General features: G+C 53.1%; 1 protein-coding gene and 1 pseudogene across 1 annotated transcript; both read left to right on the forward strand.

Annotated features, from left to right (window-relative positions):
- Positions 1–20,334: 20,334 nt before the first annotated feature.
- Positions 20,335–66,725, forward strand: LOC143173321 (ubiquitin carboxyl-terminal hydrolase 36-like). Its single transcript, XM_076363537.1, is given in 13 exon segments — positions 20,335–20,949; positions 39,042–39,190; positions 62,550–62,634; positions 62,945–63,048; positions 63,355–63,492; positions 63,770–64,466; positions 65,118–65,245; positions 65,692–65,837; positions 65,840–66,037; positions 66,069–66,239; positions 66,388–66,425; positions 66,427–66,504; positions 66,594–66,725. Coding segments are annotated over 13 exon segments (2,679 nt in total).
- Positions 66,726–104,831: 38,106 nt separating this feature from the next.
- Positions 104,832–105,789, forward strand: LOC143173328 (olfactory receptor 14A16-like; annotated as a pseudogene).
- Positions 105,790–142,108: the final 36,319 nt, after the last annotated feature.

Genomic DNA, 142,108 nt, shown 5'->3' on the forward strand with positions numbered 1-142,108 from the left:
GAAATAAAGATAGCGGTGAGAGACGGGCAGAGCCTGCGGGGCTCCTGCTTCCCACTGGCAGCTCAGGGCAAGGGCACTGGGGCCAGGCAGCCCATCCTGGGGGCAGCCCTGACCATGGAGGACGGCACAGTGTCTTTGCCGGCTCCTCCTGTCCTCTGACCATTGGCAGCCTCTTGCTCTCACGCCTCCGAGGAGTGACTGGAGAGCAAGAGCTGGCACAAAGGAGGCAGGACACATGGGTGGTGATGAGTGTCTCCTGTCCCCGGCCATGCACATCCCCGAGGGTGAGCAAGCCCAGGTCTGGTCACTTACCGCCTCCTGTATGTTGCAGGCATGCAACACGGCAGCGCTTATCAGCTTGCAGTGCCGCCGTTTCCGCGACTTAACAATCTTCATCAGCTCAGTCGAGAACTCAGTCGGTATCTTGTTCTGGAAAAACATCAGCTCCCACATGGCCAGGGCGGTGCTGCCAAGCACAGAGCATTTCGTCAGCGCGGCTGCCTCGGCCACGGCACTGTGCCCAGGCTAGCCTGACCACTCCCGGGCTGTCTCGCAGCCCAGGCCCTGCCCACCCCGCTCGTGTGGGGGCAAGCAGGAGAGAGCTGAGGTGGTGTTCCCTGTGAGGCAGGGAAGAGCATGGTGGCTCTGGGCTCTGGCTTGGCCGGCTTTGGCTGCTGCAGGCCTGGATGACCCACCAGGGCTGGAAAGTGTGGTGGGATGGAGGGCCCTGCTCCTCAGGGACGTCCTGCAGTTTTCCGTGGGTCTGGCAGCCAGAGAGTCTCTGAGCCCCTCTCCCCACAGGGAACAAGCCCTTGGGGCTGTCGGGGCTGATACCTGTCACACAGTGGAACGCGGATCAACATGCTGAAGACCAGTTCCCTGGGGTACTCGCAGGCCAGCAGGATAAGTAGGGCATCCAGGCTCGCCCGGGCTGACACCGTGCTGGTGTACTCCAGGCTTTCATGGATGCACCCCACGATGCTTGGCACCTGGAGGGGACACAGGTGAGGATGGTGCTGCCACTGGAGTGCAGCCATTTCCTCAGCTGCCACCACTGAAACTTCCCATCCCTCTCTGGTGGCTTAAAATGGCTTTAGGTGCCTGATGCAAGGCAAGGCAGGGCAAAGGCAGGGACAGGCAGGGCAAAGGCAGGGCAAGGCCCAAGGCTTGAAAGGGCTCAAGGGCCAGGCAATCCAGCCAGAGCCTGCTTACATCTGTCAGCCAGAAGGCAGGTTCTCCCATGGTCATGTTCAGCACGCTGCTGGCCACCTGCTTGTCGTAGATGCTGGAGTCTCTCAGGGCTTCAATGGCTGTGAGGACGATGTCTGTCTTCTCAGAAGGCCAGAGGTAATTTTTGCATGCCTATGGGAGGAAGGAAGGGAGGGAGGGAAGACACGTCACATGACTGCCCTCATGGTGCTGCTTGGCCCTATAGAGAACCAGAGCTTGCTGGTGGCCAGGAGGGCTGGAGCTGCTGCTGGGACACTGGAGTGCGGCCCTCGGATAGTCCCTGCTCGGGGACAGCAGGAACCCTCTCACCAGGGACAGTGAGGCCATGCCAGCCCCGCTGATTCTGGGTCCCTTTGCTCAGACAAGTCTCCTGCTGAATGTGTCTCAGCAAGGGAGGAACTCATTACCATGGTCAGGGTGCTCGCTTTGTAGAGCAAAGAACACGAGGAGGTGCTCTCAGCTTCCCATTCCCTGTGGTCCTGTTGATGCTCTGGATTGTCCTCTGACAGCGTCCTACCTAAAAGGGGAGGGAGAAACACAGAGCAGTTGGTAGGACGTAGCATCTTTGCCAACAAGCTTACCAAACGCTGAAAAGAGCTTTAGGTTATGAATGGCTGAGGAGGGGGGTTACAACCCACAGGCAGGGGAGGAGGTGGTGGGCAGGAGTGTAAAGCAAAGGGAACAAGAGGGACCTCAGGAATGATGGAGACGGATGAGAGGCACCTGCCTCAAGTGTATGTATGCAAATGCTCAGGGCCTGGGAAAGTGGAAGGAGAGCATGGGGGACAATCAACAGTCTGGGAGAGAGCATGTGGGTCAGGAGCAGCAGAGAGGCGGTGCTGGTGGCATGGCGGTGGCAGCGTGTTACAGCCTCCCGTGTGGGGGAGAGGAAGTGGATGAAGTTTTCCTGAAAGCACTCGGGGAGGTCTCTCTGTCACGTGCCCTGATTGCAAGATGGCAGGATGCAAGTGGTCAAGGAGATTTCTGGAGGGCATCAGGGACAGCTTCCTGCTACAGGCATTGGAGGGACTAGCCGGGGTGATGCCCAGCCTGATCTGTTGTTCAAGGAGAGGGAAGAATTGGTTTCAGGATGTGGTAATCAATGGTATCTGTGGCTGTGGGGACCACGAAACAGTGGGGCTCAAGATCCTGAAAGGAACGAGGAAGGAGAGCAGCAGAGAGTGGATCCTGAACTTCAGGTAAGCACTCCGCCTCTGCAGGAAAATGATAGCTGGGATCCTATAGGAAGCAGCTGCGAAGGGCCAGGGAGGTCAGGGAAGCTGGCAGACTTTCACAGAGAGCCTCCAGCAAGCACAAGAATGGTCCATCACAATGCTCAGGAAAATGAGCGGACATATGAGCAGATGTCTGTGTGTGGAGGGACGCAGCCCACGACACAGCTCCTCTTACTTTCTCGCTGACAGATGAATCTGTAGATGGAATAAAGAGCATCCGAAGCCACGTGGCTGCTCTCTTCTTCCTTGCAAGAGCTGAGAAGGATGAGACATCCCAGCAGCTGTCCCAGGATGGGGATCTGGATCTCTCTGTAGCAGCCACAGCTGAACTCATCTTGCCAGGCCTGGGGGAGGGAAGCAGAACAGCAGAAGGGCTGAGGCAAGGCAGGTGGGGCTGAAGCCCTGAACCCAAGTGGGCCCAGGGCTGGATCTCAGGTGGGTCAGAGCTTTGCAGGGCCCTGCTGGGTGCAGCTCTGGCTCCTGGCAGAGAGGGGACTGGGGAGAGGAGCCCATACGACCAAGACCCTCGCTTCAGGGCAGAGCCTTGCTGAGTGCCCCAGTGCCTGGCAGGAACCCTGAGCTGCAGGCTGTTCCGGTGCACAGGAAAGGGGACATGTCCTGGCTGGAGGCTGCCTGGCTCCTTACCTCCAGTGAGGAACATCTGGCCAAGAAATGGCTCAGCTTCTGAATCCTCCTCAAGGCCCTTGCGTGCACAGCTGCACTTTTGGAGTTGGTGAAAGTCAGCAGCATCTGGGAGGAGAGGAGAGGAGAGAAGCTGCCGATCTGCCCTGTGAGCTGACACCCACTCCAGCAGAAGCAGCACTGCTGAACTCCCGGCTAGACTCACACAGTCCAGGCTCAGGAGTATGGCCCCCTGGGAAGCCAGGAGAAGAGAGCTTCAGAGCTGGGCTCCCCGTGCGGGACGGGCAGGTCCCAGTGGGTCTCTGCCCCTTTTGGGTCTGGGGAGGAAAGCAGGGGAGACTGGGAAGTGGGGGGACAGCAGCACCAGCTGCCACCGCTGTGGTACCAAAGGAGAGGGGCCAAATTCCTCCTATTACTTGGGAAAGTCTGCGGAGGGGAAAGGGACTTTGACTGCAGCCAGGGGACACCGGGCTCCAGAAGAGCACAGTGGGCAGCCCCCAGCTCCCCCAAGGGAGGTGGGCACCCTGCGTGGCACTGCAGGTGTGATGGACACCCGCATCACCTCCAGGGTGATGAACAGCCCCTGCCAACCCTGCTCTTTGCAAATGCCAGACCTTCAAGATAGTCTGCAGCTCCTCGCTGAGGCCAGAGGCAGGAGAGCTGAACACCAACACGCGTAGCATGCTGTCCATGGCATCCAGGGTCTGCAAGGAGGACGAAGGGTGGTGGCATCTTTCGGCAGGCCCTCTCATCCCCAGGAGATGGATCTGGACTCCCAGCACCAAGGAGGACACCTGTGCTGCCTCGCGGTGCCTGGGGAAGGCCTCGGGGCAGACAAGCCTGGACGTGGCCAGGCCCATGGGAAGGGGAACGAAGGGATGAAGGTGGGAAAGCAAAACCAAGACCCTGACCTGCCTTGGATCTCCAGTCATCTCCTGGCACGGGGCAGCCAGGGAGCAGCCCAGAGGGACTGGGGGCTCACCCAGCACTTACCTGGAAGTAGAGAGAAGCATCCAGGCCCTGCATGTCCTCTTCTGGAGGAAGCAAGAAGACACTGGTGAAGCAGGCATGTATGAGGCTTTTCTTTTGGCCCTCCAGCACTGTCTCCACTGAGCTGCAAAAAGAGAGAGAGGGGTCTGTCGGACACTGGTGCTGGCAGCGTGCCTCGAGGCCTCGGACAGGTGGACATGGACCTCTGGGGCAGGGGTGCCCAGGAGGGATGGGCAGGTACCTCAAGGCAGCGATGGCATCCATGGCAAGCTGCCGCACTGCCGTGTGCAGGTGGTCCCTGGGCTCCTCTTCCAGCAGTGCCTGCAGAGCACAATCGGGATAAAGGACCTGGCAGCCACCAGCACCCAGTGCCAGCAGACCCCAATGTGGTCCCTGCCGCCCTGGGTGCTGGGGTCTTTGCTGGCAGGCCTTCTCAGCAGCACTTGAGTCCCCTTGGGGTGTCCACGTATGTTTGCTCCTGTCCAAATGCTGTCCTTGCCATGTGCCAGTGACCGGGGACCCTGCCCCCTTCCCCAGACCCTCCGGGTGTCCCCTCACCTTGATGCTCTCGGCCAGCTCAAATCTGTGGCAGAAGACATCCAGGCCCTGCAACAAGCCCTTGTGCCTGGCAGCTCTGCAGAGGGTGCAGATGCACTCGAGGAACCGCATCTTCTCGGTCTCTTCCTGGCAGCCAGGGGACAGAGAGACAAAGGGGGAGTGTGAGAGGGCGAGACATGGCCAGCGGGACCAGAGTACTGGGGGTGCAAAGCCATGCGGGAGAGCAGCTCTGCCCAGCCAGCAGCGCCCCTAGCAGCAGGCAGCATAGCCAGTGGGTCCCATCAGGAGACACTGGCACAGCAGCAATAGAAATAGCCACGGTTACCTTTTCTGAGCTCTCGAAAAAAGCCTGGATGAAGTCCACTGTTTCCTGTTCCTCTTCATACACAGCTAGCCAGCTGGCATCTAGCAATGGAGGAGAGCAGGGAGGGCTGTAGAGCGGAGCTGCAGGCAGGAGCGGGCAGAGGAAGGAGCTCTGCCCTTCGTCCCCATGCCCACTCCCCAGGCGCAGTCTCCCTGGGGGGGTCTCAGGGCTGGAGGATGCGATGCTGGAGCCCCTCGCTCACCTGCCTGCACCGGCTGGACCACACACACCTCATTGGGCTCTGGTGGAGACCTGCTCTCCTGGGGAGCCCCCACCTCCTCCCAGGTCACCCTGGGGTGGCTAAGGGGTCTCCTCTCTGCCATCCTGAGGGATGTAAGGGGGCGGTAGGGATGGGGAAGGGGGAAGCCTTGGGGAAACGCCTTGGGTCTGCCGGGAAAAGATGCAGGGTGTGCTTGGGGGGTCTCCTCGCCAGCTCCGCGCTCCTGCCCTGTCCTGTCACTGTCCTGCTGGACACTGCAGGGTGGGGCCGCGCTGGCTATATGCAGTGCTGGGGGGTCAAATAGCAGGGGGTCACAAAGGGACCCACTGTGACCCGCCGCCCAGGCGGGGAGGGGCAGGATGGCCCCTGGGGAGCTGGGCCCTCTCGGGGCACCCCAAGGCAACCATTCACCCTCACGTCCCCTCGGGATCTCCCTGTTGCTCTGCAGTGTATCCCGGAGCCCCGACGTTAAAAGTCTGGGATTTACTCAAGCTTCACAGAAACCATGATTTTATCACTTCATCTCTTCTTCTCATCTTCTCACCAGGAAGAGCTCGTGCAGGAAAGAGGAAAAATAAAATGAAACAACTTCCCCTGAGTTTACCCTTTTTAGGATTTGGGAACCTCCCAGAAACGGAGATTCCCCTCTTATGGTTTTGTTTTCTCGGTCTGGTTTGTGGCCATGATGGAGAACTCCCTCATTGTTGCGCTGGTGGTGGCTGACCACCATCTCCAGCCCTCCGTGGACACCTTCTGGGCCGCCTTTCCTGCCTGACCGCCTGCTCCCCTTGTCAGCTTCCGTGAACAGGGAGAAGCCCATTTCTGCAGGAGTTTTATAATTTGAGGGTTTTGGCCAGTTGGCAATGTTGTCTCCAGGCAGGGGTTGGAGATGTGGTTGGTGTTTAGCAATATGGAAACTTCTCTGCTGCAGCACAGTAGGAAATATCACTTTTAGCTTTAAGCTCAGAGCTGGGCATGAAAAAAATGTGAAGCCAGTGTCCTGAGTGTTTCTATCTCACCTCAGTTCTTGTGGCGCTAATGAAATTTCCCAAGTGTTTCATCATCTCATGCCAATCATTAATGATAACTGCGATGACAGTATGCCGGCCAGGCGGACAAGTTCTCCACAGATGCTCTCTTCACATTTCTACAGTTTTCAGCAGTTTACAGTTACATCCTTTCCTCAATCTCTCTCAGCACCAGGAAGCAAAAAGGTGTCGACACCGGCTCCTCTCATCGGATCGCTGCCAGTATTCCCTGGTTTTACATCAAGCTGGCTGTTCAGCTCACAGGTCACACTCTGTTTGTTCTCTGGTTCTTGTTCTGTTTCTTTTTCTTCTGAACATCCTTGCCAAGATCTACAGAGAAACCTGAGCATGACATCAGTTGGCTGCAGTCATGCAGAAGGACGCCTGTGGTTGCAAACACGTTCCTCTCTCTCCCTGGCTTTCAGGATGCCAGGTCTGCTCCGGATCCATCTTGTTCTTTACTCTTGAAACTTGATTTTTATTATTATTTTTTTAATATTACTTAAGGAGACCTATTTCTATCTATCTATCCTAGCAGAGATAATGAGAGGGATGACTCATGGGCATGACTCATTGGACAAGCATTGCCTTATATGGTATGTCCTGGCCCCCATTCACACCACCGAGGGTGTGTTAACAGCACAGGGGGTGACGCTGTTTGTCCTCCCCAACCTCTGGGATGGTTGGGCCCCTTCTGAAATCTGATTTGCTTGACGTCAGTTATCTCTCTCTCTCTCTCCATGTAAGTAATCTCTTTTCTCTGCTGCTAAATTGTTGCTAAATGGCTTCACTAATGATCAGTTTATAGTAACCTGCAGTGGTACAGACCTACAAGGTTGTTGCTGTTATCCACTGTTTCTGTATGATTGATGACTGTTGTTATTGATTGCTGCCACTGCCTTTGATTGACACTGTATTATTGATTGCTGTTAGTAATTTGTATTGCGTTGCTAGGGGTGATTTTGTAGTATCCTGGCTAGTGGTTACAGACAGTGCTGCACTGGTCGGATGCTCCTGTGGGCGTAGCAGCGACAGGAAGGTGCCCTTGTTGATGGCACAGCCATGCAACTCACAATTTGACATCGTGGTGTATCTGTCAGACGTATGTTTGTTCCCCTGGGAATTGGGGTTTCCTGGAAAAAAGGGGTGGCGGAGCTGTAGGAGAGCGGGCGCTCGGAGCTTCAAACTTTGGAGATGAAGCTCAAACTCGTCGAGTGGCCGAGCGGGACCGTAGCGCTCGTCCTGCCTCTGGTCACACCCAGGTGCTCCGGTTGTTTTGCCTGGGAATTCAAATTCCTGGGTTTCTGTTATTTTAATTTTTACTGCCTATTATTTACCTGAAACTATTTAGAATAAAAACTTGAAAAACAGCTACTGGCATAGTCTTTGGGAGTAAATAATGTGTCTCATCTACTCTAGCTACTATTAAAACTTTACAGATGGTAATTACTCCCAATTTGTACTATAAAATTACAAATAGCAGAATATAGAGTACTAATCGGGAGAAATATCTGTAGGGAAACAACTCTAGTTAATATTAACAAATAAAAAAGTAAAAAACTAATTAAAAATTTAAAATAAAACATCATGGGCACTAGTTAATGCCACTTAGTAAAGTAATGATTAAAATGTTAGAGTGTAAATAACTAAAAGAAATATTATTTATGAGGAACGACAAAATTTAATTGGAGCGATTACTTAACGAACCAGGCAGTAATTATTCCCAATTTGTATTGTAATATCAAAGAAAAATAAATTCAGAAACCCACTTTAAGTGACAAAGATAGAAAATGAATTGGGAGTCATTAATAGCTAAATTTGAACATAGACATTATTAAATAAATTGCTGGCATTAGTGACTCCCAATTGGAAACAAAATAATGGACTTCTAGCATATAAAACAGAAGTAGAATTGGAAAAGGAATCGGGAGTCTTTAATGCTTAAATTATAACATACCTTTGAGTAGGTTCAGAGGCAATGATGACTCCGGCTTCGAAATAGTAATTAAAAAAATTACTAAATAGTAATTGAAAAATAGAAATTGAAGCTTTAGATTTTTACGTAAAGAGAAATAAAAATGAGTCACTCTATAATGGCTACATTTAAAGGCAGAGATTAAAAACAATTCACTGGCGGTCATGGAAGACTATATATTTACTACTATGAATATAATTAATTATTATTAAGTACCAATGAGAGCTATAATAAAAGTAAAAATAGTGCAAATTAGATTTGATTAATAAAAAGTTAAGTTAAATCTTAAAACCATATTTTAGATCACTAATTGGTCATCATTAGTGCCTGTTATTTATTTAATAACAGCAATGCTTCATTTATGCATTAACGATGCCCCAAACAGTATTATCACAATAAAAACTTCAAATTATGTAGTGGAAATAGAATACAAATTGGGAGCAGTTTATTATAATTACATCTTATCGTAATTACCGTAATTAAAGTGCTCCTAACGAGGCTTCAAATTGATAACCTGAGATGTAATTAAACCTTCCTCTTCTGTCAGTCGCTTTGCTTTTTGCCCTTTGTCTCCTTTTCATTTTTCCTGAGGCAGTATTAAATGAAATTCTCCTTGGGTGCAATTAATGCATTTGTTGTATTTTATATGATTACTTAAATAGGTAATATTATATTATTCGCACGGCCTAATTAAATAATTCAGTCAGGCCTCTGACAGTCGTGCTCTATGAGCCAGCAATCCTCCCAGAAGTGCTTCTCAGTCCTCCAGATTCAAAGAATCAAAGAATATCTCGAGTTGGAAGGGACCCGTAAGGATCATCAAGTCCAACTCCCTGCTCCTCACAAGACTACCTAACACTAAACCAGCTGACTAAGAGCGTCCTCCAGACACTCCTTGAACTCTGACAGGCTTGGTGCTGTGACCACTTCCCTGGGGAGCCTGTTCCAGCGGCCGACCAGCCTCTCAGTGAGGCACCTTTTCCTAACGTCCATTCTGAACTTCCCCTGATGCAGCTTCATTCCATTTCCTCGTGTCCTATCGCTGGTCACCAGAGAGAGGAGATCAGCACCTCCCCCTCCGCTGCCCCCCTTGAGGAAGTTGTAGACTGTGATGAGGTCACCCTCAGCCTTCTCTTCTCCAAGCTGAACAAACCAAGTGACCTCAGCCGCTCCTTGTAAGTCTTGCCCTCGGGACTCTTCACCATCTTGGTCGCCCTCCTCTGGACACACTCTAATAGTCTGGTGTCCTTATTCTATTGAGGCATCCAAAACTGCACACAGTACTCGAGGTGGGGCCGCACCAGTGCAGTGTAGAGCGGAACAATCACCTCCCTCGACCAGCTCGCTATGCTGTGCTTGATGCACCCCAGGACACAGTTGGCCCTCTGGGCTGCCAGGGCACACTGTTGACTCATGTTCAACTGGCCATCAACCCAAACCCCCAGAACTCTTTCCGCGGGGCTGCTCCCCAGCCTCTCCTCCCGCAGTTTGTACGTATAACCAGGATTACCCCATCCCAGGTGCAGACATGTGTACTCGTGTACTCATGTACATGTGACGTCAGAAACACCTGCACAGGCCACCTGCATGCTTGTGCCCTAACAGCTACAGAGCCACCAGTGACATCACAAGCACCAGGACAAGCCAGGGGCCAGTTCCTAACCTATCACCTACTCAGGCACATGTGACATCACAAGCACCTACGCAAGCCAGGTGCATGTTCCTGCTCAATCCTGCCTGCTCATCCACCTATGACATCACTAGCAGCTGCACAAGCAAAGGGCCTGCTCCTCTGCTAAAACCTTCTCAGGCACTTGTGACCTCAAAAGCACCTTTACAAGCCAGCTGCATGCTCCTGCCCTAATAGCTGCAGAGCCACCATTGACTTCACAAGCACCTGCACAAGCCAGGTGTTCATTCATACCCAAAAAGCTACTTAGATACCAGTGACATCAGAAGCAGCTGTACAAGCAGGGGCCTGCTCCTGCCCTACCACCTACTCAGCCACCGATGACATCAGATGCACCTGCACAAGCCAGGAGCTTTCTCCTGCCATATCAACTACTCAGGCACTTGCAACGCAATAGGCAGCTGAACATAGATGGTTCCTACTCCAGCCCTATAACCTACTCAGGCACATGTGACATCACAAACACCTGCACAGGCCAGCTGCATGCTCCTGCCCTAACAGCTACTCAGCTGCAGGTGACATCACAAGCAGCTGAACAAGCCAGGGGCCTCCTCCTGCCCTATCTCCTACTTGGGATCATGTGAGATCACAAGCACCTGCACAAGCCAGGTTCCTGTTCTTGGCCTAACACCTACTCAGCCACCAGTGACCTCACAAGCACCTGCACAGCAGAAGCATCCTCACTTCCAACACCCCGGCTTTGTCCCCTCCATCTCCATCTCTGTCTCCCATCTCCCCGTGCTCTCCTCTCTCCCAGGCACCTTTCTCACCCTCTCCACGACCTCCCAATGCCTCTGCCTGCCTCTGTGTTTGTGTGGCAGATGTTACCTGGGAAGCATTGTCTCAGCTATACCACCTGCATCTCCTTCTCCCTCTGTTGTCATCGTTACTGCACCAGCTATCTGATGCACTTTTCAACCTCATGGGCCCTCTCGTCCTGCCTCCCTTCTGCTGGTAAATCCTGTTCCTGCAAGAGAAGTGTCAATCAGTCGGTGCCGCCTCTGTGGCATCTTACCTGCATCTGCCTGAGCTGGACAGCTGGTGGGAACTGTCACCATCAGCCCCGGATGTGCTTGAAGTCTTCTCCTTGCACAGGTGTGGCTCTGGGTGTGCTTGGCCTCCTGTGAGTAATGGCTTCACCGGTAGGCTTGGATTTAGTGAATCCCCATGGACAAATGGATGTAGCAGGTGCTCCATCCAAGAATTTTGATGTGCTGACACTCTGGAGTGAATTGGGAGGTGTTTCCTCCTCCTGCTTCTCCTCCTTCTCCTCCTCCTCCTCTTCCCTCTTCTTCCTCCTCCTTTTCCTCCTCCTCCTGCTCTTCTTACTCCTCCTTTTCCCCCTAATCCTCCTTCTCTTCCTTCTTCTCCTCCTCCTCTGCTCTTCTTCCTCTGCCTCCTGTTCTTCTGCCTCCTTTTCTTCCTCCTCCTCTTCTTCCTTTCCCTCCTTCTGTTCTCGTTTCTCCTCCTCCTTTCTTTCGCCTCCTTTTTTTCTTCCTCCTCACGCTTTTTTTTAATTCTCCTCCTCCTCCTTATCCTGTTCTTCCTCCTCTTCTTCCACTTCATCTTTTTCTCTCTTCCTCATGTTCTTCCTCCCTCTATTCCTCCACCGTTCCTCCTGTTCTTCCTCCTTTTCCTTCTCTTCCTGTTCTTCCTCCTCTTCCCCATCTTCTCCTGTTTCTCTTCCCTTTGCTCCTCCTCCTGCTCTTCTTCCTCCTCCTGTTTCTCCTCCTGTTCATTCTCTTCCTCCATTTCTTCCTCCTCTAACTCCTGTTCTTCCTCCTCCTCCTCCTCTTGTCCTTCCTTCTTTTCCTTTTTATGTTCCTCCTCGTACTCCTCCTCTTCCTGCTCTTCTTGTTCTTTCTCATGTTCTTCATCCTGTTCTTCCTACAGTTCTTCCTCCTCCTCCTGTTCTTTTTCTTTCTCCGTTTTGTCTTCATCCAGTTCTTCCTCCACCTCTTCCTCCTTCTCCTTCTCCTCCTCCTCCTCATACGCCTCTGCAGGTTTATCCTCTGCATGTTCATCCTCCTCCTGTTCTTCTTGTTCTTCACAGTCCTTCTCCTTCTACCCCTCCTCCTCCAACTCATAGAATCATAGAATAGTTTGGGTTGGAAGGGACCTCTAAAGGTCATCTAGTCCAACCCCGCTGCCATGGGCAGGGACATCTTCAACATGATCAGGTTGCTCAGAGCCCCGTCCAACCTGACCTGGAATGTTTCCAGGGATGGGGCATCCACCACCTCTCTGGGCAGCCTCTTCCAGTGTTTCACCACCTTCAGCGTAAAAAAGTTCTTCCTTCTATCTAGCCTAAATCTACCCCCCTTTAGTTTAAAGCCATTCTCCCTTGTCCTGTCGCAGCAGGCCCTGCTAAAAAGTTTGCCGCCATCTTTTTTATAAGCCCCCTTCAAGTACTGATAGGCTGCAAGAAGGTCTCCCCAAAGCCTTCTCTTCTCTAGGCTGAACAACCCCAACTCTCTCAGCCTTTCTTCACAGGAGAGGTGTTCCATCCCCCTGATGATTTTCGTGGCCCTCTTCTGGACCCGTTCCAACAGGTCCGTGTCTTTCTTATGCTGAGGGCCCCAGAGGTGGATGCAGTACTCCAGGTGGGGTCTCACCAGAGCAGAGTAGAGGGGCAGAATCTCGCCCCTTGACCTGCTGGCCACGCTTCTTTTGATGCAGCCCAGGATACGGTTGGCCTTCTGGGCTGCGAGCGCACATTGCTGGCTCATGTCCAGCTTTTCATCCACCAGTACCCCCAAGTCCTTCTCGGCAGGGCTGCTCTCAATCCCTTCATCCCCCAGCCTGGATTGATACTGGGGGTTGCCCTGACCCAGGTGCAGGACCTTACACTTGGCCTTGTTATACCTCATGAGGTTCACATGGGCACACTATCCTCCTCATATTTCCTTCTGTTTTTCTTCCTCCTATTCCTATTATTCTGTTTATCCTCCTGTTCTTTATCCTCACCCTCTTGTTCCTTCTGTTCCTTTTTCCACCTTCTTCTCTTCTACTTCCTCCTCTTCCTTTTCCTTCCTTCCTTCTCCTTCTCCTCCTCCTCCTCCTCCTCCTCCTCCTCTTCATCTTCTCCTACCTCATATTCCTCATTTTCTTTCTCCTCATCATCCTGTTTTTTTCTCCTTGCCAATTGCATGAGATTCATGGGGGTCACCCCATGTAGCTGGCACATAGTCCTTTCAGTTCACATACACACAGGATAGAGAGTGAGATGACACAGAGAGGTAGTTAAGAAAATATTTAATAAGAAGATAGCAGAAGACAGGACAGACATCATCTGTGTCCCGCTACCAATCACTTGTCTCTGGAGACTCTGGTGTCATCAGGTCGTCACCTGAAACTTCTTCAACAAGATTAGAGGGGACGAATCCTCTTGTGCCGTCGGTCAGCTCTCCCACATACCAACCGTCTTCATCCACGTCTCCAAAGATGTAAACGTATTGCCCAGCAATGAGAGGAAGCTCTAGTTCAGGCTGCTCATTGGGACCGTCGAAAGGATCATAGCTGTATCGAGCTATGAATGCTCGAAGCTCTGCCGGTTGCTGTCTCATAGCCTCCAGGAGGATGGGCTCCTTGTCTGCTCCCAGCATAGCCTGGTGCGGCCTGGAAATGATACGGTTGGATCTTTCTCTTTCCAGCCGTTCAAGTTCCTGAAAGAGCTGCTGGCGTCGTTCAGTTAGCTTCCGAAACCCATCATTCAGTTCAGTCACCTGGGCTCGAAACAGTTGCAGGGTTTCTTCGTGTTCCCTGCGTACTTCTGTCCGAGCCCCCTGCAAACACTCAACTCCCTCATCTTTCCTCTGGAGCGCTAACTTTGTCTCCTCATGTTCCTTCTCCGGCTGTTGACTCGTGCCATTTCTCTCATGGCTTTCGTTTTGCGCTCTGCCTCTTCCAGCTGGGTTTGAAGACAGGCGTTTGTTCGGATGGCAGAATCTTGCTCCTCTGCCACATGCCTTAGTCGCCCTTTCTGTCAAACCCATCTGTCCACGGAGGCGAGCGTTTTCCTCAGCCAGTCGGGTGTTTTCGTTTGTCATCTCCGTAAGCTGCGCCTGTAACTCCTCACAAGTTCGGCAGTGGGCGCTCACACAATAGGAGCCCTCTTCATGTGCAGCCACTTGGGCCTGAAGCTCCTCAGCTGCCCTCTGTGAGAAGTCATCCTGCTCGTCCTGTGCCAGCAAAGCTCCGGCAGGCTCTCCCATTTCTCCAGCCTTCTGCTGAGGAAGCGATGTCATACGCAGTTCCTCAGTGGAGCTTTGGGTGGGCAGTGGCACTCGAGTGTTGCTCAGGCAATCGACGGTCTGCAGTTGCCTGGCTCTTTCTTGCAGCTGCTTGCTAATGAGACCCAGCTTAGCAGTCTTCTGCTTGAGCCTCTCCCACACTTCAGGAGAGCTTGCCTTCCTCAGAAGACAGTTCTCCTCTTGAAGGACACTGCATTGCCTCTCGAGGTCCTTCAGGGCACTCTGGAGGTGGGCGTTCTGCTCCAGCAGCCTGCTGTGACTGCTACCAGGCAGCCAGTCCTCCTGCTGCCCTAGAGTCTGAACACCCACCTCTGCCACAGACCGCCTGCTGCTGGTCCTTTCCTGCGGCAGGGAGTCCAAGCAGTGCGGCGCCAAGGCTTGCCCCACAGCCTCGAGCAAAACCTCCACGCTGTTCCCTTCCTCCTGGAGATGAGCTTCTAAGCTCTCGCAGGTTTTTGGCTGCCCTTCTCCATTGTGGGAGGAAGATGCCATGAGGCTCTCTGAAGAGCAGGGCCCGATGGTCCCGGTGCCCTGGAGGGTCTGCAGGCGGTGCCAGGCCGTAGCCTTGGCCCTGGCTTCCTTGCAGGAAGCAGGCTGCTCACCCTCCAACTGCTCCAAGATGTACTTTAGGAAGAGTCTCCTCTGCAGCAGCAGTTTGTCTTGGAGGACAAGGATGCGAGCAGCCTGCTCGCCACTGGTCTCCCAGCGCAGCTTGCTGAGGACGTCCTGGAGCTTACCGCGGGCCTTGCTGCTGCTCCAGGCTCCTCTCACCAGCTCCTTGGCCAGCTGCTGCTGCAGGTCCCGTGCCTGACGGACGGTGTCGTCGCGCTGCCGCTGCAGCACCCCCTGCACCTCGCACAGCTCAGCCTCCTTTGAGCGCAGCAGCTGGCGGATCTCCACTGCCCGCTGCTGCTGGTTCAGCTCCCGCAGCCGCTGGAGCTCCCGTGCCTGCTGCTGCTCCCATTTGGAGTGTAGCCGTTCAGCCAGGAGCCGCCGCTCCCGCTCTGCTGCCTCCTTCAACTCCCGAGTTTCAGCAGCGAAGCGGCGGCACAGCTCTTGGGAGCGGAGTCGCTCAGCCTCCAGCTCAGCCCGCAGCCTCTCCAGCTGCCGCTTGTGCTCGTTCTTCTGTGCCAGGCCCCGGCAGGGCGAGGGGCGGCTGCACGCCACGGGCACCCGTCCCACACCGTCCTGGCTCATGGCTGCAAGGATGGCAACCAAACGCCGCCACCAACAGCCACCGACGTTGCGCGTCACTCCCTCTCAGCAGCTGCTGCCTCCCTTGACCATGCAGAGGCGGAGACAGCATCTGCAATCAGCCGGGGTGAGCGAGTATGGCCTTATACACGTGTCCTGGCCCTGGCCACACAAAGGAGGGGTGGGGCCTCATGGCCTTAGAAGGTATGTCCTGGCCTGGGGGGCCCCACGACCACAGCTGCAGGAGGTGCCGGGCGGTGCCAGCCCCGTCGCCGCATGGCCCCGCATGGCCCTGTGTCACAAAGGGTGTCCCAGGGCCGTGCGGTCATAAGGGGCATCCCTGGGCAGCTCCTGCCCTGCTCTCTCCCGGAGCTGGCGGCTGTGCTGGCAAGAGCGAGCGTGGGCTGAGCTCGACGGTGGGGTCACTGCTAAAGATGCTAACCTGGAGGATGTGGGCACCCTAGATTCTCAGAGTTGCTTCGCAGCTCGTTTCCATAGTGCCCTACTGCTGTGGTAAATCATATGGTCGCTGGTGAAGCATGAGGAGGGAGAAAAACCCCCAAACAACCCCTTGCAAGCCGAATGAGGTGGCCTCATATGAACACGATCCGAAACTTGTGTGGGATTGTATTAAAAGCTGGAATTTTATGGAGGAGAAAATCATCCCCCAGCACGGCCCAGCCCCAAGGCCCTCCTGGGCACCAGGGCCATCAGGAGACGCAGAGCTCCTGCTCCTCTGGCAGAAACGGCCCCAGGCCCTGGCGGCACGACAGGAAAGACCGCCTGAAAGCCCCAGGGCTGGGCAGCAAACAACACGCAAGGCTGTGGCAGATGCTCAGCTCCAGGTGCCAGAGGGGGAAGACTTGGTGCTGCTCGGCAGCAAACGCAGCCGGCTCCTGCAGCAGAACACCCGCCTGCAGCGTGTTCTACAAGACCTGGAGAGGCAACAGAGCGCCCCTGGGAGGGAGAGCTGCCTCCTGACAAAGGCAGGCTCTCCAGAAGCGTGCAAGGAGGCAGAGAGGCTGCAGCAGAAAAATGCTGAACTAGCTGCCCTCGCCTCGCGGCTGGACGAAACATCCAGGCAACGGCAGGAGACCCATCGATCGCCCGATCAATACTCATCTTGATTAAATCTTTTCTTAACGATCTCTCTGCGTAATCTCACTCTCTATCCCGCGTGTATGTGAACTGAAACGACTATGTGCCAGCTACTGGGGACACATCTCCTGCTCCGTGTGGTGCTTTCGGCTGTAAAGAAAATCAAAACAACGCTGGGGGGACACTGGGGACGGGGACGAGGGGGGACAGGGGTGGGGACAGGGCCCCACTGGGGACAAGGCAACTGTGGGGACAACAGCGGGGACAGGATAGGGACAGGACACCAGCAGGGACAGGGATGGGGACAGGGATGGCCACAGGGCACCTGCCTGGGTGACACTGGGGACAGGGACGGGGACAGGGCACCTGTGGGGACAGTCACAGGGACAGGGATGGGGACAAGGCACCTGCGGGGACAGTGGTGGGGACAGGACACCTGCGGGATGGTACCTACAGGGATGATGCTGGGGTCAGGGATAGGGTCAGGGACGGGGACAGGACACCTGTGGGGACAGTGACAGGACAGTGACGGGGACAGGGACAGGCAGGGCGTGGCCTGTCACCTGTGGGACCTCCACACGGTCCAGCCGGTCCCCAGTCCCCCGCTGCCCGTAGCGGTTCCTCCCTTGCGTGGAGACTCGCCCCTGGTCATCCGCTGTCCCCAGGTGGTTGTACCCCACGGAGCAGGCCACCAGCTTGAGGACAGGGTGACAGTGAGGTGACATCGCTGGGGACACCTCCCCCGGGGTGGTGGGGCCCCGCCTAAGGCCCCCCCCTTACCTTGATGGGCAGCAGCAGGGGGATGGGCACAGGGTGTGTGGAGGAATGGCTGATTCAGCAAGGCCACGATCTGGTATCGCTGAGCAACCCATGTATCAAAAAGTCACTAAGACATGCTGACACAGCAGGATGACCACCGGGACTTCCCCGGACAGAACAAAGAACAATGGGGCCGGGTAAACAACTGTAACAAAACTGTACCTAGAAGGAGGTGAAGTCAGCGGCTAACATGTCCTGCTGCCAACCGCCAATCGAGTAGAAGCAATAAGCGCGTGGACAGTAACTTTAACCCAATCATAGCTTATAATTGAGCGCGTGTACAGCTGTAATTAACCAACCATAGGTTGTTACGAAGCGCGTGCCTATAGTAGATAACTATATGTCCTGGTTTCGGCAGGGATAGAGTTAATTTCCTTTCTAGTAGCTGGTACAGTGTTTTGGATTTAGGATGAGAACAAAGTTGATAACGCACCAATGTTTTAGTTGTTGCTAGGTAATGCTTACACTAGCCAAGGACTTTTCAGCTTCCCATGCTCTACTGACTGAGAAGGCTGGAGGTGCACAAGAAGCTGGGAGGGGGCACAGCCAAACTGGCCAAAGGGACATTCCATACCATGTGACGTCATGCTCAGTACATAAACTGGGGAAAGCTGGCCGGGGGGGCCGCTGCTCGGGGACTGGCTGGGCATCGGTCAGCGGGTGGTGAGCAATTGTACTGTGCATCACTTGTTTTGTGTATTATTATTATTATTATTATCATATTATTATTATCATTTTATTTCAATTATTAAACTGTTTTTATCTCAACCCACGAGTCTTTCTAACTTGTGCTCTTCCAATTCTCTCCCCCATCCCACCGGGTGGGGGGGAGTGAGCGAGCGGCTGCGTGGTGCTTAATTGCTGACTGAGATTAAACCACGACACTATATAAACCCTGTTATATGCATGGATAAAGGAGGATGACCATACTCATATTGGGATCCGTCATTACTCCGGAATCGCAACTCCCGCTCCGTCGTCGACACTGAACAAGGGGAAACTCCGACATCTGGTAGCAGAGGATGGTTCGGCGCGCCTCTTCGAGACTGCGGAAAGAGCAAGAAGGGGAGCGGGAGAATAGTGGCTGGGAGTTGTACTATCCCGATGATCGGAGGGGGATAAGATAACGGAGTAGTCTGGCCAACTGCCTCCCAGTGAGCGACCGCTATCATGGAAATAGAGGCGGCAGCGGCGTTGCTCGCAAGCATCCTCTCAAAGAGAGGGATTGAGACAACGGTAAAGCAACTATATACGTTGATTAAATTAGGACAACGTTGGGGACATTTTAAAGACAATCAAACTATTTTTTCCGACCTTGAGTGGCGAGAGCTTGGCGACACTATGGGGGAGCAGACTATCACGGGGGACGAAAAGTCAAAGAAGGAGATTAAAGCAGTACAGGAACTGTGGAGATCTGTGTTAGAGACTTTAAAAGCCATGAAAGCTGAAAGAGAGGCGGCTTGTGCAGCCGCTCAAATGCTAGCCCCAGAACCCTTGCCTGATAAGCCAAAGAATACAGCATCTGGACTGTCTCGGTTCTTTGGGCTGTCTGCGGTCCGAGGTATGTCGGGCACCCCCAAAAAAACTGCCTTGGAAGTCAAGTATAGCGTTCTAGGGCGCGATGGCGCTTCTGAACCGCATGAGACCTACCCTCCGCTTACGGACTGCAAAGATGCAGAAACTAGCGGTAACGGGGCCCCTCTTTCACCTGAGACGGTCGCGGAAAAACAACGACCCGGGGAGGAGAAGCGGCTAGTTCCGTTAACCCCTCCCTGGCCAACAGCCCCGCCTCTAGAAGTCTCTTCAGGTGCGTCTACTCCGCCACAGGGTGACAGCAAAGCACAGAGTATGGCTGAGACTAATGAGCTCCTGAAGAAGGTGGTGTAACAGTTACAGGACTTAGCAATTACAGCCCAGAGGGGAGGAATAGAACACCTGTCCGGGGCGTCAGGGGGATCCCTACCCCCTTGCCTCCCTGGGCCACCAGCGACGGTTCAGCCCAGGCGCTGGAGCGAAGTGGCTAGAGACGCTATGCTGGACGGGCAGTGGCAAGCGGCATCCAGCTTGGGGGCGAGTGCTTTTCCTGTGTTGCAAGAGAATAACGGCAATAAGTGGGCGCCTCACGATTGGAAAATCCTACAGCAAGCAAAAGACACTGTGTCCCAGTATGGGATAAAATCAGAAGCTACGCGTCAGATTGTAATTTGGATTTTTTCGGCGGATTTCATGTGCCCTGCTGACTGCCAAAACCTTATGCGGCTTTTATTGTCACCTACGCAGTATTTGTTGTGGGGGTCGGAGTGGTCACGGCGGGCGGCGGGCGCTGCGGCACAACATCAAACGCAGGGGGATCCTCTTTATGGGATTACCGCGGAAATGATAACGGGGACGGGAAGGTTTAATGATATTAATGCTCAGTTAACTTTTCCTCCTGTTTTGTTGCAGTTGTCTGCCAAACTGGCACTAGACGCCTTTTCAGCCTTGCCCGGTTCGTCCGCTCCATCCTTTAGTTCTGTACAGCAAGGTGCCACTGAAACGTATAGTCATTTTATCGATCGCTTGTGGGGGGCGATACGTGATCATCCAGATTTGGGGGAGGATAACAAACAGCAAATGTTTCGAATTTTAGCTTCCGATAACGCTAACAATGCCACAAAAAATATATTAGCCACCCTGCCAAAAAGCGCAGGAATAGAAGAGATGCTCCTGCGAATGGAGCGTGCTCAAATTCGAAAACGGAATGAAGTAATGGCTGCTACATTGCAGACTACCATTAGGGAAGTGGTGCAACCGTTGGCGGCCGCTGTGCAGCGATCGTCTGAGACCTCACAGGTTTTTAAAGGAAACTGTTATCGTTGTGGAGAGAGGGGGCATAGCCGCCGGAACTTTAGAGCGATAGTTTGGTGTGACAGGTTTCAAAAAGGTACTCATGCTCCAAAGGCCTGTTCGGGAAACCTGAAGGGGAGCGCGAAGAGAGGGCGCGTGCAGAAACAAATGCACTCTCCAAGCGTGAACCAGAGAGGTTTCTCGACAACCACATGCCAGCAACCGCAGGGAGCCTGGGGGTTGACCTGGAAACAGCAGTAGAGGTCATGCTAACTAATTCTGAAGTTTGCAAAATCCCCAGCAACGCTAATGGGCCACTGATATCTGAGGACCAAAAGATAGGGGGGCTCTTATTAGGACGCTCCTCTGCTGGAGTAAAAGGACTAATTATTATTCCAGGAGTTATTGATGCTGACTATGAAGGGACAATCTATATAATGGCTTACACGTTGAACCCACCGCTTTTTGTGCCCAAGGGAAGTCGGATTGCTCAAATTCTTGCTTTTAAGAGCCCAGTGACCTATTCCCTGCCAAGTGAGAAGAAGCGGGGCAGTGGAAGCTTTGGCTCCACTGGAACAGCAGTGTGTTTTTCGGCCAAATTAAACCACAGACCAATGATAAAAGGCAGCCTCCAGCAACAGGGCCTCACTGTATGGTTGAACGCAATGATGGATACGGGGGCAGATATCACCATCATAAGCTATTCACTTTGGCCCCCGCAGTGGAGACTAGAACCAGCAGGAACTGCTGTTGCTGGAGTAGGGGGTCAATCAGCTACCTACGGTAGCCGTGAGCCGATACAAATAACCTTCCCAGAGGGACAGCAGGTAAATAATCGGGTACACGTTTTGTCCCTTCCCAACGGTCTTGAAGCCTTAATTGGGCGAGACGTACTAAGCCAGACAGGGGCCATCCTGACAACTAAGCCTTTTTAGTTATGGGCACTGGGGAGCAATCGCGCAACCCCCCACTGACATGGATCTCTCATGATCCTACCTGGGTTGACCAGTGGCCCATGACCGAAGAGCGATTGCAAATCACAAAACAATTAGTTGCTGAACAATTGGCCCAAGGACATATTAAGCCTTCTGTTAGCCCGTGGAATACCCCTATTTTTGTAATTCCCCAAAAATCAGGCAAATGGAGGTTATTACATGACCTCAGGAAAATTAATGCTCAAATGTTACCTATGGGAACATTACAACCTGGAATGCCATCGCCAACCATGTTACCAGCTGGGAGGCACATATTGATAACTGATCTTAAAGACTGTTTTTTTACTATCCCTTTACACTCTCAAGATACTCAGCGCTTTGCCTTTTCAGTTCCGTCCATAAACAAGGCAAACCCTGCTGATCGATATGAATGGATAGTTTTGCCGCAGGGAATGAAAAATTCGCCTACATTATGCCAACTTTATGTAGCCAAAGCGCTACAGCCAGTGAGACAGGAGTGGGCTAATACCATTATTTATCATTATATGGATGATATTTTGTGTTGTCAACAACAGCCTTTTACAGCGAAAAATATCCAATGGCTGACTATACTGTTGGCAGAAAAAGGGCTCGTAGTGGCACCAGAAAAAATTCAACAGTCTGCACCGTGGAAATATTTAGGCTGGACCATAGAAACATCAAAAATCCGGCCTCAAAAACTTACATTAAAAACCCCGTTAAAAACATTAACAAATATACAAACCCTTTTGGGAGATATTCAATGGGTCCGTAACTGTGCTGGAATTACTAGTGAAGCTATCAAACCACTAACTGAACTGCTCCGAGGGTCGCACCCTGCAGAAAAGATTTTGCTAACACCTAAACATTATGCTGTGTTGCAAAACATAGTGGACAAACTTTCTGTAGCTTGGACGACCCGACGGATCCTCAACCTTCCAATTTCACTTTTGGTTTGCAATCTGACCGAGTCACCGTTTGCGGTCGTTTGTCAATGGCACAACAAAGACAGGGCAGCAAGGGAGTCGTTCACAGATACGGATGCCATTGACACGACCACAATAGATACGACTACAAGTGACCAGATTAGCAAACGAAGTAAACAGAAACAACAATTGGCAAATCAACAAAATTTTTATATTCTGGAGTGGATATTTTTACGAGTGCAACCCCCTACTAGCATACAAACGAGACCAGAAGCAGTGGGCGAATTAATTCGCAAAGGGCGGTCACGGATTCTAGAACTAACAGGAGAAGAGCCTGCCGCTATCAGCATTCCCGTTAACGCAGCAGACTTGGAATGGTGGATGCGTAATTCCTTAGCCATCCAAGAGGCGTTACTAGGGTATGCGGGAATCGTGCATTCTCGACAACCTCAGGGGAAATTATGGCAGTTAATAAAACAAAATCAGTGGCTGGAGAAACCTAAGGTCACAGAAGGGCCAATTCCGGGAGGTATTACAGCATACACCGATGCCGGAAAGAGGTCCAAGAGAGCTGTCTGTGTATGGTATGAGGCTGATAAATGGCACCGTCAGTCTCTCATGGGACAGGAGGGAGACACCTTGCAGACGCTAGAACTGACCGCAGTAATATGGGCGTTGGAGCATTGGTTAAATTTCCCACTAAACGTGGTATCTGATTCTTTATATGTTGTGGGGATGGGAATCTCACTAACGGACATTCCTGAGTTTGATTTTAATGAGCAAACACTGTACCACCTGGCATGACAAGGCACTTAAGCAGAAAACAACGGAGAAAGGAATGTGCAGCTGGAAGGAGAAAAACAAGATAAAGACCATGAAGGCATTTCGCATGATCAGGAAGAACGGGCCAATCTGCTAGAGCATAGATGCGCGTGAACACAAGGCTGTAACCTATCTGCAAGCTGCAGGTAGCGCGTGTACACTTCTGCTTGCTATAAAAGATGCTAACAAAGAGCAATAAAGGTCTTTGGTTGCCGTGTCTGCCGGAGTCCGTGCCGCTTTTCACCCCCACAAATGGCGCCCAACGTGGGGCGAAAATGCTGGAACAGAGCACCGGTGGGGAGCCAGCTGAACGAGTCATAGCCAGCGGGAGACAGAGCAGTCTCAGGAAAGAGCTGGAGCCGGAACTTTGAATCATCGCCTCGTTGGAGCAGAGGTGAGCAGCTGGGAAACTTAAAATGGGATCACAACTAACTAAGGAGGAGGAATCTATACTATGTACTATTAAGAAGCTGTTAGAAAAGTGTGGAATTAAGTATGATGATTATACCCTCCGCCTATTGCTTTCATGGCTAAAACGAAAGGGAATTCCCCTTGATTCGGCTACTGCTTTTAACGGCGAGCGGGAGACCCGCTACGGGGCGCGGGACTCGCTCAGTTAATGGGGGAGGACCCTATCAATACGCCGCAACTGCAGGCACGGCTGGCGCCTGAAATTTTAAGACAATCAGCAGACCTTGCGTTTCAAGCAATGATAAAGGTCCCTGATACAGGACGACCGGTAAAATCCTTTACTAGCATTAAGCAAGGGACCAACGAACCTTATATGGATTTTATCGACAAGCTCCAAGAAGCTATTCAAAAACAAATACAAAATCCTGAAGCCAAAGAGGCATTGCTTATGAAATTGGCTATAGAAAATGCCAATGAGGACTGTAAAAGAGTCTTACAGACATTGCGAAATCCGACCATAATAGACATGCTTGACGCGTGCAACCGTGTGGGTTCAATTACACATAAGAATGAGGTTTTTGCAGCCTGTTTAGCCGCTGCCTTGCGTCCCGGTAACAAAGCGTGTTTCCGCTGTGGAAACTCGGGGCATTTTAAACGGCAATGTCCTGAGAATCCTGTACAGAAGGGAGGATCAGAAGGAATTCAGCAGCCCCCTGGTATTTGCCCACGCTACCGCAAGGGGAGGCACTATGTTAATCAATGCCGGTCGAAATACGATCTCCGCAGTCGACCCTTGTCGGGAAACGGGAAGTCGAGCGCGAGGTGGGGGCGCGCACCGACATAAATGCCACCCCAAAATCCCCAACCCCAAAACCCCATGAGACCACTGTCTCAGCAGGCCTGGATCACCTCAAGGCCAGAACCATCGGCAGTGCCGGAGTGGATGTCTCCACAGCCACCAATCTCTCTATAAACGATCAGACTCTCAATGTGAGAGGCCCCCTTGGCCAGGGGCTGAGTGCCCTATTGGTGGGGAGGTCCAGTGCTACTATGCAGGGTTTGTTTGTGTTACCTGGGGTTATCGACTCTGATTATACGGGACAGCTGCAAGCGTCGCTATGGACCCCCTCTCCTCCAGTATTTATTCCAGCTGGAAGTAGGATTGCACAGCTAGTTCCTTTTAAGAGTATGGTTCGTAATCGGGATCCTATTTCCCGGGGAGCTGGTGGATTTGGGTCCACAGGTGAACCAAATATTTTTTGGACTCAGCTTGTCCAAAGAACTCAGCCCACTTTGACCTGCACTCTAAAGAATAAAGGCAGCAAACCGGAACAACTGGTAGTGAAGGGAATGATAGATACAGGGGCAGACGTTACTATCATCAGTACTGCAAAGTGGCCTGGATCATGGGAAACCATCCCGGTCAACACAGGGCTAGTGGGAATCGGAGGCCTGTCGACGTCCAGGCAGAGTGCCAACTTAAATACAGATTGTAAGCCCAGAAGGACAGGTTGCAACTATTCGACCTTTTGTGGTTCCTGTGCCGTTAAACCTGTGGGGACGAGATGTCTTGAGCACTTGGGGACTAGTGATTGGCACTGCTGATCCGCATCAACATTTTTAGCGGGGGTCACTGGCGCTCGGCCCACCGTTCGACTCACATGGCTCACCGATCAGCCAGTGTGGGTGGATCAGTGGCCCCTATCACAGGAAAAGGCCGACGCGTTGCAAACGTTAGTGGACGAGCAAGTGAGTCAAGGACATCTGGTTCCCACCACCAGCGCCTGGAACACCCCAGTGTTTGTTATAAAAAAGAAAAGTGGCAAATGGAGACTTCTACATGATTTACGGCAAGTAAATGCCGTGATTCAAGATATGGGGACATTGCAACCAGGTATGCCTTCACCAACATTGATACCTCGTCAATGGGACATTGTGATTATCGATTTGAAAGACTGCTTTTTCACGATTCCCTTAGTGCCGGAAGATGCTCCCAGATTTGCCTTCTCTCTCCCAGTTGTAAACCATCAAGGGCCTAGGCTGCGATATCATTGGACGGTGTTGCCCCAGGGCATGAAAAACAGTCCCACAATATGTCAAATGTATGTTGCGCGTGCGTTGTCGCCCATAAGAAACAAATATCCTGACTTAATTTGTTATCACTACATGGACGATATTTTAATCGCCGGACGAGACCCAAAGGAACTCGTCACAGTTATGAAAGGTATGTTGCAGGGGTTAAAGACATACGGCTTGCAAATAGCTCCTGAAAAGGTGCAAGTGCAAGCCCCGTGGAAGTACTTGGGGTGGAAGATTTTAGAACATACGATACAGCCCCAACCCATAACCTTGCAATCTAACATTAAAACACTGAATGACTTGCAGAAACTAGTAGGGACTATCAATTGGGTACGCCCATTGCTGGGAATAGATAATGACATGTTAAACCCACTGTTCAAGTTGTTAAAGGGTAATCCTGAGTTGACATCTCCACGAGAATTAACGAGAGGCCAAACAAGCGCTACAAAAAATATCACAGGCGCTTACCAAAAGGCAAGCACAACGCGTAATTGAAGGATTGGGAGTTAACTTGTATGTCCTAAATCAGTCCCGACAAGCAGTGGGCCTCTTAGGCCAATGGGACACCAAGGGTACCCAGGATCCCTTAGCCATCATTGAATGGGTATTCCTGCCGCATCAAGCACCAAAAACAATAGTGACAAGGGTGGAAATGTTTTCGATGCTTGTGCGAAAGGGACGCGCGCGATGTTTGGAATTAACGGGCACAGATCTTAAAACAATTTATCTCCCACTGACTAAAGACCACCTTAATTGGTGTGAGGCTAATAGCCTAGAACTACAGATAGCGCTGGAAAATTTTAAGGGACATATTCTAATTCACTATCCATCTCACAAATTATTCTCCCTTAATGAGGAAATTAGTATAATTCCTGAATTGTTGAGTAAGGAGGTACCTGTCGAAGGACCCACCTTATTCACCGATGGATCAGGACGAACAGGTAAGGCAGTTATAGTGTGGTGTGAAAAAGGGGAATGGAAACATCAAGTTCACCATGTTGTAGGAAGTCCTCAGCTGGTGGAAATATACGCAGTAATTCAGGTCTTTTGCCAATGGGAGATGCCATTAAATTTGGTTACTGATTCTCAGTACGTCGCCAACGTTGTCAGGCGCTTGGAAAAGGCTTGGCTCAAAGAAGTTGATAACGAACCAGTGTTTTTAATGTTCAAACAGGTATGGGACTTGTTGAATCGCCGCGTAAACCCGTATTACGTGCTCCACGTGAGGAGCCATACCTCTCTCCCAGGGTTTATATCAGAAGGGAATGCGCGAGCTGATCGTCTCGCTGCCCCCGTATGGACAGTCCCTGTACCAGACGTTTCTACACAAGCCCGATTGTCGCACGAGTTTTTCCATCAATCTGCCCGAATGCTGCGTCGACAATTTGGGTTGACTTGGGACACGGCACGAAGTATTGTACAAATGTGTCCTGACTGTCAGCAATTAGTTCCCATACCCCAAACAGGGGTAAATCCCCGAGGAGAAAAGGCCCTACAGATTTGGCAATCCGATGTTACTCATATCGGAGAATTTGGCAAACAAAAATATGTGCATGTTTCCATCGATACATTCTCCGGAGCTCTATGGGCGACCGCAGAGACCGGAGAAAAAAGCAAAGATATTTTACGGCACTGGAAAGGGGCCTTTGCTGCTCTAGGGGTTCCACACCAGATCAAAACGGACAATGGGCCCGGGTACATAAGCGCAAAAACGCAGGCCTTTTTGGCACAATGGGGCATTCGACATATCACTGGTATCCCTTATTCCCCTCAGAGCCAGGGTATCGTTGAGCGGGCTCATCTCACTCTCAAGCAGCTACTACAAAAACAAAAAGGGGGAATGCTAGGGGAATCACCGCAAGCCCGCCTCCATAAGGCAATATATGTGTTAAATCATCTTACAATAAGGGAAGACAGGACAGCCGTTGGCAGCCCTAACGCAGTAATAGCGAGACACTTTACATCTTGTAACTCGGCTTCTCCAGTAGGAGAAAAGGCTCGGGTGTGGGTCAAGTCATTGGAAAATAGCCAATGGGAAGGCCCTTATGATCTTATAACATGGGGGAGAGGATATGCTTGTGTTTCCACAGATCGTGGACCCCGGTGGATACCTGCCCGCTGCGTTCGACCGTATCTGGACAAGGAGCCCAAGGAGCCCACAGATGCATCAACGGTTTGAAGTAGATTACTGGGACTTACACAAAGTATCTCATTCGATATTTGGGGAACTACCTAGTGGGCCAGGCCGTGCCGGGGTATATAGGGGACCAAGTGGGTTGCCATTAGCCGTGGACTGGGAACACCAGGCAGCAGAGAACAGTCAACTGGATAATCGAGAGGTGACAGGAATTCCCTGCCTCCAGTGTCCCGGATCAACACATCACGCATGGACTTTGTGCAAATGTGATAATTGCAAAAAAAAAAAAAACCTGGTATTGTCACTCTCAGTTCCGGGCGGGAAGGTGCACAAGGTGTAAAGGGAATACCACCGGGAACGCCGAACCACAGAATCTACAGCTAGTGTAGATCTGGGCCGCCTTTCCTGCCTGACCGCCTGCTCCCCTTGTCAGCTTCCGTGAACAGGGAGAAGCCCATTTCTGCAGGAGTTTTATAATTTGAGGTTTTTGGCCAGTTGGCAATGTTGTCTCCAGGCAGGGGTTGGAGATGTGGTTGGTGTTTAGCAATATGGAAACTTCTCTGCTGCAGCACAGTAGGAAATATCACTTTCAGCTTTAAGCTCAGAGCTGGGCATGAAAAAAATGTCAAGCCAGTGTCCTGAGTGTTTCTATCTCACCTCAGTTCTTGTGGAGCTAATGAATTTTCCCAAGTGTTTCATCATCTCATGCCAATCATTAATGATAACTGCGATGACAGTATGCCGGCCAGGCGGACAAGTTCTCCACAGATGCTCTCTTCACATTTCTACAGTTTTCAGCAGTTTACAGTTACATCCTTTCCTCAATCTCTCTCAGCACCAGGAAGCAAAAAGGTGTCGACACCGGCTCCTCTCATCGGATCGCTGCCAGTATTCCCTGGTTTTACATCAAGCTGGCTGTTCAGCTCACAGGTCACACTCTGTTTGTTCTCTGGTTCTTGTTCTGTTTCTTTTTCTTCTGAACATCCTTGCCAAGATCTACAGAGAAACCTGAGCATGACATCAGTTGGCTGCAGTCATGCAGAAGGACGCCTGTGGTTGCAAACACGTTCCTCTCTCTCCCTGGCTTTCAGGATGCCAGGTCTGCTCCGGATCCATCTTGTTCTTTACTCTTGAAACTTGATTTTTATTATTATTTTTTTAATATTACTTAAGGAGACCTATTTCTATCTATCTATCCTAGCAGAGATAATGAGAGGGATGACTCATGGGCATGACTCATTGGACAAGCATTGCCTTATATGGTATGTCCTGGCCCCCATTCACACCACCGAGGGTGTGTTAACAGCACAGGGGGTGACGCTGTTTGTCCTCCCCAACCTCTGGGATGGTTGGGCCCCTTCTGAAATCTGATTTGCTTGACGTCAGTTATCTCTCTCTCTCTCTCTCCATGTAAGTAATCTCTTTTCTCTGCTGCTAAATTGTTGCTAAATGGCTTCACTAATGATCAGTTTATAGTAACCTGCAGTGGTACAGACCTACAAGGTTGTTGCTGTTATCCACTGTTTCTGTATGATTGATGACTGTTGTTATTGATTGCTGCCACTGCCTTTGATTGACACTGTATTATTGATTGCTGTTAGTAATTTGTATTGCGTTGCTAGGGGTGATTTTGTAGTATCCTGGCTAGTGGTTACAGACAGTGCTGCACTGGTCGGATGCTCCTGTGGGCGTAGCAGCGACAGTAAGGTGCCCTTGTTGATGGCACAGCCATGCAACTCACAATTTGACATCGCGGTGTATCTGTCAGACGTATGTTTGTTCCCCTGGGAATTGGGGTTTCCTGGAAAAAAGGGGTGGCGGAGCTGTAGGAGAGCGGGCGCTCGGAGCTTCAAACTTTGGAGATGAAGCTCAAACTCGTCGAGTGGCCGAGCGGGACCGTAGCGCTCGTCCTGCCTCTGGTCACACCCAGGTGCTCCGGTTGTTTTGCCTGGGAATTCAAATTCCTGGGTTTCTGTTATTTTAATTTTTACTGCCTATTATTTACCTGAAACTATTTAGAATAAAAACTTGAAAAACAGCTACTGGCATAGTCTTTGGGAGTAAATAATGTGTCTCATCTACTCTAGCTACTATTAAAACTTTACAGATGGTAATTACTCCCAATTTGTACTATAAAATTACAAATAGCAGAATATAGAGTACTAATCGGGAGAAATATCTGTAGGGAAACAACTCTAGTTAATATTAACAAATAAAAAAATAAAAGACTAATTAAAAATTTAAAATAAAACATCATGGGCACTAGTTAATGCCACTTAGTAAAGTAATGATTAAAATGTTAGAGTGTAAATAACTAGAAGAAATATTATTTATGAGGAACGACAAAATTTAATTGGAGCGATTACTTAACGAACCAGGCAGTAATTATTCCCAATTTGTATTGTAATATCAAAGAAAAATAAATTCAGAAACCCACTTTAAGTGACAAAGATAGAAAATGAATTGGGAGTCATTAATAGCTAAATTTGAACATAGACATTATTAAATAAATTGCTGGCATTAGTGACTCCCAATTGGAAACAAAATAATGGACTTCTAGCATATAAAACGGAAGTAGAATTGGAAAAGGAATCGGGAGTCTTTAATGCTTAAATTATAACATACCTTTGAGTAGGTTCAGAGGCAATGATGACTCCGGCTTCGAAATAGTAATTAAAAAAATTACTAAATAGTAATTGAAAAATAGAAATTGAAGCTTTAGATTTTTACGTAAAGAGAAATAAAAATGAGTCACTCTATAATGGCTACATTTAAAGGCAGAGATTAAAAACAATTCACTGGCGGTCATGGAAGACTATATATTTACTACTATGAATATAATTAATTATTATTAAGTACCAATGAGAGCTATAATAAAAGTAAAAATAGTGCAAATTAGATTTGATTAATAAAAAGTTAAGTTAAATCTTAAAACCATATTTTAGATCACTAATTGGTCATCATTAGTGCCTGTTATTTATTTAATAACAGCAATGCTTCATTTATGCATTAACGATGCCCCAAACAGTATTATCACAATAAAAACTTCAAATTATGTAGTGGAAATAGAATACAAATTGGGAGCAGTTTATTATAATTACATCTTATCGTAATTACCGTAATTAAAGTGCTCCTAACGAGGCTTCAAATTGATAACCTGAGATGTAATTAAACCTTCCTCTTCTGTCAGTCGCTTTGTTTTTCGCCCTTTGTCTCCTTTTCATTTTTCCTGAGGCAGTATTAAATGAAATTCTCCTTGGGTGCAATTAATGCATTTGTTGTATTTTATATGATTACTTAAATAGGTAATATTATATTATTCGCACGGCCTAATTAAATAATTCAGTCAGGCCTCTGACAGTTGTGCTCTATGAGCCAGCAATCCTCCCAGAAGTGCTTCTCAGTCCTCCAGATTCAAAGAATCAAAGAATATCTCGAGTTGGAAGGGACCCGTAAGGATCATCAAGTCCAACTCCCTGCTCCTCACAAGACTACCTAACACTAAACCAGCTGACTAAGAGCGTCCTCCAGACACTCCTTGAACTCTGACAGGCTTGGTGCTGTGACCACTTCCCTGGGGAGCCTGTTCCAGCGGCCGACCAGCCTCTCAGTGAGGCACCTTTTCCTAACGTCCATTCTGAACTTCCCCTGATGCAGCTTCATTCCATTTCCTCGTGTCCTATCGCTGGTCACCAGAGAGAGGAGATCAGCACCTCCCCCTCCGCTGCCCCCCTTGAGGAAGTTGTAGACTGTGATGAGGTCACCCTCAGCCTTCTCTTCTCCAAGCTGAACAAACCAAGTGACCTCAGCCGCTCCTTGTAAGTCTTGCCCTCGGGACTCTTCACCATCTTGGTCGCCCTCCTCTGGACACACTCTAATAGTCTGGTGTCCTTATTCTATTGAGGCATCCAAAACTGCACACAGTACTCGAGGTGGGGCCGCACCAGTGCAGTGTAGAGCGGAACAATCACTTCCCTCGACCAGCTCGCTATGCTGTGCTTGATGCACCCCAGGACACAGTTGGCCCTCTGGGCTGCCAGGGCACATTGTTGACTCATGTTCAACTGGCCATCAACCCAAACCCCCAGAACTCTTTCCGCAGGGCTGCTCCCCAGCCTCTCCTCCCGCAGTTTGTACGTATAACCAGGATTACCCCGTCCCAGGTGCAGACATGTGTACTCGTGTACTCATGTACATGTGACGTCAGAAACACCTGCACAGGCCACCTGCATGCTTGTGCCCTAACAGCTACAGAGCCACCAGTGACATCACAAGCACCAGGACAAGCCAGGGGCCAGTTCCTAACCTATCACCTACTCAGGCACATGTGACATCACAAGCACCTACGCAAGCCAGGTGCATGCTCCCGCTCAATCCTGCCTGCTCATCCACCTATGACATCACTAGCAGCTGCACAAGCAAAGGGCCTGCTCCTCTGCTAAAACCTTCTCAGGCACTTGTGACCTCAAAAGCACCTTTACAAGCCAGCTGCATGCTCCTGCCCTAATAGCTGCAGAGCCACCATTGACTTCACAAGCACCTGCACAAGCCAGGTGTTCATTCATACCCAAAAAGCTACTTAGATACCAGTGACATCAGAAGCAGCTGTACAAGCAGGGGCCTGCTCCTGCCCTACCACCTACTCAGCCACCGATGACATCAGATGCACCTGCACAAGCCAGGAGCTTTCTCCTGCCATATCAACTACTCAGGCACTTGCAACGCAATAGGCAGCTGAACATAGATGGTTCCTACTCCAGCCCTATAACCTACTCAGGCACATGTGACATCACAAACACCTGCACAGGCCAGCTGCATGCTCCTGCCCTAACAGCTACTCAGCTGCAGGTGACATCACAAGCAGCTGAACAAGCCAGGGGCCTCCTCCTGCCCTATCTCCTACTTGGGATCATGTGAGATCACAAGCACCTGCACAAGCCAGGTTCCTGTTCTTGGCCTAACACCTACTCAGCCACCAGTGACCTCACAAGCACCTGCACAGCAGAAGCATCCTCACTTCCAACACCCCGGCTTTGTCCCCTCCATCTCCATCTCTGTCTCCCATCTCCCCGTGCTCTCCTCTCTCCCAGGCACCTTTCTCACCCTCTCCACGACCTCCCAATGCCTCTGCCTGCCTCTGTGTTTGTGTGGCAGATGTTACCTGGGAAGCATTGTCTCAGCTATACCACCTGCATCTCCTTCTCCCTCTGTTGTCATCGTTACTGTACCAGCTATCTGATGCACTTTTCAACCTCATGGGCCCTCTCGTCCTGCCTCCCTTCTGCTGGTAAATCCTGTTCCTGCAAGAGAAGTGTCAATCAGTCGGTGCCGCCTCTGTGGCATCTTACCTGCATCTGCCTGAGCTGGACAGCTGGTGGGAACTGTCACCATCAGCCCCGGATGTGCTTGAAGTCTTCTCCTTGCACAGGTGTGGCTCTGGGTGTGCTTGGCCTCCTGTGAGTAATGGCTTCACCGGTAGGCTTGGATTTAGTGAATCCCCATGGACAAATGGATGTAGCAGGTGCTCCATCCAAGAATTTTGATGTGCTGACACTCTGGAGTGAATTGGGAGGTGTTTCCTCCTCCTGCTTCTCCTCCTTCTCCTCCTCCTCCTCTTCCCTCTTCTTCCTCCTCCTTTTCCTCCTCCTCCTGCTCTTCTTACTCCTCCTTTTCCCCCTAATCCTCCTTCTCTTCCTTCTTCTCCTCCTCCTCTGCTCTTCTTCCTCTGCCTCCTGTTCTTCTGCCTCCTTTTCTTCCTCCTCCTCTTCTTCCTTTCCCTCCTTCTGTTCTTGTTTCTCCTCCTCCTTTCTTTCGCCTCCTTTTTTTCTTCCTCCTCACGCTTTTTTTTAATTCTCCTCCTCCTCCTTATCCTGTTCTTCCTCCTCTTCTTCCACTTCATCTTTTTCTCTCTTCCTCATGTTCTTCCTCCCTCTATTCCTCCACCGTTCTTCCTGTTCTTCCTCCTTTTCCTTCTCTTCCTGTTCTTCCTCCTCTTCCCCATCTTCTCCTGTTTCTCTTCCCTTTGCTCCTCCTCCTGCTCTTCTTCCTCCTCCTGTTTCTCCTCCTGTTCATTCTCTTCCTCCATTTCTTCCTCCTCTAACTCCTGTTCTTCCTCCTCCTCCTCCTCTTGTCCTTCCTTCTTTTCCTTTTTATGTTCCTCCTCGTACTCCTCCTCTTCCTGCTCTTCTTGTTCTTTCTCATGTTCTTCATCCTGTTCTTCCTACAGTTCTTCCTCCTCCTCCTGTTCTTTTTCTTTCTCCGTTTTGTCTTCATCCAGTTCTTCCTCCACCTCTTCCTCCTTCTCCTTCTCCTCCTCCTCCTCATACGCCTCTGCAGGTTTATCCTCTGCATGTTCATCCTCCTCCTGTTCTTCTTGTTCTTCACAGTCCTTCTCCTTCTACCCCTCCTCCTCCAACTCATAGAATCATAGAATAGTTTGGGTTGGAAGGGACCTCTAAAGGTCATCTAGTCCAACCCCGCTGCCATGGGCAGGGACATCTTCAACAAGATCAGGTTGCTCAGAGCCCCGTCCAACCTGACCTGGAATGTTTCCAGGGATGGGGCATCCACCACCTCTCTGGGCAGCCTCTTCCAGTGTTTCACAACCCTCAGCGTAAAAAATTTCTTCCTTCTATCTAGCCTAAATCTACCCCCCTTTAGTTTAAAGCCATTCTCCCTTGTCCTGTCGCAGCAGGCCCTGCTAAAAAGTTTGCCGCCATCTTTTTTATAAGCCCCCTTCAAGTACTGATAGGCTGCAAGAAGGTCTCCCCAAAGCCTTCTCTTCTCTAGGCTGAACAACCCCAACTCTCTCAGCCTTTCTTCACAGGAGAGGTGTTCCATCCCCCTGATGATTTTCGTGGCCCTCTTCTGGACCCGTTCCAACAGGTCCGTGTCTTTCTTATGCTGAGGGCCCCAGAGGTGGATGCAGTACTCCAGGGGGGGTCTCACCAGAGCAGAGTAGAGGGGCAGAATCTCGCCCCTTGACCTGCTGGCCACGCTTCTTTTGATGCAGCCCAGGATACGGTTGGCCTTCTGGGCTGCGAGCGCACATTGCTGGCTCATGTCCAGCTTTTCATCCACCAGTACCCCCAAGTCCTTCTTGGCAGGGCTGCTCTCAATCCCTTCATCCCCCAGCCTGGATTGATACTGGGGGTTGCCCTGACCCAGGTGCAGGACCTTACACTTGACCTTGTTATACCTCATGAGGTTCACATGGGCACACTATCCTCCTCATATTTCCTTCTGTTTTTCTTCCTCCTATTCCTATTATTCTGTTTATCCTCCTGTTCTTTAACCTCACCCTCTTGTTCCTTCTGTTCCTTTTTCCACCTTCTTCTCTTCTACTTCCTCCTCTTCCTTTTCCTTCCTTCCTTCTCCTTCTCCTCCTCCTCCTCCTCCTCCTCCTCTTCATCTTCTCCTACCTTTATTCCTCATTTTCTTTCTCCTCATCATCCTGTTTTTTTCTCCTTGCCAATTGCATGAGATTCAACAAGGCTCAGTGCCGGGTCCTGCACTTGGGTCATAACAACCGCATGCGACACCGTAGGCTTGGGGAGGAGTGGCTGGAAAGCTGCCTGTTGGAAAAGGACCTGGGGGTGTTGGTCGACAGCCGGCTGAACATGAGCCGGCAGTGTGCCCAGGTGGCCAAGGCGGCTGATAGCATCCTGGCTTGTATCAGAAAGAGTGTGGCCAGCAGGAGTAGGGAAGTGATCGTGCCCCTGTACTCGGCCCTGGTGAGGCCGCACCTCGAATACTGTGTTCAGTTTTGGGCCCCTCACTACAAGAAAGACTTTGAAGTGCTGGAGCGCGTCCAAAGAAGGGCAATGAGGCTGGTGAGGGGTCTCGAGAACAAGTCTTCTGAGGAGCGGCTGAGGCAACTGGGCTTGTTTAGCCGGCAGAAAAGGAGGCTCAGGGGAGACCTTATCGCTCTCTACAACCACCTGCAAGGAGGTTGTAGCGAGGGGGATGTCGGTCTCTTCTCCCAAGTAACAAGCAATAGGACAAGAGGAAACGGCCTCAAGTTGCGCCAGGGGAGGTTTAGATTGGATGTTAGGAAAAATTTCTCCACCAAAAGGCTTGTCAAGCTTTGGAACAGGCTGCCCAGGGAAGTGGTGGAGTCCCCATCCCTGGAGGTATTGAAAAGACGTGTAGACGTGGCACTTAGGGACATGGTTTAGCGGTGGACTTGGTAATGCTAGGTTAACAGTTGGACTCGATGATCTTAAAGGTCTTTTCCAACCTGAACGGTTCTATGATTCTATGATGCCAGGTTTGATGGTGTCAAAATAATAAAAAAATCACTTCTAGGGGAGCTGGAAGCCAGTTTTAATTTTAAACTCTTCTTTCACTGTAAGACATTCCAGAACAGCCACAAAATTACAAGCTCAGAGTTGAAACCAAGCGTTGTGACTGACTTGGAATTTTTTGTCCTTTTTCATTCATCCACTGGTAGTTAGAGGAGGGAAAAAGGGGATTTCTTTCAGAAGAGAACATGTCTTTTCCCCTGTCCTTCTTCTTCTTTGCCAGTGCTCTGAATGTTGGTGGTTTTATTGTTGGGGTATTTTGGTGCTGTGTCACTGTAGTAATAGCTGTGATGGAGACACTAGAGACCATAGGACAGGTGGAAGATGCCAGTGGAGATCATCAGGCTGGAGAAGCCAAAGGAAAAAGCAGGGGGCTGGAGTTGCCTGGAGAGAGAGGGCCCAGTTTCCAAACTAGGTCAGCTCGTGTCCTCATCTCCCATGCAGGAGGTGAATCACACACATGGACTGCAAAGCAATGTGAGCCATAGAAAAAGGCTTGCTTAGCTCCGGATTGCCCAGGGACATTTAATTGGAATTCAGGCCTTGCCAGCGGGAAGGAAACATGCCCTGCAAGCCCACGCTGAGGCATGAGACCTTGCCTGGGGCTAAGGGATATGTCAGGGGACGTAGGTGAGACCCCCAGCCCCTGGAGTGGCGGCTGGAGGATGGGTAGGTGAAAGGACCCTGATGGGAGCCCCGCAGGGCCTCGTACAGTGGACCAACGGGCACCTTCCCTTGTCACACAGAGCATCCCACGGGCTGGAAAAGGGATGCTCTGGAGAGTTTCTGGCAAATGTCTGGAGAAGAGCTGCTCCCCCCACCGGCTTCTCCCAGGGGCCGTCTCAGCTCCGGCGCCCTTCCCAAGGACAGCCCCACCAGGTGGGTGCAGTCAGCATTGCAGGGAAGAACAGGCAACAGCCACAACAGTCAGCACTGCGGGAAAGCTGGGACCCCAGAGAGCCTCCCAGGCTCTCCAATCCCAGCCTAGCCCAGTGTGTGAGACAGTGGCCAGAAGAGTGGGGTTTTAATCTAGGCTACCTACTAACTAACGATCTATGTGAGAGTACAACCCGATCCGGTGTTACGCATAATATCAGCACTGTGAAGAGATGTGACGTTCAAATGGAAAATGAGACAGTTTGAACATGTTTTAACAGCTTGCAGGAATAAAAAGGGGAAGCACTGTAAATATAAAAAAATACAATAAAATAAACGTCTGAACCTTCTGTGACAAGTTATGTCATATCAAAGTGCATGTCTGCTCGGTCAGGACGCTGAACCCCCACTGCACCCACATCCAGCCCTGACCAAAAGGGGACAGAGAGAGACACAGAGTGACTTTGCAGAAACAGCATTTGGCTCAGGGGGACGTGCAGGGCAACAGGCACCCCGACAAACCGGTAACAAGTGCCCACAGGTCACCGGAAAGAGCAGGTTTGGCTTTCTGCCTGAAACATGTTTCAGGAATTGCTCTGAGGATTTTTTCTTCCGCCTTCATCATCTCCACTGCCAGCTCTTCACAGTGACAGTCAAGCAAAGTGAATGCAACCTGCAAGGACTAGGAGCAGAGATGAGGCTAATTCCAGAGCAGGAGGGAGATTCCCACTAGAGCTGATGAGGTTGCCCAGGCCAGGAGGTCTAAGCTCACAGCTTAGACAGGTGTACTCTGCGCTGGGTAAAAAACTGGCTGGACGGCCGGGCCCAGAGAGTTGTGGTGAATGGAGTTACATCCAGTTGGCGGCCGGTCACGAGTGGTGTTCCCCAGGGCTCAGTTTTGGGGCCGGTCTTGTTCAATATCTTTATCGATGATCTGGATGAGGGGATCGAGTGCACCCTCAGTCAGTTTGCAGACGACACCAAGTTGGGCGGGAGTGTTGATCTGCTCGACGGTAGGAAGGCTCTGCAGAGGGACCTGGACAGGCTGGATCGATGGGCCCAGGCCAACTGTATGAGGTTCAACAAGGCCAAGTGCCGGGTCCTGCACTTCGGCCACAACAGCCCCATGCAGCGCTACAGGCTTGGGAAGGAGTGGCTGGAAAGCTGCCTGTCGGTAAAGGACCTGTGGGTGTTGGTCGACAGCCGGCTGAATATGAGCTGGCACTGTGCCCGGGCGGCCAAGAAGGCCAATGGCATCCTGGCCTGTATCAGAAAGAGTGTGGCCAGCAGGAGTAGGGAAGTGATCATGCCCCTGTACTCGGCCCTGGTGAGGCCGCACCTCGAATACTGTGTTCAGTTTTGGGCCCCTGACTACAAGAAGGACGTCGAGGTGCTGGAGCGTGTCCAGAGAAGGGCAACGAGGCTGGTGAGGGGTCTGGAGAACAAGTCTTCTGAGGAGCGGCTGAGGGAACTGGGACTGTTTAGCCTGGAGAAAAGGAGGCTGAGGGGAGACCTCATCGCTCTCTACAACTACTTGTAGCGAGGGGGATGTCGGTCTCTTCTCCCAAGTAACTAGCGATAGGACGAGAGGAAATGGCCTCAAGTTGCACCAGGGGAGGTTTAGATTGGACATGACGAAAAATTTCTTTACTGAAAGAGTGGTGAAACATTGGAACAGGCTGCCCAGGGAAGTGGTGGAGTCCCCATCCCTGGAAGTATTTAAAAGATGAGTAGATGAGGCACTTAGGGACATGGTATAGTGGGCATGGTGGTGTTGGGTCGATGGTTGGACTCGATGATCTTAGAGGTCTTTTCCAACCTCAATGATTCTATGATTCTATGATTCTATGACTGTCGCAGTGTATGGCGCTGGCTGACGCCAAGGACGTGGGCCAGCTGGCGTGAGCAAGGCTGGGAAGTGGGGTGCTGGTGCCGGTGCCAGGACAGTGCTGCTCGGCCAGACCCTGCCTCCTCCCAGCGCCACTCCTTCCTCTGTCACTCTGCGGGCATAGCCGGTCATAGGCAATGCAAGCCCCAAGCCTCAGCCACTGTCCGAGGCCACCATCCTCCTTTAGCCATGAGCAAGATCTCAAACTCCTTTTCGTCTATAGGAGAAGGGTTTTTAATAGAAATGGATGCACATGGCACAGTCTATTCCGGAATAGCCACAGTTGCTAAAATCTTTCCGTGTCCTGGATGGATGGTTTTCAGGACCAGCTCCTGGGTCCACTTCCACCGGGGCTAGCGATAGCTGTATTTCAGGTAGGTAATTCAGATTTCATCCTTTGTCCCCTGACCATCCCCACAGGCCCAGCAGCACAGAAAGTCAGTGGGCTGCGTTTGGGCAACTTGCTCCACGGGGCTCGTGGCGAATGTTGTGTCTGCATCCCTGCTCTTGTGTTCTCCCTGTAGGGTCCTGGTCAACAAAACAAGCTGTTTGCCCTGGAAATGACCATCGTGGCTAAAGATGGACTCCTCTTGGTGGATGCCAGCCAAGCTGTGGGAATGTCTCTGGCACACATGCTGTTCCAGCTTTCAATCCCCAAGATGCCGGAATTAAGGCAGGTCCAACCGGAAGAAAATTGGCCGTTTTTACTGAAAGAGGGGAGGAAGCACCAGCACTGAGGAGCCGTTCATATCCTGCCAAGAGCCACATGGAAATGAAATGTGTGGTGAGCTTAGGCAGGACTACTCATGGAGCTACTCCATGGCAGGTGCTACTCCATGGAGCAGCACACTTGGGTATTAAGGCTTTATCAGAGTTGGGTGTTAAGGCTTTATCCCACTTGGGTGTTAAGGCTTTATCCTTGGCATCCACGGCTGGATGAGCGCCAGAAAGCAAGGAGGGAGATCCTTCGAGGCGCCAGGGGAGGGGAGTGAGGGGAGACTCCCCAGCACCAAGATTTTTCACTCTCTTTATTAAAAAAGAAAAAACAAACAAACAAACAGTAGATTTCCTTCCAAAGACCCAAGCACAGCACATCTTCCAAAAGTTGATGGCATCGCTGGTCTTTGCCTCTCCGTTGCAACAGTCGAGATACCATAAAAACCTGTTCCTCTGCACGCTTCAGTACAGCCAAAAGCATTAGCAAATCTGCCAGTCCTTTTTGGTAGCCTGATGTATTGCAGCACTGGGGATTGGATTTTTTTTTTCCCCCCTCCCCAAAAGTAAAACCGTATGGGGGATCTCTTATAGAATCATAGAATCATAGAATCATTGAGGTTGGAAAAGACCTCTAAGATCATCGAGTCCAACCGTCAACCCAACACCACCATGCCCACTAAACCATGTCCCTAAGCGCCTCATCTACACGTCTTTTAAATACCTCCAGGGATGGGGACTCCACCACTTCCCTGGGCAGCCTGTTCCAATGTTTCACCACTCTTTTAGTAAAGAAATTTTTCCTTACATCCAATCTAAACCTCCCCTGGCACAACTTGAGGCCATTTCCTCTCGTCCTATCACTTGTTACTTCGGAGAAAAGACCAACACCCACCTCGCTACAACCTCCTTTCAGGTAGTTGTAGAGAGCGATGAGGTCTCCCCTCAGCCTCCTTTTCTCCAGGCTAAACAACCCCAGTTCCCTCAGCCGCTCCTCAGAAGACTTGTTCTCCAGGCCCCTCACCAGCCTCGTTGCCCTTCTCTGGACACGCTCTTGTCTCACTGATTTTTCTATCATAAATGAAACTTTTAAAAAAGTTAAAATTGTGTAATTTACAAACTGACTTGCATTGTTTAAACTGTAACTGCCAAATAGCTGTAGCATACAATGTATTAGGTGCACTTAAGCAGTTCGGTATTTGTTCTGAATGTTTAAAAAGAGGCAACTGAATGTTATGGGGTTTTTCCCAATGTTTTGAGAGAGTGCTCTGAAGGACCTTATTTCTGCCTTGCTTTCGACAGCACGTTTCCCTGGCAGTGCAGTAGCATCTCTCTTGGGCAGTGCAGCTGGCCAGATGTCCCTCCTAATTATGTAACCCACAAAAAAACCCCCTAGTCAAATTGTAACTGTATTTTGGAGATAGAGAATGTAATGGTATCAACTCACAGCTATGCAAGTTAAATCAATGCAAAAGGAAAATCAAATACTTGTATACCAGAAGTATTTTTATTGGAGGTATATAAACATACGCACAACTTTTTAGCATGATGTGAATTACTGAGATTTGTTGGGGTTTTTTTTCATTTTCCTCTTTAAAGTTTTACACTTCACTTTCAGCTTTATTGACCAAGCAAGCAAGATGTGCAGCAGCAGCATCAAGGGCTGTAGCTGTTGCGGTGGATCTGTAAGCGTAGATTCTGATGACGGTACAACCTTGTCCTGCAGCCTCGCAGGGTTATCTCCCTGCAGCAGTGCTGTGAGGAAGTGTTGTGGTTTAACCCGGCAGGCAGCTAAACAGCGCACAGCCGTTCACTCACTCCCCCCCGCCTCCCAGTGGGATGGGGGAGAGAATCGGGGAGAGGAAAGAAAAGTAAAATTTGTGGGTTGAGATAACAACAGTTTAACAGGACAGAAAAGGAAGGGAAAATACTACTACTACTACTACTACTACTACTACTACTACTACTACTAATGATAAAAGAATATAGAAAATAAGTGATGCACAATGCAGTTGCTCACCACCCGCTGACCGATGCCCAGCCAGCTCCCGAGCAGCGGTCACCCCTCCCCTGGCTAACTCCCCCCAGTTTATGTACTGAGCATGACGTCATATGGTATGGAATGTCCCTTTGGCTGGTTTGGGTCAGCTGTCCTGGCTGTGCCCCCTCCCAGCCTCTCACTGGCAGGGCATGAGAAGCTGAAAAGTCCTTCACTAGTGCAAGCACTACTTAGCAACTACTACAACATCGATAAACACATCGATAACATCGGTGTGTTCTCAAGATTATTCTCATCCTAAATCCAAAAGACAGCACCGTACCGGCTACTAGGAAGGAAATTAACTCTATCCCAGCTGAAACCGGGACAGGAAGGGATGAGACATTTTCAAATACCAGCGGGAGTGTTTACTTTTATGCTAAGAATGAGTTCAAAATTGTATCAATTAGTCTTAATACTGATTTTAAGTGTTCAAATCACTCTAGCTTTTAAAGGAGGTGGTGTATTTCGAGCTGACTTGTTTACCTAGAATCCTCCTTTAGCTCAACGACTGTCCTATCCCTTATTCTGACTGACTTCCTCTACTTTCTTCTGTGCTATTTTTTTAATATGCTGAAATATAATTTGGGGGTTTTGTTTTCTAGATGTCTTGTTGTAAGTGTCTCGTGGTGCTCAAGAGAGACCCCCCAGCCCAGGTTTGCCTGCCGGTCGTGAAGCGTACTGACGGTAAGGGGCCAGCCCTGTGTCTGGAGGCTCCTGGCTCTGTCTCCAGTGGGTGCCCCGCAGGTGCGGTGGCGAGGGCTGTCTGGTGGGGAGAGTCCGGGGCCAACAGGGACCAGGGACGTTTGTGGCCCTGGGGAGCCCGTCCCAGCCGGGGAACGGAGCGGGAGCATCGCGGAGCAGAGCCTGGGCAAGAGACGTGGCACCATCCCCTGGCACACTGCCCCTCCATGGGGCAGCCATCAGCCCCACAGGGGCAGGGGCTGGGGGGGCTGCAACCATTTGGGGGGCTGCCCCCCCTTTATTTTTCTAGCAGAGCTTCTCTTTTTGGGGGGGCGGCATGTACATATGCAAACGGCAATCTTTAAGTACCGAGCTGCCGGTCAGGGCCGTTTCCCTCATTTTGTTGCTTTTTTTTGGGGTGAATAAAAAGGGGTGGGAAGGGGCTGGGGGGGTGATGACATCATTTGAGGCACCCCAAAGTCACTAGGGGGGCGATGATGCAGCAGAGGAGCAGGTGAGTGGGGGATGGGGGGGGCCCAAAACAGGGGAGTCACAGCCCCAAAATGCCTGAAAATTCGGGGGTGGGTGGTGGTGGTGTAGGTTTTAAAAAATATTAAAAACTGTAAGTATGGATGTGAGGCAGTGAAATAGAGAAAAATCTCTCATTTGTATATATATTGAAAAATAATACTCATTGATATATATAAAAAGATTTCAAAATAAAACCCTATATCTACTATATCATATAAAGGATTTTAGAATATCAATGTATTCTAAATAGAGATATATAGGCTTTTAAAATACAAAAATAACTCATGTATCTATAAATGAAAAAATAAAGGACTTGAAAATGCAAAAAAGATTATATAGGAAGGAATTTAAAATAGAAAAAAGTCTGAATAGATAGAGCTAGCTACACTTACTATGTGTTACATAGTAAGTCTTAAGTAGGTATTATATGTAATCTAAATAGAGATTGTATGTAAGTGTAAATATATTTAAGTCTAAATAGATATAATTGTAAGTAGATATCTAAGTCTAAAAAGATACTAAAAATAGGTAAGTCTAAACAGATAGCTAGTCTAAAGAAATGGCCTATATAATAAGTGTAAATAGGTATATAAGTGTAAATAGATATATTCTATAGAAGTGTAAATAGACATAGTCTAAATAGATATAATATGTAACTAAATAGATGAAAGTGTATCTATAATGTATAAGTCTAAACAGATATTATATGTAGGTGTAAATAGATAATATAAATAAAACAGATTCCTTAAATATACATGTGTGTAAATAGATGCATAAGTGTAAATGTCTATGCTATATAAGGTTTTCAAAATGCAAAGAAACCCTATTTTTAGAAAGGACTGAAAAACTTAACCCCCCCTGTAAAGTCTATTGAAGATGTAAAAGCGCTTTCAAAAGCTGCCCCTTCCCCCTTCTCTTTTTCCCCCTTTTCCCATCCCGATTTGGTGTCGATTCCCCCAAACGGGGACTCTCCCCTGTGGGGCTGTAGACGCAGAGCGGGAGCTGCCGCCACAGCACAAAAATACCACAAAATGCAACGTGGGGAAAAAAACCCAATTTTTTTGGAAAATAACCAATTTGGGGCTCCCGGGAAAGCCAAATTGACCTGGATTTGTGTAGCTGGAAAGCAGGAAAAAACCCAACCCCCTCCCATTTTCATGCACAAAACGAAAAGCAAAAATCACCAATTTTTATGTTGTGGAAAAGCGCCAAAAAAACCCAGAACTGAGTATTTTGGAAAAGCAAAACCCCAAATTCTTATATTATGGAAAAGCAAAAAAACCCTCAAAAAAACAGTGACCAGAAGTCGGTACTGCAGCTCGGAAGCCACGCACGTGCAGTGGCGTCCCTGTGATCCACGCTGCCGTCTGCCGGTAACACGGATGCGATGCTGTGGTGCCTGCAGGGTGGTGCCGCCATGCTCGTTGCTGCCTCCCGGTAAGGCAATGCTGCTGCCGCCCTACGTGCGCGGTGTCGGCGCGCGCTCGGCAAAGCGCGGAACTGCGGCGCCGGTGCCACCCCCGGGCACACGCCGCCCGGCGGGTGCTCGCTGCTGCTGCCGCCTGGTGGCCGCAGCGCTGTTCTGCAGCGCCGGCACCGCACAGGTGCGCAGCCGCCGCCTTGGCTGGTGCCGCAGCATGGTGGTGTGCCGGGCGCGATTCCCGGTGGTGGGTGAGGGCCGGGACCACTGGTGAGGCGAGCGAGCCCCTTTGGCGGGTGTGGGGGGTGTCTCCTGCCCGCTAGCCACCCGGGGGTGGCGGGACGGGAAGCTTCAAACCTCCCTCTGCGGCAGGCTCCTGGTCCGCTGGAGGTGAGCCGAGTCAGGGCAGCCCCAGGGAGTTACCCGAGAGCTGACAGAAGGGAAGAGGGGAAGGCCACCCTCCCTGGCTCAGACACCAGGCACCTCCCCAACTTTCCAGGGCTCCCCCTGAGCCTCTCCTGGCCCCGCTCGCGCCGGGCAGCTGCCCTCAGCTCCAGCACCTCCCCTGAAGCCCATCCCATAGCCCCAGGTCTCCCCTAGGACCTGTTGTGAAGGTGGCAAGCTGGCCCTCGAACGTGCTTGATTCTCCCTTAACGTGGGTGCCGTTAGCAGCAGTGCAGGGAAAGAGCAGCATCTCCAGAAGCCTCTGTGGAAGGAGGGGATTCGGCCAGGGGCGAGCTATGGTAGTAACGGTGGCTGCTTCTTCTTTCCCTCTCCCAGAAGCCACGCTGAGGACGCGGTTCTCCGTTCCTCCCCTGGGGATGCCATTGACTGCACCCGCCTCAGGCTTGCGTGGGTTGTCTCTGCCCAGCCTCACTCTCCTCGCAGCATGGGGGTGAAAAGGAACAGGCGGAGCACTTGCTGGCTGTGGACAGGAGCTGCCGTGGCTGAAGCTGGAGAGGGCAGAGAAAGGTAAAGAAGATGAAATTGAAGGCCACCTGTCCGGCAGCTGCCTCCAGCTGCAGGCAAGAGGGAGCCTGCCTCTCCGGGTGAGGAAGGATCCCTCTTCGTAGTCCGCAGCAGGCCAGGCCACCAACGTGCACCGTAGGTCTGTATGCATAACCCAAAGCGCAGTACGGCCATGTAGTGCACGAGCAAGCAAGGCTACGTGTCTAGGAAGCCTCATCTCGTAAGAGCTGTGAGACACCTACGTATTCTCTTAGGTGGAGGACAGCCAAGCGACTGGGGTTACAGAAGAGGAAGGGAGGAGAGAAGGAGAAAGAAGCATCTGACCTGTCAAATTCTCCTGGCAGCGCTGAGAGCGAGAGCTGCAGTGAGTCCGGGGCCCTCAGGGCCCTGTTGCCCCTCTTGTGCATCCCAGGCCCTCCCTGCCCCTCTCCTGGCTCTCTCTCTTTCCCATGCTGCTGTGATATTTTTTTTTTTTTTTCTTCTCTGTACCTCTCCTGTCTATTCTTCTGTCCTGCTCCCTCTTCCTCTCTCCCTTTATCTCTCTTGTTCTACTGCTCCCTTTTCTTCTCTGCACTTTTGTCCTGCTCCCTCTCCCTTCTTTTTTTCACCCTCCGTCTCTGTCCTGCAGCCCATCACTGGTTTTTGCCTTTTCCATCTCTTTGTCCTGATCTGTATCTGTCTCTTTTTCCTCCACAATTTTTCTGGCCTCTTCCCTGGTGTTCTTCTCCTCTCTGCGCCTGGACGTGCTGCTCCGTGTCCCTGCCTTCCTATCTCTCTCTCCCTCTCCTTCCTGCACAGCAGGGTTCGTATGCGTAACCAACATTGCAGTACAGCCATGTAGCATGTGTGCATGTGAGGCTATGTATCTGGGAAGCCTCATATTATAAGAGCTGTACGACACCAACCTGTTCTCTTTGGTGGATGACAGTCAAGCGACCACAGCTACAGAGGAGGAAGGGAGGGGGGGGAGAGAGAGAGGCAAAGACGCGTCCGAACTGCCAAATTCTCCCAGCAGCTCTGAGAGCGGGAGCTGTGGTGAGTCCTGGACACCCGGGGCCGTGTCGTCTCTGTTCTGCATCCTGGTCCCTCCCTGCCCCCCCCTTCTCTTTCACTGCTGTCATTTTTTGTCGCTTCCCTGCACCTCTCCCCTTCTCGTTCTCCAAGTCCCCCTCTTTCTCTGTCATTCTACCTCTCTGTTTCCTTTTTCTCTCTGTGCTTCTGTCCTGTTCCCTGTCCCTCTTTTTTTCATCCTCTGTCCTGCAGCCCATCACTATTTTTGTCTTTCTCCATCTATCTGTCTGCCTTCCTATCCCAATTTAATTTTTCCCCGTCTGCCCTTTAGCCTTTCACAATTCCCATCCCCCCTCCCAACTCTGTCTGGCTCCACGTCCCTATTTTTTAATTCCTCTCTGCCCTGTAGTCTAGATATACTTTTTCTTTCTTAGATTCTCTCGTTCTAGGTCCCTGTCCCCCCTAGGCTGTTTGGGTGCATGCGCCTCCCCCTGGCGCATTTGGGAGTGCATGCACCCCCCCAGGCCTGTTATATTCACGCTCCCCACCCCCGGGCGTGTTTGGGTGCGCAATCCCCCTCCCAGTACTGTTTGGGAGTGCACATCCCCCCTGCATAGCAGTTTGTGTGCGCATGCCCCCCCCGCAGGCCTGTTTGGATTCCTGCGCCCCCCTCCAGGGTCTTTTCCAATGAGCGTGCCCCACCCCCGGGACTGTTTGCGTGCACGTGCACCCCTCCGGGCCTGTTTGAGTGTGTGCACCCCCCTCCCGGGCTTGTTTGGGTGTGCGCCCGCCCCCCGGGCCTGTTTTGGAGCACGAGCCTCACCCCTGGAACTGTTTGGGTGCACAGGGCCCCCCTCCGGGGTTGTTTGGGTGTGCGTGTCTCCCCCAGGCCTGTTTGGACTCGCGCGCCCCCATTGCCTGGCCTCTGGGTGCACGCGCCACCCCTCAAAGACTGTTTGGGTGTGCCCGCCTCTCCTGGGCCCATTTGGGTGCGCAATCCCACCCTCCCAGGCCTGCTTGGGTGCGCGTGCCCCCCTCCCGGGTCTGTTTGGGTGCACGTGCCCCCCTCCCGGGCCTGTTTAGTGCGCTGCCTCCATCCTGGGCCTGTTTGTGTATGCGCGCCCCACTCTTGAGCCTGTTTGTGTGTGTGCGCTCTCTTCCCGGGCCTGTTTGACTGCGTGAGCCCCCCTCCCGTTTCTGTTTGTGTGCACATGCCCCCCTCCCAAGCATTTTCCGTGCGCGAGCCCCCCTCCCGGGCGTGTTTGACTGCGCACGCCTCACTCCCGGGCCTGTATGGGTGCGAGCTCCCTTCTCCCGGGACTGTTTGACGGCGTGAGCCCCTCTCCCGCGCCTGTTTGTATGTGTGCGCCCTCCTCCTGGGCCTCTTTGTGTGTGCGCGCCCCCACCAGGGAGTCTTTATCTGTGTGCGCCCCCCTCCCAGGACTGTTTGTGCTGCATGCCCCGCTCCAGGGTTTCTTTGTGTGCGCACGCCCCCCTGCTGGGTCTGTTTAAGTTCACGCGCCACCCTCAGGGGCCTGTTTGTTTGTTCGTGCCCCGCTCCTGGGCCTGTTTGAGTGTGCGAGCCCCCCTCCGGGGCCTGTTTGTGTGCATGATCCCCCGTCACAGGCCTGTTTGTGTGCGCGTGCCTCAATCCTGGGCCTGTTTGTGTACGCGCGCCCTCCTCCCGGGCCATTTTCACTGCGTAGGCACCCCTCTCGGGCCTGTTCGTGGGTGCACGCCCCCCTCCTGGGATTGTCTGTGTGCTCGTGCCTCCCTCCGGGGCCTGTTTGTGTGCACGTGCCCCCCTCACAGGCCTGTTTCTGTACACGCAACCCCCTCCCGGACCTGTTTGTGTGCTCGCGCCCCCCTCACGGGCTTGTTTGTGTATGCGTGCCCCTGTCCCGGGCCTGTTGGTCTGCATGCACACCCCTCCCGGCCCTGCTTGTGTACTCACGCCTCCCACCAGTGCCTGTTTCTGTGCCAGCGCCCCACTCCCGGGCCCGTTTGTGTGAGTGCTACCACCTCCCGGACCTGTTTGTGTACGCGCCCCCCCCCCGTACTAGGCCTATTTGTCTGCACGCACACCCCCCCGGCCCTATTAGTGTGCTCGTGCCTCCCTCCGGTCCCTGTTTGGCTGCACGCTCCCCCCTCCCAGGCCTGTTTGTATGCGCGCGCCCTTCTCCTGGGCCTGCTTGACTGCATGAGCCCCCCCCCGGGCCTCTTTGTTTTCACACGCCGCACTGCCGGCCCTGTTTGTTTGCGCGTGCTCCCCTCCCGGGCCTGTTTCTGTGCGCACTTCCTCCTCCCAGGCCTGTTTGACTGCGTGAGCCCCGGGCCTTTTTCAGTGCATGAGCCACTCTCCCGGGCTTTTGTGTGCGCATGCCCCTCTCCTGGGCCTGTTTGTCTGCACACACACCCTTCCTGGGCCTGTTTGCGTGCTCCCGCCTCCCTCCCGGGCCTGTTTGACTGCATGAGCCTCCCTCCGGGGCCTGTTTGTCTGCACACACCCCACTTCCAGGCCTCTTTCTTTTTGTGCGCCGCCCTCCTGGGCCTGTTTGTGTGCGCGCGCCCTCCTCCCGGGCCTGTTTTTCTGCGAGAGCCCCTGTCCTGGGCCTATTTGGCTGCATGCACCACCTTCCTGGGCTTTTTGTGTGTGTGAGTCCCGGTCCCCGGCCTGTTTGACTGTGCGAGCCACCACCCCGGGCCTGTTTTCGTGCACACGCCCCCCTCCCACACCTGTTTGTGTTTGCACGCCCCACTCCCAGGTCTGTTTGGTTGTGCATGCCCCCGTCTGGGCCTGTATATGTGTGTGTGCCCCCCCCGGAACGTGCCTGTTTGTGTGCATGTGGCGCCGGAGCGGGCAGAGGCCAAGGGGCCTGAGGAGAAATGGGTGAGAGGCAGGCCGGGGGCAGCCAGGGCAAGGGGTGCTGCAGGAGGAGGAGCAGGTATCTGCCAGTGCGGATGGGCCTGGGGGGAGGGACCTGGAGACCTCATCACCCACGGGCCCTGCCATGGCCCAGGTCAGCAGCCCTGGGCCCGAGCGCTCAGCCCCAGGGACAACCCCACAGCCAGGGTCAGAGCTGCTGCCCCGAGGGTGGCCAGCCCCAGCCCTGGCAGCTGGAGGTCAGCGTTTTGTGTCCGCAGGCCAGGGGAAGGTAGAGTGGCCTCCTCTCTGACAGGTGGCTCCAGGCTTTGGAGCAGGCATGCTCTGGTGGGGACAGACCGGGTGCCTTTGCTGTCCCCAGGCCTTCATGTGCGTCTCGTGCTCATGGACAACCCCATCTCTGTTGACAGTCTTTCATAAATGGGGATTTCCAGACATGGAAGTTGTTTCTCCCTCCTGGTGGGAGCACGCTCCGGGGCTTTGTTGTCAGAGAAGCAAGTGGGGAGTGCTCCTGGTTGGATGCAGCTCCCTTGGCAGATGCTTGTGCCCCTCTCTCGGCCCCAAGGTCTGATACGTGCCTTTCCCCCCACCCAATCTGTGCTGCTGGCTTTTGGGAAATGGGGGTACCGAGGGTGGACGGTTTTACCACAGCCGGGAAGTTCCGGTCAGCCTGTCAGGGACTTTTTTTCTTCCTGGTTTTTGCAGTAACAAGGTGGGTTTTTTTTAAAAAAGTATTTTTTCTAAGGAAACTTCACCAAGGAAAGCGTAGCCTTTACCTCTGATTGCTCCTTGTGTGGACTGTATCTGTCCTCAGCCAGGTGCACAGCAGCTTTCAGATGAGTGGGACTATTCCAGGGTGAAGTGAACAGTCAGGATCCCAAGCCTGTTTAAGGCAATCAGGTGAAAATGTGCAGTTAGAGCTGTCTGCGTTGCTTACACTTTGGATTGCAGTGCTCCCCTCTAGTTCTCTCTAATACTCGCTTCTACCAGTCGGTTCCATCAGGTTTAAATTTCTGTAAATTGATGTTACGCTTTGCAACTGTTTCTACTTGATTCTTCACAGATTTGAAAATTCCCTGTTCGGAACAGGGACCCTGTTCGGGTCTCTCTACTTTCTTCTCCCCCATGTCCCGCAGAACCGTATTTGACGGCAGGGGCTGCAGAGTCTGTGTTTCCTCCTCATGGTGAGGAAAAAGGGACATGAAAAAGAAAGCGATGGTGATTCTGAAAAGACCCCTTTCTTTGTGCTCATTTTCACGTTCCGTTGCCTGTTGTGGGTTCTTAAATGATGGGAGTTACTCTGAGTGTTAGCAATCCCTTTTTGCATCCCTGTGCTCAGGAGGTGCATCAGCAACTCTGTTTGGGCATTGCTTATGTCAGACAGGTAACCGTAGCCCTTTCTGAAAAATAGCTCCTGGGTGAGTTAGTTCCTAGGCCATAGCAGAAGGGTTTCTGTTTGCATCTGCAGGAACTCGGGAGCAAACCCTGCTGACAGAAAGCCTCAGAAGAAAGGGAAGACTAGAGAGAGAAGAACAGATCAGTCGAGTTACGCTGCTTTACCCCAGGCGGTGTCACCCCTCCTGGCACGGTGACTCTGGGTAAGGGTGCTCTCAGGGTCTTTTCTAACCTTTTCCAGTGCTCACCACCAGAGAGCTGTCAGCCCTGGGGGAAAGCCAGCATCCCCCTTTGTGCACCCCAGGATCTTGTCACGCTGCATAACCTCCTGCGCAAACAGAAATGGCCAATGGTTGACTTCTTCAAGGAGGCTGGTGTGGGCAGGAGGAAGATCCCAGGAGCAGACTTCATTCAAGTCATCAAAGGGGTACGTAGGGAGCAGAACGGGAGTGAACTGCTGCCATATGTCCTTGCGCGCAGGCCCCGGGTGGTTTAAGTGGAAGAAATGGTGGCGGTTCAGCAAGGGGCACTTTCTCTTGTCTTACCCTCAGAGGATGACTCCCACTGTCTGGAAAGCTGGAGGGGAAAGGGAGGGCAAGGATGCGAGAAGTGGGATGTCATCTAGAGCGGGTTGTGGGAGTGAGGGTACCCGTTGCTTCACGGTCTCCAAAGCTCAGTTCTGTGGCTGCCCAGATCCTGCTGCAGACGCTGAACTGGCATCACGTTTCCCAGTGTCGATACTCGACCTTTCCCCCACCAGTCTCGTATATCTATTCCCATTGCGCTGCCTTTCAGCACATATCTGTGCAGCACTGCTCCCCCTGAGCCTCACTTCCCACAGGGTGCAGCGGTACGGAGCTGTGAGGAGCACGCTCAGGTCTACGAGGGCTTGGCAGTGCAGGTGTTAACTGATGCTCTAGTCTCAGCCAAAATAAGCCATCTCAAAACCCAGGGGGCTGGGAAGTTTGGCATGTTAACAGCCGAGCAGTGTGCAGAAGGCAGCGAAAGCCCAGTAAAGCCCAATAAAGTTGTTAATGCTTAAAGCTCACCAGGTTTTCTTTGTGCTGCGCTTCCCTGCAGAACAACAGCAAACCTCATCCCACCTACCTGTGGGGCAAGCCTTGATGTTCTTGTGATCACACTGCGGTTGCCAGACCAAAGTTCCCATGAGAGACAAGGCTCAGGAGGACGTGGTCATCTTGTGGATTTCCTTGAATCGGGGGAATTTGACATGCAGCGGAGATCTGAGTGAAGGTCCAAACCAGTGTCTGGAGATGAGGAAAGGACAATGCAGAGAGACCAGAGCAGGTGAGAGGACACAGTGTGCTGGGAGAGCATCTCTGCATCCTCATTGACGGGAGATGCCAGAGCGGATCCAGAATATGGTTCCCTGAGGCCATGTAGCGGCCTACAGCAGAGCGGCCAGGAGGAGACTGCTGGGGAGGAGCTTGAGAAGCCAGGGGATGTGCGATACTGCAGTCAGCCCAATGGGAGGAGAGAGGTTATTCAGGCCTTGGGGTTGGGCTCAAAATCTGAAGCCTGAGGTGTAACGTCCTGTATTGGATTGTGGTAGTTGGCATTGATCATCCAGCTGATCCAAACCAGACCCTTTCTCCAGCTGTTGGCGGCAGCTGGAAGGCAGACCTTCAGAAGACCTTGCTTTCTAAAACCTGACCCAGACCAGAAGGCTTGTCATGGTACCTGTGTTGTCTTTAACTGCAGTTTTCACATCTTTGAGAGAAGAGGCCTTTGGCTGCCAGTTTGTAGTACTGGTAGCAGATTGAACATAGTTTGTGAGCATGGAAGAGAACTGGGCATGGAGAAGCAAATGCTTCAGGGCAACTGCAAAGTAGAGATGGGGGCAGTCTGTAATATTTCTGTCAGGATCAAAAGCTAAAGGATGTTTCCATTCAAAGAGCCAAGCCTGTTGGGAGCTCCAGTCTCCAAAATGCCAAACACCTGTGTCTTAAACAGGGATCAGCCCTGATATTTCTTTCTGCCACTCTCTACCACAGTTTCTCTGGGCTTTTTCTTTGGTTGGTGTTTAATCTCTGGTAGGGGTACAAGCTCGATTCCATCAAACCACTTGCAAGCCTGCCACTTGCCCACCTTCTGCTGGGGGCCAAGCCAAAGGGATGAAGCCTCGTGCTCGTACCAAGCCCGAAGCACAGTTAAAGCACTGAGAAGTTCCCCCAGTCAGCCCTGAGCCGGAGTGCAGTTATCTAAGCTGGGATGGGATGGAAGAGCCTGGAAAACAATTCATCGGCAGGAGGCGATGGAAGAAGGTACAGTGTGTGTGGCACCTGGGATTAAGTGACACGCTCAGTTTTGTGCCTGGATCAGTACTGTACTTGCACATCAGAGTAGAAATTCTTGTTACTCGTCGTGGGTGCCAGAGGGCTGTTCCTGCTCTCTCCTCCCCCGTGCATTAATTTAATCTGTTGTGTATATGCAGGGCCTCGACAATGCTACTGTGTGGGCACCATGGATGTGAATGGGAGGTTGTCTGCATATTTGTGACTGATCTTTCTTGTTTCTTTTAAACAGGGAAATCTTGATATGTACTCCCCAGGAACTAAAGAAATGCAAAGAACTGATGAAGAAAGAGGTGCCAATCAAGGAGGGAGTGTAGGTCAGTTCTGGTTTTAATTTGTCTTGACTGTGTTCCAGCCAAAAGCCTTGTCTTAGGCAATTGAAAGGAGCTGAACTACTGGGTATTTGTCATCCCTGCACAATTCTGCATTGCTACAGACTTTACCAGCCATAGTCATGGACTCTGGGCCAGTACTGTAGTGAGGTCAAAGCAGGTATTAAAAAAAAACCAACCCTGTGCTTTTCCAAAATGTTTACAAGGTTGAAAACAACAGCTGGCTGTGGGCAGGTGGGAATACACAGAACTGGGCAGTGTCACTCAGCATGAGGAACAGTGATGTGAGTACAGCCGTAGCGTGACAGTTCTCATGGCCTTGAGCAGCACAGCGAGGATTTCCAGGCAGCAAGGCCAGCTGCCAGGGGTGTGTGAACACCTCCTCCCAAGCATGGAGATGGCTTTGGGAGAAGACAGTGCTGTTCCTGTTGGTGTGTAGCAGGGGACAGTTGGTGGAAGCTGCTCTCAGGGCCTGTCATTAGGACCTGTCATCGTGGTACGCGGTGGGAAACAACATGAGGGAAGGAGGCTAAGTCATGAAAGGCCATATTAACTGTATGTGTGAAGTGACGGAAACAACTTCAGGGTGTTAAGGAGACGGTGAGTTGCGATTAAGGCAGTGAGTGAGATGATCCTTGTAGGAGCTTTCTGAGTGGGTCAGAATGGGGCAAGACTGCACGTAAGGACAGAAGAGGCTCTGGCAGTAGTTGAGCTGATCAGAACTCAAGTAGGAGATGATTTGGGCAATACCTGGCAAAGTCAGCGTCTTGTATGTGTTGCGCAGACTGCGTAAGGCCTGACTGCTGGTGAGGAGAGGAGTGTGAAAGCAGTGTTGGAGTGCCACGGAATGCGGATGGAAGTGATCACAGACTCACTTCTCAGTTTTCCATGGGCTGTCTGTATACCCCACATAGCTCATGCTGCATTCAGAAAGAAGTGCCACCCTTTTGGTGAAAAGAGGGGGGGAAAAAAAAGGTAATTTGTGGCAGAGCTAGAACTTGGAGTGAGATTACCATGCTTAGTCTTACCATTCTAGAGTATTAAACACATTTCCTTGAAACACTTTCCCAAAATAAGAAGGCAGGACTTTCTGAAATAGCTCTTTTCCTGAGAGCTGCATCTGAGCTAAGCCAGATGAGAGAGTCTTGCCTGCTGTTCGTCACTGAGGCTGACGACAGGTCACCCAGCAGTTTTGGCAAGGACAGAACAAGGTAGATACATATGCTTCTCTATGCTGATTGTAGTTTCTGGAACGTGTCTTGCATAAATTGATCTTCAGGTTCTGCAGGTTGTGGGTTTGGCAGGATCTATTATGTCATTAACATGTTGGTAATAACAAAACCCAGTGGGATGGGGTTGAAAAATGACCAGAAAAACAACAGAGAGAGGAAAATAAAACCCAAGAAAATCAAGCGATGCAAATGAAAGCAATTGCTCACCACCAACCGACCGATGCCCAGCCAGTCCCTGAGCAGTGGCTCCCCTGCCAACCTGCCCCCCAGTTTTATTGCTGAGCACGACATCATGTGGTGTGGAATATCCCTTTGGTCAGCTGGGGTCAGCTGTCCCAACTGTGTCCCCTCCCTGCTTTCTGTGCACCCCCAGCCTCCTCGCTGGCGGGACAGCGTGAGGAGCAGAAAAGGCCTTGGCACTGTGTAAGCGCTGCTCAGCAGTAACTAAAACATCCCTGCGTTATGAACACTGTTTTCAGCACAAATCCAAAACATAGCCCCATACTAGCTACTATGAAGAAATTTAACTATCCCAGCCAAAACGAGGACAGTAAGGCACTTTGGATTTCATATAATTTGCAAGAGTGCTTGAACAGTTTAATGTTATGTTGAGGTACGGTAGTTATAATGTCACCAGAAGAAAGTGAAGACAAAGAAGGTGAAGATGGCAAAGATACTCAAAAGCGTTGTAACCTTTGACAGCAGAAACATGTCATTTACAGTTTATATGAAGAGTTTTCCTTCAATGTACTGTACTTTTCAAAGATTTACAGACGACGTTTTGCTATTTCCGTATCAGAATTTAGTGATTTTAACATAAAGCTCTCCACTGAAATGTAAAACAAATGACCGATGTATCCTGGAAGGAAGGGTAATTACATAGGCTGGATAGTTTTACTCTTGTAGTTTACAGTTCTCCTTAAAACGCAGGTGTGTGGTTTTTCAGTTGTGCTGTGCAGTGATTAAAAGAAACAAACACAAAAAACCACCCCCGAAACTTCGTCTGAAATTAGAGGTGGGTGAGACACACCACATTTTCTGCTTCTTCCACTATCCTGCTTTCTCTTAAACTTGTTTGTATCACTATCATAAATTCCTTGCTTACTCTAGAGCCAAGATAATGTAAGATAATTTTTGGGGGCCGGTCTTCTCCTGTCAGGCAGAGATGTCCATGTAGACGTGCTGGGTCGCAGAGGCAAAAGGACTATCGGTTGGGTGCGTGGTTAGTGATGGTTCTCCCTTATCCACAGTTGTCGTGGTTTAACCTCAGTCAGCAACTGAGCACCATGCAGCCGCTCACTCACTCCCCCCCACCCGGTGGGATGGGGGAGAGAATTGGAAGAGCACAAGTGAGAAAAACTCGTGGGTTGAGATTAAAACAGTTTAATAACGGAAATAAAATTATAATAATAATAGTATGATAATAATGATAATACACAAAGCAAGTGATGCACAGTGCAATTGCTCACCACCCGCCGACAGATGCCCAGACAGTCCCCGAGCAGCGGCCCCCCCGGCCAGCTTTCCCCAGTTTATGTACTGAGCATGACGTCACATGGTATGGAATGTCCCTTTGGCCAGTTTGGCTGTGCCCCCTCCCAGCTTCTTGTGCACCTCCAGCCTTCTCAGTCGGTAGAGCATGGGAAGCTGAAAAGTCCTTGGCTAGTGTAAGCATTACCTAGCAACAACTAAAACATCGGTGCGTTATCAACTTTCTTCTCATCCTAAATCCAAAACACTGTACCAGGTACTAGGAAGAAAATTAATTCTATCCCTGCCGAAACCAGGACACCAGGCAAGGTGGACAGCTGTTTAATTTTTTCCGTCTCCAAGGCAGCTATACCAAAAGCCCACCAGTACCCTTTTGGGTCCTTGAAATACCCTCTCCTGAGGTAGTCTATGCCAAGGATGCACGGAGCATCTGGGCCAGTCACAATGGGGTGCTTCTGCCACCCATTCCCAGTTAGACTCACTTCGGCTTCCAATACAGTTAGCTGTTGGGATTCCCCCGTCACCCCAGAAATACAGATGGGTTCTGCCCCTATATAGCTTGATGGCATTAGGGTACACTGTGCACAGGTGTCTACCAGAGCCTTACACTTCTGTGGGTCTGATGTGCCAGGCCACCGAATCCACACAGTCCAGTAAACCCGGTTGTCCCTTTCCTCCCCCTGGCTGGAGGCGGGGCCCCTCTAATCCTCATCACAGTACTCATTTCTCATTTCTTGTACGTACGAGTCAGAAGTTTCTTCATTAAGATCAGGAGTAAGATCAGCCCTTCAACTCTGTCTGGGGAACTGCCCGCTGGAAACTGGCACAGCAATTTTCCTGGAAGAACCCCTTTCTGTGATTGTTTTCCCTTGCAATTCACGTACCCGTGCCCCTAGGGCTGCAGTAGGTTTCCCATCCCACTTCCTCATGTCCTCTCCGTGGTCACGCAGATAAAACCATAGGGTGCCCCGTGGTGTGTACCCTTTATATTCTCTCTCTTGAGCAAAAGAACGCTTACTTCTAATAGCCGAGATACTGGTCCGTACAGGTGGGGAGTAGGACCTATCCTCTCTGAGTTGCTGGATCTCCCGGGACAGTTTCTCCACAGCCGAGACGAGGGAGGAAGAGAGACTTTCCTCGTGTTGCCGGAGTTGACCAGCCAATTCATCCACTGTTTGTTCCTCTCCATCTTTCCAGGTCATCACTGCCAAAGAATTGGCGTATGACGATGGTGAGCTCCTTATAAACTTCCGCTACATGGGTCGTGTGCACTTGACTTCGTCTGGATCTTTAGATAGTTGTTCATTGTTCAGGTCATCATAAATCACCTCCAGCACAGCTAATTCCCTCAGGTACTGGATACCCTTCTCCATGGTGGTCCACTTGCCTGGGTGACATAAAATATCTTCCTTGAAGGGATACCTTTCCTTCACGCTTGACAGGAGTTGCCTCCAAAGGCTGAGGACTCGTGTCCCTTTTCCAATTGCTTTGTCAATGCCCCCTTCCCTAGAAAGGGATCCCAGCTGCTTGGCTTCCCTACCCTCTAATTCCAGGCTACTGGCCCCATTATCCCAGCACCGGAGCAGCCAGGTGACAATATGCTCGCCTGGACGACGGCTGAAATCTTTTCGTATATCTCACAGCTCACTCAGGGATAGAGATCGGGTGGTCACTGCCTCGTTTATGAGTTCTTCCTCTTCTTCCTCCCCAATCAGCGGCTGGCTTTCCTCCTCCCGTTCTCGTGATGGCCCTTCTTCAGGGTCGTCTGTCTCGTCCACTTCTTCCTCCAGCCCCCTTTTAGAAGAAGCTTCTTCCTCCCTTACTAAACGAGCCGACTTTCGCTTCCAAAATTTCCTCTTGTGTACAGGGGCAACTGATACCGGCACAGGCTGGTTCTTTGGTTCAGCCACAGGATGTGTCACCGGGATCTGAGTGGCCGCAGTGCATGTCACCGGAGTCTGAGTGGCCGCAGGGCCTGTCGCCAGGGTCTGAGTGGTCGCAGAGCATGTCGCTGTGGTCGGAGTGTTGCCCAGGTGTGAGTGGCCGCAGTGCGTGTCGTTTTACTGTCAGAGCCAGAGACGTTCTCTTCCCTTTGAGGGTACTGAATGGTGAACAGGGCTCGGTAGGCATGGGCCAGGCCCCAGCACGTTGCAATGATCTGCATCTCTCTGGAGTTGCCAGCGTGACAGCATACTTTGTCCAAATATTCTACTAACTCTTCAGGATTCTGCACTTGCTCAGGGGTGAAGCTCCCAAACACTGGGGGAGCCCATTGGCCTAGGTACTTGCCCATCCTATCCCACACACCCTGCCACTCATAACTATCCAGCCTTGGGGCAGATCTCTGGATGATATTCTTAAATTGCTTATTAACCTTAGACAAAACCGAAACTATATTCCCAAGAGATACCAATAGAAGTATCTTAACTGCCCAAGGCTGTTCAAAATACTGAAAAGTTACTGTAATGAAGGAGGAAACATCATAGAAGAATGTAGTGACACTGCCATTCTGTTTTTCCTCCGTAAAAAAAAAACCTCTCAGAAAAGTTACTGCAATTGCTAGTTGTCTCCACGAAATGGTCTCCGTGGTACAGTAACGGCTTCATTGCGAAATTTACATACCACACTAAGGTCAAGGTCAATGTTCTAAAAACAAACCTCACAAGCGAGACATTACTATTCACTGCAGACCACAGCAAACTGCAAAACCCAACACCAATCTTTAACATGTACAGCAGGAAAAAGAGCGCGATGCAGATTATACAAATCAATATCGAGAACAAAGAAACCAACATTGTGACCCACAACTACTAACAGATATAAGTTCCTTAATCCATTCCGGTTAATCTGTTATTATCTCAACCCTTTGTGCCCCATGTTGGGCGCCAAAAAGGACTGTCGTGGTTTAACCTCAGTCAGCAACTGAGCACCATGCAGCCGCTCGCTCACTCCCCCCCACTCCAGTGGGATGGGGGAAAGAATTGGAAGAGCACAAGTTAGAAAAACTCGTGGGTTGAGATTAAAACAGTTTAATAATTGAAATAAAATGATAATAATAATAATATGATAATAATAATAATAATAATAATACACAACACAAGTGATGCACAGTACAATTGCTCACCACCCGCCGACCGATGCCCAGCCAGTCCCCGAGCAGCGGCCCCCCCGGCCAGCTTTCCCCTGTTTATGTACTGAGCATGACGTCACATGGTATGGAATGTCCCTTTGGCCAGTTTGGCTGTGCCCCCTCCCAGCTTCTTGTGCACCTCCAGCCTTCTCAGTCAGTAGAGCATGGGAAGCTGAAAAGTCCTTGGCTAGTGTAAGCATTACCTAGCAACAACTAAAACATCGGTGCGTTATCAACTTTCTTCTCATCCTAAATCCAAAACACAGCACTGTACCAGGTACTAGGAAGAAAATTAACTCTATCCCTGCCGAAACCAGGACAACAGTGCTGTCAGTCATGTCAGGGAATGATGCTTTGGAGGGGTTTCAAATGGGTGGTAACTGCAGAAGTACAGTACGAATATTACCACGGTAGTTGGAGGGTATGAGTGAAACAAAGATTTGGGGAGGATAATTTTAATTAGCTGTAAGATTTTTTACAACACAGCTTTTGTGGGTCAGTGACGACGATCATGGAGGGGGTGGTTGAGATTCTGTAACGGAAATTCTTTTGCTCTGGAACTGAAGTCCAAATTGCCCTCTAAAATCTTAGACTACTGAATCTGGAAGTATACAGTGTTTTTTTTCTTAAAACTGAAGACAGTTTAGTTACAGGGAGAGCCTGTTTGGAAGTTTTAGTAGTTTGGGGGCAGAGGCCAGTTGGGGGCTGGGGCCCTCGGGGGTGGGGGCTGTTTCTGCCCCATGCCCTTGGCCTGGCGCTCACAGCTGGGAACGGGCTTTCCAAAGTCCTGCTGGAAGGAGCCAGATGTGGCCACCCCTGGTACGGCCTCAGGGTCTGCTACCAACCTGCCTTCACATCAGCTCTTCCCAGCTGGACACTGCCCAGGAGTCACTTTGAGTGTTGCTGTTCTCCTTCAGGAAGCATGGTACGCACCAAGCACACCAGAGCTGCACCTGTGCCAGGAGGAGTCTTCAAGCACAGCCGGGGCTGATGGTGACAGTTCCCACCAGCTGTCCAGCTCAGGAAGATGCAGGTAAGGTGCCACAGAGGGGGCACCGACTGATTGTCACTTCTTTTGCAGGAACAGGATTTATCAGCAGAAGGGAGGCAGGACGAAAGGCCCTTTGAGATGAAAAGTGCATCAGAGAGCTGGCGCAGTCACGATGAGAGCAGAGGGAGAAGAGAAAGAGATACAGGTGACCTGGCTGGGACAATGCTTCCGAGGTAACATCTGCCACACAAACACAGAGACAGGCAGAGGCATTGGGAGGTCGTGGAGAGGGTGGGAAAGGTGCCTGGGAGTGAGGAGAGCACGGGGAGATGGGAGACAGAGATGGAGATGGAGGGGACAAAGCCGGGGTGTTGGAAGTGAGGATGCTTCTGCTGTGCAGGTGCTTGTGGTGTCTGAGGAGCTGATAGGGCAGGAACAGGCAGGTGTGAGCAGCCATAAAGGCGACTGGTTAGAAGGGGAAATGACTGAGCAGAAGAACGTTCCCGCGAGCCCAGGAGCTGTGAGCGTGGCGACCAGAATCGTCCTTGAAACATGCAGCTGGTCGCTTTGCAGCACAGCCAGGTACCGAGAAAGCAGACGCCTCCAGGTCATCTCTGAAGTGAGACTCGGTTACTTTATTGGTCCCCCTTTGGGCTCACTTTTGGAGTCGGTTAGGTTTATCCGCCCACCTGTGGGATGGCTGGTCCCCTCTGGGATCAGTTTGTCCTCCCCTCTGGGATGCTTTGGCCCTTTCTGAAATCTGTCTGATTCACTTTATACCAGTATTATATATCCATATAAGTAATCTATCATCAGGATATCTGCTGCTATTTCGAGGATAACTTCCCTGCCTAATGATAAGTTTGTAGTAACCTGCAGTAGTATACACCTACTTGGTTGTTGCTGTTCTGTTGATTATTGCGAAAAGATTGGTTGTTGCTATACGATTGATTGCTGCTGTTATTGGCTGCTGCCATATTACTGATAGATATTCTGTCACTGACTGCTGATAGAAATGGGAAGCAGGTCCATGCCCTGTACAGGCATCTGCCAAAGTGTTTTGTCCGGCTCTGGAGGGAGCTGAAGTCCTGGGTAGCAGCCCCAGACTCCACCAGGGGAGACAGGTGAAGAATTTGGTGTCTGTTGGAGGCAGGTCCGTGCCCAACAGCACTCTGGAACTCCTCCCAGGAAGTTCCGGGAGTCTTTGGGTTTCCTCCGGAGACGAGTGAATTCCCAGGCAGCAGCCCCAGAATCTTCTAAGGTAGCTACCCAAAGAGCATTGTGTATGTTGGCAGCAGGTCCATTCCTGTTTTCGCTTCAGGACTTTTCCTTCACAGACACCTAAAGTCCCAGGTAGCATTACCACAGTTTTCCTGGTTAGTTAGTTGAAGAGTTTTCTTTGTCTTGGAGGCAGGTCCATGCCTGGTAGCTCCTCAGGGATCCTCCAAGGAGTCTCCAGAATGTTTTGACCCCCCCTGGAGACAGCTGAATCTCGCAGGTAGCCACCCCAGACCTTTCCAAGTACTTGCCCCAGGTGTTTTGTGTATGCTGGAGGCAGGTCCATGCCCAGTAGCTCCCCAGGACTCCTCTCAGACATCCCCAGGAGCATATTGGTTTCTCTGGAGAGAGGTGAATTCCCAGGTAGCAGCCCCAGACTCTTCTATAGTAGCTACCTGAGGAGCTTTATGTAAGCTGGGTGCAGGTCCATGCCTGGTAGGTCCCTGGGAATTCTCCCAGTCATTCCAGGAGTGTGTTGGCCTCCCCGTGGGACACCTGAATGTCTCAGGTAGCAGACGCAGACCCTGCAAGGTTGTTAGTGGAAGAGTTTTCTTAAACTTGAAGGCAGGTCTATGGCTGGAAACTTTCCCGGGACTGTCAAACAGCTCAAGAATGTTTTAGCCTCCCCTGCGGACAGCTGAATTTTGAAGGTAGCAGCCCCAGATTCCCACAAGGAAGCTAAGCAAAGAGTTTTGTGTATGTTGGAGGCAGTTCCATGGCCTGTAGCTCTCTGGGGCTCCTCCCAGGCAGCTTTGGAGTGTTTTGACTTTGCCTGGAGACAGCTGAAGACCTCGGTAACAGACGCAGCTTCGAGCTAGGTAGTTACCTGAAGAGTCTTGTTCATGTTGGAGGCAGGTCCATTCCCAGAAGCTCCATGGGACTCCTCCCAGGCATCTCCAGGAGTGTTTTGGCTTCCTCTGGACACAGCTGAAGTGGTGGGTAGTAGCCCCAAACTCCTCCTAGGTTGCTAATGTCCTTGTTTTGTCCATGTTGGAGGCAGGTGCATGCCTGGCAGCTCCCCAGGATTCCTCCTAGGCATCCCCAAGAGTGTATTCACTTCCTCTGGAGATGGCTGAAGTCTTGGGTAGTAGCCCAGTAATCCTCCTAGGAGTTTTGTTGAAGAGCTTTTGTTCATGTTGAAGGCAGGTCTGTGTCTGGTAGCTCCCTGTGACTCCTCCCAGGTATCTGCAGGAGCGTGTTGGCCTCTGCTGGAGAAAGCTGAATTCCCAGGTAGCAGCCCCAGAGTCTTCTGCAAGTGGCTACCCGAAGAGCATTGTGTATGTTGGGGGAAGGCGCATGCCCTGCAGCTCCTTCAGACTCCTCCCAGGCAGCTAAGGAATGTTTTGGCTTCCCCTGGAGACCACGGAATTTTGCAGGTAGCAGCCCCAGACTCCTCCAGGGCATCCACCCGAGGAGTTTTATCAATGTTGGAGGCAGGTCCATGCTCTGTACCTTGCTGGGACTCCTGCAAAGCAGCTTGGGAGTGTTTTGACCTTCCCTGGAGAGGGCTGAATTTCCTGGGCAGCAGCCGCAGACGACTCCTCCGAAGTTACCTGAAAAGTGTTCTTCATGTAGGACTCAGGTGCATGCCCGGCATCTCCCCGGGACTCCTCCCAGGCATCTCCACGAGTGTTTTGTCCTCAGAGTGCTGGTGCACTCTGGGTACAGCTGCCACGCAGGGCACTACTGCTGCTAGGTGAAGGTGAGCCCAGGGTGCTCTCTTGGCACCCGCTCTGGGCTGGGGGCTGGTGGGTGCTCGTGGGTCCCTGTAGTGTGCAGAAAGGAGGGTGCTCAGCAGATGTGCGTGGTGTGGAGCACTGGATGGGGGGTACAGGCTGTGCTCCGCCGCAGGAAGCGTGGAGGTCAGCTCTCGCAGAGTCCCCTTGCCTGCCCTGGGCCACCTGTGGGTTTTGGGGAGAGGAGCTCTGCCAATGGGCGCTGTTCCTGCTGCTCTTCAGGTCAGGAGGGTCCCCGGACACAGCCCAGCCCTGTTCTCTCTTCTCCTTCTGCAGGCCAGCAATGGGCAGTGGTATCAAATGGAGAATGATGACCTGGTCTGCTCTAGCAACATCAAAGTGGTCCTCAACCAGCAGGCCGACGTGCTGTTCTACCTGAGGTGAGAGCACCCTGTGTCTCCCGGCCCCTCTGCCCCCTGCTCTCAGCATTTGGGACAGGGCTGGTAGCACGTGCCTGGGTGCAGGAAGGAGCTTGGCCCAAGTAGCCCCAATGCCCATGTGCGTGCGCTGGCTTGGAGAAGGGTGGCAGGGGGAGGTCCAGCCCCTTGTCATGGTTTTGCTGTAGATCAAGAGCACCTCGCTTCCTCGGAGCTTCTGGCTCCTGTTCATTGCGTGCATCTCTGACGAGAGCGTTCCAGTTGCTCAAACTCTTGTAGTTAACATGTGCACTTGTCTGCCTTCACCAGAATCCCCAGCCCCAAGAAGAGCTCGGAGGGGCCCGTTGCCAAAGCTGCCTCCAGCCTGCCTGGCCACACTGGCAGCATCTCCAATCAGGTCAAGAAAACTGTGACCAACAGGCCCCTGTCTTCACTGGTGATGGGTCGGGTGAGTCCTGAAGGCTGCTCTTGGCCGTCGCTCCCAGGAGCTGGGAGCTGCTGCCCCTGTGTCCGCTCTGCGAGGGCAGGTGGGCTGCAGCTTCGCAGGGAGGCAGGCGCAGTGCTGCGAATGGGCAGGCGCGAGGGAGGACAGTTTGCAGGAAGGCTCCTGCTGAGCCAAGGGTTCCTGTGTGGGCCTGGGGAGGGATGGGGAGGGCAGTATCACTCTGTGTCCCTGGCTCCTTGAATTCTCTCCTTGCTGAACTTCTCTCTTTCTCTTTGTCTCGAGACCAGACGTGCTGCTGGGGAAGAAGCTGCCAGGGCCAGAGGAGGCCAGAGTCCCTGTGGCCCACAGCACATTCGGGACAGGGCCAAAGCTGCCGAACAGAACTGCTCTGCCGAAGCTGCCTGCTAGGTCTCCGTCCCCCAAACTGCCCCTCAAAGCCATCCACACGGCCACAGCGCTGCCCAGTGACGCAGCCCGGAGGCCCAAGAAGCTGCTCTCCTTCCCGCAGCTGCCTTCTGCACCCAGAACAGTTGAGGGCTTCTGCGACAGCAGAAACGCAAGCGGGGCCAAAGTGGAGCTGCCCCAGCAGAGCTCCTGGGAGAGCAAGCAGCCACCTACGTCACCCAAGCTGCTGCTGGAGCCCAGCCCCAGCCAGGAGCCCGGGGGCAGTGGGGAGAACGCCGGGACCCTGGAGAGGGACTCCTGCGGCAGCAGCGCTGCCAGCCCAGTGCACAGCGCAGTGGGGAAGCTGGCCAAAGTGTCCCAGAAGGCCAAGAGCAGAACCGGCAGCTTCTGCACCTCGCAGGAAACGGACTGTGGCATGGACCTCCCTGCTGGCCCCGGCACTGAGCCGGCTGCTCCCAAAGACTGCAAGTTGGCAAAATTGAAATCCTCTCTGTTGGCCAGCACCACGATGGAGCTGTGCAGTACCATGTCACTGCCACTGGCCGAGAAGCTGGCACTCTCCGCCAAAAAGGTGAGTCTGAGCTTCTGCCCGGAGACTTCAGTAGGCGCCTTGTGCCTTCTGAACTGGGGCTTGTGTTGGGGGCAAGTGTAGAGCTAATGCTGGGTATCTTGCTAAGCCAGAGGCAGCAAGGAGAGCCCCTTAGCCCCAGGGCTGTAGCAGTTGCTCTGCCCTCCCTCTGGGTCGGGGTGCGGGGCCAGGCCCCCACTGTTGTTCACATACCTGAGTGATGCAGGAGAAATGGCTCCTGCCTTCTTGCTCAGGATGGAGGGGTGGCTGTGCCAGTCCCTGCAGCGGGGCGGCCTTGCCAGCCTTCTCGGGGTAGCGTGTGGGAGCAGGTGACGCCGCAGCTGGAGGGCTGTGGAGTTGCCTCCTCCCTGGGCAGCGGCGTGGCACCTGCCCTCTGGGCACCACTGTGCATCCAGGACTCAGGATGGTGCGCTGGGTTTTCTGTTCTTTAAATTTCCTTCCTTCCTTTTTTCCTTTGTGATTCTAACTGAAAACACTTCTGATTCTTCTTCTACCACCCCCCCCACTTCCCTCCCCCATCCGTGTCTGTTCCCCTCCCCTTTCTCTGGGCTCCCCTTTTTATTTTTTCCTCTTGTCTCAGGGAAACCTCTTTTCTTTAGACCACCAAGTTTTTCTTTATGTCAATAACTGCAGGGCAGCACCCCATGGAAGGCAAGCGGAAGTGACCGCCATGCACAGCCTCACCCACAATTTGCTGGCCACACCTACCCCATGAACACCACCCACCCCGACTGCACTCCCTGGCCTTTTGGCAAGTCAAGGTAAGCAGTGCCAGTGGCTCCCAGGCTCCTGCACGGCAGCAAGGCCAGTAGCAGCCCTGGGGTACTCTACGGGGCAACTGTCTGGCGTGGCAGCTGGCTCAGGGGGCGATTTTGGCAGCCGGCTCTCCTGTTCTCCTGGGCTGGCAGGGCTTGCTCTGGGTCTCCCTTGTAACCTTCACCATCGGCATGTGCTGCAGCAACACTCATTCTTTCCTAGTCCCCCATGGGACAGCATGTGCCCTGCGCATGGCTGGCACTGGGCAGGTACAGGGTCACTGTGTGCGCTTGCAGCTGCTGCTCTGAGAGCAGGGTCTGATTCAGATTTCATGGCTGAGATGGTAGCAGTTGGGTGCTGTGCTCGTGCACCTCGGGGCGGGGAGGAAGAGAGGGGCTCCCGCTCCTGACCTGGCTTTCAGATCATGTCAACCTCTTTTCCTGTCCTTCAGGCTGTCCTCATCTGCTCTCAAACTGCCAAATCCTGAAAAGCCTGCCTTCAGCTTCATCCTCAACTCAGCCCCTCGGCTCCCAGCCTCCCCCCTGAACAATGATTCCACTGCCCGCCCTTCGCACCACCTTCCTCCCTGCAGCAGGTCACCCCTGGTTCCTCAAAAAAGCAGCAGCAAAAGCAGCATCATGGAGCAGACGGCAGCCCTCATGCTCCGGCTGTGAAGGGCAAGGATGAAGTCTCCAGCCCCCCCAGGAAGAAGAAGAATCTCGCTCAGGAGGGCTCGGTGTCCCTCGCAGGGAAGGAGGCAGCAGGCAAGGGTCCCAGTGGTGGCAGGGAGGTGCCGGGCTGGTGTCCTCAGCCCTCCTGTTTCCGCAGTGGCAGCGTGCGCCTGGGACAGCCAGGCTGGAGGCAGGTACAGGTGCTGCCCGGCTGCCCCGAGCCCTGAGCCCAGCTGTGGGGCTGGCCCAGCACCCGGGAACCAGGAGTCGTCCAGCGTGGTGGAGGAGATGCTCAGGAACTCCTTGGTCAAGGCTTATGGCAAACAAGGTAATCCCTGCTTGCCTGGGCGGGCGAACAGCCACACAGCTCCCCTGCCACGCTCTCCCCTGCCTGCCCAGCCCAGGGTGGGGGCCCTGTGCAGGTGGGTGTGGAGGAGCACAGCACGGTGCTCCCTGCTGACCACGCTGCTCCACAGTCTTGACCTGGGAGGGTGAGAGCTCGGCTGTCAGCCAAGGATGTCATTCGGGACGCAGTGTGGGCCCGGAGCAAGACCATCATCAATGAGTGGGATGAGGAGTTTGACAGAGGGAAGGTAGGTGCTGGCCACGTCCCGGGCAGGGGCGGGTGGGAGGAGGCAGGGGACTCTGCGCTCTAACCCTGAGCCTTCCTGCCTCTGCACAGGTAAAGAAGATTAAAAAAATGAAGCGGGAGCAGAGGAGACACTTCAATCCCTTCCAGCAGCTCCAGAGCAAGCGCAACTTCTGGTCGGTGATGCATCCTGCCAAGGTGGCCAGCCTGAGCCATCGGCTCTGAGGTGAGCGAGCCCAGGGGGGCAGGGAGGGGGGCAGCTGCCTGGCGGGGTGCTAACGCCGCTCCTTTCCTCCCAGGTTGAGATCTGCGTCCCCCAGCCGGCAAACGGAGCAGTCCCAGGTCAAGGACCAGCAGGGAAGCGCTGTCCTGGGAGCTGCTGGTGGACCCTGCTGCAGAGGGGAGCGGAGGGGACGCCAGTCCCGCGTGCCTCCAGACCCCACAACTCTGGGTGTCACGCCATGCTTGGTGTCACCTGCCTTCCCCTCTGGGGGCTGCGGGCCCCGGGGTCCCTGTGGGCTGGGGCTGCTTCCCTCTGCTCTCCAGCTGAGGAGGAGCCTCTCAAGCTCTGACCTGCTCTGGGGTGAGGGGACACCTGCTCAGGTTTAGGGTTAGGGGTTAGGGTTGGGGGATTAGGGGTTAGGGTTGGGGTTAGGGGTTAGGGTTAGGGGGGTAGGTTTAGGGTTAGGGGTTAGGTTTAGGGGTTTAAGTTTAGGGGGTTAGGGGTTAGGGTTAGAGTTAGGGTTTAGGGTTAGGGTTAGGGTTTAAGGTTAGGGGTTAGGGTTAGTGGATTAGGGTTAGGGGTTAGGGTTAAGGTTTAGCGTTAGTGGCTTAGGGTTAGGGCTTCGGGGCAGGGTTAGGGTTTAGGGTTTAGGGTTTAGGGGTTAGGGGTTAGGGGTTGGGGTTAGGGTTTAGGGGTTAGGGTTAGGGGCTAGGGTTAGGGTTGGGGAGTTTGGGTTTGGGTTTGGGTTTGGGTTTGGGTTAGTGTTCGTGAGCCCAGGGGAGGGCTTGGCAGTGTTGGGATCTGGATTCCTCTTTCTGTGAATAATGCTCTTACTAAATTTAACATGTTAAACAAACAGACGTGCCCCAGTTCCTGATGCTGTCCTTTGCATGGCCTTTCCCAGGCTCAGCTGGAGAGGTAACATTCCCAAACACTTCGGTAGCCCCAACCTCTGGAAGGCCCTGCTCCTGAGCCAGGACGCTCCTGACGCATTCCCAGGCTCCCCTCACCCCTTCCAGACCCCACTCCCGATGTTTCTGCTCCACGGGGGCAACTCCAGCAACATCTGGCTGCTGCCCCGTGTGCCCCGGCTCTGCCTGGACTTCCTGCTCGGCATGGCATGCAGCGAAGCACATTGGGGACAGGGAGATTTATAGACAAAATGGAGCACTGAATTTTCAGAGCTGCTGCTCAAGCCAGTGCCTCTGGACTGCAGAATCCCCCGCGCCTGCTCCGGGAGCATCTTGCTGCTTCTCGTCTTCCCCCTGGATGCTCTCTGGAGCTGGGAGGCTCCTCAGCCAGCTCCTTCCCTGTGGGTGCGCGGAGCGTGGAGAGAGCCTGGGGCGCCGGGTGCTGCCGGGACCTTCCCCAGCTGCTGCGGATGGAGCGGCCCATGTCCAGGCTGGGCCCTCGGTGGAGACGTGGTGGTGGCTGACACCCTGCAGTGCCGGGTGCACCCGTGGTAGCCGATGAGCCCCAAGGCTCACACTCTGCCCTTGGTAGGGGGAAGCTGGTGAATGCAGTGCGGGGTCCTGGCCCTGTGGGGCCGGGATCCCCGCTCCGTAGCACGGGGAGTGCCTGTCACGTCCATCTGTGCCTCCCCACAGCTCCTCTGCCCTTGCTCGTGCCCCTGCAGCCGCCTCTCCCCTGGAGTGGGGCCGGAGCAGCTGGAGCCCAGGGCTGCGTTTCCAGGCAGCGCAGGGGGAGCTGGATGCGCCTCTGCCTCAGGCATGGGGTGCCGGAGGGGCTGGGGATCATGGAGGGGCTGGGAGTCATGTCACTGGAGCTGGTGACTTGGAACAAGTGACCTGGCCTGCCTGCACTTGGCTCCCTGCCCCAGACGGGCAGTGGTTTGCTCCAGGGCCCGAGGGTTCAGGGCTGCCCCATCTGTCATTCCTCCACTGGGGCCGTGCCTGGGCAGCGAAGGCTGATGGTGCTCTCTGCCTGCCAGGGGATTTGCTCTGCTGGGGCCACTCAGCTGCAGGAGATGCTCGGCTGCCAGGTGGGGAGGTGGCTGGGCTGGGGGCCGCAGCAGGAGAGCTGGCTTCTGCTCGGTCTCCTCTGGAGCAGCGTGGGGATGCGGGGCGTGAAGGAGGTGATGCTCAGCCCTTCTGGGCATGGCCGTGGCTTTGGCCTTGTGCAGCAGTGCTGGCTCCAGGAGGGGTCGATGGGGCAGTGGAGAGCGGGGCCTCGGTGTGCCGCCTGGTATGGGGGGCACCTTGGATGCGGCCCCTGGCAGCATTGCGCTGATCCCAGTTGTCCCAGTGCTCAGTTCCTCAGGACACAGCGCAGGGAGCACGCAGGCAGGGGAGGCACGGCGGGGACTGCCAGCGGCCAGCAGGGACCAGGCCGAGGAGAGGGTTTGGGGAGAGAGGTGGGAGCAGTCCCTGCTGAGGGCTGCCAGGGGGAGCACGGCTGCCCGGTGGGCCCTGCCGAGCCCTGGAGGTCAGAACCCTTCCCGTGTGGCTGGCGTGGAGGGGCCACGGGCTGAGTGCTGGGACTGCCGCTCATTGGGTCCCATCCCGCTCCCATCAGAGGGCCGGGATGAAGTACGCAGCCACGGCAGCGCGTAACCCACAGCTCCCGCGCAGGCCGGCAGGTGAGCAAGGGGGCAGTTGCCCATAATTGCTATTTTTGGTCTCTCCCCATCGCTCTCTGTCTGGCTCCCTCACCCCATTTTTTTAATTCCTTCCTCTCCTTCTTTAGCCCATCACTATTTTTTTCTTGTGGCTGGAAAGCTGCCTGGCAGAAAAGGACCTGGGGGTGCTGGTCGACAGCCGGCTGAACATGAGCCAGCAGTGTGCCCAGGTGGCCAAGAAGGCCAATGGCATCCTGGCCTGTATCAGAAAGAGTGTGGCCAGCAGGAGTAGGGAAGTGATCGTGCCCCTGTACTCGGCACTGGTGAGGCCGCACCTCGAATACTGTGTTCAGTTTTGGGCCCCTGACTACAAAAAGGACGTTGAGGTGCTGGAGCATGTCCAGAGAAGGGTAACGAGGCCGGTGAGGGGTCTGGAGAACAAGTCTGATGAGGAGCGGCTGAGGGAACTGGGCTTGTTTAGCCTGGAGAAAAGGAGGCTGAGGGGAGACCTCATCGCTCTCTACAACCACCTGAAAGGAGGTTGTAGCGAGGTGGGTGTTGGTCTCTTCTCCCAAGTAACAAGCCATAGGACAAGAGGAAACGGCCTCAAGTTGTGCCAGGGGAGGTTTACGTGGCATATTGGGAAAAATGTCTTCACCAAAAGGCTTGTCAAGCATTGGAACAGGCTGCCCAGGGAAGTGGTTGAGTCCCCATCCCTGGAGGTATTTAGAAGACGTGTAGATGAGGCGCTTAGGGACATGGTTTAGTGGGCATGGTGGTGTTGGGTCGATGGTTGGACTTGATGATCTTAGAGGTCTTTTCCAACCTCAATGATTCTATGATTCTATGATTCTTTCTCTCTCTGTCTGACTCCCTGTCTGTATTTTCTAATTCCTCCCTGTCTGTCCTATGGCCTGTTGCTATTTTTTTCTTTCCCTACATCTCTCTCTCCTGCTCCCTGTCCTTCTCTTTTTTCTATCACCACGTCCTGCTTCCCAGCCTTCTTTTTCCTCTCTGCCCTGCAGCCTGTCCCCCCTTTCCTGCCTGTATCCCCTGCTCAGATGGCTGGGCCTTCTCCTCTCTTGGCCTCCATCCTGCTCCCCGTCCCCTTTCGCTCTTCCTCTGTCCACACCCTGGAGGCCATCGCTGTTCTGTCCTTCTCCACCTCCTGGCCCTGATCCGCATCCCTCCGTTTCTCAGGCTCGCTAGAGTGTTTCCCGTCCTCCTCTTGCTCTGTGTCCCACTCTCCATCCCTGCCTCTCCCCTTCTCTCTCCCCTCCTTTTCCCTCCCACCCTTTCTGCTCTGTCCCTCTGTCCTGCTCCCTGTCCCATTTCTCCATCACTCCACTCTCCTGGTGCCTTTTTTGTCTCTCTGCCCCCCTGGCCCGCTCCCTCACCCCGCCTGTGTCAGTCTGTCCCTCTATCCTCCTTCTTGCCCTTCTCCTTCTCTCTCTGTTCCTCTGTCCTGCTGCTTATCACTATTTTTCTCCCTGCACCCCACTGTCCCCCTTCCCCTCCAGCTCTTTCCCGCTCTGTCCCTCTGCCGGCTCCTCACCAGTATTTTTCCTTCCTCCACTCCCTGCCCAGCTCCTCCTCCCCATTCTCTTCATCCCTCTGTCCATCTCCCGTCCTCTGTCCGTCTCCCGTCCCTCTCCGGGCACCCCACCGCCCTGCCCCACCCCTCTCTGCCGCTCTGTCCCTCTCTCCTCCTCCTCCCTGCTCCACCAGGGCTCCAGGGCCTGGGCAGCCCCGGGGAGGCGGCCATGGGGCCTGCGGGGGGTGGGGCCCAGCCGGGGGACGGTGTCCCCGCAGGGTCAGACAGCAGGAAGGAGCGCCCCGCAGCATGCCGGGAGTTGTAGTCCTGGGGCACGGGGCTGCCGGGTGGCTATGTTGGTCTCGGGAGGCGCAGTCCCTGCTCCAGCCGCGGCCCGGCTGAGGTGAGGGCCGGGGCCACCCGCAGTTGGTGGGGGAAGCTCCAAACCACCCGGTGCGATGGGGTCCCGGTCAGCTGGAGCCAGGCCCAGCTGGGGCAGTGACCCGAGAGCTGGGGAGGGGAAGGAGACACAGACAGACCCCCCCAAGCACAGGCACTGGGCACCCCGACTCCCAGAGCCCCCCCCCAGCCACCCCAGCATTTTTAGTTACTACGATAATAGGAGTAGTGTGTTTTGCTGTTAACTCTCACAGGGCTTTCACTACAACTACCCTGTTCAGGGGCTGGAAATATTCAGCTGCCTTGGAAAATCGCCAGCCAGGTTGTTATTGTTCAAGCCTTGTTTCCCTTGCTAGAAAACACTTCCTTGTTAAATACGTCCTTGCATCGGCAAGATCCAGGCAGTCGGGATTGTCTCCTGTCGGGAGCAGCCTGAGGAATCCAGGCTGCTGCCGTTCGGTGGCAGAGCTGAACACTTCTCCCCGCAAGTGCTCGGACAGTGGTTTCGCAGGTGCAGTCAGCACGACTGGGAGCTTGCTGTCCGTGCTGTGCCGCTGCTTTGGCAGCCGCCTCGGGGTAGGAGGGGACACATGTTCTGGCTTCCCAGCTGGAGCCTGACAAGTTCACCGGGTGAGGTATGGACCGCAACGTGTGATGCGAACCCGGTGTCCTTCAGGAGTGTAAAACAGAGTGTAGTATTTTCTGGGGATTTTTTGGTTTTTTTTGTTAGATCTCTGGGATTCATGTGACCCCTAATAGCCAGCTGGTGGGATTTAAGCATACATTTAAAGTTAAGCACGTGCTAGCTGGTGCCCTGAGGTGTAGCTGGGATCCACTTGTGAGCTCCTGTTCCCACCACACTGGAGAAAGCAAAGCTTTTTTTATTTGGTGATGAAAACAAGTCGGGGAGTTGCACTGAAGTGCAGCACCGTTTTTAACCTCAGGTCTACAGGGGCACAGGTCTTACCGCATAACGCATCCTTCCCCAGGCTTTCAAAAAACAGAAAGGATACATCAACCCGACCCCACAAACATATCCTGCGCTTCTTTTATCTTACCTGGAACGTCGGGACATGACCCTGCTGGGCCACCTCTGCCTCTCTGCGTGGAACCAAGGTGGTGTCTGTATGTTCCAGGATAAGGGCTTAGCTTTTTTTTTTTTTTTTTTTTTTTTAAGTGACTTTCGAGGCATCCTGAGGCTGGCTGTGTTAAGTTGGTTTACTGCACAGTTAGTCAAATGGAGGAAAACAGTAAGCTCCGCTATTGCCTTTGGCGTTTTCTCGTTACTGTGTAGCTCATTTAAGTTATCTTCTCATGACCTGGCAAGCAGAAGCTATCGCTTCGTTTTAGGCCTTGGTCTAATAGCCATGAAAATCAATATTGAACGTCTTTCTGAGATTTGGATCAGGCCCCTATATGCATTCTATAAAACTGCTTCTTGGCCACTGTTTACCTTTTTACTTCCCCCCCCCCCCCCCCCCCGTTTATCTTGAGTGTTGAAACTCTGAAAGGGGCCAATGAGTTGCCCTCCCTCAGTTTGCTCCCTCCCCTTTGGGGAGTGCGGTTAACGTTCGCTTCTTGGCTTTGCAGAGGAAAAAATCCATTAATACCCCACCTCACTTGAATTGCTCTTGTGGGAAACCGATTAAAAGCTTATTGCTGCCTCATCTCGCAAATGGTATGCATTCTGGTTCTCATCTGATGGGCAGCCTGTCGGCTCGTCGAATTACTCTGCAGAACAATTCAACAACTCAAAGCAGCGATGCTGGTATGAAGAGCTTATGTACTTCATTGCTAGGGATTCTGTGCTTTCCACTCTGCAGGCTGGAAACCTGATTCGTGAGTGGGCTGTGGCTTTAACAAGGGAAGGCAAAGCTGCTTCTGTGTGTGTTTCCTTTCCACCTCTTCTCTTATCCCCTCCCCTTCCTTTCCCTCTGTGAGGCTGTTTTTGTGGTGTACCTTTGTCCTGGTTTCGGCAGGGATAGAGTTAATTTCTTTTCTAGTAGCTGGTACAGTGTTTTGGATTTAGGATGAGAACAAAGTTGATAATGCACCAATGTTTTAGTTGTGCTAGGTAATGCTTACACTAGCCAAGGACTTTTCAGCTTCCCATGCTCTACCGACTGAGAAGGCTGGAGGTGCACAAGAAGCTGGGAGGGGGCACAGCCAAACTGGCCAAAGGGACATTCCATACCATGTGACGTCATGCTCAGTACATAAACTGGGGAAAGCTGGCCGGGGGGGCCGCTGCTCGGGGACTGGCTGGGCATCGGTCGGCGGGTGGTGAGCAATTGTACTGTGCATCACTTGCTTTGTGTATTATTATTATTATTATTATCATATTATTATCATTTTATTTCAATTATTAAACTGTTTTAATCTCAACCCACGAGTTTTTCTCACTTGTGCTCTTCCAATTCTCTCCCCCTTCCCACCGGGTGGGGGGGAGTGAGCGAGCGGCTGCGTGGTGCTTAGTTGCCGACTGAAGTTAAACCACGACAGTCCTTTTTGGCGCCCAACGTGGGGCACGAAGGGTTTGAGATAATAACAGGTTAACCGGAGTGTATTAAGGAACTTATATCTGTTAGTAGTTGTGGGTCACAATGTTGGTTTCTCTGTTCTCGATATTGATTTGTATAATCTGCATCGTGCTCTTTTTCCTGCTGTACATGTTAAAGATTGGTGTTGGGTTTTGCAGTTTGCTGTGGTCTGCAGTGAATAGTAATGTCTCGCTTGTGAGGTTTGTTTTTAGAACATTGACCTTGACCTTAGTGTGGTATGTAAACTTCGCAATGAAGCCGTTACTGTACCACGGAGACCATTTCGTGGAGACAACTAGCAATTGCAGTAACTTTTCTGAGAGTTTTTTTACGGAGGAAATACAGAATGGCAGGGTCACTACCTTCTTCTATAATGTTTCCTCCTTCATTACAGTAATTTTTCAGTATTTTGAGCATCCTTGGGCAGTTAAGATACTTCTATTAATACTTCTTGGGAATACTGTTTCGGTTTTGTCTAAAGTTGGTAAGCAATTTAAGAATATCATCCAGAGATCTGCCCCAAGGCTGAAAAATTATGAGTGGCAGGGTGTGTGGGACAAGATGGGCAAGTACCTAGGCCAATGGGCACCCCCAGTGTTTTGGAACTTCACCCCTGAGCAAGTGCAGAATCCTGAAGAGTTAGTAGAATATTTGGACAAAGTATGCTGTCACGCTGGCAACTCCAGAGAGATGCAGATCATTGCAACGTGCTGGGGCCTGGCCCATGCCTACCGAGCCCTGTTCAACACCATTCAGTGCCCTCAAAGGGAAGGGAAGGTCTCTGGCTCTGACAGTAAAACGACACGCACTGCGGCCACTCAGACCCGGGCAACGCGCCCTGCGGCCACTCCGACCCCAGCGACAGGCCGTGCAGCCACTCAGACCCCGGCAACAGGCCCTGCAGCCACTCAGACACCGGCAACAGGCCCTGCGGCCACTCAAACCCGGGCAACACGCACTACGGCCACTCCAACCCCAGCGACATGCACTGCAGACACTCAGACCCCAGCGACATGCACTGCGGCCACTCCAATCCCGGCGACATGCACTGCAGCCACTCAGACCCCGGCGACATGCACTGCGGCCACTCAGACCCCAGCGACATGCACTGCGGCCACTCCAATCCCGGCGACATGCACTGAGGCCACTCAGACCCCGGCAACAGGCCCTGCGGCCACTCAGACTCCGGTGACATGCACTTGCACTGTGGCCACTCCGACCCCAGCGACAGGCCGTGCAGCCACTCAGACCCCGGCAACAGGCCCTGCAGCCACTCAGACACCGGCAACAGGCCCTGCGGCCACTCAAACCTGGGCAACACGCACTACGGCCACTCCAACCCCAGCGACATGCACTGCAGACACTCAGACCCCAGCGACATGCACTGCGGCCACTCCAATCCCGGCGACATGCACTGCAGCCACTCAGACCCCGGCGACATGCACTGCGGCCACTCAGACCCCAGCGACATGCACTGCGGCCACTCCAATCCCGGCGACATGCACTGAGGCCACTCAGACCCCGGCAACAGGCCCTGCGGCCACTCAGACTCCGGTGACATGCACTTGCACTGTGGCCACTCCAACCCCGGCAACAGGCCCTGCGGCCACTCAGACTCCGGTGACATGCACTTGCACTGTGGCCACTCCAACCCCGGCAACAGGCCCTGCGGCCACTCAGACTCCGGTGACATGCACTTGCACTGTGGCCACTCCAACCCCGGCAACAGGCCCTGCGACTACTCGGACTCCGGTGACATGCACTTGCACAGCGGTCACTCCAACCCCGGCGACATGCACTGCGGCCACTCCAACCCCGGCAACAGGCCCTGTGGCTGAACCAAAGAACCAGCCTGTGCCGGTATCAGTCGCCCCTGTACACAAGAAGAAATTTTGGAAGCGGAAGTCGGCTCGTTTAGTAAGGGAGGAAGAAGCTTCTTCTAAAAGGGAACCGGAGGAAGAACTGTACGACTACCCTGGAGAAGGGCCATCACGAGAACGGGAGGAGGAGAGCCGGCCGCTGATCGGGGAGGAGGAAGAGGAAGAACTCATAAACGAGGCAGTGACTACCCGATCTCTATCCCTGAGTGAGCTGCGAGATATACGAAAAGATTTCAGCCGTCGTCCAGGTGAGCATATTGTCACCTGGCTGCTCCGGTGCTGGGATAATGGGGCCAGTAGCCTGGAATTAGAGGGTAGGGAAGCCAAGCAGCTGGGATCCCTTTCTAGGGAAGGGGGCATTGACAAAGCAATTGGAAAAGGGACACGTATCCTCAGCCTTTGGAGGCGACTCTTGTCAAGCGTGAAGGAAAGGTATCCCTTTAAGGAAGATGTCATATGTCGCCCAAGCAAATGGGCCACCATGGAGAAGGGTATCCAGTTTCTGAGAGAATTAGCTGTGCTGGAGGTGATTTATGATGACCTGAACAATGAACAACTATCCAAAGATCCAGACAAAGTCAAGTGCACACGACCCATGTGGCGGAAGTTTATAAGGAGCTCACCATCGTCATACGCCAATTCATTGGCAGTGATAACCTGGAAAGATGGAGAGGAACAAACAGTGGATGAATTGGCTGGTCAACTCCGGCAATACGAGGAAAGTCTTTCTTCCTCCATCGTCTCGGCTGTGGAGAAACTGTCCGAAAAACTGTCCCGGGAGATCCAGCAACTCAGAGAGGATAGGTCCTACTCCCCACCTGTACGGACCAGTATCTCGGCTATTAGAAGTAAGCGTTCTTTTGCTCAAGAGAGAGAATATAAAGGGTACACACCACGGGGCACCCTATGGTTTTATCTGCGTGACCACGGAGAGGACATGAGGAAGTGGGATGGGAAACCTACCGCAGCCCTAGGGGCACGGGTACGCGAATTGCAAGGGAAAACAATCACAGAAAGAGGTTCTTCCAGGAAAATTGCTGCTCCAGTTTCCAGCGGGCAGTTCCCCAGAGAGAGTAGAAGGGCTGATCTTACTCTTGATCTTAATGAAGAAACTTCTGACTCATACGTACAAGAAATGAGAAACGAGTACTGTGATGAGGATTAGAGGGGCCCTGCCTCCAGCCAGGGGGAGGAAAGGGACAACCGGGTTTACTGGACTGTGTGGATTCGGTGGCCTGGCACGTCAGACCCACAGAAGTGTAAGGCTCTGGTAGACACCGGTGCACAGTGTACCCTAATGCCATCAAGCTATATAGGGGCAGAACCCATCTGTATTTCTGGGGTGACGGGGGGATCCCAACAGCTAACTGTATTGGAAGCCGAAGTGAGTTTAACTGGGAACGGGTGGCAGAAGCACCCCATTGTGACTGGCCCACATGCTCCGTGCATCCTTGGCATAGACTACCTCAGGAGAGGGTATTTCAAGGACCCAAAAAGGTACCGGTGGGCTTTTGGTATAGCTGCCTTGGAGATGGAGGAAATTAAACAGCTGTCCACCTTGCCTGGTCTCTCGGAGGACCCTTCTGTTGTGGGGTTGCTGAAGGTCGAAGACCAACAAGTGCCAATTGCTACCACCACAGTGCACCGGCGGCAATATCGCACCAACCGAGACTCCCTGATTCCCATCCATGAGCTGATTCGTCGACTGGAGAGCCAAGGAGTGATCAGCAAGACCCGCTCACCCTTTAACAGTCCCATATGGCCAGTGCGGAAGTCTAATGGAGAGTGGAGACTAACAGTAGACTATCGTGGCCTAAATGAAGTCATGCCACCGCTGAGTGCTGCTGTGCCGCACATGCTAGAAATTCAATACGAACTGGAGTCAAAGGCAGCCAAGTGGTATGCCACAGTTGATATTGCTAATGCGTTTTTCTCAATCCCTTTGGCAGCGGAGTGCAGGCCACAGTTTGCTTTCACTTGGAGGGGCGTCCAGTACACCTGGAACCGACTGCCCCAGGGGTGGAAACACAGCCCTACCATTTGCCATGGACTAATCCAGACTGCACTAGAACAGGGTGGAGCTCCAGAACACCTGCAATACATTGATGACATCATCGTGTGGGGCAACACAGCAGGAGAAGTTTTTGAAAAAGGGAAGGAAATAGTCCAAATCCTGCTGAAGGCCGGTTTTGCCATAAAACAAAGTAAGGTCAAGGGACCTGCACAGGAGATCCAATTTTTAGGAATAAAATGGCAAGATGGACGTCGTCAGATCCCAATGGATGTGATCAACAAAATAACAGCCATGTCTCCACCAACTAGCAAAAAGGAAACACAAGCTTTCTTAGGCGTCGTGGGTTTTTGGAGAATGCACATTCCAAATTACAGTCTGATTGTAAACCCTCTCTATCAAGTGACCCGGAAGAAGAACGATTTCAAATGGGGCCCTGAGCAACGACAAGCTTTTGAACAAATTAAACGGGAGATAGTGCATGCAGTAGCCCTGGGGCCAGTCCGGGCAGGGCAAGAGGTAAAAAATGTGCTGTGCACCGCAGCCGGGGAGAATGGCCCTACCTGGAGCCTCTGGCAGAAAGCACCAGGGGAGACTCGAGGTCGACCCCTAGGGTTTTGGAGTCGGGGATACAGAGGATCCGAGGCCCGCTATACTCCAACTGAAAAAGAGATATTAGCAGCATATGAAGGGGTTCGAGCTGCTTCAGAAGTGATCGGCACTGAAGCACAGCTCCTCCTGGCACCCCGACTGCCGGTGCTAGGCTGGATGTTCAGAGGGAGGGTCCCCTGTACACATCATGCAACTGATGCTACATGGAGTAAGTGGGTCGCACTGATCACACAACGGGCTCAAATAGGAAACCCCAGTCGCCCAGGAATCCTGGAAGTGATCATGGATTGGCCAGAGGGCAAAGATTTTGGAATATTGCCAGAGGAGGAGGTAACGCGTGCTGAAGAGGCCCCAGTGTATAATGAACTACCAGAAAATGAGAAGCAATATGCCCTGTTCACTGACAGGTCCTGTCGTCTTGTGGGAAAACATCGGAGGTGGAAAGCTGCTGTATGGAGTCCTATGCGAGAAGTTGTAGAAACGGCTGAAGGAGAAGGTGAATCGAGCCAATTTGCAGAAGTAAAGGCCATCCAGCTGGCTTTAGACATTGCTGACCGAGAAAAGTGGCCAGTGCTCTATCTCTATACTGACTCATGGATGGTGGCAAATGCCCTGTGGGGGTGGTTGCAGCAATGGAAGCAGAGCAACTGGCAGCGCAGAGGCAAACCCATCTGGGCTGCCGCATTGTGGCAAGATATTGCTGCCCGGGTGGAGAACCTGGTTGTAAAAGTCCGTCACGTAGATGCTCACGTACCCAAGAGTCGGGCCACTGAAGAACATCAAAATAACCAGCAGGTGGATCAGGCTGCTAAGATTGAAGTGGCTCAGGTGGATCTGGACTGGCAACATAAGGGTGAATTATTTCTAGCTCGGTGGGCCCATGACACCTCAGGCCACCAAGGAAGAGATGCAACATACAGATGGGCTCGTGATCGAGGGGTGGACTTGACCATGGACACTATAGCCCAGGTTATCCATGAATGCGAAACATGCGCTGCAATCAAACAAGCCAAGCGGTTAAAGCCTTTTTGGTATGGAGGACGATGGTTGAAATATAAATATGGGGAGGCCTGGCAGATCGATTAGATCACACTCCCACAAACCCGCCGAGGCAAGCGCCACGTGCTTACAATGGTGGAGGCAACCACCGGATGGCTGGAAACATATCCCGTGCCCCATGCCACCGCCTGGAACACTATCCTGGGCCTTGAAAAGCAAGTCCTATGGCGACATGGCACCCCAGAAAGAATTGAGTCAGACAATGGGACTCATTTCCGAAACAACCTCATAGACACCTGGGCCAAAGAGCACGGCATTGAGTGGGTGTATCACATCCCCTGTCCTGCACCAGCCTCTGGGAAAATTGAACGATACAATGGACTGTTAAAGACTACACTGAGAGCAATGGGTGGCGGGACGTTCAAACATTGGGATACGCATTTAGCAAAGGCCACCTGGTTAGTCAACACTCGGGGATCTGCCAATCGAGCAGGCCCTGCCCAGTCAGAACTTTTACGTACTGTAGATGGGAATAAAGTCCCTGTAGTGCACATTAAAAATATGCTGGGGAAGACAGTCTGGGTTATTCCTGCCTCAGGCAGAGGCAGACCCATCCATGGGATTGCTTTTGCTCAAGGACCTGGGTGCACTTGGTGGATAATGCGGAAGGATGGGGAAGTCCGATGTGTACCTCAAGGGGATTTGATTTTGGGTGAGAATAGCCAATGATCTGAATTATGTGATGTTAAGTACTAATTATAGTTATAATAGTTATACTAATAATACACAGATATACTAATAATACTAATAATATTATATGCCATACTAATGTTATTACAATAAGAATCACCCAGACTAATGAAGAATAACTTCAGTGAAACCAAGCAAAGCACAGTGATGATGGTACCAGAACTGACTTCAACATGAAACAATCCAACACCACATACCATCTCCATTTTTCCTGCCCTGGAAGATTATTATGACAGATGGAGCCCGAAGTCATGGACTAAATGAACTCACCGAACATTTTAGAGGGATGGCCCACAGACAAAGGGAATGATATCTGTGTATGTGTGTATATATATATATAAAAGGGGGTGGTGATTAATGAAAATGTACTGGAAAATATGAGACTTGAGCATGACGCAGATGGTATAGAATAAGGGGTGGATATTGTCCTGGTTTCGGCAGGGATAGAGTTAATTTCTTTTCTAGTAGCTGGTACAGTGTTTTGGATTTAGGATGAGAACAAAGTTGATAACGCACCGATGTTTTAGTTGTTGCTAGGTAATGCTTACACTAGCCAAGGACTTTTCAGCTTCCCATGGTCTATCGACTGAGAAGGCTGGAGGTGCACAAGAAGCTGGGAGGGGGCACAGCCAAACTGGCCAAAGGGACATTCCATACCATGTGACGTCATGCTCAGTACATAAACAGGGGAAAGCTGGCCGGGGGGGCCGCTGCTCGGGGACTGGCTGGGCATCGGTCAGCGGGTGGTGAGCAATTGTACTGTGCATCACTTGCTTTGTGTATTATTATTATTATTATTATTATCATATTATTATTATTATCATTTTATTTCAATTATTAAACTGTTTTTATCTCAACCCACGAGTTTTTCTAACTTGTGCTCTTCCAATTCTCTCCCCCATCCCACCGGGTGGGGGGGAGTGAGCGAGCGGCTGCGTGGTGCTTAGTTGCCGATTGAAATTAAACCACGACAGGGGCCCAAAACTGAACACAGTATTCGAGGTGCGGCCTCACCAGTGCCGAGTACAGGGGCACGATCACTTCCCTACTCCTGCTGGCCACACTCTTTCTGATACAGGCCAGGATGCCATTGGCCTTCTTGGCCGCCTGGGCACACTGCCGGCTCATGTTCAGCCGGCTGTCGACCAACACCCCCAGGTCCTTTTCCGACAGGCAGCTTTCCAGCCACTCCTCCCCAAGCCTGTAGCGCTGCATGGGGCTGTTGTGGCCGAAGTGCAGGACCCGGCACTTGGCCTTGTTGAACCTCATACAGTTGGCCTCGGCCCATCCATCCAGCCTGTCCAGGTCCCTCTGCAGAGCCTTCCTACCGTCGAGCAGATCAGCACTCCCGCCCAACTTGGTGTCGTCTGCAAACTGACTGAGGGTGCACTCGATCCCCTCATCCAGATCATCGATAAAGATATTGAACAAGACCGGCCCCAAAACTGAGCCCTGGGGAACACCACTCGTGACCGGCCGCCAACTGGATGTAACTCCATTCACCACAACTCTCTGGGCCCGGCCGTCCAGCCAGTTTTTGACCCAGCGCAGAGTACACCTGTCTAAGCTGTGAGCTTAGACCTCCTGGCCTGGGCAACCTCATCAGCTCTAGTGGGAATCTCCCTCCTGCTCTGGAATTAGCCTCATCTCTGCTCCTAGTCCTTGCAGGTTGCATTCACTTTGCTTGACTGTCACTGTGAAGAGCTGGCAGTGGAGATGATGAAGGTGGAAGAAAAAATCCTCAGAGCAATTCCTGAAACATGTTTCAGGCAGAAAGCCAAACCTGCTCTTTCCGGTGACCTGTGGGCACTTGTTACCGGTTTGTCGGGGTGCCTGTTGCCCTGCACGTCCCCCTGAGCCAAATGCTGTTTCTGCAAAGTCACTCTGTGTCTCTCTCTGTCCCCTTTTGGTCAGGGCTGGATGTGGGTGCAGTGGGGGTTCAGCGTCCTGACCGAGCAGACATGCACTTTGATAGGACATAACTTGTCACAGAAGGTTCAGACATTTATTTTATTGTATTTTTTTATATTTACAGTGCTTCCCCTTTTTATTCCTGCAAGCTGTTAAAACATGTTCAAACTGTCTCATTTTCCATTTGAACGTCACATCTCTTCACAGTGCTGATATTATGCGTAACACCGGATCGGGTTGTACTCTCACATAGATCGTTAGTTAGTAGGTAGCCTAGATTAAAACCCCACTCTTCTGGCCACTGTCTCACACACTGGGCTAGGCTGGGATTGGAGAGCCTGGGAGGCTCTCTGGGGTCCCAGCTTTCCCGCAGTGCTGACTGTTGTGGCTGTTGCCTGTTCTTCCCTGCAATGCTGACTGCACCCACCTGGTGGGGCTGTCCTTGGGAAGGGCGCCGGAGCTGAGACGGCCCCTGGGAGAAGCCGGTGGGGGGAGCAGCTCTTCTCCAGACATTTGCCAGAAACTCTCCAGAGCATCCCTTTTCCAGCCCGTGGGATGCTCTGTGTGACAAGGGAAGGTGCCCGTTGGTCCACTGTACGAGGCCCTGCGGGGCTCCCATCAGGGTCCTTTCACCTACCCATCCTCCAGCCGCCACTCCAGGGGCTGGGGGTCTCACCTACGTCCCCTGACATATCCCTTAGCCCCAGGCAAGGTCTCATGCCTCAGCGTGGGCTTGCAGGGCATGTTTCCTTCCCGCTGGCAAGGCCTGAATTCCAATTAAATGTCCCTGGGCAATCCGGAGCTAAGCAAGCCTTTTTCTATGGCTCACATTGCTTTGCAGTCCATGTGTGTGATTCACCTCCTGCATGGGAGATGAGGACACGAGCTGACCTAGTTTGGAAACTGGGCCCTCTCTCTCCAGGCAACTCCAGCCCCCTGCTTTTTCCTTTGGCTTCTCCAGCCTGATGATCTCCACTGGCATCTTCCACCTGTCCTATGGTCTCTAGTGTCTCCATCACAGCTATTACTACAGTGACACAGCACCAAAATACCCCAACAATAAAACCACCAACATTCAGAGCACTGGCAAAGAAGAAGAAGGACAGGGGAAAAGACATGTTCTCTTCTGAAAGAAATCCCCTTTTTCCCTCCTCTAACTACCAGTGGATGAATGAAAAAGGACAAAAAATTCCAAGTCAGTCACAACGCTTGGTTTCAACTCTGAGCTTGTAATTTTGTGGCTGTTCTGGAATGTCTTACAGTGAAAGAAGAGTTTAAAATTAAAACTGGCTTCCAGCTCCCCTAGAAGTGATTTTTTTATTATTTTGACACCATCAAACCTGGCATCATAGAATCATAGAATCGTTCAGGTTGGAAAAGACCTTTAAGATCATCGAGTCCAACTGTTAACCTAGCATTGCCAAGTCCACCGCTAAACCATGTCCCTAAGTGCCACGTCTACACGTCTTTTCAATACCTCCAGGGATGGGGACTCCACCACTTCCCTGGGCAGCCTGTTCCAAAGCTTGACAAGCCTTTTTGGTGGAGAAATTTTTCCTAACATCCAATCTAAACCTCCCCTGGCGCAACTTGAGGCTGTTTCCTCTTGTCCTATCACTTGTTACTTGGGAGAAGAGACCGACATCCCCCTCGCTACAACCTCCTTGCAGGTGGTTGTAGAGAGCGATAAGGTCTCCCCTGAGCCTCCTTTTCTGCCGGCTAAACAAGCCCAGTTGCCTCAGCCGCTCCTCAGAAGACTTGTTCTCCAGACCCCTCACCAGCTTCATTGCCCTTCTTTGGACGCGCTCCAGCACTTCAAAGTCTTTCTTGTAGTGAGGGGCCCAAAACTGAACACAGTATTCGAGGTGCGGCCTCACCAGGGCCGAGTACAGGGGCACGATCACTTCCCTACTCCTGCTGGCCACACTCTTTCTGATACAAGCCAGGATGCCATTGGCCTTCTTGGCCACCTGGGCACACTGCCGGCTCATGTTCAGCCGGCTGTCGACCAACACCCCCAGGTCCTTTTCCAACAGGCAGCTTTCCAGCCACTCCTCCCCAAGCCTACGGTGTCGCATGCGGTTGTTATGACCCAAGTGCAGGACCCGGCACTGAGCCTTGTTGAATCTCATGCAATTGGCAAGGAGAAAAAAACAGGATGATGAGGAGAAAGAAAATGAGGAATATGAGGTAGGAGAAGATGAAGAGGAGGAGGAGGAGGAGGAGGAGGAGGAGGAGGAGGAGGAGAAGGAGAAGGAAGGAAGGAAAAGGAAGAGGAGGAAGTAGAAGAGAAGAAGGTGGAAAAAGGAACAGAAGGAACAAGAGGGTGAGGATAAAGAACAGGAGGATAAACAGAATAATAGGAATAGGAGGAAGAAAAACAGAAGGAAATATGAGGAGGATAGTGTGCCCATGTGAACCTCATGAGGTATAACAAGGCCAAGTGTAAGGTCCTGCACCTGGGTCAGGGCAACCCCCAGTATCAATCCAGGCTGGGGGATGAAGGGATTGAGAGCAGCCCTGCCGAGAAGGACTTGGGGGTACTGGTGGATGAAAAGCTGGACATGAGCCAGCAATGTGCGCTCGCAGCCCAGAAGGCCAACCGTATCCTGGGCTGCATCAAAAGAAGCGTGGCCAGCAGGTCAAGGGACGAGATTCTGCCCCTCTACTCTGCTCTGGTGAGACCCCCCCTGGAGTACTGCATCCACCTCTGGAGCCCTCAGCATAAGAAAGACACGGACCTGTTGGAACGGGTCCAGAAGAGGGCCACGAAAATCATCAGGGGGATGGAACACCTCTCCTGTGAAGAAAGGCTGAGAGAGTTGGGGTTGTTCAGCCTAGAGAAGAGAAGGCTTCGGGGAGACCTTCTTGCAGCCTATCAGTACTTGAAGGGGGCTTATAAAAAAGATGGCGGCAAACTTTTTAGCAGGGCCTGTTGCGACAGGACAAGGGAGAATGGCTTTAAACTAAAGGGGGGTAGATTTAGGCTAGATAGAAGGAAGAAATTTTTTACGCTGAGGGTTGTGAAACACTGGAAGAGGCTGCCCAGAGAGGTGGTGGATGCCCCATCCCTGGAAACATTCCAGGTCAGGTTGGACGGGGCTCTGAGCAACCTGATCTTGTTGAAGATGTCCCTGCCCATGGCAGCGGGGTTGGACTAGATGACCTTTAGAGGTCCCTTCCAACCCAAACTATTCTATGATTCTATGAGTTGGAGGAGGAGGGGTAGAAGGAGAAGGACTGTGAAGAACAAGAAGAACAGGAGGAGGATGAACATGCAGAGGATAAACCTGCAGAGGCGTATGAGGAGGAGGAGGAGAAGGAGAAGGAGGAAGAGGTGGAGGAAGAACTGGATGAAGACAAAACGGAGAAAGAAAAAGAACAGGAGGAGGAGGAAGAACTGTAGGAAGAACAGGATGAAGAACATGAGAAAGAACAAGAAGAGCAGGAAGAGGAGGAGTACGAGGAGGAACATAAAAAGGAAAAGAAGGAAGGACAAGAGGAGGAGGAGGAGGAAGAACAGGAGTTAGAGGAGGAAGAAATGGAGGAAGAGAATGAACAGGAGGAGAAACAGGAGGAGGAAGAAGAGCAGGAGGAGGAGCAAAGGGAAGAGAAACAGGAGAAGATGGGGAAGAGGAGGAAGAACAGGAAGAGAAGGAAAAGGAGGAAGAACAGGAAGAACGGTGGAGGAATAGAGGGAGGAAGAACATGAGGAAGAGAGAAAAAGATGAAGTGGAAGAAGAGGAGGAAGAACAGGATAAGGAGGAGGAGGAGAATTAAAAAAAAGCGTGAGGAGGAAGAAAAAAAGGAGGCGAAAGAAAGGAGGAGGAGAAACGAGAACAGAAGGAGGGAAAGGAAGAAGAGGAGGAGGAAGAAAAGGAGGCAGAAGAACAGGAGGCAGAGGAAGAAGAGCAGAGGAGGAGGAGAAGAAGGAAGAGAAGGAGGATTAGGGGGAAAAGGAGGAGTAAGAAGAGCAGGAGGAGGAGGAAAAGGAGGAGGAAGAAGAGGGAAGAGGAGGAGGAGGAGAAGGAGGAGAAGCAGGAGGAGGAAACACCTCCCAATTCACTCCAGAGTGTCAGCACATCAAAATTCTTGGATGGAGCACCTGCTACATCCATTTGTCCATGGGGATTCACTAAATCCAAGCCTACCGGTGAAGCCATTACTCACAGGAGGCCAAGCACACCCAGAGCCACACCTGTGCAAGGAGAAGACTTCAAGCACATCCGGGGCTGATGGTGACAGTTCCCACCAGCTGTCCAGCTCAGGCAGATGCAGGTAAGATGCCACAGAGGCGGCACCGACTGATTGACACTTCTCTTGCAGGAACAGGATTTACCAGCAGAAGGGAGGCAGGACGAGAGGGCCCATGAGGTTGAAAAGTGCATCAGATAGCTGGTGCAGTAACGATGACAACAGAGGGAGAAGGAGATGCAGGTGGTATAGCTGAGACAATGCTTCCCAGGTAACATCTGCCACACAAACACAGAGGCAGGCAGAGGCACTGGGAGGTCGTGGAGAGGGTGAGAAAGGTGCCTGGGAGAGAGGAGAGCACGGGAAGATGGGAGACAGAGATGGAGATGGAGGGGACAAAGCCGGGGTGTTGGAAGTGAGGATGCTTCTGCTGTGCAGGTGCTTGTGAGGTCACTGGTGGCTGAGTAGGTGTTAGGCCAAGAACAGGAACCTGGCTTGTGCAGGTGCTTGTGATCTCACATGATCCCAAGTAGGAGATAGGGCAGGAGGAGGCCCCTGGCTTGTTCAGCTGCTTGTGATGTCACCTGCAGCTGAGTAGCTGTTAGGGCAGGAGCATGCAGCTGGCCTGTGCAGGTGTTTGTGATGTCACATGTGCCTGAGTAGGTTATAGGGCTGGAGTAGGAACCATCTATGTTCAGCTGCCTATTGCGTTGCAAGTGCCTGAGTAGTTGATATGGCAGGAGAAAGCTCCTGGCTTGTGCAGGTGCATCTGATGTCATCGGTGGCTGAGTAGGTGGTAGGGCAGGAGCAGGCCCCTGCTTGTACAGCTGCTTCTGATGTCACTGGTATCTAAGTAGCTTTTTGGGTATGAATGAACACCTGGCTTGTGCAGGTGCTTGTGAAGTCAATGGTGGCTCTGCAGCTATTAGGGCAGGAGCATGCAGCTGGCTTGTAAAGGTGCTTTTGAGGTCACAAGTGCCTGAGAAGGTTTTAGCAGAGGAGCAGGCCCTTTGCTTGTGCAGCTGCTAGTGATGTCATAGGTGGATGAGCAGGCAGGATTGAGCAGGAACATGCACCTGGCTTGCGTAGGTGCTTGTGATGTCACATGTGCCTGAGTAGGTGATAGGTTAGGAACTGGCCCCTGGCTTGTCCTGGTGCTTGTGATGTCACTGGTGGCTCTGTAGCTGTTAGGGCACAAGCATGCAGGTGGCCTGTGCAGGTGTTTCTGACGTCACATGTACATGAGTACACGAGTACACATGTCTGCACCTGGGACGGGGTAATCCTGGTTATACGTACAAACTGCGGGAGGAGAGGCTGGGGAGCAGCCCCGCGGAAAGAGTTCTGGGGGTTTGGGTTGATGGCCAGTTGAACATGAGTCAACAGTGTGCCCTGGCAGCCCAGAGGGCCAACTGTGTCCTGGGGTGCATCAAGCACAGCATAGCGAGCTGGTCGAGGGAGGTGATTGTTCCGCTCTACACTGCACTGGTGCGGCCCCACCTCGAGTACTGTGTGCAGTTTTGGATGCCTCAATAGAATAAGGACACCAGACTATTAGAGTGTGTCCAGAGGAGGGCGACCAAGATGGTGAAGAGTCCCGAGGGCAAGACTTACAAGGAGCGGCTGAGGTCACTTGGTTTGTTCAGCTTGGAGAAGAGAAGGCTGAGGGTGACCTCATCACAGTCTACAACTTCCTCAAGGGGGGCAGCGGAGGGGGAGGTGCTGATCTCCTCTCTCTGGTGACCAGCGATAGGACACGAGGAAATGGAATGAAGCTGCATCAGGGGAAGTTCAGAATGGACGTTAGGAAAAGGTGCCTCACTGAGAGGCTGGTCGGCCGCTGGAACAGGCTCCCCAGGGAAGTGGTCACAGCACCAAGCCTGTCAGAGTTCAAGGAGTGTCTGGAGGACGCTCTTAGTCAGCTGGTTTAGTGTTAGGTAGTCTTGTGAGGAGCAGGGAGTTGGACTTGATGATCCTTACGGGTCCCTTCCAACTCGAGATATTCTTTGATTCTTTGAATCTGGAGGACTGAGAAGCACTTCTGGGAGGATTGCTGGCTCATAGAGCACGACTGTCAGAGGCCTGACTGAATTATTTAATTAGGCCGTGCGAATAATATAATATTACCTATTTAAGTAATCATATAAAATACAACAAATGCATTAATTGCACCCAAGGAGAATTTCATTTAATACTGCCTCAGGAAAAATGAAAAGGAGACAAAGGGCAAAAAGCAAAGCGACTGACAGAAGAGGAAGGTTTAATTACATCTCAGGTTATCAATTTGAAGCCTCGTTAGGAGCACTTTAATTACGGTAATTACGATAAGATGTAATTATAATAAACTGCTCCCAATTTGTATTCTATTTCCACTACATAATTTGAAGTTTTTATTGTGATAATACTGTTTGGGGCATCGTTAATGCATAAATGAAGCATTGCTGTTATTAAATAAATAACAGGCACTAATGATGACCAATTAGTGATCTAAAATATGGTTTTAAGATTTAACTTAACTTTTTATTAATCAAATCTAATTTGCACTATTTTTACTTTTATTATAGCTCTCATTGGTACTTAATAATAATTAATTATATTCATAGTAGTAAATATATAGTCTTCCATGACCGCCAGTGAATTGTTTTTAATCTCTGCCTTTAAATGTAGCCATTATAGAGTGACTCATTTTTATTTCTCTTTACGTAAAAATCTAAAGCTTCAATTTCTATTTTTCAATTACTATTTAGTAATTTTTTTAATTACTATTTCGAAGCCGGAGTCATCATTGCCTCTGAACCTACTCAAAGGTATGTTATAATTTAAGCATTAAAGACTCCCGATTCCTTTTCCAATTCTACTTCTGTTTTATATGCTAGAAGTCCATTATTTTGTTTCCAATTGGGAGTCACTAATGCCAGCAATTTATTTAATAATGTCTATGTTCAAATTTAGCTATTAATGACTCCCAATTCATTTTCTATCTTTGTCACTTAAAGTGGGTTTCTGAATTTATTTTTCTTTGATATTACAATACAAATTGGGAATAATTACTGCCTGGTTCGTTAAGTAATCGCTCCAATTAAATTTTGTCGTTCCTCATAAATAATATTTCTTTTAGTTATTTACACTCTAACATTTTAATCATTACTTTACTAAGTGGCATTAACTAGTGCCCATGATGTTTTATTTTAAATTTTTAATTAGTTTTTTACTTTTTTATTTGTTAATATTAAGTAGAGTTGTTTCCCTACAGATATTTCTCCCGATTAGTACTCTATATTCTGCTATTTGTAATTTTATAGTACAAATTGGGAGTAATTACCATCTGTAAAGTTTTAATAGTAGCTAGAGTAGATGAGACACATTATTTACTCCCAAAGACTATGCCAGTAGCTGTTTTTCAAGTTTTTATTCTAAATAGTTTCAGGTAAATAATAGGCAGTAAAAATTAAAATAACAGAAACCCAGGAATTTGAATTCCCAGGCAAAACAACCGGAGCACCTGGGTGTGACCAGAGGCAGGACGAGCGCTACGGTCCCGCTCGGCCACTCGACGAGTTTGAGCTTCATCTCCAAAGTTTGAAGCTCCGAGCGCCCGCTCTCCTACAGCTCCGCCACCCCTTTTTTCCAGGAAACCCCAATTCCCAGGGGAACAAACATACGTCTGACAGATACACCGCGATGTCAAATTGTGAGTTGCATGGCTGTGCCATCAACAAGGGCACCTTCCTGTCGCTGCTACGCCCACAGGAGCATCCGACCAGTGCAGCACTGTCTGCAACCACTAGCCAGGATACTACAAAATCACCCCTAGCAACGCAATACAAATTACTAACAGCAATCAATAATACAGTGTCAATCAAAGGCAGTGGCAGCAATCAATAACAACAGTCATCAATCATACAGAAACAGTGGATAACAGCAACAACCTTGTAGGTCTGTACCACTGCAGGTTACTATAAACTGATCATTAGTGAAGCCATTTAGCAACAATTTAGCAGCAGAGAAAAGAGATTACTTACATGGAGAGAGAGAGAGAGATAACTGACGTCAAGCAAATCAGATTTCAGAAGGGGCCCAACCATCCCAGAGGTTGGGGAGGACAAACAGCGTCACCCCCTGTGCTGTTAACACACCCTCGGTGGTGTGAATGGGGGCCAGGACATACCATATAAGGCAATGCTTGTCCAATGAGTCATGCCCATGAGTCATCCCTCTCATTATCTCTGCTAGGATAGATAGATAGAAATAGGTCTCCTTAAGTAATATTAAAAAAATAATAAAAATCAAGTTTCAAGAGTAAAGAACAAGATGGATCCGGAGCAGACCTGGCATCCTGAAAGCCAGGGAGAGAGAGGAACGTGTTTGCAACCACAGGCGTCCTTCTGCATGACTGCAGCCAACTGATGTCATGCTCAGGTTTCTCTGTAGATCTTGGCAAGGATGTTCAGAAGAAAAAGAAACAGAACAAGAACCAGAGAACAAACAGAGTGTGACCTGTGAGCTGAACAGCCAGCTTGATGTAAAACCAGGGAATACTGACAGCGATCCGATGAGAGGAGCCGGTGTCGACACCTTTTTGCTTCCTGGTGCTGAGAGAGATTGAGGAAAGGATGTAACTGTAAACTGCTGAAAACTGTAGAAATGTGAAGAGAGCATCTGTGGAGAACTTGTCCGCCTGGCCGGCATACTGTCATCGCAGTTATCATTAATGATTGGCATGAGATGATGAAACACTTGGGAAAATTCATTAGCTCCACAAGAACTGAGGTGAGATAGAAACACTCAGGACACTGGCTTCACATTTTTTTCATGCCCAGCTCTGAGCTTAAAGCTGAAAGTGATATTTCCTACTGTGCTGCAGCAGAGAAGTTTCCATATTGCTAAACACCAACCACATCTCCAACCCCTGCCTGGAGACAACATTGCCAACTGGCCAAAAACCTCAAATTATAAAACTCCTGCAGAAATGGGCTTCTCCCTGTTCACGGAAGCTGACAAGGGGAGCAGGTGGTCAGGCAGGAAAGGCGGCCCAGAAGGTGTCCACGGAGGGCTGGAGATGGTGGTCAGCCACCACCAGCGCAACAATGAGGGAGTTCTCCATCATGGCCACAAACCAGACTGAGAAAACAAAACCATAAGAGGGGAATCTCCGTTTCTGGGAGGTTCCCAAATCCTAAAAAGGGTAAACTCAGGGGAAGTTGTTTCATTTTATTTTTCCTCTTTCCTGCACGAGCTCTTCCTGGTGAGAAGATGAGAAGAAGAGATGAAGTGATAAAATCATGGTTTCTGTGAAGCTTGAGTAAATCCCAGACTTTTAACGTCGGGGCTCCGGGATACACTGCAGAGCAACAGGGAGATCCCGAGGGGACGTGAGGGTGAATGGTTGCCTTGGGGTGCCCCGAGAGGGCCCAGCTCCCCAGGGGCCATCCTGCCCCTCCCCGCCTGGGCGGCGGGTCACAGTGGGTCCCTTTGTGACCCCCTGCTATTTGACCCCCCAGCACTGCATATAGCCAGCGCGGCCCCACCCTGCAGTGTCCAGCAGGACAGTGACAGGACAGGGCAGGAGCGCGGAGCTGGCGAGGAGACCCCCCAAGCGCACCCTGCATCTTTTCCCGGCAGACCCAAGGCGTTTCCCCAAGGCTTCCCCCTTCCCCATCCCTACCGCCCCCTTACATCCCTCAGGATGGCAGAGAGGAGACCCCTTAGCCACCCCAGGGTGACCTGGGAGGAGGTGGGGGCTCCCCAGGAGAGCAGGTCTCCACCAGAGCCCGATGAGGTGTGTGTGGTCCAGCCGGTGCAGGCAGGTGAGCGAGGGGCTCCAGCATCGCATCCTCCAGCCCTGAGACCCCCCCAGGGAGACTGCGCCTGGGGAGTGGGCATGGGGACGAAGGGCAGAGCTCCTTCCTCTGCCCGCTCCTGCCTGCAGCTCCGCTCTACAGCCCTCCCTGCTCTCCTCCGTTGCTAGATGCCAGCTGGCTAGCTGTGTATGAAGAGGAACAGGAAACAGTGGACTTCATCCAGGCTTTTTTCGAGAGCTCAGAAAAGGTAACCGTGGCTATTTCTATTGCTGCTGTGCCAGTGTCTCCTGATGGGACCCACTGGCTATGCTGCCTGCTGCTAGGGGCGCTGCTGGCTGGGCAGAGCTGCTCTCCCGCATGGCTTTGCACCCCCAGTACTCTGGTCCCGCTGGCCATGTCTCGCCCTCTCACACTCCCCCTTTGTCTCTCTGTCCCCTGGCTGCCAGGAAGAGACCGAGAAGATGCGGTTCCTCGAGTGCATCTGCACCCTCTGCAGAGCTGCCAGGCACAAGGGCTTGTTGCAGGGCCTGGATGTCTTCTGCCACAGATTTGAGCTGGCCGAGAGCATCAAGGTGAGGGGACACCCGGAGGGTCTGGGGAAGGGGGCAGGGTCCCCGGTCACTGGCACATGGCAAGGACAGCATTTGGACAGGAGCAAACATACGTGGACACCCCAAGGGGACTCAAGTGCTGCTGAGAAGGCCTGCCAGCAAAGACCCCAGCACCCAGGGCGGCAGGGACCACATTGGGGTCTGCTGGCACTGGGTGCTGGTGGCTGCCAGGTCCTTTATCCCGATTGTGCTCTGCAGGCACTGCTGGAAGAGGAGCCCAGGGACCACCTGCACACGGCAGTGCGGCAGCTTGCCATGGATGCCATCGCTGCCTTGAGGTACCTGCCCATCCCTCCTGGGCACCCCTGCCCCAGAGGACCATGTCCACCTGTCCAAGGCCTCGAGGCACGCTGCCAGCACCAGTGTCCGACAGACCCCTCTCTCTCTTTTTGCAGCTCAGTGGAGACAGTGCTGGAGGGCCAAAAGAAAAGCCTCATACATGCCTGCTTCACCAGTGTCTTCTTGCTTCCTCCAGAAGAGGACATGCAGGGCCTGGATGCTTCTCTCTACTTCCAGGTAAGTGCTGGGTGAGCCCCCAGTCCCTCTGGGCTGCTCCCTGGCTGCCCCGTGCCAGGAGATGACTGGAGATCCAAGGCAGGTCAGGGTCTTGGTTTTGCTTTCCCACCTTCATCCCTTCGTCCCCTTCCCATGGGCCTGGCCACGTCCAGGCTTGTCTGCCCCGAGGCCTTCCCCAGGCACCGCGAGGCAGCACAGGTGTCCTCCTTGGTGCTGGGAGTCCAGATCCATCTCCTGGGGATGAGAGGGCCTGCCGAAAGATGCCACCACCCTTCGTCCTCCTTGCAGACCCTGGATGCCATGGACAGCATGCTACGCGTGTTGGTGTTCAGCTCTCCTGCCTCTGGCCTCAGCGAGGAGCTGCAGACTATCTTGAAGGTCTGGCATTTGCAAAGAGCAGGGTTGGCAGGGGCTGTTCATCACCCTGGAGGTGATGCGGGTGTCCATCACACCTGCAGTGCCACGCAGGGTGCCCACCTCCCTTGGGGGAGCTGGGGGCTGCCCACTGTGCTCTTCTGGAGCTCGGTGTCCCCTGGCTGCAGTCAAAGTCCCTTTCCCCTCCACAGACTTTCCCAAGTAATAGGAGGAATTTGGCCCCTCTCCTTTGGTACCACAGCGGTGGCAGCTGGTGCTGCTGTCCCCCCACTTCCCAGTCTCCCCTGCTTTCCTCCCCAGACCCAAATGGGGCAGAGACCCACTGGGACCTGCCCGTCCCGCACGGGGAGCCCAGCTCTGAAGCTCTCTTCTCCTGGCTTCCCAGGGGGCCATACTCCTGAGCCTGGACTGTGTGAGTCTAGCCGGGAGTTCAGCAGTGCTGCTTCTGCTGGAGTGGGTGTCAGCTCACAGGGCAGATCGGCAGCTTCTCTCCTCTCCTCTCCTCTCCTCCCAGATGCTGCTGACTTTCACCAACTCCAAAAGTGCAGCTGTGCACGCAAGGGCCTTGAGGAGGATTCAGAAGCTGAGCCATTTCTTGGCCAGATGTTCCTCACTGGAGGTAAGGAGCCAGGCAGCCTCCAGCCAGGACATGTCCCCTTTCCTGTGCACCGGAACAGCCTGCAGCTCAGGGTTCCTGCCAGGCACTGGGGCACTCAGCAAGGCTCTGCCCTGAAGCGAGGGTCTTGGTCGTATGGGCTCCTCTCCCCAGTCCCCTCTCTGCCAGGAGCCAGAGCTGCACCCAGCAGGGCCCTGCAAAGCTCTGACCCACCTGAGATCCAGCCCTGGGCCCACTTGGGTTCAGGGCTTCAGCCCCACCTGCCTTGCCTCAGCCCTTCTGCTGTTCTGCTTCCCTCCCCCAGGCCTGGCAAGATGAGTTCAGCTGTGGCTGCTACAGAGAGATCCAGATCCCCATCCTGGGACAGCTGCTGGGATGTCTCATCCTTCTCAGCTCTTGCAAGGAAGAAGAGAGCAGCCACGTGGCTTCGGATGCTCTTTATTCCATCTACAGATTCATCTGTCAGCGAGAAAGTAAGAGGAGCTGTGTCGTGGGCTGCGTCCCTCCACACACAGACATCTGCTCATATGTCCGCTCATTTTCCTGAGCATTGTGATGGACCATTCTTGTGCTTGCTGGAGGCTCTCTGTGAAAGTCTGCCAGCTTCCCTGACCTCCCTGGCCCTTCGCAGCTGCTTCCTATAGGATCCCAGCTATCATTTTCCTGCAGAGGCGGAGTGCTTACCTGAAGTTCAGGATCCACTCTCTGCTGCTCTCCTTCCTCGTTCCTTTCAGGATCTTGAGCCCCACTGTTTCGTGGTCCCCACAGCCACAGATACCATTGATTACCACATCCTGAAACCAGTTCTTCCCTCTCCTTGAACAACAGATCAGGCTGGGCATCACCCCGGCTAGTCCCTCCAATGCCTGTAGCAGGAAGCTGTCCCTGATGCCCTCCAGAAATCTCCTTGACCACTTGCATCCTGCCATCTTGCAATCAGGGCACGTGACAGAGAGACCTCCCCGAGTGCTTTCAGGAAAACTTCATCCACTTCCTCTCCCCCACACGGGAGGCTGTAACACGCTGCCACCGCCATGCCACCAGCACCGCCTCTCTGCTGCTCCTGACCCACATGCTCTCTCCCAGACTGTTGATTGTCCCCCATGCTCTCCTTCCACTTTCCCAGGCCCTGAGCATTTGCATACATACACTTGAGGCAGGTGCCTCTCATCCGTCTCCATCATTCCTGAGGTCCCTCTTGTTCCCTTTGCTTTACACTCCTGCCCACCACCTCCTCCCCTGCCTGTGGGTTGTAACCCCCCTCCTCAGCCATTCATAACCTAAAGCTCTTTTCAGCGTTTGGTAAGCTTGTTGGCAAAGATGCTACGTCCTACCAACTGCTCTGTGTTTCTCCCTCCCCTTTTAGGTAGGACGCTGTCAGAGGACAATCCAGAGCATCAACAGGACCACAGGGAATGGGAAGCTGAGAGCACCTCCTCGTGTTCTTTGCTCTACAAAGCGAGCACCCTGACCATGGTAATGAGTTCCTCCCTTGCTGAGACACATTCAGCAGGAGACTTGTCTGAGCAAAGGGACCCAGAATCAGCGGGGCTGGCATGGCCTCACTGTCCCTGGTGAGAGGGTTCCTGCTGTCCCCGAGCAGGGACTATCCGAGGGCCGCACTCCAGTGTCCCAGCAGCAGCTCCAGCCCTCCTGGCCACCAGCAAGCTCTGGTTCTCTATAGGGCCAAGCAGCACCATGAGGGCAGTCATGTGACGTGTCTTCCCTCCCTCCCTTCCTTCCTCCCTCCCATAGGCATGCAAAAATTACCTCTGGCCTTCTGAGAAGACAGACATCGTCCTCACAGCCATTGAAGCCCTGAGAGACTCCAGCATCTACGACAAGCAGGTGGCCAGCAGCGTGCTGAACATGACCATGGGAGAACCTGCCTTCTGGCTGACAGATGTAAGCAGGCTCTGGCTGGATTGCCTGGCCCTTGAGCCCTTTCAAGCCTTGGGCCTTGCCCTGCCTTTGCCCTGCCTGTCCCTGCCTTTGCCCTGCCTTGCCTTGCATCAGGCACCTAAAGCCATTTTAAGCCACCAGAGAGGGATGGGAAGTTTCAGTGGTGGCAGCTGAGGAAATGGCTGCACTCCAGTGGCAGCACCATCCTCACCTGTGTCCCCTCCAGGTGCCAAGCATCGTGGGGTGCATCCATGAAAGCCTGGAGTACACCAGCACGGTGTCAGCCCGGGCGAGCCTGGATGCCCTACTTATCCTGCTGGCCTGCGAGTACCCGAGGGAACTGGTCTTCAGCATGTTGATCCGCGTTCCACTGTGTGACAGGTATCAGCCCCGACAGCCCCAAGGGCTTGTTCCCTGTGGGGAGAGGGGCTCAGAGACTCTCTGGCTGCCAGACCCACGGAAAACTGCAGGACGTCCCTGAGGAGCAGGGCCCTCCATCCCACCACACTTTCCAGCCCTGGTGGGTCATCCAGGCCTGCAGCAGCCAAAGCCGGCCAAGCCAGAGCCCAGAGCCACCATGCTCTTCCCTGCCTCACAGGGAACACCACCTCAGCTCTCTCCTGCTTGCCCCCACACGAGCGGGGTGGGCAGGGCCTGGGCTGCGAGACAGCCCGGGAGTGGTCAGGCTAGCCTGGGCACAGTGCCGTGGCCGAGGCAGCCCGCTGACGAAATGCTCTGTGCTTGGCAGCACCGCCCTGGCCATGTGGGAGCTGATGTTTTTCCAGAACAAGATACCGACTGAGTTCTCGACTGAGCTGATGAAGATTGTTAAGTCGCGGAAACGGCGGCACTGCAAGCTGATAAGCGCTGCCGTGTTGCATGCCTGCAACATACAGGAGGCGGTAAGTGACCAGACCTGGGCTTGCTCACCCTCGGGGATGTGCATGGCCGGGGACAGGAGACACTCATCACCACCCATGTGTCCTGCCTCCTTTGTGCCAGCTCTTGCTCTCCAGTCACTCCTCGGAGGCGTGAGAGCAAGAGGCTGCCAATGGTCAGAGGACAGGAGGAGCCGGCAAAGACACTGTGCCGTCCTCCATGGTCAGGGCTGCCCCCAGGATGGGCTGCCTGGCCCCAGTGCCCTTGCCCTGAGCTGCCAGTGGGAAGCAGGAGCCCCGCAGGCTCTGCCCGTCTCTCACCGCTATCTTTATTTCAGGTGAAAGACTGCACCAATGCTCAACAGCCGAGTTTTTACTCCCTGACACTCCTCCAGGAGTACCTGAAGTGTCCAAATCCAGGGTTTCTCTCGCTGGTGCTCATGGGTCTCATCACCGCCTCGGAGAGACCTGAGACGGTGAGCAAGGATCCGAGTTGAGCCACGTTGGCCAACGCAGTGGCTTGGCCTTGGCTGGCAGTCAGGAGCTGGGATGACGGCTCCCAACACCCTCCCTGCCATGGACGGGGCTGGTGGGTGCCTGGGGTAGCTTTCCAGGCCTGGAGGGTTACCAACCCATCTGCCCCTTTGGGCTGGTCAGAAAAGGGGGTGGCTAAGCAGGGGACAGGAAGTCTTTGCTTTCCTGCCCCCCCTGCCCTACCCCTGCTCTCCCGCATACCATGGCCACCACCAGCCAGGGGGCTGCTACAGCGATTCCTGGGCCAGGAGCTGGAGGGGAGGCTGGTGCTCAGTGACCAGAGCATGTTTGCCAGGGTGGTCTTTGACCGCTTCTCAAAGAGGAAATACTGTGCTTCATCTAGGCAAGACAAATTCACGTCCTGCTGCCTGATGTTGTGGAGACCCTGCAGGATGCCAACAAAGACATCAGGATGAAGGCCCTGCTGGTCTTCCGAAACGTGGTGTGTCATATGAAGAGGAAGAAGGCCAGCTGCATCGCTCTCCAACTCTCAGAGAAGCTCCTGCCACTCTTTGATGATGTAAGGCTGCTGCGGGAGCCTAGGCCCTGCAGATGGATGCTCGTCCATGACAGCTGCCCTTCAGCCCAGCCCTCTGGTCAGGACATTCTCCCCTCCTTAATCCCTCGAGGGATGTCTTCTGGGCTCTTCAGCCCACCACAGCTTCTCCCCAACAGCTTGATGCCTCCAGGCGACTTGAGACCCCTGTACTGGAGCCCAGCCTGGCCCCCGTGCAAAACATCTGCAGGCCAAGAGCTGCTCTCCAAGCCCCAAGGGCTTCCCCAGCTGTGTTGCCATGCAGCTGTGTGCAGGATCTGACCCCAGAGCATCTCCCCTCCCATCGGCCATGCTAACACCCTTGCTTATCCTGTCCTCCTCCCTACCAGGAGTGCAGCCAGCTGCGAGAGCTCGCCATCCACCTCTTCAAAGACCTGATGAAGGCTGTGGTGTGCTGCCACAAGAAGAGGATGAAGACTAAAGTGTGGAGGGTGCTGGTCCCGCTCTTCTTCCACATGAGTGACCAGACCCAGAGCGTGGCCAAGGTGCAGATTTCAGAGCTGGCCAGTGATATGGGGAAGGGCGTGATGACACCACGGGGGTGGCCTAGGTGTCATGGGCAAGGGCTGCTGGCAGCTGGCATGGACATTTCCCAGAGCTGCCCTACCTGGTCCAGCAGGTCTTGGCAGCAGCAGCCCGTGGCCACTGAGGCCTGAACACACCCTAAGGGCTTCCCAGATTTCCCTGCAGGTGTTGGAGACCAGGCCTTTGAGCCCCAACCCCTGCCTCCCCAGGGTTGTGCCTAAGAGTACCCCAGATGTTTAGGCCAGGACATGTCCCAGCTCCCTAAGGGCAGGATCACCCCAGGGCTCAGAGCACTGCCCACCTGGAACTGGGGCAGCCCTGGCTGAGGAGCCAAGAGTCCCGTTGGGGATGCCATGGGAGGTGCTGCTGGCTCTGTCCTGCCCCGGTGTCTCTGAGACTGTGGTCCTCACTGCCTACAGCCATGGGCCCACAGCTCTTGAGAATCTCTGTTCTGCTGGCCAGCAGCATGAGATACCTGAGGTGGTGGCTGGGAACAGCTGGCAGTCTGGCCAAGAGGAGAGGGACACCAGGTCTCCTTCCCCAGGCCACGGTGCCATCTCCCATCCTCTGTTGCTCTGCAGGTCTCTAGGAAAGCCCTCCTTGCCGTGGCGGAGATCCTGGAGTGGGAAGAGCTCAAGCACCTGATCCAGACGCAGCAGACATGGAGGATCGGAGAGTGCTTGGTGAGGACAACCCCCAAGCCCCAGGGCCCATAACCCAGAGCTGCATCGTCCTTCCCTGCCCTCGAGCACAGGGGCCCTAAGGGCTCTTCTCCAGGGCTTTCTCCCCTCCTGGCTCCCAAGGGTGTTGAAGGAGACCCCAGCCCATCTGGGCCCTGGGCAGATGGACAGAGAGGTCTCAAGACTCCTAGACCCGCCTCTGCCTGCGTGTGTCTCTGGATCTCAGGCACATAAGGGCTCCTGGCTGGGAGATGGGAATGGCCTGGGTGGGAAGGGGGTCGTTGGGAGGAGGGACTGGTCCGGCAGACTGGGGAGCGTCCGTTCCAGCCACATGCCCTTGTGCTCTCTGCAGCTGGTGAAGGACAGGAGGAGGGTTGAAGACTACCTGCATCAGAGCATGCCATACCTGAAGGACGCTCAGGCCACCTTGCAAGAGATGGCCATCAGGTTCATCGGTGAGCCACAGCCCCCGGGGTCCCTCTTCTGGCAGCCTGGCCCCCGTCCCCACCACTGTGCTGGCAGCGAGGGGCAGCTGGGGACATGCTGGGGAGCGGGAGGTCTGATAGAGCTCTCTGCTCAGGGCTTGCGGCGCGGCACTCCAGGAACCAAAGCAAGGAGAAGCTGAGTGAGATCTGCCACGGTGAGTATGGCCGGGGCTGGTGGGGCAGGGGACAGAGCCTGGGCAGGGTGCTGCCTTGCCTTGCCCTGCACCAGGGAAACGCTTCCAGGGCAGAGGAGCATCTCGGGAGCATCTGAGGCATTCCTGGCCAGCAGCTTCCAGCTCATCCATTGGTCCCACCTGCTCCTCCTGGCCAGGGAAAGAGACGGGTGGGGCTGGTATGGTCTGGAGGGGATGCCTGAGGGTCTCTGCAGATGGAGGGGGGGTTCATCTCGGCTCTGTTTCCTTTTGCCGCAGCCCTTCAGGCCGTGGAGGAAGACAGCGAACCCTCCATCTGCTCCCTGGCAGCTCAGACGATACTGATCCTGACATCTCCAAGGGCACAGCACTCATCAGTGTGGTCCCTGCGGGTGCTGTGCTGCTGGCCCTGCTGAACCAGGCAGAGGTGCATCTCTCCTGGGGAAGAATGGATGTATTTGATTAAAGCTACTACAACAAGCTCAGTCTCGTGGTGTCCTTCCTTCAGACGGGGAGCACCCCCAGCGTGCCGAGCAGACAGTGTCATTCCTGGCCTCTACTGCCAGGAGGGAGGACGTCAAATCCCGAGCATTAGAAAGCTCCTCACCACCCTTGGCCAGCAGCTCCCTGCTCTGGGGCCAAGCCCAGGCTGTCACCTCGGGGTCCTGGAGGAACCTCTGCTGTGCCAGGGCTGGGCTGGAGGTCCCCTCTCCCAGCATGCCCTGGGGTGAGGGACTACCTCTTCCAGACCAAAGCTCTGAAGAGGAAAAGTTTGGACCGTAGGGATGTTCCTGGTGGGTCATTCCCACACTGCCCGTCATCCAACTCTGCCTCCCTGGGATCAGAAGGCAGACGATGTGAGGGCTCCTACCATTCCCTTTGGCCAAAAAACCAGCCACCCTACTCAGGCCTTTGTCAACCTGTCCATTGGACTTGAGTAACAATCAACGTGAGCAACTTCACCATCAGATGTCATGAAGCCAAAACCACCGTGAGGGACTCTGTCGTCTTTTCAAGCAGCGTAAGCTGTCACCAGAAGGCAGCTGATGTACTTGAGGTGTCTTGGACATGTGACTCATCCCAACAAAACACAGCAAGAAGCTCCATGAGAGTCAGTGAGCAGAGGGCACCTATGACCTGGAGAACTTTGTGAGCCAGTGGAAAAGGAGAACCACATCCGCCTCTCCGTCTTCCCCTTCTCCTGTTTGGGTTGCTTCAGAGTAGCACAAGCTGTCAAAAGACCAGCCAGAAATGTGAGAATAGGAGGTCCCGCTTAGGAGTATGGAGCCAATGGCTCCCATGTTAATGAAAGGGGTTATCATCGTGGTCATGATGTGCTCCACAGCTGACAGCTCATGAGAACTGCAGCTCTCCTCACAGCTGAACCATCGAGATGGGCTCTCCCGTTGAGTTTCTCCAGTGAGCACTAGCTGAGGAGCACATGCTGTTGACACCCTGACCCCGTGCAAAGCCCACGTGGCTTCTCTACATACACAGCCAGGCATGAACAGCAGAAGAACCTGAAGTGCCTGAGGAAGCCAGCTTCAGAAAGTTAGTCTCACCTCTACAGATCAGGTCACAGCTTAAAGGCGTGACAAAAATTGTGTCAACCAGCCCCTTCACTGGAGAGAATCTGCCTGTGGTCACGTCCCCTCACAGGGAACACATCCAAGCAGCACTCCCTTCTCCCATCATTAGAAGGGCAGCATCATTATGGAAGAAACGCTGTGTGCTGGTTTGAGAGAGAGAGATCAGAAAAGCAGATGTAGCACATCTCTCATGGTCTGTCTCATACTTAGTTTCATTGCCCTTTGTCCGTCGTTCTTGAAAAACATTTTCATTGTCTTCCGTAGAATAGTCCTGTGCGAACTCAACTCCGCTTTGATCCATGTTAAGGCGTGTTTTCCCAGAAACTCTTCTTCACCGCGCTCTGCTTCATCTTGGTCTTCTTCTGGAACTGGATTCTCTTGATCACATTGAAATCTCCTCCTCTTGGTTATGCTGCCTGGCTAACTTTTCTTTAACACCTCTCCAAAGAGCTATCAGGAAAAGGGATGAGATGACACAGACAGTTCTTCCTTCAAAATCCAGCGTCCCTGTCTCACTTGATTTACATGGGAAATGACCAAAGGAGCGGAAGTCCCCTTGAGTCTCTCCCCATGTACATCCAGAGAAAGAACTGCAAGCTAATGGTGTCCATTTGCTCTTAGATTTTAAAAAGCCAACTCCGCTATTTTGTTCACAAAGCAGCCTGCTTCCTGAGTTTCGGAGCACAAAGTTCTTAAATAGGAAGCATTGCTACGAAGCTGAGTTAGGAGGTAAAGTTGCTCACCGCCTTATTACATACACAAATGCTTTCTGAGTCAGCTAACATTGTTTAAAACAAACTTCATGGTTTTACCTTCCACCGTTCATTGTCTTGGTGGAAAATAGCAGACAGGAGGAGGGAGGAAGGGAGCTGGGGAGGGGGCCCAGCCGCCCTGTGCAGCTCCAGGAGGGCCGAGAGGTGTAACACGGCCGCCCCTGCACCACGGCCCTGGGTGAGGGGAGCGTGGCCCCTGCTGCACACAGCCCTATGGGGGTGGGGCGGCCTCTGCTGCACGCGTCCCCGTGAGGAGAGTTTGGGGCCTGGCTGGGGACCTGTGGGTCTGTAGGGGAGAGGGAACCTGGGACCTGGGCAGGCCAGGGGGGACTGAGGGGGTCTGGGGGGGCTCTGGGCTGCCTGGGGGGAACTGAGGGTGTTGGGGGCCTGGGGGGAAATCAGGGGGTCAAAGGCGGCCTGGGGGGACTGAGGAGGTCAGGGGTGTCAGGGGGCCGACCGGGGCGGGGTGTGGGGAGTCTGGGGGGAACTAAGGGCATCAGAGGGTCTGGGAGTAGCTGAGGAGGATAAGGATGTCTGGGGGAGCTGATGGGGTCTGGGGTAGAACTGAGGGGTTCAGGGCTGTTTTGGGGTGACCCCATGGGGGTCTCAGCCACCAGGCACTGGGGCGGGAACGGTGTGTGTCCTGAAAACCACTTACGGGGGGGGACTGGCATGAGTGAGGCAAGTGAGAGGCTCTGTAAGTGTCTGTATCTTCCCCAAACCTGGTGTGCACGGGGCGTGCGTGTGCATTCACCAGCAAACTTCAAGCTGGACCAGCTGGTGACTAGGGGGGCCTCGGGTCCCGGCTGGGGTCTCAGGCAGGCAGAGGGTCCGTGCTGGCACCTGGGGAGATGGGCGGGTGTGGGGTGCCCGCAGGACAAATGCGTGAGTGCTGCCTGTTTGCAGGCAGCACCAAGATGGACCAGCCAGCGAGTAGGGGACCGTGGGGTGGGTCAGAGGAAAGAGATCTGGGCAGGGGTACCAGGGGGACAGAGGGGCCGTGCCAGTATGCGAGGGATCCATGACCATGTGTGTGCTTGTGAACACAGAGAGTGTCGTGTGTGTGCCTGCACTGGTGACCTCCTGTCTCTGCCAGCCCAAGAGGAGGAGGGGACGTGGCTGGCTGTGTGTTTCAGGTGAGTCCTAAGGAGTGGCTTGGAGCGGTGGCCAGTCTTGACATCCCTTAAGACGTGGGTCTGTGGGTTGCATGGGGGGAGATGGATCCCACTTCATGCCGAGGGCTTCCAGCTGGGGATGAGATGCCTGCATTGCTTCGGCTGAATCCCTGCCTGGCACAGGCTCCAACCAACAGCTCTCTGTCACTGCTTGTGTGTCCTTTTTGTTATGGGTCAAGAATACCAGTGTCCAGAGGGAAACATTTACACCTCTCGTAGACATCCATGCTCCAGTAGGACAAACCATGCTTTTGGAATCGGCCTCGCTCCACTGTGCCTCTGAGAGCCTGCCCGGAGCTGCCAAACATCTCAGATCGTCTCCCTTCTCTTATGTGGACTGAGGAGATGTTGCACGGCAGAAGCCGGCACCTCTTCAGACCCCCTGACGCTGCCCTGAGTGCCCGGCTGCCTCTGCCCTGGCCTCTCTCAGCCAGACCCTCGCTGTCTATTTGCTTGTTTCTCCACTTGTCTGTGTTATTGTTATTTCATTCTTGCTGTCAGGCTCCCTAGGGATGGGAATTTCAGCTACAGAGTCACACACTGATCTTGTTGGTCAATTCATGCGGGTGTGTGCATGGGAACAAGTGTCCCAGCTTTCCTCTCACCTGTGGGGCTGGTTTTCCCTTAATCAGATGCTATCGTTAGGACACTTGGCTATCTCCTTGGGGTGTCCTCCCAAGCTGTGAGCTGCCCTTCAGGATACAGACCTGTCCCATAGCTCCTTTGTGTTATCCGAAAGCCCCACAGAGAAACGCAAAGACTCTACGACTGCGGAAATGCTGTTGGGTTGGTGAAATGAGCCATGTGTGTCCTTGGCTAGAAGTGGGGTGCTGAGACCTTGAGAAAGGGTGAGACATTTAGCGGTCTGCACTGGAGCCCTCTGCTCTCAGCAGTGTCTGGTTGTTTCTCAGGGTAACACGAGAGTGTGATCACCCTCCAGCTCATGAATAACAAGCCCATGGCAGCTCAGAACAAGTCAGAGGGACAGACATTCTGCACTAAGCCACAGGCAATCCTTTTGCCTCACAGGACTCGCTCTGTTCTCCTCGAGTGCAGCAGAAATGCTGAGGGCTTCTGACATCCAAGAACAATCCCCAGGGGAGTTAGGGGGAGCTGCAAGAAGCCCCAAGCCTCTCAATCTGCCTTCTGGCATCTCAGTTCCTCAGCACTGGGAGTGCCGATGCTGACAGGCCCTTCTGCGTTAGGACCGGTTTCACCTGACAAAGTCAAACACCAGGACTGGCCCCTGCCCCCTCTGTTCCCATGAACCCACTGCTGCAGAGCAGGGCTGACTCCTTGGCAGCCAGCGGGCAGAGGCCCTGCTCCTCACAGCACATTCAGCCAGCACCGACCAGAGCTCCAGCCACGGAGCTGAGGAAGGTTTCCTGGAAAAGGAATGAGGGGCGGGGGGGGCGGGGGGTGTAGCAGGGTGAAGGTCTAGGAGAAAGGCTTTGATTTTCCTCAGAGAAGTCTCCCCTAACTCTTCATTGACTGTTCCTCTGAGAACAGGACCCCGTGCCCAGAAAGAGCAGATGTCCAACAGCAGCTCCATCACCCAGGTCCTCCTCCTGGCCTTCACTGGCAAGAGCTGCAGCTCTTGCACTTCTGTCTCTTCCGGGGCACCTTCCTGGCTGCCCTCCTGGGAAACGGCCTCATCATCACCGCTATAGCCTGTGACCACCGCCTCCACACCCCCCATGTACTTCTTCCTCCTCAACCTCTCCCTCCTTGACCTGGGCTCCATCTCCAACACTCTCCCCAAAGCCATGGCCAATTCCCTCTGGGACACCAGGGCCATCTCCTACGCAGGATGTGCTGCCCAGGTCTTTCTGTTTGCCGCCTTGGTTGGAGCAGAGTATTGTCTTCTGACTGTCATGGCCTACGACTGCTATGTGGCCATCTGCAAACCCCTGCACGATGGGACGCTGGTGGGCGGCAGAGCTTGTGCCCACACGGCAGCAGCTGCCTGGGGCAGTGGGTTTCTCAATGCTCTCTTGCACACTGCCAATACATTTTCCATACCCATCTGCAAGGGCAATGCTGTACATCAGTTCTTCTGTGAAATCCCCCAGGTCCTCAAGCTCTCCTGCTCAGACTCAGACCACCTCAGGGAAGCTGGGCTTCTTGTGGTTAGTGTCTGTCTAGCTTTGGGGTGTTTTGTTTTCATTGTGGCGTCCTACGTGCAGATCTTCAGGGCTGTGCTGAGGATCCCCTCTGAACAGGGATGACACAAAGCCTTTTCCATGTGCCTCCCTCACCTGGCCGTGGTCCCCCTGGTTGTCAGCACCGGCATGTTCACCTACCTGAAGCCCCCCTCCATCTCCTCCCCATCCCTGGATCTGGTGGTGGCTGGTCTGTACTTGGTGGTTCCTCCAGCAAACCCCCTCATCTACAGCATGAGGAACCAGGAGCTCGAAGATGCACTGAAGAAGCTGATTCAATCACTTGTCTTTCAGCAGCAATAAGCTGCCCCTGTCTCTTCACAAGTGATTTCCAATGTATCTGGGGAACCTCCTGTGCTTTGGGCATTTTATCTGCCCCGCCAGCGAGGAGGCTGGGGTGCACAGAAAGCAGGGAGGGGACACAGTTGGGACAGCTGACCCCAGCTGACCAAAGGGATATTCCACACCACATGACGTCATGCTCAGCAATAAAACTGCGGGGGGAGGTTGGCAGGGGGGGCCACTGGCCGGGCATCGGTCAGTTGGTGGTGAGCAATGGTTTTCATTTGCATCACTTGTCTTTCCTGGGTTTTACTTCTCCCTCTTTGTTATTTTCCTTTTCATTACAGTTTTCATCATTATTATTATTATTATTATTATTATTATTATTGTTATTATTATTGTTATTATAGTTCATTTCAATTATTAAACTTTTTATCTCATGAGTTTTCTCACTCTTACTCTTCCGATTCTCTCCCCCCATCCCGCTGGGGGGAGTGAGCGAGCGGCCGTGTGGTGCTCGGTTACCGGCTGGGGTTAAAGCACAACAGTCCTTTCTCCACCCCCTGTTCCATGCCGTTCAGGTCAGGCTCAGGTCCCACACTATCCAATGCATCCCCATGAACCACCACTCCCCTTCCCATCCTTTGCTATAACACACAGGTACCATTCCCTCCGTCTATGGACCACCCCTGTAAAATGTCGATAAAATCTCCACAAAATGCCCAGTGAGGCCCTTGGGCCCGTGACTTTGGGCTCCATCTGTTATGGTGGTCGCTCGGGACAGGACGGGTGGTGTGTTGCGTGGAGTTACTGGGCACCAAAGCCAGCCCAGATGGGAACCAAGAGGTTCCCCTCCTTTCCAGGGTCCAAAGCGTCATTTGCAGCATCTAGCCCATCCTTTCAGTGCCCAAAGCCCCGGTTTTGGGGCCCAAATCCTCATTGTTCGGGTCCCAACCTGTCTTTTATGACCCACAGCCATTTCTAGGGCCCACAGTCTCACTTTGAGGGTCTAAACCCTCAAGGCGGAGCTGTCGCCTGGCAACCTCCGCCCAGAAGTCTATGGGGAGGCCGTGGACCCAGGACAGCCAATCGCATTTGAGGAGGCGGGGGCAAGGCACGTGCTTGAATGTAAGCAGACAGCCAATCAGATGAAACATCACCCCAGGGGAGGGCGGGCACTGGTGGGGGAGGAGTGACCCCTCGGGCAGCCAATAAGAGAGAGCATCACCTCAGGGGAGGGTGGGCCTGAAGCCGGGGCAGAGTGACAGCCCAGGTGGCCAACCAGATGTCATCACCTCAGGTGAGGGGCGGGCACCGCAGCGCAGCAGCCTGACCACCTGGGGGCCAATCAGAGGCAGCATCACCGCAGGGCAGGAGACGGACAGCCCTCCTGACCTATGCCAGCAAAGACCCAGGTGAGAAGAAGGCGGGCTCTGCTGGCAGCCAGGCCGAGTTTCAACATGGGGCACGTGGGGCCTGCCCCGAGGCCGAGCAGCCCCTGGCCCAGGCTCGGGGCCCCTCTTCCCCCCTTCCACCCCTCCCCCCTCTCTCCCCTCCGCCCCCCCCCAGCCACCCCTGTGTACTGGAACCCCCTGTCTTCATGGGAGCCACCGGCTCCCAGAGCGTCAGTATCCCGTGGCCGTGCCACTAGGCGGCAGCCATGGGCCACGGGGCTTCTCGCCGCCATCGCTGCCAGCATCCAGCTGACGGTGGCGAGGACATGACGGTGAGGCCGCCGGGATGGCGGTGGGGTGGATGAGGAGGGGTGGGGGTGGTGCTTGCCGTGGGGCTGCCCGCCATCCCCTCACCCACATCCCCTCCCCGCAGCCCAACCCCACAGCAGCCTGAAGGGTGGTGAGGAGGGGAAGGACATGGCTGCCATCCAGCGTCTCCCCCCTGAGATGGTGAGTTGAGTAGGGGTGGATGGCGGGGCTGGGGTCTCCCCCTGAAAGCAGGGGGGGTCCCAGGGTTGATGCTCTCGCCCCCTCTCTCCCCACAGCTACTGCACATCGTCTCCTTCCTGACGCTGCCCGACCTGCTGAGACTGGGCCAGACCTGCCGCTGCCTCCACGAGGTGTGCGGCAGCGAGGCCGCCTGGCACCACCGCTGCACCCCTCTCCCTCCCTGCTGCCGCCAGCGCCTGGCCCTGCAAGAGGGCCGCCATCCTCAACTGCGAGTCTGCCCTTGCCAATGGGGGGAGAGGGTGGCACTTTGTCCCCCAGCTGGTGACAATGTCCCTGCTTTCCCCCCTCCAGACACCAAGGGGCTGTACCTCCAGAGCCTGGGCCGCTGCCGGCAGCGAGCGCTGATGGCCTCCATCCTGTCTCCCCCCTCCCATGACTATCACAAGCTGGTGCCTGCCCAGCAGCACCTCTTCCTCCTGGATTATGGCGGGACCACCTTCTTCCTCCGTGACTCCAGCCGCCGCGCCTGCCACTGCCAGGCCCTCTCCTGCGGCGTCAAGGATGTACGCCGACCCTTTCCCCCATGCCACTGCCACGCGGGGTGACCATCCCCTCCTCCCCACAGGTGACAGTGGATGCCCGTGGGGAGCCCGCCCCCGTCTACGCGCTGAGGGGGCAGGAGCAGTGTGACACCCTGGAGGTGTACAACCCCGCCGACACCCAGCCCGTCTTCCGCATCAGCTTCCCCCCTCCATCCGCTTCCGGTAGGTGGTCGTCACTGGGACGGAGACGACGTGGACCCTTCTGCTGCTCACGGGTTGGGGGACACACTGAGGGGATGGGGGGGGACACCTTGGGGTGAGGAGGAAACTGGGGGGGGGAGGGGACACCCCAAATTCAGCCCCCTGACCCCCCATCTTTTAACAAGGGGGGGGCAGGTGTACAACCTGTGGCTGGGCGTGGCCCACTTGGCCCCACACCCCATTGGCCTCCGCCAGCCCATCCGCACCATGGTCACTGGCTACGGCGCCGGCGCCTTCCTCACGGTACGTCCCCCCCCAAATCCCCTAAATTCACCCCCAAAACCCACCCCCTCATGTGACCCGCGATCTCCCGCAGAGATGGGGGATGTCTTCCTGCAGGCGTGAACCTCGGGGTGCCCTGCCCACCCTTGTCGGAGTTTCCCCTTGTTCAGCCATTCCTCCACAATTCCCCCTTCTTGTTTTTGAGCAACCCATATCGTAGAAATAGACTTGTTAATCATTCTTTGCATACATTGTAATAAGCAAGGAACACACAGTAATATGCATAAAAATATAATCAGACACAGTCCCATAATCTTTATTAAGCTAACTAGCCAGCCACTAAAACCTAACTTGTCAAACATTTTGGTTAACCAATCCCACGGATCCTCTGTTTTTAATTTCTGGACTCCTTCTTTTAACATTTGAATACTACGGTGAATTGACTCGGAGTGATCCGATAAGTTCATACAACACGTACCTTCTATCTCTTCACACCCATGACCCTGTGCCAAGAGTAAAAAATCTATGGCTGCTCTATTTTGCAGGGTAGCATGCCGTATTGAATCTGCATCCATTAGTAGCCCTGTAAGGGCCTCAGAGGTTGCGTTTGATTGCTTTGCCAGCCAACATCCTAGTTTGTTTAGAATGACCAAACTTTTTGCTGCGGCTACACCTGGGGCCAAGATTGAAGCTGCAGCTATCGCACTTGGATTCCACAGATTTACCTTGTCGTCACACTGTGAATCATAGGCATGCTCCCCTCGCCTGGTGCGCGTCTTGTGGGGGGCCCTCCTATGATCTAAAATAGAGGATATATTCGGCGTGAATAAAGTTAGTCTCCCCAACGAGCATGGCCCTCCGGTAATGTGCGATGGAATGCCAGGCCAGGCCCGATCTCCACATATTAAGAAAACTCCTCTGGGTAGCCCGATAGGCACATTGGACGACTTAGATGTATTGTTGCTTGTCTGGTTACACCATAGTGATTCATTTTTATAGATTTCCAGGGTAGCGTTAACTGACCAGGCCCGGGAAATATTGGCCCCTGAATAATTGAAATACAAACACCAGTCCATTTTTATGGACCCTAACAGCTCGAGTTCCTGGGGTTCTATTGGCAAGTGATTAAGATGTGGTAGGCATCCATCCCAATTGTCAGTGGCGTGTTGTCCCCCCCCGCAGGCCTCCTTGAAAGGACTAGTCAGGCCCAAGTCCCAATTATCTAAAGGAAGCCCCACTAGGCAGGTAGAAAAGGGGTTGCCGGGAGAAGATAAGGATAGACAGACGGAATCTTGTCCAGTTTGATTGGCCAGGGTTACCCATACATTCTCTTTTGGTTGTGGAGGCATCCAAATGCTTTCCACGGAGTTCAAGACTTGCAAAATCAGTCCGACACAGATTATTCCTATTCCAGTTACCTCTTTTGTTTCCAGGCAAAGCGCCTTTGACACTGTTCCTTTACAAAATCCCATTGCCCTTCAGGGACTAGGTTTTTCTTCTTATATTTCATGTTACATACAGTAATTAGTTTAGCATTTTCATTAACTAGGCCAATCCATGCATATTTACTTTTAGCAAAGGCAAGCGTGTTAACTATTTCGTGTCTAGTGGTTATTAATATTCTATATAACGCTATTTCTTTTAGATAGTAGGTTTCATACCACTTTTGTGCGCGTGTGCACTGTGCCCACCACTTCTTATCACAATGGTAACACTGACACAATACCCACGGCACACACCATAAGCACTTTAAGCAATTTATCTTATCCTTCACCGCTGTCTTTGGAAACACAGTGGTAAAAGATAAACCGCTCAGAGTTAAGTTTTGTAGTTACGAGTCCTCTGATTCCTGTTGTCCTGATGATAATGCAGGCTTCACAGATCTGCTGGGCACCCAGACCGGTCCATTACCTGTGGAAACACACATATATCCTCTTCCACTAAAGATTACAGGTAGAGGGCCCAGCCATTGGCCTGTGGCAGGATCCCGGTAGATCACTTTTAAGTTCGGAATTACAGTCTGTTGATTAAATTTAAGATTTTGATGGTGAATAACAATTGGTGGCTCTTCTCTGTCACCCATCAAACAGAGATAATTTAAAGTAAAAAGGACCTTATTAAGCCTCATCTGGGGGTCCTGTTCGTCCCCCTTCTGTTTTTGCAGGTAGTCTTTAAGCACTTGATGTGCACGTTCCACAAGACCCTGTCCTTCTGGAGAGTGCGGGATACCAGTGGTACGTTTAATGTTCCATGTCCTTAAAAAGGACCCCAACTTAGCACTGATATATGCAGGACCGTTGTCCGTTTTAATATGTTCCGGTACTCCCAGAGCTGCGAAACAGGCAAGGAGGTGTTTGCACACATGTTGAGCTTTCTCCCCCGGCAGTGCCGTGGCCCACATCGCCTTGGAGAAGGTATCTACTGTGACGTGCACATATTTCAAACGTCCAAACTCAGCAATGTGAGTCACATCCATCTGCCAGAGCTCCAAAGCCTTAAGGCCCCGCGGGTTTACTCCTAGTCCTACTCCTGGCCCATGATTGCCGCACTTGGGACAGGCATGAACAATGGAACGAGCTTCACTGTCAGACAATCCATATTGCCTTCGCAGACTTTTTGCATTCTGATGGAATATTTCATGGGCTTGTCTGGCTTGAAGAAACCGGTCCACCGGTGGTACATGACTCACGGGACTAACAAGGTTGTCAGCTGTTTGGTTACCTTGGCCCAGACCCAAATCCCACTGATGGCTGCGTATGTGCAGGACTGCACACAGAGCAGTTCTCTGTGACACAACTGACCGTAACCTGATAAATAACTTTCCTAAGCGAGGATTGCTAGCTTCCCTGATTAACGCGTCTTGAATCCTTGGCACCAGCCCGACAACATATAAAGAATCAGATACCACGTTTAGTGGGAAATTTAACCAATGCTCCAACGCCCATATTACTGCGGTCAGTTCTAGCGTCTGCAAGGTGTCTCCCTCCTGTCCCATGAGAGACTGACGGTGCCATTTATCAGCCTCATACCATACACAGACAGCTCTCTTGGACCTCTTTCCGGCATCGGTGTATGCTGTAATACCTCCCGGAATTGGCCCTTCTATGACCTTAGGTTTCTCCAGCCATTGATTTTGTTTTATTAACTGCCATAATTTCCCCTGAGGTTGTCGAGAATGCACGATTCCCGCATACCCTAGTAACGCCTCTTGGATGGCTAAGGAATTACGCATCCACCATTCCAAGTCTGCTGCGTTAACGGGAATGCTGATAGCGGCAGGCTCTTCTCCTGTTAGTTCTAGAATCCGTGACCGCCCTTTGCGAATTAATTCGCCCACTGCTTCTGGTCTCGTTTGTATGCTCGTAGGGGGTTGCACTCGTAAAAATATCCACTCCAGAATATAAAAATTTTGTTGATTTGCCAATTGTTGTTTCTGTTTACTTCGTTTGCTAATCTGGTCACTTGTAGTCGTATCTATTGTGGTCGTGTCAATGGCATCCGTATCTGTGAACGACTCCCTTGCTGCCCTGTCTTTGTTGTGCCATTGACAAACGACCGCAAACGGTGACTCGGTCAGATTGCAAACCAAAAGTGAAATTGGAAGGTTGAGGATCCGTCGGGTCGTCCAAGCTACAGAAAGTTTGTCCACTATGTTTTGCAACACAGCATAATGTTTAGGTGTTAGCAAAATCTTTTCTGCAGGGTGCGACCCTCGGAGCAGTTCAGTTAGTGGTTTGATAGCTTCACTAGTAATTCCAGCACAGTTACGGACCCATTGAATATCTCCCAAAAGGGTTTGTATATTTGTTAATGTTTTTAACGGGGTTTTTAATGTAAGTTTTTGAGGCCGGATTTTTGATGTTTCTATGGTCCAGCCTAAATATTTCCACGGTGCAGACTGTTGAATTTTTTCTGGTGCCACCACGAGCCCTTTTTCTGCCAACAGTATAGTCAGCCATTGGATATTTTTTGCTGTAAAAGGCTGTTGTTGACAACACAAAATATCATCCATATAATGATAAATAATGGTATTAGCCCACTCCTGCCTCACTGGCTGTAGCGCTTTGGCTACATAAAGTTGGCATAATGTAGGCGAATTTTTCATTCCCTGCGGCAAAACTATCCATTCATATCGATCAGCAGGGTTTGCCTTGTTTATGGACGGAACTGAAAAGGCAAAGCGCTGAGTATCTTGAGAGTGTAAAGGGATAGTAAAAAAACAGTCTTTAAGATCAGTTATCAATATGTGCCACCCAGCTGGTAACATGGTTGGCGATGGCATTCCAGGTTGTAATGTTCCCATAGGTAACATTTGAGCATTAATTTTCCTGAGGTCATGTAATAACCTCCATTTGCCTGATTTTTGGGGAATTACAAAAATAGGGGTATTCCACGGGCTAACAGAAGGCTTAATATGTCCTTGGGCCAATTGTTCAGCAACTAATTGTTTTGTGATTTGCAATCGCTCTTCGGTCATGGGCCGCTGGTCAACCCAGGTAGGATCATGAGAGATCCATGTCAGTGGGGGGTTGCGCGATTGCTCCCCAGTGCCCATAACTAAAAAGGCTTAGTTGTCAGGATGGCCCCTGTCTGGCTTAGTACGTCTCGCCCAATTAAGGCTTCAAGACCGTTGGGAAGGGACAAAACGTGTACCTGATTATTTACCTGCTGTCCCTCTGGGAAGGTTATTTGTATCGGCTCACGGCTAACGTAGGTAGCTGATTGACCCCCTACTCCAGCAACAGCAGTTCCTGCTGGTTCTAGTCTCCACTGCGGGGGCCAAAGTGAATAGCTTATGATGGTGATATCTGCCCCCGTATCCATCATTGCGTTCAACCATACAGTGAGGCCCTGTTGCTGGAGGCTGCCTTTTATCATTGGTCTGTGGTTTAATTTGGCCGAAAAACACACTGCTGTTCCAGTGGAGCCAAAGCTTCCACTGCCCCGCTTCTTCTCACTTGGCAGGGAATAGGTCACTGGGCTCTTAAAAGCAAGACTTTGAGCAATCCGACTTCCCTTGGGCACAAAAAGCGGTGGGTTCAACGTGTAAGCCATTATATAGATTGTCCCTTCATAGTCAGCATCAATAACTCCTGGAATAATAATTAGTCCTTTTACTCCAGCAGAGGAGCGTCCTAATAAGAGCCCCCCTATCTTTTGGTCCTCAGATATCAATGGCCCATTAGCGTTGCTGGGGATTTTGCAAACTTCAGAATTAGTTAGCATGACCTCTACTGCTGTTTCCAGGTCAACCCCCAGGCTCCCTGCGGTTGCTGGGATGTGGTTGTCGAGAAACCTCTCTGGTTCACGCTTGGAGAGTGCATTTGTTTCTGCACGCGCCCTCTCTTCGCGCTCCCCTTCAGGTTTCCCGAACAGGCCTTTTGAGCATGAGTACCTTTTTGACACCTGTCACACCAAACTATCGCTCTCCAGTTCTGGCGGCTATGCCCCCTCTCTCCACAACGATAACAGTTTCCTTTAAAAACCTGTGAGGTCTCAGACGATCGCTGCACAGCGGCCGCCAACGGTTGCACCACTTCCCTAATGGTAGTCTGCAATGTAGCAGCCATTACTTCATTCTGTTTTCGAATTTGAGCACGCTCCATTCGCAGGAGCATCTCTTCTATTCCTGCGCTTTTTGGCAGGGTGGCTAATATATTTTTTGTGGCATTGTTAGCGTTATCGGAAGCTAAAATTCGAAACATTTGCTGTTTGTTATCCTCCCCCAAATCTGGATGATCACGTATCGCCCCCCACAAGCGATCGATAAAATGACTATACGTTTCAGTGGCACCTTGCTGTACAGAACTAAAGGATGGAGCGGACGAACCGGGCAAGGCTGAAAAGGCGTCTAGTGCCAGTTTGGCAGACAACTGCAACAAAACAGGAGGAAAAGTTAACTGAGCATTAATATCATTAAACCTTCCCGTCCCCGTTATCATTTCCGCGGTAATCCCATAAAGAGGATCCCCCTGCGTTTGATGTTGTGCCGCAGCGCCCGCCGCCCGCCGTGACCACTCCGACCCCCACAACAAATACTGCGTAGGTGACAATAAAAGCCGCATAAGGTTTTGGCAGTCAGCAGGGCACATGAAATCCGCCGAAAAAATCCAAATTACAATCTGACGCGTAGCTTCTGATTTTATCCCATACTGGGACACAGTGTCTTTTGCTTGCTGTAGGATTTTCCAATCGTGAGGCGCCCACTTATTGCCGTTATTCTCTTGCAACACAGGAAAAGCACTCGCCCCCAAGCTGGATGCCGCTTGCCACTGCCCGTCCAGCATAGCGTCTCTAGCCACTTCGCTCCAGCGCCTGGGCTGAACCGTCGCTGGTGGCCCAGGGAGGCAAGGGGGTAGGGATCCCCCTGACGCCCCGGACAGGTGTTCTGTTCCTCCCCTCTGGGCTGTAATTGCTAAGTCCTGTAACTGTTGCACCACCTTCTTCAGGAGCTCATTAGTCTCAGCCATACTCTGTGCTTTGCTGTCACCCTGTGGCGGAGTAGACGCACCTGAAGAGACTTCTAGAGGCGGGGCTGTTGGCCAGGGAGGGGTTAACGGAACTAGCCGCTTCTCCTCCCCGGGTCGTTGTTTTTCCGCGACCGTCTCAGGTGAAAGAGGGGCCCCGTTACCGCTAGTTTCTGCATCTTTGCAGTCTGTAAGCGGAGGGTAGGTCTCATGCGGTTCAGAAGCGCCATCGCGCCCTAGAACGCTATACTTGACTTCCAAGGCAGTTTTTTTGGGGGTGCCCGACATACCTCGGACCGCAGACAGCCCAAAGAACCGAGACAGTCCAGATGCTGTATTCTTTGGCTTATCAGGCAAGGGTTCTGGGGCTAGCATTTGAGCGGCTGCACAAGCCGCCTCTCTTTCAGCTTTCATGGCTTTTAAAGTCTCTAACACAGATCTCCACAGTTCCTGTACTGCTTTAATCTCCTTCTTTGACTTTTCGTCCCCCGTGATAGTCTGCTCCCCCATAGTGTCGCCAAGCTCTCGCCACTCAAGGTCGGAAAAAATAGTTTGATTGTCTTTAAAATGTCCCCAACGTTGTCCTAATTTAATCAACGTATATAGTTGCTTTACCGTTGTCTCAATCCCTCTCTTTGAGAGGATGCTTGCGAGCAACGCCGCTGCCGCCTCTATTTCCATGATAGCGGTCGCTCACTGGGAGGCAGTTGGCCAGACTACTCCGTTATCTTATCCCCCTCCGATCATCGGGATAGTACAACTCCCAGCCACTATTCTCCCGCTCCCCTTCTTGCTCTTACCGCAGTCTCGAAGAGGCGCGCCGAACCATCCTCTGCTACCAGATGTCGGAGTTTCCCCTTGTTCAGTGTCGACGACGGAGCGGGAGTTGCGATTCCGGAGTAATGACGGATCCCAATATGAGTATGGTCATCCTCCTTTATCCATGCATATAGCAGGGTTTATATAGTTATCTACTATAGGCACGCGCTTCGTAACAACCTATGGTTGGTTAATTACAGCTGTACACGCGCTCAATTATAAGCTATGATTGGGTTAAAGTTACTGTCCACGCGCTTATTGCTTCTACTCGATTGGCGGTTGGCAGCAGGACATGTTAGCCGCTGACTTCACCTCCTTCTAGGTACAGTTTCGTTACAGTTGTTTACCCGGCCCCATTGTTCTTTGTTCTGTCCGGGGAAGTCCCGGTGGTCATCCTGCTGTGTCAGCATGTCTTAGTTACTTTTTGATACATGGGTTGCTCAGCGATACCAGATCGTGGCCTTGCTGAATCAGCCATTCCTCCACACACCCTGTGCCCATCCCCCTGCTGCTGCCCATCAAGGTAAGGGGGGGGCCTTAGGCGGGGCCCCACCACCCCGGGGGAGGTGTCCCCAGCGATGTCACCTCACTGTCACCCTGTCCTCAAGCTGGTGGCCTGCTCCGTGGGGTACAACCACCTGGGGACAGCGGATGACCAGGGGCGAGTCTCCACGCAAGGGAGGAACCGCTACGGGCAGCGGGGGACTGGGGACCGGCTGGACCGTGTGGAGGTCCCACAGGTGACAGGCCACGCCCTGCCTGTCCCTGTCCCCGTCACTGTCCTGTCACTGTCCCCACAGGTGTCCTGTCCCCGTCCCTGACCCTGTCCCTGACCCCAGCATCATCCCTGTAGGTACCATCCCGCAGGTGTCCTGTCCCCACCACTGTCCCCGCAGGTGCCTTGTCCCCATCCCTGTCCCTGTGACTGTCCCCACAGGTGCCCTGTCCCCGTCCCTGTCCCCAGTGTCACCCAGGCAGGTGCCCTGTGGCCATCCCTGTCCCCATCCCTGTCCCTGCTGGTGTCCTGTCCCTATCCTGTCCCCGCTGTTGTCCCCACAGTTGCCTTGTCCCCAGTGGGGCCCTGTCCCCACCCCTGTCCCCCCTCGTCCCCGTCCCCAGTGTCCCCCCAGCGTTGTTTTGATTTTCTTTACAGCCGAAAGCACCACACGGAGCAGGAGATGTGTCCCCAGTAGCTGGCACATAGTCGTTTCAGTTCACATACACGCGGGATAGAGAGTGAGATTACGCAGAGAGATCGTTAAGAAAAGATTTAATCAAGATGAGTATTGATCAGGCGATCGATGGGTCTCCTGCCGTTGCCTGGATGTTTCGTCCAGCCGCGAGGCGAGGGCAGCTAGTTCAGCATTTTTCTGCTGCAGCCTCTCTGCCTCCTTGCACGCTTCTGGAGAGCCTGCCTTTGTCAGGAGGCAGCTCTCCCTCCCAGGGGCGCTCTGTTGCCTCTCCAGGTCTTGTAGAACACGCTGCAGGCGGGTGTTCTGCTGCAGGAGCCGGCTGCGTTTGCTGCCGAGCAGCACCAAGTCTTCCCCCTCTGGCACCTGGAGCTGAGCATCTGCCACAGCCTTGCGTGTTGTTTGCTGCCCAGCCCTGGGGCTTTCAGGCGGTCTTTCCTGTCGTGCCGCCAGGGCCTGGGGCCGTTTCTGCCAGAGGAGCAGGAGCTCTGCGTCTCCTGATGGCCCTGGTGCCCAGGAGGGCCTTGGGGCTGGGCCGTGCTGGGGGATGATTTTCTCCTCCATAAAATTCCAGCTTTTAATACAATCCCACACAAGTTTCTGATCGTGTTCATATGAGGCCACCTCATTCGGCTTGCAAGGGGTTGTTTGGGGGTTTTTCTCCCTCCTCATGCTTCACCAGCGACCATATGATTTACCACAGCAGTAGGGCACTATGGAAACGAGCTGCGAAGCAACTCTGAGAATCTAGGGTGCCCACATCCTCCAGGTTAGCATCTTTAGCAGTGACCCCACCGTCGAGCTCAGCCCACGCTCGCTCTTGCCAGCACAGCCGCCAGCTCCGGGAGAGAGCACGGCAGGAGCTGCCCAGGGATGCCCCTTATGACCGCACGGCCCTGGGACACCCTTTGTGACACAGGGCCATGCGGGGCCATGCGGCGACGGGGCTGGCACCGCCCGGCACCTCCTGCAGCTGTGGTCGTGGGGCCCCCCAGGCCAGGACATACCTTCTAAGGCCATGAGGCCCCACCCCTCCTTTGTGTGGCCAGGGCCAGGACACGTGTATAAGGCCATACTCGCTCACCCCGGCTGATTGCAGATGCTGTCTCCGCCTCTGCATGGTCAAGGGAGGCAGCAGCTGCTGAGAGGGAGTGACGCGCAACGTCGGTGGCTGTTGGTGGCGGCGTTTGGTTGCCATCCTTGCAGCCATGAGCCAGGACGGTGTGGGACGGGTGCCCGTGGCGTGCAGCCGCCCCTCGCCCTGCCGGGGCCTGGTGCAGAAGAACGAGCGCAAGCGGCAGCTGGAGAGGCTGCGGGCTGAGCTGGAGGCTGAGCGACTCCGCTCCCAAGAGCTGTGCCGCCGCTTCGCTGCTGAAACTCGGGAGTTGAAGGAGGCAGCAGAGCGGGAGCGGCGGCTCCTGGCTGAACGGCTACACTCCAAATGGGAGCAGCAGCAGGCACGGGAGCTCCAGCGGCTGCGGGAGCTGAACCAGCGGCAGCGGGCAGTGGAGATCCGCCAGCTGCTGCGCTCAAAGGAGGCTGAGCTGTGCGAGGTGCAGGGGGTGCTGCAGCGGCAGCGCGACGACACCGTCCGTCAGGCACGGGACCTGCAGCAGCAGCTGGCCAAGGAGCTGGTGAGAGGAGCCTGGAGCAGCAGCGAGGCCCGCGGTAAGCTCCAGGACGTCCTCAGCAAGCTGCGCTGGGAGACCAGTGGCGAGCAGGCTGCTCGCATCCTTGTCCTCCAAGACAAACTGCTGCTGCAGAGGAGACTCTTCCTAAAGTACATCTTGGAGCAGTTGGAGGGTGAGCAGCCTGCTTCCTGCAAGGAAGCCAGGGCCAAGGCTACGGCCTGGCACCGCCTGCAGACCCTCCAGGGCACCGGGACCATCGGGCCCTGCTCTTCAGAGAGCCTCATGGCATCTTCCTCCCACAATGGAGAAGGGCAGCCAAAAACCTGCGAGAGCTTAGAAGCTCATCTCCAGGAGGAAGGGAACAGCGTGGAGGTTTTGCTCGAGGCTGTGGGGCAAGCCTTGGCGCCGCACTGCTTGGACTCCCTGCCGCAGGAAAGGACCAGCAGCAGGCGGTCTGTGGCAGAGGTGGGTGTTCAGACTCTAGGGCAGCAGGAGGACTGGCTGCCTGGTAGCAGTCACAGCAGGCTGCTGGAGCAGAACGCCCACCTCCAGAGTGCCCTGAAGGACCTCGAGAGGCAATGCAGTGTCCTTCAAGAGGAGAACTGTCTTCTGAGGAAGGCAAGCTCTCCTGAAGTGTGGGAGAGGCTCAAGCAGAAGACTGCTAAGCTGGGTCTCATTAGCAAGCAGCTGCAAGAAAGAGCCAGGCAACTGCAGACCGTCGATTGCCTGAGCAACACTCGAGTGCCACTGCCCACCCAAAGCTCCACTGAGGAACTGCGTATGACATCGCTTCCTCAGCAGAAGGCTGGAGAAATGGGGGAGCCTGCCGGAGCTTTGCTGGCACAGGACGAGCAGGATGACTTCTCACAGAGGGCAGCTGAGGAGCTTCAGGCCCAAGTGGCTGCACATGAAGAGGGCTCCTATTGTGTGAGCGCCCACTGCCGAACTTGTGAGGAGTTACAGGCGCAGCTTACGGAGATGACAAACGAAAACACCCGACTGGCTGAGGAAAACGCTCGCCTCCGTGGACAGATGGGTTTGACAGAAAGGGCGACTAAGGCATGTGGCAGAGGAGCAAGATTCTGCCATCCGAACAAACGCCTGTCTTCAAACCCAGCTGGAAGAGGCAGAGCGCAAAACGAAAGCCATGAGAGAAATGGCACGAGTCAACAGCCGGAGAAGGAACATGAGGAGACAAAGTTAGCGCTCCAGAGGAAAGATGAGGGAGTTGAGTGTTTGCAGGGGGCTCGGACAGAAGTACGCAGGGAACACGAAGAAACCCTGCAACTGTTTCGAGCCCAGGTGACTGAACTGAATGATGGGTTTCGGAAGCTAACTGAACGACGCCAGCAGCTCTTTCAGGAACTTGAACGGCTGGAAAGAGAAAGATCCAACCGTATCATTTCCAGGCCGCACCAGGCTATGCTGGGAGCAGACAAGGAGCCCATCCTCCTGGAGGCTATGAGACAGCAACCGGCAGAGCTTCGAGCATTCATAGCTCGATACAGCTATGATCCTTTCGACGGTCCCAATGAGCAGCCTGAACTAGAGCTTCCTCTCATTGCTGGGCAATACGTTTACATCTTTGGAGACGTGGATGAAGACGGTTGGTATGTGGGAGAGCTGACCGACGGCACAAGAGGATTCGTCCCCTCTAATCTTGTTGAAGAAGTTTCAGGTGACGACCTGATGACACCAGAGTCTCCAGAGACAAGTGATTGGTAGCGGGACACAGATGATGTCTGTCCTGTCTTCTGCTATCTTCTTATTAAATATTTTCTTAACTACCTCTCTGTGTCATCTCACTCTCTATCCTGTGTGTATGTGAACTGAAAGGACTATGTGCCAGCTACATGGGGTGACCCCCATGAATCTCATGCAATTGGCAAGGAGAAAAAAACAGGATGATGAGGAGAAAGAAAATGAGGAATATGAGGTAGGAGAAGATGAAGAGGAGGAGGAGGAGGAGGAGGAGGAGGAGAAGGAGAAGGAAGGAAGGAAAAGGAAGAGGAGGAAGTAGAAGAGAAGAAGGTGGAAAAAGGAACAGAAGGAACAAGAGGGTGAGGATAAAGAACAGGAGGATAAACAGAATAATAGGAATAGGAGGAAGAAAAACAGAAGGAAATATGAGGAGGATAGTGTGCCCATGTGAACCTCATGAGGTATAACAAGGCCAAGTGTAAGGTCCTGCACCTGGGTCAGGGCAACCCCCAGTATCAATCCAGGCTGGGGGATGAAGGGATTGAGAGCAGCCCTGCCGAGAAGGACTTGGGGGTACTGGTGGATGAAAAGCTGGACATGAGCCAGCAATGTGTGCTCGCAGCCCAGAAGGCCAACCGTATCCTGGGCTGCATCAAAAGAAGCGTGGCCAGCAGGTCAAGGGGCGAGATTCTGCCCCTCTACTCTGCTCTGGTGAGACCCCCCCTGGAGTACTGCATCCACCTCTGGAGCCCTCAGCATAAGAAAGACACGGACCTGTTGGAACGGGTCCAGAAGAGGGTCACAAAAATGATCAGGGGGATGGAACACCTCTCCTGTGAAGAAAGGCTGAGAGAGTTGGGGTTGTTCAGCCTAGAGAAGAGAAGGCTTTGGGGAGACCTTCTTGCAGCCTATCAGTACTTGAAGGGGGCTTATAAAAAAGATGGCGGCAAACTTTTTAGCAGGGCCTGTTGCGACAGGACAAGGGAGAATGGCTTTAAACTAAAGGGGGGTAGATTTAGGCTAGATAGAAGGAAGAACTTTTTTACGCTGAAGGTGGTGAAACACTGGAAGAGGCTGCCCAGAGAGGTGGTGGATGCCCCATCCCTGGAAACATTCCAGGTCAGGTTGGACGGGGCTCTGAGCAACCTGATCATGTTGAAGATGTCCCTGCCCATGGCAGCGGGGTTGGACTAGATGACCTTTAGAGGTCCCTTCCAACCCAAACTATTCTATGATTCTATGAGTTGGAGGAGGAGGGGTAGAAGGAGAAGGACTGTGAAGAACAAGAAGAACAGGAGGAGGATGAACATGCAGAGGATAAACCTGCAGAGGCGTATGAGGAGGAGGAGGAGAAGGAGAAGGAGGAAGAGGTGGAGGAAGAACTGGATGAAGACAAAACGGAGAAAGAAAAAGAACAGGAGGAGGAGGAAGAACTGTAGGAAGAACAGGATGAAGAACATGAGAAAGAACAAGAAGAGCAGGAAGAGGAGGAGTACGAGGAGGAACATAAAAAGGAAAAGAAGGAAGGACAAGAGGAGGAGGAGGAGGAAGAACAGGAGTTAGAGGAGGAAGAAATGGAGGAAGAGAATGAACAGGAGGAGAAACAGGAGGAGGAAGAAGAGCAGGAGGAGGAGCAAAGGGAAGAGAAACAGGAGAAGATGGGGAAGAGGAGGAAGAACAGGAAGAGAAGGAAAAGGAGGAAGAACAGGAAGAACGGTGGAGGAATAGAGGGAGGAAGAACATGAGGAAGAGAGAAAAAGATGAAGTGGAAGAAGAGGAGGAAGAACAGGATAAGGAGGAGGAGGAGAATTAAAAAAAAGCGTGAGGAGGAAGAAAAAAAGGAGGCGAAAGAAAGGAGGAGGAGAAACGAGAACAGAAGGAGGGAAAGGAAGAAGAGGAGGAGGAAGAAAAGGAGGCAGAAGAACAGGAGGCAGAGGAAGAAGAGCAGAGGAGGAGGAGAAGAAGGAAGAGAAGGAGGATTAGGGGGAAAAGGAGGAGTAAGAAGAGCAGGAGGAGGAGGAAAAGGAGGAGGAAGAAGAGGGAAGAGGAGGAGGAGGAGAAGGAGGAGAAGCAGGAGGAGGAAACACCTCCCAATTCACTCCAGAGTGTCAGCACATCAAAATTCTTGGATGGAGCACCTGCTACATCCATTTGTCCATGGGGATTCACTAAATCCAAGCCTACCGGTGAAGCCATTACTCACAGGAGGCCAAGCACACCCAGAGCCACACCTGTGCAAGGAGAAGACTTCAAGCACATCCGGGGCTGATGGTGACAGTTCCCACCAGCTGTCCAGCTCAGGCAGATGCAGGTAAGATGCCACAGAGGCGGCACCGACTGATTGACACTTCTCTTGCAGGAACAGGATTTACCAGCAGAAGGGAGGCAGGACGAGAGGGCCCATGAGGTTGAAAAGTGCATCAGAGAGCTGGTGCAGTAACGATGACAACAGAGGGAGAAGGAGATGCAGGTGGTATAGCTGAGACAATGCTTCCCAGGTAACATCTGCCACACAAACACAGAGGCAGGCAGAGGCATTGGGAGGTCGTGGAGAGGGTGAGAAAGGTGCCTGGGAGAGAGGAGAGCACGGGGAGATGGGAGACAGAGATGGAGATGGAGGGGACAAAGCCGGGGTGTTGGAAGTGAGGATGCTTCTGCTGTGCAGGTGCTTGTGAGGTCACTGGTGGCTGAGTAGGTGTTAGGCCAAGAACAGGAACCTGGCTTGTGCAGGTGCTTGTGATCTCACATGATCCCAAGTAGGAGATAGGGCAGGAGGAGGCCCCTGGCTTGTTCAGCTGCTTGTGATGTCACCTGCAGCTGAGTAGCTGTTAGGGCAGGAGCATGCAGCTGGCCTGTGCAGGTGTTTGTGATGTCACATGTGCCTGAGTAGGTTATAGGGCTGGAGTAGGAACCATCTATGTTCAGCTGCCTATTGCGTTGCAAGTGCCTGAGTAGTTGATATGGCAGGAGAAAGCTCCTGGCTTGTGCAGGTGCATCTGATGTCATCGGTGGCTGAGTAGGTGGTAGGGCAGGAGCAGGCCCCTGCTTGTACAGCTGCTTCTGATGTCACTGGTATCTAAGTAGCTTTTTGGGTATGAATGAACACCTGGCTTGTGCAGGTGCTTGTGAAGTCAATGGTGGCTCTGCAGCTATTAGGGCAGGAGCATGCAGCTGGCTTGTAAAGGTGCTTTTGAGGTCACAAGTGCCTGAGAAGGTTTTAGCAGAGGAGCAGGCCCTTTGCTTGTGCAGCTGCTAGTGATGTCATAGGTGGATGAGCAGGCAGGATTGAGCAGGAACATGCACCTGGCTTGCGTAGGTGCTTGTGATGTCACATGTGCCTGAGTAGGTGATAGGTTAGGAACTGGCCCCTGGCTTGTCCTGGTGCTTGTGACGTCACTGGTGGCTCTGTAGCTGTTAGGGCACAAGCATGCAGGTGGCCTGTGCAGGTGTTTCTGACGTCACATGTACATGAGTACACGAGTACACATGTCTGCACCTGGGATGGGGTAATCCTGGTTATACGTACAAACTGCGGGAGGAGAGGCTGGGGAGCAGCCCCGCGGAAAGAGTTCTGGGGGTTTGGGTTGATGGCCAGTTGAACATGAGTCAACAGTGTGCCCTGGCAGCCCAGAGGGCCAACTGTGTCCTGGGGTGCATCAAGCACAGCATAGCGAGCTGGTCGAGGGAGGTGATTGTTCCGCTCTACACTGCACTGGTGCGGCCCCACCTCGAGTACTGTGTGCAGTTTTGGATGCCTCAATAGAATAAGGACACCAGACTATTAGAGTGTGTCCAGAGGAGGGCGACCAAGATGGTGAAGAGTCCCGAGGGCAAGACTTACAAGGAGCGGCTGAGGTCACTTGGTTTGTTCAGCTTGGAGAAGAGAAGGCTGAGGGTGACCTCATCACAGTCTACAACTTCCTCAAGGGGGGCAGCGGAGGGGGAGGTGCTGATCTCCTCTCTCTGGTGACCAGCGATAGGACACGAGGAAATGGAATGAAGCTGCATCAGGGGAAGTTCAGAATGGACGTTAGGAAAAGGTGCCTCACTGAGAGGCTGGTCGGCCGCTGGAACAGGCTCCCCAGGGAAGTGGTCACAGCACCAAGCCTGTCAGAGTTCAAGGAGTGTCTGGAGGACGCTCTTAGTCAGCTGGTTTAGTGTTAGGTAGTCTTGTGAGGAGCAGGGAGTTGGACTTGATGATCCTTACGGGTCCCTTCCAACTCGAGATATTCTTTGATTCTTTGAATCTGGAGGACTGAGAAGCACTTCTGGGAGGATTGCTGGCTCATAGAGCACGACTGTCAGAGGCCTGACTGAATTATTTAATTAGGCCGTGCGAATAATATAATATTACCTATTTAAGTAATCATATAAAATACAACAAATGCATTAATTGCACCCAAGGAGAATTTCATTTAATACTGCCTCAGGAAAAATGAAAAGGAGACAAAGGGCAAAAAGCAAAGCGACTGACAGAAGAGGAAGGTTTAATTACATCTCAGGTTATCAATTTGAAGCCTCGTTAGGAGCACTTTAATTACGGTAATTACGATAAGATGTAATTATAATAAACTGCTCCCAATTTGTATTCTATTTCCACTACATAATTTGAAGTTTTTATTGTGATAATACTGTTTGGGGCATCGTTAATGCATAAATGAAGCATTGCTGTTATTAAATAAATAACAGGCACTAATGATGACCAATTAGTGATCTAAAATATGGTTTTAAGATTTAACTTAACTTTTTATTAATCAAATCTAATTTGCACTATTTTTACTTTTATTATAGCTCTCATTGGTACTTAATAATAATTAATTATATTCATAGTAGTAAATATATAGTCTTCCATGACCGCCAGTGAATTGTTTTTAATCTCTGCCTTTAAATGTAGCCATTATAGAGTGACTCATTTTTATTTCTCTTTACGTAAAAATCTAAAGCTTCAATTTCTATTTTTCAATTACTATTTAGTAATTTTTTTAATTACTATTTCGAAGCCGGAGTCATCATTGCCTCTGAACCTACTCAAAGGTATGTTATAATTTAAGCATTAAAGACTCCCGATTCCTTTTCCAATTCTACTTCTGTTTTATATGCTAGAAGTCCATTATTTTGTTTCCAATTGGGAGTCACTAATGCCAGCAATTTATTTAATAATGTCTATGTTCAAATTTAGCTATTAATGACTCCCAATTCATTTTCTATCTTTGTCACTTAAAGTGGGTTTCTGAATTTATTTTTCTTTGATATTACAATACAAATTGTAATTTGTACATCCCCGGGACAACCAGGGGATCCGGCCTAGCCAGCACGGGTTCATGAGAGGCAGGTCCTGCTTGACCAACCTGATCTCCTTCTATGACCAGGTGACCCGCCTAGTGGATGAGGGAAAGGCTGTGGATGTGGTCTACCTGGACTTCAGCAAGGCCTTTGACACTGTCTCCCACAGCATTCTCCTAGAGAAGCTGGCGGCTCACGGCTTAGACAGGTGTACTCTGCGCTGGGTCAAAAACTGGCTGGACGGCCGGGCCCAGAGAGTTGTGGTGAATGGAGTTACATCCAGTTGGCGGCCGGTCACGAGCGGTGTTCCCCAGGGCTCAGTACTGGGGCCGGTCTTGTTTAATATCTTTATCAATGATCTGGATGAGGGGATTGAGTGCACCCTCAGTAAGTTTGCAGACGACACCAAGTTGGGTGGGAGTGTTGATCTGCTCGAGGGTAGGAAGGCTCTGCAGAGGGACCTGGACAGGCTGGATGGATGGGCCCAGGCCAACTGTATGAGGTTCAACAAGGCCAAGTGCCGGGTCCTGCACTTCGGCCACAACAACCCCATGCAGCGCTACAGGCTTGGGGAAGAGTGGCTGGAAAGCTGCCTGTCGGAAAAGGACCTGGGGGTGTTGGTCGACAGCCGGCTGAACATGAGCCGGCAGTGTGCCCAGGCGGCCAAGAAGGCCAATGGCATCCTGGCCTGTATCAGAAATAGTGTGGCCAGTAGGAGTAGGGAAGTGATCGTGCCCCTGTACTCGGCACTGGTGAGGCCGCACCTCGAATACTGTGTTCAGTTTTGGGCCCCTCACTACAAGAAGGACGTTGAGGTGCTGGAGCGTGTTCAGAGAAGGGCAACGAGGCTGGTGAGGGGTCTGGAGCACAAGTCTTATGAGGAGCGGCTGAGGGAACTGGGACTGTTCAGCCTGGAGAAAAGGAGGCTGAGGGGAGACCTCATCGCTCTCTACAACTACCTGAAAGGAAGTTGTAGCGAGGTGGGTGTTGGTCTTTTCTCCGAAGTAACAAGCGATAGGACGAGAGGAAATGGCCTCAAGTTGCGGCAGGGGAGGTTTAGATTGGATGTAAGGAAAAATTTCTTTACTGAAAGAGTGGTGAAACATTGGAACAGGCTGCCCAGGGAAGTGGTGGAGTCCCCATCCCTGGAGGTATTTAAAAGACGTGTAGATGAGGCGCTTAGGGACATGGTTTAGTGGGCCTAGTGGTGTTGGGTTGACGGTTGGACTCGATGATCTTAGAGGTCTCTTCCAACCTCAATGATTCTATGATTCTATGATTCTATGAAATTGGGAATAATTACTGCCTGGTTCGTTAAGTAATCGCTCCAATTAAATTTTGTCGTTCCTCATAAATAATATTTCTTTTAGTTATTTACACTCTAACATTTTAATCATTACTTTACTAAGTGGCATTAACTAGTGCCCATGATGTTTTATTTTAAATTTTTAATTAGTTTTTTACTTTTTTATTTGTTAATATTAACTAGAGTTGTTTCCCTACAGATATTTCTCCCGATTAGTACTCTATATTCTGCTATTTGTAATTTTATAGTACAAATTGGGAGTAATTACCATCTGTAAAGTTTTAATAGTAGCTAGAGTAGATGAGACACATTATTTACTCCCAAAGACTATGCCAGTAGCTGTTTTTCAAGTTTTTATTCTAAATAGTTTCAGGTAAATAATAGGCAGTAAAAATTAAAATAACAGAAACCCAGGAATTTGAATTCCCAGGCAAAACAACCGGAGCACCTGGGTGTGACCAGAGGCAGGACGAGCGCTACGGTCCCGCTCGGCCACTCGACGAGTTTGAGCTTCATCTCCAAAGTTTGAAGCTCCGAGCGCCCGCTCTCCTACAGCTCCGCCACCCCTTTTTTCCAGGAAACCCCAATTCCCAGGGGAACAAACATACGTCTGACAGATACACCGCGATGTCAAATTGTGAGTTGCATGGCTGTGCCATCAACAAGGGCACCTTCCTGTCGCTGCTACGCCCACAGGAGCATCCGACCAGTGCAGCACTGTCTGCAACCACTAGCCAGGATACTACAAAATCACCCCTAGCAACGCAATACAAATTACTAACAGCAATCAATAATACAGTGTCAATCAAAGGCAGTGGCAGCAATCAATAACAACAGTCATCAATCATACAGAAACAGTGGATAACAGCAACAGCCTTGTAGGTCTGTACCACTGCAGGTTACTATAAACTGATCATTAGTGAAGCCATTTAGCAACAATTTAGCAGCAGAGAAAAGAGATTGCTTACATGGAGAGAGAGAGAGATAACTGACGTCAAGCAAATCAGATTTCAGAAGGGGCCCAACCATCCCAGAGGTTGGGGAGGACAAACAGCGTCACCCCCTGTGCTGTTAACACACCCTCGGTGGTGTGAATGGGGGCCAGGACATACCATATAAGGCAATGCTTGTCCAATGAGTCATGCCCATGAGTCATCCCTCTCATTATCTCTGCTAGGATAGATAGATAGAAATAGGTCTCCTTAAGTAATATTAAAAAAATAATAATAAAAATAAAGTTTCAAGAGTAAAGAACAAGATGGATCCGGAGCAGACCTGGCATCCTGAAAGCCAGGGAGAGAGAGGAACGTGTTTGCAACCACAGGCGTCCTTCTGCATGACTGCAGCCAACTGATGTCATGCTCAGGTTTCTCTGTAGATCTTGGCAAGGATGTTCAGAAGAAAAAGAAACAGAACAAGAACCAGAGAACAAACAGAGTGTGACCTGTGAGCTGAACAGCCAGCTTGATGTAAAACCAGGGAATACTGACAGCGATCCGATGAGAGGAGCCGGTGTCGACACCTTTTTGCTTCCTGGTGCTGAGAGAGATTGAGGAAAGGATGTAACTGTAAACTGCTGAAAACTGTAGAAATGTGAAGAGAGCATCTGTGGAGAACTTGTCCGCCTGGCCGGCATACTGTCATCGCAGTTATCATTAATGATTGGCATGAGATGATGAAACACTTGGGAAATTTCATTAGCGCCACAAGAACTGAGGTGAGATAGAAACACTCAGGACACTGGCTTCACATTTTTTTCATGCCCAGCTCTGAGCTTAAAGCTGAAAGTGATATTTCCTACTGTGCTGCAGCAGAGAAGTTTCCATATTGCTAAACACCAACCACATCTCCAACCCCTGCCTGGAGACAACATTGCCAACTGGCCAAAAACCTCAAATTATAAAACTCCTGCAGAAATGGGCTTCTCCCTGTTCACGGAAGCTGACAAGGGGAGCAGGTGGTCAGGCAGGAAAGGCGGCCCAGAAGGTGTCCACGGAGGGCTGGAGATGGTGGTCAGCCACCACCAGCGCAACAATGAGGGAGTTCTCCATCATGGCCACAAACCAGACCGAGAAAACAAAACCATAAGAGGGGAATCTCCGTTTCTGGGAGGTTCCCAAATCCTAAAAAGGGTAAACTCAGGGGAAGTTGTTTCATTTTATTTTTCCTCTTTCCTGCACGAGCTCTTCCTGGTGAGAAGATGAGAAGAAGAGATGAAGTGATAAAATCATGGTTTCTGTGAAGCTTGAGTAAATCCCAGACTTATAACGTCGGGGCTCCGGGATACACTGCAGAGCAACAGGGAGATCCCGAGGGGACGTGAGGGTGAATGGTTGCCTTGGGGTGCCCCGAGAGGGCCCAGCTCCCCAGGGGCCATCCTGCCCCTCCCCGCCTGGGCGGCGGGTCACAGTGGGTCCCTTTGTGACCCCCTGCTATTTGACCCCCCAGCACTGCATATAGCCAGCGCGGCCCCACCCTGCAGTGTCCAGCAGGACAGTGACAGGACAGGGCAGGAGCGCGGAGCTGGCGAGGAGACCCCCCAAGCGCACCCTGCATCTTTTCCCGGCAGACCCAAGGCGTTTCCCCAAGGCTTCCCCCTTCCCCATCCCTACCGCCCCCTTACATCCCTCAGGATGGCAGAGAGGAGACCCCTTAGCCACCCCAGGGTGACCTGGGAGGAGGTGGGGGCTCCCCAGGAGAGCAGGTCTCCACCAGAGCCCGATGAGGTGTGTGTGGTCCAGCCGGTGCAGGCAGGTGAGCGAGGGGCTCCAGCATCGCATCCTCCAGCCCTGAGACCCCCCCAGGGAGACTGCGCCTGGGGAGTGGGCATGGGGACGAAGGGCAGAGCTCCTTCCTCTGCCCGCTCCTGCCTGCAGCTCCGCTCTACAGCCCTCCCTGCTCTCCTCCGTTGCTAGATGCCAGCTGGCTAGCTGTGTATGAAGAGGAACAGGAAACAGTGGACTTCATCCAGGCTTTTTTCGAGAGCTCAGAAAAGGTAACTGTGGCTATTTCTATTGCTGCTGTGCCAGTGTCTCCTGATGGGACCCACTGGCTATGCTGCCTGCTGCTAGGGGCGCTGCTGGCTGGGCAGAGCTGCTCTCCCGCATGGCTTTGCACCCCCAGTACTCTGGTCCCGCTGGCCATGTCTCGCCCTCTCACACTCCCCCTTTGTCTCTCTGTCCCCTGGCTGCCAGGAAGAGACCGAGAAGATGCGGTTCCTCGAGTGCATCTGCACCCTCTGCAGAGCTGCCAGGCACAAGGGCTTGTTGCAGGGCCTGGATGTCTTCTGCCACAGATTTGAGCTGGCCGAGAGCATCAAGGTGAGGGGACACCCGGAGGGTCTGGGGAAGGGGGCAGGGTCCCCGGTCACTGGCACATGGCAAGGACAGCATTTGGACAGGAGCAAACATACGTGGACACCCCAAGGGGACTCAAGTGCTGCTGAGAAGGCCTGCCAGCAAAGACCCCAGCACCCAGGGCGGCAGGGACCACATTGGGGTCTGCTGGCACTGGGTGCTGGTGGCTGCCAGGTCCTTTATCCCGATTGTGCTCTGCAGGCACTGCTGGAAGAGGAGCCCAGGGACCACCTGCACACGGCAGTGCGGCAGCTTGCCATGGATGCCATCGCTGCCTTGAGGTACCTGCCCATCCCTCCTGGGCACCCCTGCCCCAGAGGACCATGTCCACCTGTCCGAGGCCTCGAGGCACGCTCCCAGCACCAGTGTCCGACAGACCCCTCTCTCTCTTTTTGCAGCTCAGTGGAGACAGTGCTGGAGGGCCAAAAGAAAAGCCTCATACATGCCTGCTTCACCAGTGTCTTCTTGCTTCCTCCAGAAGAGGACATGCAGGGCCTGGATGCTTCTCTCTACTTCCAGGTAAGTGCTGGGTGAGCCCCCAGTCCCTCTGGGCTGCTCCCTGGCTGCCCCGTGCCAGGAGATGACTGGAGATCCAAGGCAGGTCAGGGTCTTGGTTTTGCTTTCCCACCTTCATCCCTTCGTTCCCCTTCCCATGGGCCTGGCCACGTCCAGGCTTGTCTGCCCCGAGGCCTTCCCCAGGCACCGCGAGGCAGCACAGGTGTCCTCCTTGGTGCTGGGAGTCCAGATCCATCTCCTGGGGATGAGAGGGCCTGCCGAAAGATGCCACCACCCTTCGTCCTCCTTGCAGACCCTGGATGCCATGGACAGCATGCTACGCGTGTTGGTGTTCAGCTCTCCTGCCTCTGGCCTCAGCGAGGAGCTGCAGACTATCTTGAAGGTCTGGCATTTGCAAAGAGCAGGGTTGGCAGGGGCTGTTCATCACCCTGGAGGTGATGCGGGTGTCCATCACACCTGCAGTGCCACGCAGGGTGCCCACCTCCCTTGGGGGAGCTGGGGGCTGCCCACTGTGCTCTTCTGGAGCCCGGTGTCCCCTGGCTGCAGTCAAAGTCCCTTTCCCCTCCGCAGACTTTCCCAAGTAATAGGAGGAATTTGGCCCCTCTCCTTTGGTACCACAGCGGTGGCAGCTGGTGCTGCTGTCCCCCCACTTCCCAGTCTCCCCTGCTTTCCTCCCCAGACCCAAAAGGGGCAGAGACCCACTGGGACCTGCCCGTCCCGCACGGGGAGCCCAGCTCTGAAGCTCTCTTCTCCTGGCTTCCCAGGGGGCCATACCCCTGAGCCTGGACTGTGTGAGTCTAGCCGGGAGTTCAGCAGTGCTGCTTCTGCTGGAGTGGGTGTCAGCTCACAGGGCAGATCGGCAGCTTCTCTCCTCTCCTCTCCTCCCAGATGCTGCTGACTTTCACCAACTCCAAAAGTGCAGCTGTGCACGCAAGGGCCTTGAGGAGGATTCAGAAGCTGAGCCATTTCTTGGCCAGATGTTCCTCACTGGAGGTAAGGAGCCAGGCAGCCTCCAGCCAGGACATGTCCCCTTTCCTGTGCACCGGAACAGCCTGCAGCTCAGGGTTCCTGCCAGGCACTGGGGCACTCAGCAAGGCTCTGCCCTGAAGCGAGGGTCTTGGTCGTATGGGCTCCTCTCCCCAGTCCCCTCTCTGCCAGGAGCCAGAGCTGCACCCAGCAGGGCCCTGCAAAGCTCTGACCCACCTGAGATCCAGCCCTGGGCCCACTTGGGTTCAGGGCTTCAGCCCCACCTGCCTTGCCTCAGCCCTTCTGCTGTTCTGCTTCCCTCCCCCAGGCCTGGCAAGATGAGTTCAGCTGTGGCTGCTACAGAGAGATCCAGATCCCCATCCTGGGACAGCTGCTGGGATGTCTCATCCTTCTCAGCTCTTGCAAGGAAGAAGAGAGCAGCCACGTGGCTTCGGATGCTCTTTATTCCATCTACAGATTCATCTGTCAGCGAGAAAGTAAGAGGAGCTGTGTCGTGGGCTGCGTCCCTCCACACACAGACATCTGCTCATATGTCCGCTCATTTTCCTGAGCATTGTGATGGACCATTCTTGTGCTTGCTGGAGGCTCTCTGTGAAAGTCTGCCAGCTTCCCTGACCTCCCTGGCCCTTCGCAGCTGCTTCCTATAGGATCCCAGCTATCATTTTCCTGCAGAGGCGGAGTGCTTACCTGAAGTTCAGGATCCACTCTCTGCTGCTCTCCTTCCTCGTTCCTTTCAGGATCTTGAGCCCCACTGTTTCGTGGTCCCCACAGCCACAGATACCATTGATTACCACATCCTGAAACCAATTCTTCCCTCTCCTTGAACAACAGATCAGGCTGGGCATCACCCCGGCTAGTCCCTCCAATGCCTGTAGCAGGAAGCTGTCCCTGATGCCCTCCAGAAATCTCCTTGACCACTTGCATCCTGCCATCTTGCAATCAGGGCACGTGACAGAGAGACCTCCCCGAGTGCTTTCAGGAAAACTTCATCCACTTCCTCTCCCCCACACGGGAGGCTGTAACACGCTGCCACCGCCATGCCACCAGCACCGCCTCTCTGCTGCTCCTGACCCACATGCTCTCTCCCAGACTGTTGATTGTCCCCCATGCTCTCCTTCCACTTTCCCAGGCCCTGAGCATTTGCATACATACACTTGAGGCAGGTGCCTCTCATCCGTCTCCATCATTCCTGAGGTCCCTCTTGTTCCCTTTGCTTTACACTCCTGCCCACCACCTCCTCCCCTGCCTGTGGGTTGTAACCCCCCTCCTCAGCCATTCATAACCTAAAGCTCTTTTCAGCGTTTGGTAAGCTTGTTGGCAAAGATGCTACGTCCTACCAACTGCTCTGTGTTTCTCCCTCCCCTTTTAGGTAGGACGCTGTCAGAGGACAATCCAGAGCATCAACAGGACCACAGGGAATGGGAAGCTGAGAGCACCTCCTCGTGTTCTTTGCTCTACAAAGCGAGCACCCTGACCATGGTAATGAGTTCCTCCCTTGCTGAGACACATTCAGCAGGAGACTTGTCTGAGCAAAGGGACCCAGAATCAGCGGGGCTGGCATGGCCTCACTGTCCCTGGTGAGAGGGTTCCTGCTGTCCCCGAGCAGGGACTATCCGAGGGCCGCACTCCAGTGTCCCAGCAGCAGCTCCAGCCCTCCTGGCCACCAGCAAGCTCTGGTTCTCTATAGGGCCAAGCAGCACCATGAGGGCAGTCATGTGACGTGTCTTCCCTCCCTCCCTTCCTTCCTCCCATAGGCATGCAAAAATTACCTCTGGCCTTCTGAGAAGACAGACATCGTCCTCACAGCCATTGAAGCCCTGAGAGACTCCAGCATCTACGACAAGCAGGTGGCCAGCAGCGTGCTGAACATGACCATGGGAGAACCTGCCTTCTGGCTGACAGATGTAAGCAGGCTCTGGCTGGATTGCCTGGCCCTTGAGCCCTTTCAAGCCTTGGGCCTTGCCCTGCCTTTGCCCTGCCTGTCCCTGCCTTTGCCCTGCCTTGCCTTGCATCAGGCACCTAAAGCCATTTTAAGCCACCAGAGAGGGATGGGAAGTTTCAGTGGTGGCAGCTGAGGAAATGGCTGCACTCCAGTGGCAGCACCATCCTCACCTGTGTCCCCTCCAGGTGCCAAGCATCGTGGGGTGCATCCATGAAAGCCTGGAGTACACCAGCACGGTGTCAGCCCGGGCGAGCCTGGATGCCCTACTTATCCTGCTGGCCTGCGAGTACCCGAGGGAACTGGTCTTCAGCATGTTGATCCGCGTTCCACTGTGTGACAGGTATCAGCCCCGACAGCCCCAAGGGCTTGTTCCCTGTGGGGAGAGGGGCTCAGAGACTCTCTGGCTGCCAGACCCACGGAAAACTGCAGGACGTCCCTGAGGAGCAGGGCCCTCCATCCCACCACACTTTCCAGCCCTGGTGGGTCATCCAGGCCTGCAGCAGCCAAAGCCGGCCAAGCCAGAGCCCAGAGCCACCATGCTCTTCCCTGCCTCACAGGGAACACCACCTCAGCTCTCTCCTGCTTGCCCCCACACGAGCGGGGTGGGCAGGGCCTGGGCTGCGAGACAGCCCGGGAGTGGTCAGGCTAGCCTGGGCACAGTGCCATGGCCGAGGCAGCCGCGCTGACGAAATGCTCTGTGCTTGGCAGCACCGCCCTGGCCATGTGGGAGCTGATGTTTTTCCAGAACAAGATACCGACTGAGTTCTCGACTGAGCTGATGAAGATTGTTAAGTCGCGGAAACGGCGGCACTGCAAGCTGATAAGCGCTGCCGTGTTGCATGCCTGCAACATACAGGAGGCGGTAAGTGACCAGACCTGGGCTTGCTCACCCTCGGGGATGTGCATGGCCGGGGACAGGAGACACTCATCACCACCCATGTGTCCTGCCTCCTTTGTGCCAGCTCTTGCTCTCCAGTCACTCCTCGGAGGCGTGAGAGCAAGAGGCTGCCAATGGTCAGAGGACAGGAGGAGCCGGCAAAGACACTGTGCCGTCCTCCATGGTCAGGGCTGCCCCCAGGATGGGCTGCCTGGCCCCAGTGCCCTTGCCCTGAGCTGCCAGTGGGAAGCAGGAGCCCCGCAGGCTCTGCCCGTCTCTCACCGCTATCTTTATTTCAGGTGAAAGACTGCACCAATGCTCAACAGCCGAGTTTTTACTCCCTGACACTCCTCCAGGAGTACCTGAAGTGTCCAAATCCAGGGTTTCTCTCGCTGGTGCTCATGGGTCTCATCACCGCCTCGGAGAGACCTGAGACGGTGAGCAAGGATCCGAGTTGAGCCACGTTGGCCAACGCAGTGGCTTGGCCTTGGCTGGCAGTCAGGAGCTGGGATGACGGCTCCCAACACCCTCCCTGCCATGGACGGGGCTGGTGGGTGCCTGGGGTAGCTTTCCAGGCCTGGAGGGTTACCAACCCATCTGCCCCTTTGGGCTGGTCAGAAAAGGGGGTGGCTAAGCAGGGGACAGGAAGTCTTTGCTTTCCTGCCCCCCCTGCCCTACCCCTGCTCTCCCGCATACCATGGCCACCACCAGCCAGGGGGCTGCTACAGCGATTCCTGGGCCAGGAGCTGGAGGGGAGGCTGGTGCTCAGTGACCAGAGCATGTTTGCCAGGGTGGTCTTTGACCGCTTCTCAAAGAGGAAATACTGTGCTTCATCTAGGCAAGACAAATTCACGTCCTGCTGCCTGATGTTGTGGAGACCCTGCAGGATGCCAACAAAGACATCAGGATGAAGGCCCTGCTGGTCTTCCGAAACGTGGTGTGTCATATGAAGAGGAAGAAGGCCAGCTGCATCGCTCTCCAACTCTCAGAGAAGCTCCTGCCACTCTTTGATGATGTAAGGCTGCTGCGGGAGCCTAGGCCCTGCAGATGGATGCTCGTCCATGACAGCTGCCCTTCAGCCCAGCCCTCTGGTCAGGACATTCTCCCCTCCTTAATCCCTCGAGGGATGTCTTCTGGGCTCTTCAGCCCACCACAGCTTCTCCCCAACAGCTTGATGCCTCCAGGCGACTTGAGACCCCTGTACTGGAGCCCAGCCTGGCCCCCGTGCAAAGCATCTGCAGGCCAAGAGCTGCTCTCCAAGCCCCAAGGGCTTCCCCAGCTGTGTTGCCATGCAGCTGTGTGCAGGATCTGACCCCAGAGCATCTCCCCTCCCATCGGCCATGCTAACACCCTTGCTTATCCTGTCCTCCTCCCTACCAGGAGTGCAGCCAGCTGCGAGAGCTCGCCATCCACCTCTTCAAAGACCTGATGAAGGCTGTGGTGTGCTGCCACAAGAAGAGGATGAAGACTAAAGTGTGGAGGGTGCTGGTCCCGCTCTTCTTCCACATGAGTGACCAGACCCAGAGCGTGGCCAAGGTGCAGATTTCAGAGCTGGCCAGTGATATGGGGAAGGGCGTGATGACACCACGGGGGTGGCCTAGGTGTCATGGGCAAGGGCTGCTGGCAGCTGGCATGGACATTTCCCAGAGCTGCCCTACCTGGTCCAGCAGGTCTTGGCAGCAGCAGCCCGTGGCCACTGAGGCCTGAACACACCCTAAGGGCTTCCCAGATTTCCCTGCAGGTGTTGGAGACCAGGCCTTTGAGCCCCAACCCCTGCCTCCCCAGGGTTGTGCCTAAGAGTACCCCAGATGTTTAGGCCAGGACATGTCCCAGCTCCCTAAGGGCAGGATCACCCCAGGGCTCAGAGCACTGCCCACCTGGAACTGGGGCAGCCCTGGCTGAGGAGCCAAGAGTCCCATTGGGGATGCCATGGGAGGTGCTGCTGGCTCTGTCCTGCCCCGGTGTCTCTGAGACTGTGGTCCTCACTGCCTACAGCCATGGGCCCACAGCTCTTGAGAATCTTTATTCTGCTGGCCAGCAGCATGAGATACCTGAGGTGGTGGCTGGGAACAGCTGGCAGTCTGGCCAAGAGGAGAGGGACACCAGGTCTCCTTCCCCAGGCCACGGTGCCATCTCCCATCCTCTGTTGCTCTGCAGGTCTCTAGGAAAGCCCTCCTTGCCGTGGCGGAGATCCTGGAGTGGGAAGAGCTCAAGCACCTGATCCAGACGCAGCAGACATGGAGGATCGGAGAGTGCTTGGTGAGGACAACCCCCAAGCCCCAGGGCCCATAACCCAGAGCTGCATCGTCCTTCCCTGCCCTCGAGCACAGGGGCCCTAAGGGCTCTTCTCCAGGGCTTTCTCCCCTCCTGGCTCCCAAGGGTGTTGAAGGAGACCCCAGCCCATCTGGGCCCTGGGCAGATGGACAGAGAGGTCTCAAGACTCCTAGACCCGCCTCTGCCTGCGTGTGTCTCTGGATCTCAGGCACATAAGGGCTCCTGGCTGGGAGATGGGAATGGCCTGGGTGGGAAGGGGGTCGTTGGGAGGAGGGACTGGTCCGGCAGACTGGGGAGCGTCCGTTCCAGCCACATGCCCTTGTGCTCTCTGCAGCTGGTGAAGGACAGGAGGAGGGTTGAAGACTACCTGCATCAGAGCATGCCATACCTGAAGGACGCTCAGGCCACCTTGCAAGAGATGGCCATCAGGTTCATCGGTGAGCCACAGCCCCCGGGGTCCCTCTTCTGGCAGCCTGGCCCCCGTCCCCACCACTGTGCTGGCAGCGAGGGGCAGCTGGGGACATGCTGGGGAGCGGGAGGTCTGATAGAGCTCTCTGCTCAGGGCTTGCGGCGCGGCACTCCAGGAACCAAAGCAAGGAGAAGCTGAGTGAGATCTGCCACGGTGAGTATGGCCGGGGCTGGTGGGGCAGGGGACAGAGCCTGGGCAGGGTGCTGCCTTGCCTTGCCCTGCACCAGGGAAACGCTTCCAGGGCAGAGGAGCATCTCGGGAGCATCTGAGGCATTCCTGGCCAGCAGCTTCCAGCTCATCCATTGGTCCCACCTGCTCCTCCTGGCCAGGGAAAGAGACGGGTGGGGCTGGTATGGTCTGGAGGGGATGCCTGAGGGTCTCTGCAGATGGAGGGGGGGTTCATCTCGGCTCTGTTTCCTTTTGCCGCAGCCCTTCAGGCCGTGGAGGAAGACAGCGAACCCTCCATCTGCTCCCTGGCAGCTCAGACGATACTGATCCTGACATCTCCAAGGGCACAGCACTCATCAGTGTGGTCCCTGCGGGTGCTGTGCTGCTGGCCCTGCTGAACCAGGCAGAGGTGCATCTCTCCTGGGGAAGAATGGATGTATTTGATTAAAGCTACTACAACAAGCTCAGTCTCGTGGTGTCCTTCCTTCAGACGGGGAGCACCCCCAGCGTGCCGAGCAGACAGTGTCATTCCTGGCCTCTACTGCCAGGAGGGAGGACGTCAAATCCCGAGCATTAGAAAGCTCCTCACCACCCTTGGCCAGCAGCTCCCTGCTCTGGGGCCAAGCCCAGGCTGTCACCTCGGGGTCCTGGAGGAACCTCTGCTGTGCCAGGGCTGGGCTGGAGGTCCCCTCTCCCAGCATGCCCTGGGGTGAGGGACTACCTCTTCCAGACCAAAGCTCTGAAGAGGAAAAGTTTGGACCGTAGGGATGTTCCTGGTGGGTCATTCCCACACTGCCCGTCATCCAACTCTGCCTCCCTGGGATCAGAAGGCAGACGATGTGAGGGCTCCTACCATTCCCTTTGGCCAAAAAACCAGCCACCCTACTCAGGCCTTTGTCAACCTGTCCATTGGACTTGAGTAACAATCAACGTGAGCAACTTCACCATCAGATGTCATGAAGCCAAAACCACCGTGAGGGACTCTGTCGTCTTTTCAAGCAGCGTAAGCTGTCACCAGAAGGCAGCTGATGTACTTGAGGTGTCTTGGACATGTGACTCATCCCAACAAAACACAGCAAGAAGCTCCATGAGAGTCAGTGAGCAGAGGGCACCTATGACCTGGAGAACTTTGTGAGCCAGTGGAAAAGGAGAACCACATCCGCCTCTCCGTCTTCCCCTTCTCCTGTTTGGGTTGCTTCAGAGTAGCACAAGCTGTCAAAAGACCAGCCAGAAATGTGAGAATAGGAGGTCCCGCTTAGGAGTATGGAGCCAATGGCTCCCATGTTAATGAAAGGGGTTATCATCGTGGTCATGATGTGCTCCACAGCTGACAGCTCATGAGAACTGCAGCTCTCCTCACAGCTGAACCATCGAGATGGGCTCTCCCGTTGAGTTTCTCCAGTGAGCACTAGCTGAGGAGCACATGCTGTTGACACCCTGACCCCGTGCAAAGCCCACGTGGCTTCTCTACATACACAGCCAGGCATGAACAGCAGAAGAACCTGAAGTGCCTGAGGAAGCCAGCTTCAGAAAGTTAGTCTCACCTCTACAGATCAGGTCACAGCTTAAAGGCGTGACAAAAATTGTGTCAACCAGCCCCTTCACTGGAGAGAATCTGCCTGTGGTCACGTCCCCTCACAGGGAACACATCCAAGCAGCACTCCCTTCTCCCATCATTAGAAGGGCAGCATCATTATGGAAGAAACGCTGTGTGCTGGTTTGAGAGAGAGAGATCAGAAAAGCAGATGTAGCACATCTCTCATGGTCTGTCTCATACTTAGTTTCATTGCCCTTTGTCCGTCGTTCTTGAAAAACATTTTCATTGTCTTCCGTAGAATAGTCCTGTGCGAACTCAACTCCGCTTTGATCCATGTTAAGGCGTGTTTTCCCAGAAACTCTTCTTCACCGCGCTCTGCTTCATCTTGGTCTTCTTCTGGAACTGGATTCTCTTGATCACATTGAAATCTCCTCCTCTTGGTTATGCTGCCTGGCTAACTTTTCTTTAACACCTCTCCAAAGAGCTATCAGGAAAAGGGATGAGATGACACAGACAGTTCTTCCTTCAAAATCCAGCGTCCCTGTCTCACTTGATTTACATGGGAAATGACCAAAGGAGCGGAAGTCCCCTTGAGTCTCTCCCCATGTACATCCAGAGAAAGAACTGCAAGCTAATGGTGTCCATTTGCTCTTAGATTTTAAAAAGCCAACTCCGCTATTTTGTTCACAAAGCAGCCTGCTTCCTGAGTTTCGGAGCACAAAGTTCTTAAATAGGAAGCATTGCTACGAAGCTGAGTTAGGAGGTAAAGTTGCTCACCGCCTTATTACATACACAAATGCTTTCTGAGTCAGCTAACATTGTTTAAAACAAACTTCATGGTTTTACCTTCCACCGTTCATTGTCTTGGTGGAAAATAGCAGACAGGAGGAGGGAGGAAGGGAGCTGGGGAGGGGGCCCAGCCGCCCTGTGCAGCTCCAGGAGGGCCGAGAGGTGTAACACGGCCGCCCCTGCACCACGGCCCTGGGTGAGGGGAGCGTGGCCCCTGCTGCACACAGCCCTATGGGGGTGGGGTGGCCTCTGCTGCACGCGTCCCCGTGAGGAGAGTTTGGGGCCTGGCTGGGGACCTGTGGGTCTGTAGGGGAGAGGGAACCTGGGACCTGGGCAGGCCAGGGGGGACTGAGGGGGTCTGGGGGGGCTCTGGGCTGCCTGGGGGGAACTGAGGGTGTTGGGGGCCTGGGGGGAAATCAGGGGGTCAAAGGCGGCCTGGGGGGACTGAGGAGGTCAGGGGTGTCAGGGGGCCGACCGGGGCGGGGTGTGGGGAGTCTGGGGGGAACTAAGGGCATCAGAGGGTCTGGGAGTAGCTGAGGAGGATAAGGATGTCTGGGGGAGCTGATGGGGTCTGGGGTAGAACTGAGGGGTTCAGGGCTGTTTTGGGGTGACCCCCTGCTCTTCCCCTTCCAGATTTCTCCAGCTGCCTTGGCAAGACCAGGACAAGGGGCTGTCACTTGGGCTGAAGGCACCGGCCTCATGGGGAGTCGGGCACAGGGTGGGGGGCACTCCCTTTCCCCCACCCCCTGCCCATGGCACTAGGCCTTCCTCGAGGCACTGCCCAGCCCCCTCCCCCTGCGGCCCCTCCCCAGCCGATGTGCAGTTGAAGAGGTCCTTGTGCTGCTGGACACCACCCACCTGGTGCTCTGCAGGACAATGCCAGGCTGCTGGTGGAGGTGGGTCCCACCAGCACCCGCTTCATTGGAGGAGAGTGGGGAGTGAATCCCTGGGAGGGTGAGGGGCACAGACAGCCCAGATCCCCTGGAGGGTAAGTTTCCCTCAGGGTTGGAAACATCCTTGCAGCTCTTCAGTCACCCTCAGACAGGCATGCCGCAGCAGCACCATCCCCTGGGGCTGCAGCCCTTTTACACAGAGGGGCCATCGCCATCAGCCTCACTGCCCCCACCCCCCCCGGGGGCTCCTCCAGCCCCAGCCCACAGCTGCAGCCATGGCCCCTGACACCCACTGTGTAACCTGCTCCCCTGGACTCTCTGGCAGCCACTCACCAAGTACAAAGGACTACAAACACAGCCATGAGTGCAAAGGAGACAGCAAGTGTTTATTCGTTAACGTGTGCAAGTCCCAGGAGTGAGTCTGCTCTGGGGCTCGGTGCCTGTACGCTCACCCTTCCCCGGGACAACTCGGCAGTCATTAGTGGAGCAGCAGATACAGAGAATGAAAATACAGCAATGGGGAGCAGGACAGAGGAACAGAAAGAGAAAAATAAAATTAGGGAGAAGGACTGAGGAGCAGAGAAAGGTACAGGGAAAAGGACAGTGAGATGGATAAATCAATAGAAAAGGGATAAGGAGCCCTGCAGGGACACGGCAGAAGAAAAACAGGGTCAGGGAGCAGGACAGATGGAAAGAGAGAGAAACTGAATGAGAGGAATAAGGAAGGAGGGAGGGAGGGAGAGGAAAAGATAGGGAACAAGCCAGAAGGATTGAGGGGAAAAAAGAGGGAGACAGACCAAGACAAAGAGATGAAGAAAGAAAAAGCAGCACTGGGCTGCAGGATGAGAAAAAAGGCCAGGGAGCAGGACAGAGGGGAATAACGGGACAGAGAGCTGGGCAGGGGGATATAGGGAGAAACAATGGGACAGGCAGTGGTATGGAGATACACAGACAAAAAAGTTAGGGGCAGGATGGAGGACAGGGAGAATAAGAGAAAAGGGACAGGAAGCGGGGCAGAGATGGGGAAAGAAACATTAGAGACGGAGAGAGGAGGAGAGTGACAGGCTCTTTCTTTTATTTTCTTTCTCCGTCCTTTTGTTTTCTTTCTCCAACAGGCTGCTGCTGTTCAGTGGCTTTCAGAAGTCTTCAAGCACAGCCGGGGCTGATGGTGGCAGTTCTGACGTCACTGATTGCTGAGCAGGTGACGGGGCAGGAGCAGGCACGTGGCTCC

This window comes from Aptenodytes patagonicus, unplaced genomic scaffold (assembly GCF_965638725.1).
Source record: "Aptenodytes patagonicus unplaced genomic scaffold, bAptPat1.pri.cur scaffold_64, whole genome shotgun sequence".
NCBI classification, from domain to species: Eukaryota; Metazoa; Chordata; class Aves; order Sphenisciformes; family Spheniscidae; genus Aptenodytes; species Aptenodytes patagonicus.